The sequence below is a fragment of the Rhinatrema bivittatum genome, chromosome 1, assembly GCF_901001135.1.
Source record: "Rhinatrema bivittatum chromosome 1, aRhiBiv1.1, whole genome shotgun sequence".
In the NCBI taxonomy this organism is placed as follows: Eukaryota; Metazoa; Chordata; class Amphibia; order Gymnophiona; family Rhinatrematidae; genus Rhinatrema; species Rhinatrema bivittatum.
The window spans coordinates 69,794,046-69,916,232 of NC_042615.1; the positions used below are offsets into that span (position 1 = coordinate 69,794,046).

Below are 122,187 nucleotides of genomic sequence, written 5' to 3' on the forward strand. Positions count from 1 at the left end.
GTGTGTATGTGAAAAAGGAATGGTGCTTCTGTGTGTGTGTATGTGGTATGCATGTGAGAAAGGAATGGTGCTTCTGTGTGTGTGTGTATGTGATATGTATGTGAGAAAGGAATGGTGCTTATGTGTGTGTATGTAGTGAGTATGTGAGAAAGGAATGGTGCTTATGTGTGTGTGTGTGTATGTGGTATATAAATGAGAAAGGAATGGTGCTTCTGTGTGTGTGTGTATGTGATGTTTATATGGGAAAGGAATGTTGCTTCTGTGTGTGTATGTGATGTGTATGTGAGAAAGGAATGGTGCTTCTGTGTGTGTATGTGGTGTGTATGTGAGAAAAGAATGGTCCTTCTGTGTGTGTGTGTGTGTGTATGTGGTGTGTATGTGAAAAAGGAATGGTGCTTCTGTGTGTGTGTGTATGTGGTATGCATGTGAGAAAGGAATGGTGCTTCTGTGTGTGTGTATGTGGTATGCATGTGAGAAAGGAATGGTGCTTATGTGTGTGTGTATGTGGTGGTTATGTGAGAAAGGAATGGTGCTTCTGTGTGTGAGACAGGAAAGGAACTTCTGTGAGAATGTAATGTGTATGTGAGACAGGGAGAGAGCTTCATGATTCTGAGATAGGGAAGCTGCTTCTGTAAGTGTGTGGTGTATATGTGAGTCAGGGAGGGTGCTTGTGTGTGTCAATGTGTGTATGCGAGAGAGAGATGGAGCATGTTTTTGGCTGGCTGTGGCTGTGAGAGAGAGAGGGCATGTGTGTGATTGAACCTGTTTGTAAGTGAGATAGAACATGTGTGATTGAGAGCTTGTGTGTAAGTGAAATAGAGAGAGAATGTGTGTGATTGAAAGCCTGCATGTAAGTAAGAGAGAGCAAGAGCACTGTGTGATTGAGAGAAACTGGCCAGAGAGGTGAGGTGTGTATGTGTGAGAAAGACTAATCAGGGAGATGACTGGTATGTGTGTGCTTGTGTGTGTGAAAGAGAGAGAGAAAGTGGTTGGGGAGATGATTGGTGTGTGAGAGACAGAAACTGGTCCTGAGGATGTGACTGGTGTGTGTGTGAGAGAGAGAGAAGAGACTGGTTGTGGTCCCTAAGGAAGAGGACCGTGAGGACAGCTTCAGCAGCTACTGCTGCTTCTGGTGTGGCCTGCAAGGGAAAGTAGTAGGAGAACTGCTGGAGAGGGTAAGTAAAGGTGGCTTTTTAAGTTCATTTTTCTTGATTGACTACCATTTTAATTATTGGGTATTATGTGATGTGTCTGCTGTTTTGAAATATTTTATTGGTGTTTGAAGAATTTTTAATAATTTTAAGAGATTTTAATTGTTAGATGATGTTCTGTTCATCAGCTGTTTTGAAACATTTTTTCATATAGTTTTACAATTATTTCTGTGTGGGAATCTATAACAGATTGGCTTTTTCTGTTTTCCTAATGGGACTAGGAGGTGTATTGGTGTTTAGGGCCTGGTTTAATATTTGTAGTGTTGCCTTTTTATAGGTAGGGTTGTTCCATTTGAGTGCATGCCATAATACAGGTGTAATTTTGTACGGATTAGTAATAGTTTGTGTGCATTATTGCAGAACCTGGGATCTTGGTAGGTGCTATAATTCGGTTTCCATTTCTCCAGGTTTGCTCTGCATGCAGAGTGGCTTTTTTCAGTTTTCATTCCAGTTTGTCTCCTTATTTATAATTTGTGGTCTTTCTGTACTTGGTGAAGGTCGATCTTGTGCGTATGACCGAGGTGAGATATTTAACTAGCACATAGGCACATAAAATACCTCATTTTATTTGTTGACAAACTCAGTAGAGGAGTATAGAACATGGAATAGGTAGGCAGCACATAGCATGCAGCACTATAGCAGTTCACCAACAGCACAAAGCGACACTGATGACAGTGAGCCTAGGACCAGCAAGCAGAGATTAATATTGAGCTGGAGGAATGCAATCGTGTTGCTGGCTGAGAGGCCAGACCCTGCCAATGGATGGAAGTGCAGCTGCCATCTCTTAAATGAAGGCTGAGGAGGATGAATGGAGGGAAGGGGAGGTGGACTACAATGGTGGCAGAAAGAACTGGAGGAAAGACACATGGAAAATTGGAGCATACAAGATATAGAGTTTGAGCCACCCTATAAACGTCATCAACATTTGCTCTCACACATCCCCTCCCTCACCCATCCACTCTCTCACATACCCATTTACACACACACATAGCCCCATCCTGCTCACATATACCCTCCACCCACATACTCACTACCCAGTCAGACACATATGCCTACCCAAAAAAGCAGATGCCTATCCCCACCTGGCACCACCCACCTTCACATACCACCCACCAATGTGGTCCCCCCAGGCACTAAGCCTTAGATAGAAATGTATTAGAGTTGTAGGTCTCACAGGAATCCTTCAATGGAGGGTTACCATGGTGGAGTTAGTAGGGGTAGTGAAGGGGATTGAATGGGGGACTGGGTTCATACCCTACCATCTACATTTCCTGTCATCTTATGATAGGCTTTCTTTCTAGTTTGAACACATTTCTATATAGTATTTTGTTCAATTTACTTAACTGCCTCCTCTTTTATCTTCATAATGCTAGTATTCACACCTCAAGAGATCACTTCAATGCATTCTATCTATCGATGTATTACACTCCTTTTCATTCTATCCTTCTCCTGCTTCTTAATTCTGCCTTGACCCCCCACTATCACACATACCATCCTTAGTCATGCTCCTCCTTTCTTATCCACTTCCACTTACCCTCTCACTCACACTGAAATTCCTCCCCATCTTGGCTGAATTTCTTGTTCAAAAATAATATCTATTGTGCAATATGGATGACTTAGCTCACAATAATTTAACATAAATGAAAAAGTTAAGACATACTATTCATGAACATAATTTGTATTGAATAGAATGAAGAGTTCTGGGGTTTCTGGCATGACCTAAGCTTTTCCAATATTTCACAATGTCATGCAACATGTGGCATGGATTAGTGAATAGAACCTTATGTGCCTTCAAACTCCTTTGTCTGCAATAAGAAGTTATGATAAGATCTTGTGGTGTCATTTTCTCGGGTTAAGGGAAAAAAATGTGCTGTATCCTTTAATTGAGTTTGGTAAATGCATGTGTAATGACTCCAACAGGGTCATTCATCAAAATGAGTTATGGTGTTAACGCCTGCGATAACGGCATAATGCACGTGATAATTGTGGTATTGCTTTGTGTGAATGCAAATTTTTGAAAGGGGTGGGATCAGGGAGGGGTTTGGGTGGGCTTAATGAAAATGAGAGGCATTATCGCACTGTGTGATAGCGTGCGTTATGCTATTGCATGTTTTTAACACCTGAAATAACTACATCATTTTCCCTGGTGTTGAGCTGTGTGATAAGCCTGAAATGGCTGTAATGTAATTTGTGATAAAGATTGCAAATTGCATTTTGTCCATTTCTGGGCTTGGAGAGAGAGAGGGGAGAGAGTAGAAAGAGAGCCTCTGGGGAGGTCTTCATAGTATTCAACTATTTATATCAATTTAGGAGGGCTAGCTAATAACACAAAGTGAGGTTTTGGTGGTGGTTTAGGGTTTTGGGGCCAGTTTGACATGCAGAGTGAGACGTATGAACTGCACAGTACACCTTGGTGAAGATTTGATGTCATTTGGAGTGGGGGGAAGTCTCACAAAGATGAGATTTCTACATTGTTCTCTCGCCCTAGCTTGATGGTACCCTTTTTTAGAATCTCTCTCTCTCTCTCTCTCTCAATAAAGCACATGGTACAGTAACTCTAAACGTTTCATTGCCACACACCTTTTCCTTATGACAGGTGTTCTTCATGTGAAATTTATAGCATTTTGATGAATGTAGGCCCAAGTTAGCAACATTTCCGCAGCGTCAATGTATAGCAGATATCAAAATGTAATTACTTCTACTTCTTACTCTATGGAAGTATGCTATAGTTAGCTTTGAAAAAACAACTCTGCTCTTCCAAGCTTCACTGCTACTATTCTATGAAGAAGGAATCCTGTGGCGAGCGCTAAAGAATCAGGCCCATTTTCGACATGACCAGTGGAATTCTGGGTTTTCAACGTTTGAATTTGAAATCTTGTTCTGCTTTCCAATTCAGTTACAGAAAAAAATTCAACATAAGTCTTATGTTGCCCATCACAGGTAGTGCAGGTCCTTTTGTTTGAACATACTAACAATTAGTAAACATGCCATACCCCAGGTTTGGCCTTTGGTCAAAACCAGGGTGGTATCAAGCACTACTGGGTTTATTCAGTATGCCAATGGCTTTCAAACTTGTTTTGGTTAAGGAACCCTAGTAAAATTATATTGTGAAGTTCTGAAACCCCCAACTCTCTCTTGCAGCTCCCTTCCCACTGTACGTGTAAAATTGTGAGGGGCCTTTTAGGGATTATTTATGGAAGCCTTGGGTTCTGTAGATCCCTGATTGAAAAGCACTGCAGATGTGAAAACATTATTGCCTTAAGAAAAAATTACAACTAGCAATACTTATCATAAAAATGGACTGCAGTGTAGATATTGAACATATTTATGACCTCTGCATCCAGTAACTAGTCAGATGCTAATTTTAGCAACCTTAAATCTTATAGAGAAAGCTTCTGAGAAATAGAAAAACAAAAGAGCCTGAGCTGCCAGGGTGCTTTCAGCTATCACAACTAGGTAGGTATATTCGTGTCAATATGTAGTCATGTTGTAATTTATTTGGCTGGCTGACAGAAGAATTCACTTGGAGGAGTTGACTGCATGCTTGTCATAAGCTACAAAAAGAAACAAATTCTAAAAAAAAATCAAGTATGTATTTCTTGGAATATAAAATATTTTTCAGAATTAGGAGGTTATAAAAATATTTCTGAGTAACTTCCACTGTTACAGAATTGCAAATATGGTACTTGCTATCCTCTCATTAATTGGCATTGCCCTAGGTGAAGTCTGAAAAAAATCAGCATTGCTAATCATGTCACAACTGTCTTTGTAAGCACATTTTGTAAAGCAGCTCCTTATTAATTTTACTGATTTATTTATTTATTTATTTATTTAAAGGCTTTTATATACCGGAGTTCATGCACTTGTGCATACCACTTCGGTTTACACAGAACAAGGAACAGAAAATTACATCAAACAGATTGAACAATTAAACAAATATACAATTACATCCAACTAGCTTGTTTTGATTCACTTATATAGTTTGTCTTGTTCTCTCACTGTGTCATTATTAATAATGACTCCCTCACTGTGATATCTGAATGAGGTATAATTCCTTCTGTGAAGCACTCATTAATAATCCTTTCTTCAACATGTATTTTGTTGTCTGTAGATTTAATGGATCATGTTGTATGACATAAAGGCCTTGCTTATCCTGTTCATGCTAAGACAATTCATTTCTGCTCTCTTGAGCATTTATACCTACAGTACCTGAATGTAATCCACTTTGAAGCGCTGAAAACGTGCAAAAAGCAGAATCTAAATCTAAATAAATAAAATAAAAAAAATTGGTTTCCAAATTGGTCTGTGCAATTGATCTATCCTGCCTAATTGCAGCAGACCCTGGAAGGTTTCCTCCTTCTCCAATGCATCCAACAAAGTATAAAGTGAAATTATTTTCTGTTCTTTGATTTACAATAATGCACAATAAGCTGGTGTCAATGTATGTTATTGCACTATAATACGCATTAATGTGTGTGTTATTTAATGCACTTTAGTGTGTTAGTCTGTGTTAACATTATGGCAAACAACATAGACTAACATGAAAACAATGACATCATTAATATTAAAATGGCTTCGTTCAAATCATGTGAACTAATGTGATTTGCATTAACTGACTCTCTAAGGAGGTGCAGTTAATAGCATCATTAGCCTTCTCTAGCTAGCATAAGGCCCAGTGTGGGACAATATTTTCCTCCCAGCTCCCCACCAAAGCAGAAGCCCCCCCTCCCCTCTACGTGGAGGCACCACCCACCTCCTCAAGAATTTGCCCTTCCCCAAGTTGGAGCAGTAACCCACCTCCTGACTAAAGCAGTAATCCCCTATCTTCCACTTCCCAGCTCAAGAATAAGGCCCCCTCTAGTGATGGCATTAACTTCCCCTACTCCTAGAATAGTGGCAGTAACATGTCTCTCCCCATCCTACAATTCAAGGGCCTATCCGTGGCCTTATTGATCTCAGCACTCTCCTCCTCCTCCTCCCACCACCACATAAATGCCCACTCCCTTCCCTCCACTTACCCCATTCGCTGAAGTCTGATGCAGGGACTGAAGTCTGATGCAGGGACTGAAGATAGCAGGACTGTCTCCTGCCTCACTGACTCTGACTGACTGAAATGCAGAATTGTGCTGGGTGACTTCATATAGACCCAGGTGCACTTGAAAGCCAGCGAGGCAGGAGATCGTTCAGTTCTCTTCAGATCTCCAGCATTAGTTGGACATCAGTGAATATGGTAGGAAGGGGGGTTACCTAGACAGAAGGAGAAAGGAGAACTTGGTGGGATTAATTGGTCAATGGACAGGCCTTTGATATTGAGTCAGAGGAGTTTTTATTACCACTTAGGGTAGGCCTCTGATTCAGTTGAGGGAGTGGGGCGTATGAGGGGTTTCTGCCATCACACAGGGGACCCTTATTCTTGAATAAGAGTTGAGAGTAGCTACTTAGCCCTGGTAGGGAGGGGACACAGCCTTGATTTTTGTGTCGGGAACAATGCCAATGCATTACCAATGTCAGTAATTCATCAGTATTATAAAGTTCACAAACCAGTTTTAATGCTGGATTTACTAAATATTTGATGTGCTTTAGTTAATCAGGAATTAAAAGTACCCATATTAATGAACAAGTTTAACATAACTTAGTAAATAGACCCCTAGGAAACTATTAACAACTGGCTCGCCGTTATATTTTCCATACAAATTAATATTCATTCTGACTTGTTTATCCTATAGATGATATCCAAATTTGAAATGCTGTGGGTCTGTACTGAAGAGCAAACTACTGAAGCAGTAAGTTGAGCTGGAGTTGAGTTTTCATTTCTTCTCAGATTTTATGCGGTTTTAGGTTGATATTTTGAGTGATGAATTGCTCTTTGGTCTCTGGATATATCCATTTGTTTGCACATGGTGTGGTTATGTCTGTAAGTACTGACATGCATTTCTGTTCAGAGCCCTGATAGAAAGAAATATGCCGGGCATCGTACCCTGGAAAGCATTACACCAGCCAATTTCTACAGCGGTTGTGTTGTACAAGTTTGCAGGATGCTTGCAGAAGTGGCTCAGATGAAGGCAGCACCCTATTAAGGCATGAGTGCTGGGGATGCATGAGGTTGATTCAGTGATGGAGCCTTTCTGTGTTATAGATGAGACTCTAGTGGCTAGTGCCCTTAGCTTTGCTGGGATGTGAGATAGTAGGTGGCAAGACTGTAAGGTCATGCCAGTGATGTAAGAATAGAAGACTGCAGTAAGTGAGTAGTGTATGTGACCTGTGAATGCTGTCTTTTTATGGTAAGGACAACTATGAGGAAAGAATGCAGAATAAAGTTGGGGACATGAAATAGGGTTTTCTTAAATATTTGCATACCAGCAGAATTTCCTGCCCTATAGCTCACTAAACCATTACTAATGTGTTTTGTGATTGTAATAAGCTTTTGGTGTATGTAACGGTTGAGAATTTCCACATTGATTCCTATGAAATGAGGGTGAATAAGCATTTCACATAGTATGCAAATGTGGTCGTGCAGAGATTAAACTGTGGTCAGTCAGCCATTTTGGCCTTTTCCCCCTTAGATTTCAGTTTTTTCTATTGGAGGGTAACATCAACTGATCAACTTTGCATGTCAGAAAAAGGATACTTAGGAAAATTAAGCAGCTAATGCATTTCTCAGCTTGGATTGAGGCAGGCCCAATATATTTCTATAACCCTCTTTCCACAGGGTCCCTCCCTCTGCAATGCAAGGGACTATCTTCAGGAGCTACAGATATTTGTAAAAACTTGCTACATCTCTGGGACAAGGTTCTGCAATGGGGGAAGGGAGAGAGCTTGCTCCTAGTTCCAAGGGGATCAAATGCAAGTCTCTCAACTAAAGTCCACACACTTAAGGTAGTTGTTCCAAATGAAATCAATTTTCTGATCCAACAAAGGAAGCAGTAAAGAGGTACAAAAAGAACAAAAAAAGAAAACACAAAACAGTTCTCCAAAGCTTTCAACTGGAAAAAAAAAAATCACACATAGCAATTCCTCAAGATCCTTGAAAAATTGGTCAGGAATTTGGACTCCTGAGATTCTCACAGGTCTCCTTTCTTCTCAAGAGACTTTGCTGGAACACATGGAAATCCTTTGTCCCCCTTTTCTATTACTCACACAGTTCTCAGCTAGTGCTGTAGCTCCCTGGACAGGCTTCCAAATCCCTTGGACTGTGATTATCACCCTCCTGAACCACTGTTGTAGGCTCTTCTTTGAACCGCACATCAATGCGTGAGCACTAGGGATGTGCAGCAGGGACAGATTTGTCCCATTTGGTATTCGTATTCGTGGGGAGCCAAATATGTTGCATCCGTTCTCGGGGGACCCCGATCCGTTCATTAGTTATGTATGTATTTGTTACCCATAAAAAAATCCCATCCCAACCCTTTAAATTTAATTAACTACAACCCCCCACCCTCCTGAGCCCCCCAAGACTTACCAAAAGTCCCTGATAGTCCAGCGGGGGTCTTGGCGCGATCTCCTGCACTCAGGCTGTCGGCTGCCGGTATTCAAAATGGCGCCGATAGCCTTTGCCCTCACTATGTCACAGGGGCTACCGGTGCCATTGGTCAGCCCCTGTCACATGGTAGGAGCAATGGACGGCCGGCGCCATCTTAGTTCCCCTAATGGTAATTAGCATTCTTTACTTTGTCACTATTCTATGGTTAAATTCTCCTTAGTGCTATGAAGTTAAATTTTTATTAAGTTAAATTTTTCAATTGTAAAGCGTTGCATTACTCTATAAAGTTAAATTATTCAATTGTAAAGCACTGCTGCTACCCATTAATTTACTTAGCACTGTTGCTAAACATTGTTGATTGTGAACTGATGTGATGTTATTAAACGAATGTCGGTATATAAAAGCTGCAAATAAATAAATAAATAACTGGAGAACTACCATTGGTTCCACCCTCTGGAGGGAAAGGAAGATTCTTCTTCTCCCTCCAGCTTAGGAAAAGAGTCAGCAGATGTGCTGCCTCTCCTACCTCCAAGTCCTCTTTCTCTCCCTCCCCCTAAGGACTCTTGAGTGCATAGAGATTTTGGAAAAAGGACCCTCCATGTAGGGATGGGCCATGCACATACACACACTCCTACTGCTATATCTATACTGACTGCTAGAAACTTCCACGTTAATAAAGGCCTAGTGGGCTTTAAGCTTAATGCTGAGGTCAATTTTCAAAAGTCTTTTACCCAGGTGAATACTGATGTACCAGGATAAATTGCCCACACTGTACTTAAGCTAAAGTCCATGAATTGTAAAGAGGAGGTGTTCTCAGGACATATTTTGGGTGGGGGAGAAAAGTAGCATGTGCAGATTACATTTTCAAAATCCTTGCATGTTATGTCCTATAGAAAAAGTACCCGTAGAAAAAGCAGGCGCAAATATCTGCAGGCACTGTTTCCCCTGGGGCAGTTTTCAAAGTGAAAGTATGCCCATGCCTTGCCTTTGAGAACTGATGAAGGCAATTTTAAAAACTGCCCCCTTTATGATCATAATCACCCAGTCCTTTGCTGTTTGACCTGTGCAGACCTTGCTTCCGCTTTGAACTGCAAACATTTTTATTCACCAGCTTTCCCGACTAGCTTTTCTCCACAGTTTCTTCTCCGGCATCAACCCTGATGACATGAATGAATGAATGCCAGTAAACGTGTCTTTTTCTTCTTTAATGAAATGCTGATATGATTTCAAAATGTTTCCAAATATCTAGGAATTCAGCCAGATGACTAAAGACCCACTTGTGAAACAGAGTTGCTGCGCCTGCCAGGAGAACTCACTTGTTTTTCACCTGTTGCCTCACAATCTTAACAGGCACTGGGGGAAAGTGAGGCTATAGTCGGTGACCATTCAGACACAGTAATCAGCAAACAAATGCTGTGTGCAAAAGTGACTATTTTACTTATTTTTGACATTGGGAATACAGTTTTAATTTATCACACAGATAAAATATAATCAATCAATCTGCAAGCTTTTAAATTAAACATTCTTATATATTTACTTAGGAAAAAATTCCCTGCACAAATGTTGTTGCACCACAAAGTGGATTCCGGAAGACTAAAACAGGTTCCTAACTGGAGCTTCAACAAATTTCACAGTATCTCATTGAAAATGTTAGGGGAAACAGTTTTATATAGCATCTTGAAAGCCCGTCAAAGTCATCTTGCTTTTTTTGCTTCTGCTATTAGCGTGCATTAATGCTTTAATACTGGAATATCTAGAAAGCAAATGGATCCATGATACATCCAACAGGAGAATGAAGCATAACTCAGCAGCATAGGGACTCGGTGTTTATATAAATCATTGCATTGCTTTCTACATTGTTTCTAATCGTAACGCTGGCAATGATAAAGCATTAAGGCATAATTTTAAAGATTAAGCTATACTGCTATGTGCATAATACTTCTGAATGGTGACTTAGGAGCACGCATACAAACAGCTCCGGAATTTCAACGTCATCTGAAGATAACTGCTAATTGTACTTATGCTGATGAAGAGCTTTACTCATTCATTCGTAACACTTTCACTCCGTGTGCATTAATATAGGTAAGAAGAATTTTGGCCCGTCTCTCAATCACATCAATAAGTTTTTCAATTCCCTGTCGGCCACCCTGACTGTCCCAATAAACTCTGTCGAGAAACAAAGACTGGAGGAGCTTCTCCCGTAAGCGCTGGCTTTTCAGCACGGACACGGCAGATTCAGGGAACCTGGAACAAAAGCAAAGAGACAGGTCAATTGTCCACTATTTACTGCACACGAGAGCTGAAGTAATAATAAAGATAATATGAACTGCACACATTTGCATTGCCAGGTTGCAAGATCTCCTTCGAAAAGGTCTGACAACTGAAAAGGTTCAGAACAAGGGAGGTCATGAGATGTGCTCAGAGTCTCACAGGAAGCAGCACCTTTGAAGCTCTGTACCTTTCTGTTAGATTCACGCCTTTGTCCACACATATTAATGCTGGGCAGAATGCTCCACTCTTCTTTGAAGGCGTGTTCCACAGTTTGAACAGACATTTGAGACAGCTAGAAACAAACTGAACTTTATAGAGCACTAGGAAGTGGAACGCATACCACATATTATAACTGTCCGACAAGTGAATACAGTAAAATTAGCTTAGAAAGCTAAACATCTTAGCAAACAGTTTTCTTCCTACTGAGAATCAGTTTTGGAAAGGTGTGGATAAATATAAATGAATAAATAAAATAGTCGACAAACAAGTAAAAGCTATCGGTGGGGAGGGGGGACAGGGGTGGAAGTTATTATGACCTTTACCCATGATTGCTTAGTGATCACCTTCGCTTAGTGATTTTACACGAGATGAACAATGTCAGCGTTCACATTCATTACACGTTTATAGTCCATGATGTCTCACACTGGGCCTTGTCTAATGGCTCAGCTTTTTAGCACTGTGAGCTACAAAGCAGCAGAGTTTGTGTTTTCTGACATTCAAGCATGTCGTTCAGGCAGGCTCGGTGATATGCTGGAAGGGAATCCTGAAGGAGCTGCTCGATAAAATGATTTCATGAAAAGTGTCACAATGAGCGAAGGAGAGCTAGCAGGAACCCTTTGGTAAGGAAGTGGTAGCCTGTCAGGGCAAAAATAGTTATATGGCAGGCCTTGAACCAGGATCTACCCAGTTCAAGGCTGATGCCCTTCTAATGGAGCCACAGAGTAACTCAAACTAAGCAAGGATCAGACCGATGTTAGCCTAGAACACCCCCGCACAAATGTCCATCCACACACACACACACACACCCCACACACCCCCACATACACACCCACACACACACCCACACATCCCCACACACACCCCCCATACACACACACACACACCCCTGTACTCACACCCTCATATCCCCCTTCCCCTGCCCCACTCACACACACTAGGATCTGGATTTGTCCTTCATGGGATAAAAAAGACCAGTGTTTAGGCAACTGAATGGCTGAGGGCTGCATAGTGGAGCTGGACTCTGAATTGGAATGTGGATGAAGCAATCTGGCATGATCAGACCTGGGCTAAACATTCACAGTGAGTAAAGGACTGCTAGTTCAGTATTAATGGTAAATAGACCTGTGTCTTGTAAACAAAAACCCTTGCATTCAAGTATAGATCAGAACTGTGTGTTTCCAGAGGGCCCTAACCTGACAGACTCACACCGGCCAGACTCGCTGTAGAGGAAGCAGCCAAAGAGGAAAAGCAAAACTTGCCTGAGGTGGGGTTTTGATTACATCTTGAGGCTAAGTGGCCTAGCTCTGTCTTTGTCAGAGAGATTTTGCTTTGAGTTTGTCAGCATTCCAAAAGAGAATTAGATATTTCTGTGATTATTTTCTTGGGGGAAAAGAAGATGAGTTCATCAGGTTCTGGGAACAGACAGCAGTTTGGCTACAACCCTCTGCACTAGTAGGAGCCACACCCAACAATGGCCACCGAGAAGCAAATCCAAGAGTTGCTGCAACATAATCAGCTCCTGCAGACACAGCAGCAAGAGATATGAAGCACAGACAGTCAAAAGCCTGGCCCAGAGGTAGCTGTAGTTTGAGGCTGTGGTTTGGAGGAATTTTAGAGGACTCAGCCCACTGATGCCAGAAAGCTCAGATGGAAGTAGGGAATGTGACAGAGAGTTCCTACACCAGCGTGAACTACACTTCAGATCATATCCAGAATACTTCCAGATAGGAACTATGAGGATGTACTGAATAGTAATCTTAGGAGATGCCTTGAACCAGGTCTTGATGTAGGAGAGAAGCAAATGTTCTCAGACCCACAACAGATACCCTCTGCAAAATGGGCCTTTTACACCTGAAACAAGCCAGAGGGTCTGTTCTTTCATATGCAACCAAATTTTATCAGCTACAGTGGGACATAAGTGAGCCCCATGACATCAGTTCCACCTAGGATTGCATGAAGAAATAAAAGATGAGCTGGCCTGGATACAGCTGCCCACATTCCTGGAGGAACTGGTTAATGGTGCTGGTGGTAATTATTTGTGTGGGTTGTCTTCATAGATGATGAGATAGTCCCCTGATGAAGCCGGAGACGGAGAAACAAAGGCCATTTTTAGGGAAGATACCAGGGTGATTTTATGGTGCAATTGTGTGCTTCGATTTAAAAAGAAGACATGTAGTGGTGGAAGCCAGTAAAGAAAGAAATTAAGCTAAGAAAAGAAATTGGGCAAGGAAAAGTGTGAGCGTGTTGATAACAGCACATACGCATAATGGCTATTGAATAATAAGTAACATCTAACATTCAAGTACAGATTGTTGGTATTGAAATGCCATTGCAGTATAGATGAATATATGTTAGTAAAAATGATGCAAGGTTTGTAAGTGGTATAGATACCACAGTGATTTCTAGTTATACAGAGCATAAAAAAAAATCATTTAAGGGTTGTAAGTGGTAGAGATACCACAGGGAATTTTGGACACATATTTGATATCTGCGCCGCACATGTGTTTTTAATGAGTGAATTATATGAATGTAGTGTTTTGTGACACATGACACATTTTTATGTGATTGTGATATAAAATTTATAATAAAGTATTGTTACCTCTCTTATGTACATGTGATAATACCAGTATCCCAACAGACTTCTGACTAGGAAAGTGACAAGGAGAGTTTACAAAAATTTACAGATGGTCATATCCTTCTATGTCAGTGATGGAGAGCTCCAGACCTCGAGTGCAACAAACAGGCCAGGTTTTCAAGATATCTACAATAAATATGCATTTGGAAGATTTGCATAGACTGCTTCCATTACATGCAAATCTATCTCATGCATATTCGTTGTGGATATCCTGAAAAGCTGGACTGTTTATGGCACTCGAGGACTGGAATTCGCCATCATTGTTCCACGCCATTATCCATCCAATATCCATGAGTGAAAATCTCTCTGAGCCAATGCGAGTAGATGCATAGATCTTTACATCTGGGCTAGGGAAAGGGAATGGGATGGCCACGACCCTGGTGCCTGTAGCATAGAGGTCTTGGACATTTCATGGCAGGGTATCTTCAATGGGGAATGGTATCTCAAACTGCCAGACCATCTGGGAAAGAGGGATCCTGGATCCCAGGCAATACAAGAGCAGGGCCACCCCAGAGGAATGTGGACAAAGGAGATGGTGGTAGAAAGAATTGTTGCCCTGGTACAAACCGAGGTGGCTAGTGCTAAAACACTGGATTGCTTCCAGGAACAGGAATATATGGAAAAATTCAATCATACAGTTACTTCCCAACAGGAGTTTGTAGAAAAACTCCATTATACCTCCCAAATGGATGAGCTCATGAGCGCTATAATTTCAAAATTGGACATGGCAATGATGACTGCATTATCCCAGCTGAGTGAGGCTGTCATGCAACTCAAAAGAGACTTGGAGCACCAGAAGGAGAGAGAGTAAGCCCTTTAGGAGATGTCCCAGAGATTATAAGAGGAAGCAATCACAAACCTCAAGTGTAGCTCAAATGAGGACAGTCTGCTGGGGAGGGTAGCTAGATTTATTTATTTATTTATTTAAAACTTTTTTTAATACCGACGATCATGGACATATCACATCGGTTTACAAATAACAGGGGGATAAATGTATTGAAACTGAGAGGAAAAATAAAGTTACATGTAACAGGGGTATAAAAAACTTGGAAGAGTAGAAGAAAATGGTCAGGTGGCCTAGGCGAGAGGAGTTACCATATTTTTCGCTCCATAAGACGTACTTTTTTTCCCCCAAAAGTGGGGGGAAAATGTCTGTGCTTCTTATGGAGCGAATATAAAAAAACCCCAAAAATCTAACACCCCCCCACCCTCCTGACCCCCCCCCCCGAGACCTGCCAAATTAATTTACTACAACCCCCTACCCTCCTGACCCCCCCCCCCCAAGACCTGCCAAAAGTCTCTGGTGGTCCAGCGGGGGTCCAGGAGCGATCCGGGAGCGATCTCCTGGACTTGGGCCGTCGGCTGCCAGTAATCAAAATGGCACCGATGGCCCTTTGCCCTTACTATGTCACTGGGGTCAACCAATGGCAGCGGTAGCTCCTGTGACATAGTAAGGGCAAAGGGCCGTTGGCTGCCAGTAATCAAAATGGCGCCGAATGCCCTTTGCCCTTACTATGTCACAGGGGCTACCGCTGCCATTGGTCGACCCCAGTGACATAGTAAGGGCAAAGGGCCATCGGCGCCATTTTGATTACTGGCAGCCGACGGCCCAAGTCCAGGAGATCGCTCCCGGACAGCTCCTGGACCCCCGCTGGACCACCAGGGACTTTTGGCAGGTCTTGGGGGGGTCAGGAGGGTGGGGGGTGTATTTAATTAATTTGGCAGGTCTTGGGGGGGTCAGGAGGGTGGGGGGTTGTTAATTAATTTAAAGGGTTGGGGGGTTTCCCACAGAAATAGAAAGACAAAAGTTTTCTGATCTGGGGAATGGACCGAAATGGCCCTCCCAGACCCAAAAACAAAATGGGGAGGAAAAAAAATGTTATGCACTCCCCTAATTTGCTCCATAAGATGCACAGAAGCCAGGGGACAGAGCCAGTTTAGCACAATTTTTTTTTTTGTAATTTTCACCCTCTGAATCCTAGGTGAGTCTTATGGTCAGGTGTGTCTTATGGAGCGAAAAATATGGTAAATAGATAGAACAATAACTATAATATCATTGTATAGTTCTGGAGGAGGGTGGTAGAGAGGGAAGGAGCTATGGTGGTGGGAGGTAATTCAAGTGTAGGCTTGTTCGAACAGCCACGTCTTAAGCTTTTTTTGAAGGTGATAGTGCAGTGCTCTAGGCGGAGATCTGGTGGCATAGCATTCCATAAAGTTGGACCTGCTACGGTTAGTGCCTGTTTTTTGGTAGATATGAGTTGGGTGATATTGTTGGCGGGAATGGCTAAGGATCCTCGTAAGCGGTTCTGGAGGGTCTATTGGAAGTGCGGTATTGGAAGGATTTATTTAGCCAGGTAGTGTTTTGATTGTTTAAGGATTTGTGAATAATTGTAAGGCTCTTATAAAGGATTCTCGAAGTGATCGGGAGCCAATGGAGGTCTTTGAGGATTGGAGTGATGTGTTCTGATCTGCGTGAGTTAGGATTCTTGCCACCGCATTTTGCAGCATTTGAAGGGGTCTGATTGAAGTTGCTGGAAGGCCTAAGAGGAGGGAATTACAGTAATCGATCTTAGTGAAAAGGGTAGCCTGGAGGACTGTTCGGAAGTCATTGTGGTGTAGTAAAGGTCTTAGTTTTTTGCAATTTGCAATTTGTAAAAAGTCTTTGGTTGTGCTGTTAATATGTTTTTGGAGACTGAGGTGGTTATCAAGTGTAAAGCCTAAATCTCTAACATGTTGGGAGAAAGTGAAGGGATGCACTGAGGGTGGTTGGTTAAGGCGACTGGGGAGATAAAAAGCAGCTCTGTTTTCGATGTATTTAAGGCCAGCTTGAGATTGGTGAGGAGGGAGTTGATTGAAGAAAGGCAGTTATTCCAGGTTTTAAGCACATTAGGTACAGAGTCTGTGACAGGGATAAGAATCTGTACATCATCAGCATAGATGTAATGTATGAGTCCAAGGTTGGCAAGCAGTTGGCATAAGGCAGCAGGTAAATGTTAAAAAGGGTGGGGGAGAGTGAAGATCCCTGTGGTACGCCATGTGTTAGATTAATGGGGTTCGATTCGTGATTACCTATTTTGACTTTATACTGGCAATTGTTTAGGAAAGATGCAAACCAGCTTAGGGCTGTTCCTGATATGCCTATATCCGTAAGGCGTTCCCTAAGAATATTTTGGCTGACAGTGTCAAAGGCTGAGGAGATGTCTATTAGGGCGAGAATAAATGATTGACCTTTGTCCATACCCTTAAGGATTGTGTCAGATAAGGATAGTAAAAGTGTTTCTGTATTGAAGAATTTCCTGAAGCCAAATTGGGATGGGTAGAGGAGGTTATTATTTTCAAGATGATCAATGAGCTGTAAGTTGACGACTCTCTCCAAAAGTTTAGCCAGGAAAGGGAGGTTGGATATTGGTCTAAAGTTAGCTGGGTCTGAAATATCTAGGTTTGGTTTTTTTAAGATTGGTTTGAGGATAGCTTGTTTCAGAGCCGAAGGGACTTGTCCTAGGGTGAGTGAGTAGTTGATAATTTCTAATAGGGGTTTGGCAATTGTATCAGGAATGGTGAGGAGGGCTTTAGTAGGAATAAAGTCCTCAGGGTGAGTAGAGGGTTTCATTTTCTTTAGTAGGCTAGCTATCTCTGAAATAGAGGTGGTGTCAAAAGAGTCTAGGGGGATGCAGGTATTTTCATGTCTAGTATGTGGGGGTGGAGGGGAGGGGGGAATTTTGCTATGAGGTTACTTATTTTGGTGTGGAAAAAGGTTGCTAGTTCATTGCATTTGTTTTTTGCCTCATTATCGGAGAATGGAGTGGGGGTTGATTTTTACGTAGTGGGATTCCTCTTCCTCAGTGGGAGATGAGGAAAATTTCCTGGCAACTGGCTGCCTTATGTCAGGTATATGACGCCACACTGGCAAACTTGGATAAAGAAATAGCAGTGACTGCAACCTTCATCTCTGAAACATCAGTTTCTGGAAAAGATAGAGAAGCAGGAACAGCAGGTGGCTTCTGTCAGAGACCACTGCTAGGGAGTTCCAGCCTTGACAAGCTGGAGAAAAAGAAGCCAAGTATGGCTTCCTTTGGGGATCTCATAGGTATGGGAGCTTACGAAATCCAGTGAAGGGGATTTGGATTTTCTGGACCTGGAGGAGGCAGTTCTGAGCCTCACAGAGCACAATTTCCCCCATGTTAGACCAAAATTGGGCGGTGCTTTTAGTTCAGTGGGACCGTTACCCACAAGACCAGGCTCAAAGGACCCAAACCTAATCTTCTCTGAAGACAATTTCTCCAGTTTCTGATTACAATTGGCCAGTGCCTCCAGATCAGCAGGCACACTAAGGTTATTGAGAACAATGGTTCTCAAGGGGCTAAATTCTTTCCTTAATGCATACACCTAACCAACGCCCACTCACCTAACATTCCCCCTACTCCTATCCTGCGCCCCTTCTCCCTCTCTCCCACTCCAACCCCACCCCCCTCCCCACCCCATCATACTCTTCAAGTCCCCATCCTTTCCATTGACTCTTCCTCCCCTTCCCCACCCCCCTTCCTCCCCTCTGCCTTTCCACCTCCTTTCCTCTGTACATATTCCCCCTTTCCCTCATTCTTTCCATTAAGTGTAAATAAGGAGATTACAAAGGACGATATAATCTCATACTCATGTATATTTACCCTATAAATGTAGATATCCCCCCTATATTCAGATTTTTCTGCTCCTCCAAGTTAGCTAACCTCCCTTACCTAACCTCCTTACCCATATATTACTTATAAAAACGAAGCTATTATATGTAATCACTATTGGTTTAACTGTTCCTCATATAATCATGCGTTAATTGTAAAGCCTGTTGCTAAATTTTGTGTTCTCTGTAAACCGATGAGATGTTCCCAACGTTCGTCGGTATATAAAAGCCATTAAATAAAATAAATAAATTTTGTTTTCAATAGCAGTTTTTAACTGTTATGCCTGATATAGTTGCTTTTCTTTTTTATAGGTAAATCCTGGGCTGAATTATATCCAGAAAATGTCAAGTCCTGCTCTTGGGGAGAGAGGGAGCGTAAAGAGAAAACACTCAGAGATGGTCTAAGGGGTACCTAGAAGTTACTCCTGGAGAGATATAGTAGGTGATATCAGGGCAAAAATGGCATTTGGTGGGCCTTGAACAGGGATCTGCTCAGTTAAAGGCTGGTCCTATAATAATGCGACTGCAGGGTGACTTTAATTGAGGTAGACTCAGACCATTCTAAGCCCAAGACACAGTCCTGCCCCCCAAGGATCTTAACTGGTCCTAAGTGGGTTTAAAAGGGGTTACTGGGAAAGGCCCAGCATTCAGGCAACTTAAAGGCCAAGAGTACGTGGTGGAACAGGACTTTGACCTGGAATGCTGATGAAGCAACCTGGCATGATTAGGCCTGGACTACACATTCACAGTGCCTAATGGACTATTGGACCAAGTTCAATACGAATTGTAAATAAAACTGGGTTCTGTAAATAAAAACCTGTGCTTTCAAGTGTAAAGGAGAACAGTGTTGGGTCCAGAAGGCCCTAACCTGACGCAGCTCCTCACAAAATGAGGTTTTTAAGATTCGAGAAGTATGAGGTTTAAAGCTGTATGTAGCTTTGGATCACCCTCAGCTGGAAGAAATGTTGCAGAGTGCTTCAGGAGTGTAAGAGGGCTTCTCATTTAGGCCTCATCCAGCTGATATACCAAGTATGATCAATCAGTGAGTTAAGGAGAAAGTACAGAATATGGGATAAAATAATCAATGAAAAAAGTTACATTTGGGACAGCTGGAATGATTAGCAGGTTAGATACTATGACCAATCTATTTATCCTTTCAAATTATTCCATAAAAGTACTATAATTCTTACCCATGTAATGCTGCGAAGATCAATGATATTTTGGGCAGTATCTGATTTGAAGATAATTTTTCACATCGTTGCTAGGAATTTCTGGGTTTGTTGTCAGACATAAAGCCCGCTTTAGTTATTTCCATCAGCATGAACATTATTTGTGGCAGAGTGCTGGGTGACAGGTATGTTAGTCAGAGATTTTACTGGGGAATTTACTCCCTTTAGAAACAAGAGATAAGGAACCTGAAAATAACAAATTAAACCCCAGGGAAATAGACTGAATGAATTTGTTGCATTAATTGACAAAAGCATTAGAAGGGGAGGGGAGTCCTTGTTGGAGGTTAGGCAGAACTCCAAGCCACCCTTGTAATTAGCTGAGCATTAAAATTGTGTGCTAATGGCATGCTAATGCATCGGGAATTTTTAAAAAATGTGCACAAACCTGAATAAAGTATGTACAAAAAGAAAATGCTTAGCGTGCATACAAACATAATTCATGCACATAAACCATGTTTTCTGACCATATGACAAAAAGCATTTTTTGTGTGCATTAATAATATTCTATGTGCAGAAAACATGCATTCTGTGCACAAAGCATGTTTTCTGTGCACAAAATCCCATTTACAGGTCCTGGTCCTGGAACTCCAGCCCTGGGCTTCAAGTGAAGTTTCCAGCGCTAAGAAAACATGAGTTAAGCCAGCACACCTCTCTGCGTTGGGGGGATGATAATAGCTATTGCCTTCATTAGCATGGGATTTGCATTAGAGGGCACTATCCTGTACACATATTGTTGTATGCAAAGCTCTTTGCTGCATTGGCAATAAAGTATGCACAGATAAAACTTTGTGGGTTCAACTGTGCGCTCTGCTAAGCGCACCTTATTACATCAGCCCCTATATTAGGTAGTTGTAATTAATTGGAAAAAAGATGACTTCTGGGAGTTGCAATTCTTAGACGGTTTGAGCTGATAATTGGTCACCTGAAACAAACTAACGGGCCGATACAGTAAAAACGCGGGAAAGCGGGCGAGCACCTTCTCTCCCAGCGTGCTCACAGGCCACTCTCCTGTGCGTGCGATACAGTATTTTAATTTATTTTAATTAGGGACGGCGGTAAAAAGAAGTGCTAGGGACACTAGCGCGTCCCTAGCGCCTCCTTTTTGACAGGAGCAGCGGCTGTCAGCAGGTTTGACAGCTGATGCTCAATTTTGCTGGCGTCGGTTCTCGAACCCGCTGACAGCCACGGGTTCGGAAACCGGACGCCGGCAAAATTGAGCATCCTGTTTTGAACTCGCGAGCCGTGGGCCTATTTCAATTTTTTAATCTATTTTGTTAACTTTTTTTTAACTTTCGGGACCTCCGACTTAATATCGCCATGATATTAAGTCGGAGGGTGCACAGAAAAGCAGTTTTTACTGCTTTTCTATGCACTTTCTCGGTGCCCAGAGAAATTAGCGCTGACCTTTGGGTAGGCGCTAATTTCTGAAAATAAAATGTGCAGCTTGGCTGTACATTTTACTTTCTGTATCGCGAAGGAATACCTAATAGGGCCATCAACATGCATTTGCATGTTGCGGGCGCTATTAGGTTTGGGGGGGTTGGATGCGCATTTTGGACGCCTATTACCCCTTACTAAATAAGGGGTAAATCTAGTGCGTCCAAAACGCGCGTCCAATTGTGGGTAAACAGTGCGCTCCACCGGAGCGCACTGTTTACCCGCAATTGGACCGATACAGTACAGTGCGCTCCACCGGAGCGCACTGTACTGTATCGGTCCGTAAGTAAAAAGCCAAGCTGCTTATAGGGAGCTACACCCAGAGACTAGCAGAGCTATGAGAAAGAAAGATCCACAGAAAGGAATGGAAATACTGGCTGAGCTGCCAGAGGCAGGCAGATATTCTGAACTGGGAAGCAAACTACCTACTTTGAAAAGAGAGAAAGGGGTGAGAGCTCTACTTACTTTGATCTAAACTGAAATAAATAAATAAGCATACAGGCCTGCGAATGACATGTTGCAAAGTACATTTGGTTCTCTTGCTTTGCTGTTCATGTTGCCAGCCTACTCAGAGCTGGACCCAAGGGAAGCTTCTTATTATAAATGTAATCCCCTTGGTTTTGAGTTCCCTAATAGAGGGGTCACAGCAGAAGACCCTGGGGCCACTGTTTCCCAGGTTACTCTTTTCTCTTGCTCACACCAGCAATCCCAGTAAGCCACATCCCAGTAAGCCACCAAGGGGGCTGGGGTTCAACTGGTAGGGAGAAGGACAAGCCTCTGAGGCCCTAAGCTCCTGGGGTAGGTACCTTGAATGATCTCTCAGAACCAAACAGTCTCTCTCCCACTTGTACTCACATGGGCAGTTTTCTCAGTTTAGCAAGCTGGTTCTTGAAGTGTACAGGAGCAGGCAGAGTCTTGGAATGGTTTACTGTAACTTAAAAATAAAGTCCCAACAAGAATGGCAAAATCATCATAAAAAAGAAGAAACAGGATGGCAACTGCAAGCACTACAGTCTCTATCCAGTAGAGATGTGAATCGTGTCCTCGATCGTCTTAATGATCGATTTCGGCTGGGAGGGGGAGGGAATCGTATCATTGCCGTTTGGGTGTTTAGAATATCGTGAAAATCGTTAAAATCGTGAACTGGCACACTAAAACCCCCTAAAACCCACCCCCGACCCTTTAAATTAAATCCCCCACCCCCAAATGCCTTAAATTACCCTGGGATCCAGCGGCGGTCCATAGCTAAATCGGGGGAAGGGGGAGGGCAGGAAAACCGGCACACTAAATCCCCCTAAAACCCACCCCCGACCCTTTAAATTAAATCCCCCCCCCAAATGCCTTAAAGTACCCTGGGGTCCAGCGGCGGTCCGAAACGGGCCGAAAACCGGCACACTAAATCCCCCTAAAACCCACCCCCGACCCTTTAAATTAAATCCCCCCCCTCCCGAACCCCCCCAAATGCCTTAAAGTACCCTGGGGTCCAGCGGCGGTCTGAAACGGGCTCCTGCTGTTGAAGCGTGTTGTCTTCAGCCGGCGCCATTTTGCAAAATGGCCGCCGCAAAATGGCGGCGGCCATAGACCAACAAGATTCGACCGCAGGAGGTCGCTTCCGGACCCCCGCTGGACTTTTGGCAAGTCTTGTGGGGGTCAGGAGGCCCCCCCAAGCTGGCCAAAAGTCTCTGGGGGTCCAGCGGGCATCCGGGAGCGATCTCCTGCCGTGAATCGTTTTCCGTATGGATAATGGCGCCGGCCATACGCGTATGGCCAGCGCCATTATCCAGGAGGTCGTTCAGCGGAGGTCCGGAACCCTCGCTGAACGTCCTCCTGCAGTCGATCTCCTGCCGGCGCCATTTTCCGTATGGAAAATGGCGCCGGCCATATGCGTATGGCCGGCGCCATTATCCGTACGGAAAACGATTCGCGGCAGGAGATCGCTCCCGGACGCCCGCTGGACCCCCAGAGACTTTTGGCCAGCTTGGGGGGCCTCCTGACCCCCACAAGACTTGCCAAAAGTCCAGCGGGGGTCCGGAAGCGACCTCCTGCGGTTGAATCGTGTTGGTCTATGGCCACCGCCATTTTGCGGCGGCCATTTTGCAAAATGGCGCCGGCTGAAGACAACATGCTTCAACAGCAGGAGCCCGTTTCGGACCGCCGCTGGACCCCAGGGTACTTTAAGGCATTTGGGGGGGTTCGGGAGGGAGGGGGATTTAATTTAAAGGGTCGGGGGTGGGTTTTAGGGGGATTTAGTGTGCCGGTTTTCGGCCCGTTTCGGACCGCCGCTGGACCCCAGGGTACTTTAAGGCATTTGGGGGGGGATTTAATTTAAAGGGTCGGGGGTGGGTTTTAGGGGGATTTAGTGTGCCGGTTTTCCTGCCCTCCCCCTTCCCCCGATTTAGCTATGGACCGCCGCTGGATCCCAGGGTAATTTAAGGCATTTGGGGTGGGGGATTTAATTTAAAGGGTCGGGGGTGGGTTTTAGGGGGTTTTAGTGTGCCGGTTTTCCTGCCCTCCCCCTTCCCCCGATTTACGATTTTTTGACGATAAATCGGGGGAATTGGTATTGTATCGTGGCCCTAACGATTTTTGACGATTTAAAATATATCGGACGATATTTTAAATCTTCAAAAAACGATTCACATCCCTACTATCCAGGTCAGCCTCTGAATCAGTGTCCCAATGTCCAAGTCTCTCCCCCAGTGAAAGAAACTTCTCTCCCAAAGTAAGGCAGGGAGCTGGTGGTGGAAAAACAAACTCCCTCCTTCAAAACAAGATGTCAAAGAAACTTCTGCAAAAACTAAGGTCTTCTCTGTATAAGTCACTACAGTCCCCACTTTTGCTGGTCACAGGGCAAAATAGCACCCTGGGAAACTGCAGACCCCACCCTGACTGGCAGCAGGGCTAACAGCACCCAACTGTGTCCTCTCAGGCGGGGGGGGGGGGGGGGGGGTGTCCCTTCTGAACTGGGAGCATGTCGAAAAAACCAAACCAGCTCTCAAAAGACAAAATCCTCCAAACTCTCCTGGTGTGTCCCACTGGTGCAGACCGGGGAACCTACTGGGATCCACAGCAAACAGCAGCTTCCACTTCCAGCAAAAAACTACCTCCAACCAGACCTTCCTCATGCTCAACCCAGCTTTTAGAGGGGAGCTCAGCCAATCCCAAAACAAGGGGGAATGGCCACCAACTCTGGAGGAGTCTAAAAATGCAAAAAACTGTCCCAGAGCTGGAAAGAAGGCAAAAATGTCTAGTATGGAGCAAAGCCTTTCTTACATAAATACGAAGTCTGTTTTTTCTGATTGTGTAAAGTAATCCTTACCCTGAGATGTTGGCTGGGGCAATCAGTGACCTGTTTACACATCAAAAGGGCAAGTTATGTACCATCACACCCAAATTATGCAGCAAATATATGCCAGTTTAAAAGCATATTTGCACATGGAAGTCCACTTTAGCAGACTTACACCTGCTATTTGGTGCACATAAACTTTGTAGGAAGGTTTATGTGCATGTTTGAATTTTCAAATCTTTGCATGTAAGTCCACATGTAAGTCCACACCCCTCCCCAATTCCACCCCTGATAATGCCCCCACAAACCTACATGAATTATCCACAGAAGTACACAAGCGGATCAGGTGGGTCATTTTTAATGCTTATATATATGTGAGTATCACTTACATTATTAGGGATCTAGAGGGATACATGCACTGTTCTGTACACCTGATACAAACCAAGGGTTAGTTATAGACTACACGCTTAGGTCTTCTTGCCATAGTCTATCTTCACTGACCTGTTGTCCTCTCTGGTGCTTTGGTGTGCCACTCTTGCCATTTGAAAGTGGCACAAAAGGGAAATGATAGTTCATGATGTTTTACTTACAGAAGTCTCTTTGAAAACTACCCTCCCTATGTGAAAAAGTTTATTCTCTTTATAACAGAAAGACAGTTCACCTTCAATTCAAACTAGCAATAAAATACTTGTTAAGATCGTGGGTAAGGTTGAGGGCTTATTTCAGTGCTACATGCTAGGAAGCAGGAGACAGAGTTTCCAGTTTGCTCCATTTATTTTTAAATAGACTGAGCAAATCTTAGTTTTTATTCCACTGCATACATAGACTGTAGTTCTGCTTTTCTTAGGGCAAACTTCGCAGTATGTCTAGACTCGAAATCCAAGCCTGCTCCTTTTACTGAGACCACAGCTGAAAGCACTATAGAGGCTGATCTCATAGATTCTGAACCGTGGGTAGTTTTAGGATTCAAACTCAAGATATGTGTAATGGTTACAGGTGGAAGACTTCAACCAATGACTCCTGAAGGAAACCACATTGCCTGCTGCCTTGGGTCTCTTGAATTAGACTTCCAGAGAGTTCTAGTTTGTTGCTTAAGTCAGGACAGGAAGTTGGGGATGGGACAGGTCAAAGTTGGAGTGGAACAACTTGTTGGTTATGAATAATAGACTTCTTGTTTCTCAATTTCTGGTATTCCCAGTATTTGCCCCAGCCAACATCTATTTTGTACCATGCTTTGGATACAAAAGAAATAATTGTTATTATTTATTATTATTATTGATGTGGATCTTGGAATAATCTTGATAAAATCTGAAATGTTACAGAGTAGAGACACCCAATCTTAGAATATTGAGGTATGCAAATGTTAGGCATCTAGAGGTCCATATTCAAAAGATAGCCAGTTAGGGAAGTTAGCCAAATAAACATATTCAACCAACTTAGCTGGGAAAATTAGTAGCAGGACTGTGCTGCTGACTATAGTTGTAAAACTGTAAGTTAGCCAGCTAAATTCTAACTTAACCAGTTAATTTACCCCTAGATTCATCAAAATGCTATGCTTCTATTTGGCAGCTTACAAGGAGAGAGAGAAAGAGATCTTTATAAGGCCTTTACAGTAGTCAACTATTTATATCACTATAGGAAGGCCAGCTAATAACTCAGGGTGAGGTGTTGATGGTGGTTTAGGGGCCAGTTTTACATGTAGAGTGAGACGTACGAACAGCACAGTACACCTTGGTGAAGATTTGATGTTATTTGGAGTGAGGCAAGTCTCACAAAGTTGAGCTTTCTACTATGCTCTCTCGCCCAAGGTGTACTGTGCTGTTCGTACATCTCACTCTGCATATAATACTGGCCTTAAACCCTAAACCATCACCAACATCTCACCTCAAGCTATTAGCTGGCCCTCCCTTTATAGTATTCAACTATAAATAGTTGAATACTATGAAGGTCTCTCCAGAGGTGTGTTCTCTCTCTTTTTCTCTCTCAAAATATACAATTTACAGTGTAGTTATTTCTGGCATTAAAACCATGCAATAGCACCTCACCAATTCCGCCCCTTCAAAAATTTTGCATTCATGCCGTGTGGTAACACGATTATCATGTGCTTTAACGCCATAATGCATTTTGATGAATGACCCTGTTAGCTAGATAAGTCTAAATATCACTACTTATCCAGCTAAGCAGGCTCGATAGGTAGCTCCTCCCAGTTACACCACCATCCTGCCCACCACTTAGCCAGATAAGTAGTTATCTGGCTAAGTGACGGCCACTGAACATTGCCAGAGATCCAGACATCACCATTTAGCCTGATAAGTTGAAACTTAGCCAGCTAAGGGGGTCATTTTCTATGCGGATTGCACGCGATAGCTAAATCGGGGCGGGTTCTGGGCAGCGTCCGCACCGGAAGGAGAGGAGTTAGGGCGGCACCGGGGCAGACGCCACGAAGACACCGCTGACGGCGAAAAGGTAAGGACCCTTTTCGCCGCCAGTTTCGTGCCCAATAGCACCACCTTTTATGATGGCGCTATTTGGTGCAAAAGCCGGCAACAATTGCACCGCAGAGGTGCGATTGCTGCCAGCTTTCACAGGCCTGCCCCCGCTTCGCCACCCCACCCCCCCGTTACCGCCGGATTTTCTGCAACCTTAGAATATCCAGACCTAAGTGCTGCTGAATATTGGGCCCCTAATATTAATTATATTAATTGTGTTATTTATACTTTGGCAATAAGAATAAGGTTTAAAAATGCATTGTTGCATCGCACAACAAAGTTTCAGGTATGAATTATTCACTGAACCTGAACACAATTAATGCAAATCAAAATCTTTACTACTACAAATTGGGATTTTAGAAAGGGCCTTGTTAGGATGCAAGTGTATCACTGGTACTTACTCTTTTATTCCTCCCAATAATTTGAAATCCAGATTATCTTCACTTCTGTCAAAGAAGCCCTTATTATCTATGAATACTAAGTGCCTGGGGTCATGCTTCCTCTGGATAATGTGCATCAAATTAATTTGGTCTTGATCATCACATTTCAGTTTTAATCCTTGCTGCACACAGGAATCTTCCTTGCGAGGCTTGAACCCACAACAATGTCTGTCAAGTCTACTGTAAACCTGAAATAGGAGCAGAAGCATGAGAACATGTATGAAACATGAGAAAACATCCATCATGCTGCTATAACGAATGAATAGCATAGATATCTTTTCACCATTAGCGGGGACAAACCAGACACTGCATTCTATAGAACATCTTCACAAACACCTACAACAAGCAAAATAATCAAGCCTTTAGTGAATCAGGCCTTTTGTGATTAGTAGAAAAGTTCAGAGTACAAAGAGTGCAAAATACAATGGAGATGTAGCGCTCTAAAGATATTTCATAGAAGGGAAAAGAAAAATGAAAGGTCGAAAATAATTGCACTACAATCCCCATTTAATGTAATCTCAAAAAGGTTTGAAATACATTCCATTCCAATAGAGTATCATCCACATTTATTTAGCTGCATTTGATGTTCAAATGGATTGCATGCCAAGCTCATTTGCTAGAAATTTAATTGAAAAATAGTCATTGGATGAGTACAGTCAAAAGAATGGAAGGAAGGGAAGCATAAACAGACCTCTAATATGGACCATTTATTTTGGAACCTATTTACCGATGAGCATTATACTTAATGCTTGCATTAGCTAACATCCATGTACTATAGGCATCAACACATGCTATGGCAATGCATGGTAGCCTTACCGTTGGTTCCAGGACAGTAATGGTAATAAAAATGCAAAGGACCTTCAAAATCCTAATGGACTTATTTGGTATTCATACTGGAATTACATCTCAGGAAGCATGGGTAGCTTTCGAGGCTTAGGTGGACTGCTGGGATCCCTCCCCCCTTCCCCACAAAATAAATCCCAAAGAACCTTCAGGCCAAAAACCAATATGTATTGTTCCATTTCCCGCCTTCTTCTTATGAAACTGTAGCCTAATCCAGAGATAAGAACATAAGAAATTGCCATGCTGGGTCAGACCAAGGGTCCATCAAGCCCAGCATTCTGTTTCCAACAGAGGCCAAAACCAGGCCACAAGAACCTGGCAATTACCCAAACACTAAGAAGATCCCATGCTACTGATGTAATTAATTGCAGTGGCTATTCCCTAAGTAAAATTGATTAATAGCCATTAATGGACTTCTCCTCCAAGAACTTATCCAAACCTTTTTTGAACCCAGCTACACTAACTGCACTAACCACATCCTCTGGCAACAAATTCCAGAGCTTTATTGTGCATTGAGTGAAAAAGAATTTTCTCCGATTAGTCTTAAATGTGCTACTTGCTAACTTCATGGAATGCCCCCTAGTCCTTCTATTATTCGAAAGTGAAAATAACTGAGTCACATCTACTCGTTCAAGACCTCTCATGATCTTAAAGACCTCTATCATATCCCCCCTCAGCCATCTCTTCTCCAAGCTGAACAGCCCTAACCTCTTCAGCCTTTCCTCATAAGGAAGCTGTTCCATCCCCTTTATCATTTTGGTTGCCCTTCTCTGTACCTTCTCCATCGCAACTATATCTTTTTTGAGATGCGGCGACCAGAATTGTACACAGTATTCAAGGTGTGGACTCACCATGGAGCGATATAGAGGCATTATGACATTTTCCGTTCTATTAACCATTCCCTTCCTAATAATTCCTAACATTCTATTTGCTTTTTTGACTGCTGCAGCACACTGAGCTGCCGATTTCAAAGTATTATCTACAATGATGCCTAGATCTTTTTCCTGGGTGGTAGCTCCTAATATGGAACCTAACATCGTGTAACTACAGCAACGGTTATTTTTCCCTATATGCAACACCTTGCACTTGTCCACATTAAATTTCTTCTGCCATTTGGATGCCCAATCTTCAAGTCTTGCAAGGTCCTCCTGCAATGTATCACAGTCTGCTTGTGATTTAACTACTCTGAATAATTTTGTATCATCTGCAAACTTGACAACCTCACTCGTCGTATTCCTTTCCAGATCATTTATATATATATTGAAAAGCACCGGTCCAAGTACAGATCCCTGAGGCACTCCACTGTTTACCCTTTTCCACTGAGAAAATTGACCATTTAATCCTACTCTCTGTTTCCTGTCTTTTAACCAGCTTGTAATCCACGAAAGGACATCGCCTCCTATCCCATGACTTTTTAGTTTTCATAGAAGCCTCTCATGAGGGACTTTGTCAAACGCCTTCTGAAAATCCAAATACACTACATCTACCGGTTCACCTTTATATAAATGATACACTCCTATTAAATTTCAAATGTAAATTTTTTTGTAAACAATATACTCCTATTATATTTCAAATATAGAATGCCCTATAACTGAAATGGGGTCAATATACCCCGTTAAATGTCTTGCAGCCGGAAAGGGACCAATATATCTCAACAACTGTTCCTGCTGTTTCGCCTATTAGGCTTCTTCAGGGGCTTCTTCACATCAAAGATCCCAGTTGTCAAGGATTGAATGCACCCTTCCATACTCTAATCAGGTGTCCTATATTAAAGATATTATTCGTAAACATTGGGACATACTTTCCGATTATGAAATATTTAAGCATCCCCCTATTTTTGCAATGCAGAGAAAGAAATTGTTGCATGATCAATTAGTGTGGGCTGTCCTTCCAACTGATACAGGAGAGAAACAATATACATTTGGTCAGTTTGCATACGGCTCCTGTACTGTATGCACTCATGTGTTGTGCATATCTTCTTTTGGAGGTGGGAATAGTCCCCGCATGGACAACTTGAGGGGTCATTTTACGGATAATAGAAGGTCTAGGGGGGCACTCCATGAAGTTAGCATGTAGCACATTTAAAACTAATCGGAGAAAATTCTTTTTCACTCAATGCACAATTAAACTCTGGAATTTGCTGCCAGGGAATGTGGGTAGTACAGATAGGACCAGATTTTAAAAGGGTTACGCGCATAAGTTATGCGCGTAACACTTGTGCGCGCCAAGCCTATTTTGCATAGGCTCGGCGGCGCGCGCAAGTACCGGGGCTTTGCAAAGGGGGCGTTGTCGGGGGCGTGTCGGGTGGGCGGCACAAATTTTGGGGTGGGGCTGGAGGCGTGTCGGGGGCGTGATGCCGGCCGGGGGCATGGTCGAGGCCTCTGGACCAGCCCCCGGGTCAGGTGATGGCGCGCCAGCAGCCTGCTGGCGCGTGCAGATTTACGCCTGCCTCTGGCAAGCATAAATCTGCTGACAAAGGTAGGGGGAGTTAGATAGGGCCGGGGGGGGTGGGTTAGGTAGGGGAAGGGAGGGGAAGGTGAGGGGAGGTGGAAGAAAAGTTCCCTCCTAGGCCCCTCCGATTTCGGAGCGGCCTCGGAACAGGCAGCGCGCACTGGGCTCGGCGCGCGCAGGTTGCACAAATGTGCACCCCCTTGCGTGCGCCGACCCCGGATTTTATAACATACATGCGGCTACGTGCATATCTTATAAAATCCAGCGTACTTTTGTTCGCGCCTGGTGTGCGAACAAAAGTACGCGCGCGCGTAAGTTTATAAAATCTACCCCTTAGTGTAGCTGGGTTTGGAGAAGTCCATTACCTGCTATTACCGTAATCAAGTTAACTTAGAAAATAGTCACTGCTATTACTAGCATCAGTAGCATGGGATAGACTTAGTTTTTGGGTAATTGCCAGGTTCTTATGGCCTGGATTGGCCACTAGAGGTGTGAATCGTGTGATCGATCGTCTTAACGATCGATTTTGGCTGGGGGGGAGGGAAATCGGATCGTCGTGTTTTGTTTTGTTTTCAAATTGTTAAAAATCGTAAATCGGGGGAGGGCGGGAAAACCGGCACACCAAAAAAACCCTAACACCCACCCCAAACCTTTAAAACAAACCCCCACCCTCCCGAACCCCCCCAAAATGTTTTAAATGACCTGGGGTCCAGTGGGAGGGTGACCCGTATGACATAGTGAGGGCAAAGATAGCGCCGGCGCCATTTTGAAGATTGGCAAGACGGCCCGCGTGCAGGAGGTCACTCCCGGACCCCCGCTGGACTTTTGGCAAGTCTTGTGGGGGTCAGGAGGCCCCCCCAAGCTGGCCAAAAGTCCCTGGGGGTCCAGCGGGGGTCCGGGAGCGATCTCCTGGACGCCTGACGTCGGGAGCTAGGAATCAAAATGGCGCCGGCGCTACCTTTGCCCTGTCACATGATAAGGGCAAAGGGCCACCGGCGCCATTTCTCTTCACAGCAGCCGTGGCCAGAGAGCGGGACATCGCGCCGGGATTGCGCCGGGACCCCAGGCCATTTAAAACATTTGGGGGGGGTTCGGGAGGGTGGTGGTTTATTTTAAAGGTTCGGGGTGGGTGTTAGGGTTTTTTTGGTGTGGCCAGAGAGCGGGACATCGCGCCGGGACCCTCCCACTGGACCCCAGGTCATTTAAAACATTTTGGGGAGGTTCGGGAGGGTGGGGGTTTGTTTTAAAGGTTCGGGGTGGGTTTTAGGGTTTTTTTGGTGTGCCGGTTTTCCCGCCCCCTATTTAACGATATAATACAAATGCCCCTGACGATAAATCGTGGGCATTTGTATTGTATCGTGCACTCTAACGATTTTGGACGATTTTAAAATGATCTGACGATAATTTTAATCGTTCAAAAATGATTCACATCCCTATTGGCCACTGTTGGAGATAGGATGCTGGGCTTGATGGACCCTTGGTCTGACCCAGTTTGGCATGTTCTTATGTTCTTAAGTTGTTTATGCCATCACTTGCCCATGCAAATTAGTGTATATTGGACAAACTAAATGAAGCATTAAAACTCGTATCAGCAAACATCTAAGCTATATTCAAATAGGACACATACAAGCACCAATCATTACACATTAGGTTTATAAACATACCACCAAGGATTTGAAGTTTTTTGTAGTTTGCCGTATGACATCGCATCGAGGTGGTGACATCACGCCAACTTATTCAGAGGGAACAACAGTTGATTTTTAGCTGGAATACCATTGAACCTCATGGATTGAACCAAGAGATTAAATAGAGTAATTTGCTGTGAGAGAGTTCTTATCTCAAATTACAACTAAGATAGTGTCACTTATGATACCACCTCATTATGGGCAATTAATTATTTAGAGGAAAGGAGAGAGGTAGTTCCCAGATATACTGTAAGCGCATGCACAGCGTCTTGATACAATATACACCGGCAGACTTTAGCCATTAATCAACAGACATTGGATATGAGGTTAGTATATGGTACTTTGATATTGATAGTTTATGCAGACTTTTATATATGTTTTCAATAGCATTATATAAGTAGTTTATTTTTTGATTTATAGATCATGGTATTGGAGTGGGTTATATCGTTATGGATCAAAATAATTTATGAGGTATCGCAGAATTTTGCGGGTAAGACGGGTTTCAATTTCATTTTACAGTTTTGTCTCGAGTGGTATACTTTGAGTTATTAACGATGGCTCAAATGAAATATTTTGTAGATTGTAAAAGAATCATACCAATATGACAGAGGAAGTGAAACGAGCATGGAGATTCATGCAATTTTCTCCACACATTTGAGCACTGAGGATTTATTCTAACAAATGATTCTTCAATCAAATGCACGGTAGTGATTTTCGCTCTAGAAACCCATGAGATATATATATTTACACTTAATAGAAGAAGAAAATAAAGTGAAGTTTATCTCCCTGAAGACGCCTAATAGGCGAAATCGCAGGGCCTGTTGATGGAGTGTTTTGTCCTTTTCCAGCTACAAGACATTTAATGGGGTGTATTAACCGCTTTTTGGTTATAAGGCATTCAATATTTGAAATTTAATAGGAGTATATTGTTTACACAAAAATTTACATTTGAAATTTAATAGGATTGTATCATTTATATAAGAGTCACATTGTGTGATTTTTTATGTATGGGTAAGTATGTTTAGTAGGGATGTGAATCGTTTTTCAACGATTAAAATTATCGTCCGATAATGTTAATATCGTCTTAAATCGTTATAGAACACGATACAATAGAAATTCTAACGATTTATCGTTAAAAATCGTTAAATCGTGTTAGTGCGCACTAAATCGAGTTAGTGCGCACTAACTCCCCGTTAGTGCGCACTAACTCGATTTAGTGCGCACTAACTGAAAATGATACAAATAAACACTTTCCAGGTCACTGAAGGTCAGTTAGGAATGAATATGTGTTCCTATTGGCTGGCTGCCCTCTTATCTATTGATGTTACCAAGGTTACCACTGAGGTGATGGTTGGGGGGATGGGAAATGGAACTGGAAACTAACGAACACCAACAGAAAATGAAACAAAGTGTTCACACTTCCCAGGTCAGTAAAGGTCACTTAGGAATGAATATGTATGTATGTATTCCTATTGGCTGGCTGTGCTCTTATCTATTGATGTTACCAAGGCTAACACTGAGGTAATGGTTGGGGGGATGTGAAATGGAAACAGTTGGAAGCTTGACAAAAAAAGTAATGTAATGATCAGCACTCACGTGACTAGAACTTGTTTGTTTATTATTTTTGTTAGCAGGCACCTGAAATGCTAGTGCATGTTGAATTTGCCAATCACTGTGCATTTTACAAAGGTGGTCCTGGCTGGAACTGTACACAGTTCAAATATATGTAATTGATTGTTGGTAAGTGTATTTTTTAAGTAGCCACACTGGCACAAGTATGTTTACTTTTCCTCCTACTTAACTCACTAGCTCAGCTTTGTAAGAAGGGCTTCTCTGCTTGTGTGTTGTTTTTGTTTGGTGTGAGGAGAGCAGAAACATCAGATCTACAGTCATCTCTTACAGTGCCCTATCCCTATTAATACCAGGAGTGTTGTGATCTTCCTGCACACAGTGCCCTAACCCTGATACCAGTCTGAGACAGCTCCCTCCCTGCATTACTAGTGAGAGGCTGGCTTCACAGACTGGGGGGAGCTGCCTGACCCTCACTCCTGACTTCCCCCATGTCCCAGCCAGTGAATGGTGTGTGGGTGAGGGGGGGGGGAGGAGGATGGTGAAGTCTGAGACAGCTCCTTCCCTGCATTACTAGTGAGAGGCTGGCTTCACAGACAGGGGGGAGCTGCCTGACCCTCACTCCTGACTTCCCCCATGTCCCAGCTAGTGAATGGTGTGTGGGTGAGGGGGGGGGGGAGGATGGTGAAGTCTGAGACAGCTCCCTCCCTGCATTACTAGTGAGAGGCTGGCTTCACAGACAGGGGGGAGCTGCCTGACCCTCACTCCTGACTTCCCCCATGTCCCAGCTAGTGAATGGTGTGTGGGTGAGGGGGGGGGAGGAGGATGGTGAAGTCTGAGACAGCTCCCTCCCTGCATTACTAGTGAGAGGCTGGCTTCACAGACAGGGGGGAGCTGCCTGACCCTCACTCCTGACTTCTCCCATGTCCCAGCTAGTGAATGGTGTGTGGGTGAGGGGGGGGGGAGGAGGATGGTGAAGTCTGAGACAGCTCCCTCCCTGCATTACTAGTGAGAGGCTGGCTTCACAGACAGGGGGGAGCTGCCTGACCCTCACTCCTGTCTTCCCCCATGTCCCAGCTAGTGAATGGTGTGTGGGTGAGGGGGGGGGGAGGATGGTGAAGTCTGAGACAGCTCCCTCCCTGCATTACTAGTGAGAGGCTGGCTTCACAGACAGGGGGGAGCTGCCTGACCCTCACTCAAGCAGAGAAGCCCTTCTTACAAAGCTGAGCTAGTGAGTTAAGTAGGAGGAAAAGTAAACATACTTGTGCCAGTGTGGCTACTTAAAAAATACACTTACCAACAATCAATTACATATATTTGAACTGTGTACAGTTCCAGCCAGGACCACCTTTCTAAAATGCACAGTGATTGGCAAATTCAACATGCACTAGCATTTCAGGTGCCTGCTAACAAAAATAATAAACAAAGAAGTTCTAGTCACGTGAGTGCTGATCATCACATGTCAAGCTTCCAACTGTTTCCATTTCACATCCCCCCAACCATTACCTCAGTGGTAACCTTGGTAACATCAATAGATAAGAGCACAGCCAGCCAATAGGAATACATATTCATTCCTAAGTGACCTTTACTGACCTGGGAAGTGTGAACACTTTGTTTCATTTTCTGTTGGTGTTCATGAGTTTCCAGTTCCATTTCCCATCCCCCCAACCATCACCTCAGTGGTAACCTTGGTAACATCAATAGATAAGAGGGCTGCCAGCCAATAGGAACACATATTCATTCCTAACTGACCTTCAGTGACCTGGAAAGTGTCTATTTGTATCATTTTGAGTTAGTGCGCACTAACTCGAGTTAGTGCGCACTAATCAGAAAAAACGATTTTTAACCATTTTTCAACGAAATAATCGTGCCAAACACGATTTTCTTCTCCTGCCACACGATTTATATCGTTAAGACGATATGGAAAACGATTCACATCTCTAATGTTTAGGTATAATTGGATGAATGGTGAGGTATGATTTTTTTCAAATTGTGTGTGTTTTTAGATGAAATATGTTTTGAGGGCAGTATTGTATATATGTTTATTTTTGTATACATATGCGATATTTTGTATTTTGTAATGCAAATTATTCATTGTAATAAAATTTTATTTTTACAAAATTGTAATAAAAATGATTCCTTTATTTACTTATGTTGACAAATATCATGCCTGCAGACTTTTATTTAAAAAGAAAAAGAATCCTCATTCTGCATAATGAAAATCAAACCTATTAGGCAAAGCTTACATTGCTGCATCAATTATTTTATGATTAGGATACAAAAAGGGAAATTCAGGATTATCCAACAACGTAAAACACTTGACAGTAAAATGATCAAACACATCAACAGAAACATAAAAGGACTTCATAAAGACATGGGTTTCCTCACCCATTTCCAGACATAATCCTGAAGTCCCTCTGTCAGTCTTCTCACCTGCATGGATTGGCAGTTACTAATCTTAACAGCAACATGGGGGCAACCTGCAAGGAGTGGCAGTTGCTTCCATAAGAAACTTGCTGAACAGACTGGATGGACCATTTGGTACTTTTCTACCGACAGTACTATATTACTATGATATATGTCCCCCTCTGTTTTCCCTTCCCCCTTCACACCCTCATTTTAATGTAATCTGTTAATCACTTCAATATTCAGGCATCATCCTTTGTCTTTACTTGTCCATTCTGTTTTGATCTGATGAATGGTGTATAGCTAGTCAAGAAATGCAGTAAGGTAGTTCACTCAAAAGGTGTCCCTCTAAAATGTTTTTTGTTCTTTATTTTCATGAATTCAAGTGCACTAACATGGCCACCTCTCTATTTTATCCGCAATGAAAGAAGGAAACCGCACAGCAAATCTGATCTCTGGCTGGTTGCCTATTCTATGACATCATATCAATGTATGAGAGACAATTTTCAAGATGCCCACATTGATGAAAAGTCCACAGGTGCATTTGCCAGCAGTGATTTGCATATGCTGGTGTGAGATCTTTTTTTTTTTTTTTTTTAAACTTGTGTTCCACTGATCCGCGGATAACAAAATCACATGAATTATAAAATGCAAGAATACATCAAGAGAAAGTTAATAACATTGTACAAGTAAACATAATTAACACAGCACAATACATAAATAAAATACTATATTAAACCAAAAGCAACTCAAACATGGGGATTATGGACCAAGACCAACTAGATCATGATCCACCTGGACATGCCTGCCTAAAGAAATGAGTTTTAAGCAATTTATGGAAAAAAAGCCAATCATTCTCTGATCTAATTAACCCAGGTAGTTTATTCCATAAAATGGGCTCAGCAATGTTAAAGTAGTCAAATGCATTTGTTTTAAAAATAAAATCTGAAACAAATGTTAAATAGATGATTGCAGACTGCGGCCAGGGCGATAAGTAAAAATTGATTATGTGATATAAGCTGGTGCAGCCCCATGAAAGGCCTTCCAAGCCAGGGTTAGAACTTTGAACTTCACTCTCCAAATATCAGGGAGCCAATGTAAATCAGTAGAATGGGAGAAGTGTGGTCACGCAGTACAGTTACCGCATGTGCAGCTGTCCCAATTGAGCTGTCAGATCCCTCCTAAGGGCTCATCAAGGCTTATAAAGAAGGAAGCTGGGGACCGGAGATCACGGCAGCTCCCTACCCCACAGCTCTGCAGTACTTAAACTCTCCCACTCCCCGTGCCAGAAGAAAGGCTCCGTGGAGGAAGAAGAAGAAGAAGCCGGTCCTCCCAGATCCTACACTGCCTGCCAGAGAAAGTCTACACAGCTCCCAGGGCTTGAGGAGGAAGCCAGGGCCAGCCAATCTCGACAATTTCCCACCCACCACCCCTTCCCTTGGGCTGCCCCCACGGAGGATGAAGAAGCTGGAAATAGCTGATGGCTACCCTCCACCCTCCAACCTGCGGTGCTTCCTGGCCGAGGAGCTCTGTTGGGAAGAATGCAAAGAGTGGGGCCAATCTCAGCTGCTGTCTCCTCCCTCCCAAGATCCTATATGAGGAGAGGAAGTGTGACTGCAGGGCCCATTGCAGCCTGCTCCTGGGAAGCTGCCTATAGAGAAGAAGAAAAGAGCTAAGGAGAGAGAGCAGCATCCAGCAAAAAGGTTACAAAAAACAACAGGTTGATGACCTGGTGAAGGGATTAAGAGGGTAGGGGATGGAATTGTGGTGGTGTTGCCACAGAGAGGGTTTTGAGGGAGAGAGGGACTCGGAAAGGGAGAAACATGTACAGGGCAGAAGGTGTGGGGAGGGGGAGAGAGAAGAGGGTGTGAGCTGGGTGTGAGGTATTATGTTAAGGCTGCTGAGCTTCTGTCACTGATGCTGGTATAACCCCTATTCAGGGTGTTTGCTGAACTTTGCTGGGGCCATAATAAATCCCAGGGCTAAGTTACAATTGTAAAGTCACCAGTCCTTTTGCCCCGGGGTGTGGGTTCTTGTCTAAACTGAGGAAGACTATCCATGAAGACCCAAGACATGCATGTACAATTTCTTCCCTATGTGCCTAATAGCTCTTTGACGCAGGTACACTGGACTCCGGGTGGGGAGGAGGGGTTCCAAATTAAAAGTTTACTTTGATTTGGTTCAAAATAATCCAGTTGCATGAATAGAGCTGTTCCAAGATACATCCATGTTCAGACTGTCCTCTTGGTTCAATGGTTTTCTCGCTCTCTGGAAATGTCATTCAGTATTGGGTCCTGAGATTTTCTTACCCTCCTGGGCATGGAAAGATAAGTGTCCCAGGTGGACAAGGGTATTCCTTCCCCAAACAGTACTTGAGGTCCCATTAGAACTCCAGTTCTTTCAAAACCAGTCACTGTCCTGTGCCCCAGGCTGAAGACTCCAGTGGGGGTTTCCGGATGTTACAATTCTCTTCTCTCCAGATTGCTTCATGGGACCCTTCTGGAGGAAAGGTCTTAGGCTGTGAAAAAAATCACATCATCCTCTTCCTAGCCTTAGGGTAAAGAAGGGTGGCTTCTAACTTCCTTTCCCAATGCAGGAAAACTATCAAAATTAGAAGCTTCACAACACTCCAAGAAAAAAACTCTCTTTCTCAAACTCTACTTGTGGCAAGTCACTACTGTCCTTCTGTGGACGAGATGGGCACAGCAGGTCTTCTCTACCCCTTTCCCTCCTCCGGCCAGGACCAGTGAGGGATTCACAAAAGAGGAAAAAAAAAACTTCTCATAACTGACTCCAAACAGCAGTTCCCTGAATCCAAAACCTGAGGCAAACTCTTCCAGGCATGGATCGCACTGGTAAGGGGAAAAACCTCACTTCTTCTCCAGCCTTAGACTATGAGACCCAAAACATAAGAAACTGCAACGTCCACCTCAAACTCCAAGGAAAAATGCCGCACTGCTCCGTCTATGCCCCCTCCCTTATTCGCACGGAGTTCAGCACTCCAGCAAGCCTCAGAGGAGGTGCTGTTCAGAATGGTACACCTCTCTCCTAACTTTCTAACGCCAGGATTGGATTACGGCCAAATAGTGGAGATCTAGAGGGTCTCCACGTTGGTTTGAGGGGGAAGGGAATGTTGGAGTCACCAAATCTCCATTGTCATTTTGTGCATGGGGGGGGGGGGGAGGGGCAGAAGTCATATTATTTTGTGGGTGTGTTTGGGGGAGGTCTTATGTTGGGACTGACAGTCCCTGTTTTTTATGAGGTAGGGGAGCAGAGTAGAAAAGTAGAAAAGTAAAAAGAATTTGATTTTTGGTTTAGGGATTCCAGTATGTCAGCTTCTGGAATGTGAATGTGCAGCATCTCTGATATCTTTGATTTTTTTTTTTTTTTTTGTATAGGAGGAAATGCACTGCTTTTGTTTTTCCAGTGTTGCACTGTATACAGAGTCTGGCTATTTGGGGAGTACAGTTCAAGTTTTGTCTGCATATTTTCTTTTCTAGTTGGTGGTTACTTATTGGGGCGGATTTTCATACTCCGCGAATAGGCCTACTTTTGTTTGCGCTCCAGGTGCAAACAAAAGTACGCTGGATTTTAGTAGATACGCGCGGAGCCGCGCGTATCTGCTAAAAACCTGGATCGGCGCGCGCAAGGCTATCGATTTTGTATAGCCGGCGCGCGCCGAGCCGCGCAGCCTACCCCCGTTCCCTCCGAGGCCGCTCCGAAATTGGAGCGGCCTCGGAGGGAACTTCCTTTTGCCCTCCCCTCACCTTCCCCTCCCTTCCCCTACCTAACCCACCCACCCGGCCCTGTCTAAGCCCCCCCCTTACCTTTGTCGGGGGATTTACGCCTCCCGGAGGGAGGCGTAAATCTCCGCGCGTCAGCGGGCCTCCTGCGCGCCGGGACGCGACCTGGGGGCGGGTCCGGAGGGCGCGGCCACGCCCCCGGGCCGCCCCGGGCCGTAGTCACGCCCCCGGGACCGCCCCCGGAATGCTCCCGACACGCCCCGAAAACGCCGCGCGGTTCGGGCCCGCCCCCCGACACGCCCCCCGATACGCCCCCTCCGAAAACCCCGGGACTTACGCGAGTCCCGGGGCTCTGCGCGCGCCGGTAGGCCTATGTAAAATAGGCTTACTGGCGCGCAGGGCCCTGCTCGCCTAAATCCGCCCAGTTTTGGGCGGATTTAGGCGAGCAGGGCTCTGAAAATCCGCCCCATTGTGTATTTCATAAGGGTTTTGAGTGTGTGTTTCTGTGTAGAGAAAGAATCCATAATAGTCTTGCTTATTTTGTTTTTCCAGTAGGAGGCATATTGGTGTTTTATGACTGTGCATCAAAATAGCACCTGCTGCACTGAAGTGATGTCACTTTGGCGCCATCCTCCAGATAAATGGTACCATTTTTAAGGCTCCATAAGCCAGACAGGAGCAACTAGGAAACGATCCTTCCCTTAACAAGCAAAATCTCAGAAGGAGGTAAGTGGAGGCCATGGTGGGAGCTCCTCAGTCCCAACAGTTTTACACAAGGGAAGGCCCCCAACCTCGGTTCAGGACTAGGCTTTGGCATCAGGCCCAGGTAGATTTGTTTTGACCAGGAAGGCCCAGCCAGGATCTGGTAGGATTATTTTTTTTTAAAGCCACAAATACAAACATGCTCAAATATTTTCCAGAAGAGCTGCTGTTCAGAATGGTGCGTAACTCCTAACTCTCTAATCCCAGGATTGGACTAGGGCCAAAAGGTGGAGACTTAGAGGTGGCCACTATTTGGCCAGTATTTTCATAGAAAGCTATTTTCAGTTTGTTCCATTTGGAATGAGAGAAAAAGAACCTCGTTTGTTCATTTTTGGCATTCATTAGAAAGGAATGCACATCCCTAACCTGCATACTTTACACTGCCATCGTGGATGACTTAAAGTAGGCGCATATTTTTTATCCACATAATTTCCCAATCTTCCAACACAAACTATATAGGCAGTTTGGATATGAAGAGCAGGCAATTTTGTGAGGGCTGAAAAGCATGTGCATACTTTGACAGTTAGACAGGTTATTAAAATTTTAACCGTACCAATTTTGTATCAGCTTTCCTGGCCTAATCATTGCAGTGGTGCAGAACCTAGTAAGCGTGCACCACATAAGTGCACCACAGAGCCTCTGTAGCGAAGATTTGTCTTTGATAGCCTGCTATAAAACTGATAAACACAAAATTATTGGTCAATATATTATCTGTTAATATAGCATCAACACAATATTTATTTTTGTATGTATTTAATTACTCCCCTTTAAATTAAAAGATACGACTTGGTGTGATCTTTATGCAGCATTGTAAGACTGAGATTGTGGACTGGCCTTGTGGCCTAGCAACTGCCCTGCAAAGACCTAGGGCTTAGACTCCTCTCCCCCCAGGGGCTGTAAATGCTGCCTTTGCAACATCCTCAGCTCTGGCCAGCCCAGGGAACAAAAGCTGGAGCTGAGATTCAAGCCTAGGTCTTTTGCAGGGCAGTGCACAGCACCGTTGCTGGGCTACAAGGCCAGGCCACAATCTCAGTCTTACAATGCTGCATAAAGATCTCACCAATTCGTGTCTTTTGATTTAAAGGGGCGTAATTAAAGCAAATAAATATTTAGAAAAATAAATATTGTGTTGATGCTATATTAATAGATAATATTTTGACCAATAATTTTGTGTTTCTCAGTTTTTCAGCAAGCTATCAAAGTAAGGCAAATCTTCGCTACAGAGGCTGACAGTAAGCCCTTGTGTTTAAGGAAAAGAGCTGTGAAATTAGCAGATCCTGGTTAAAATCCCCACTCCACAATAGAGGAATCTCCTTGTGCTCAAACTTCAGACTGTAAATTCTCCGGGGACGAGACCCTGTAAACCTGGTTTGTCATGTCCTGCATGGCACACAGACCATGGGTGCCGATTTAATGTACTTTACATCACCTTCTAGCTTGAGCACTCTACGGCCGTTACGGTGCACTCATCTTTCTTTTTATAGTGGACTTGTCTGATCCACTGACCCATGTCACTCCCAGTCAGACTGAACAGCGGGCTGTGTTTCTTTGTATAAATTCCCTGGATAGCAGCATGGATGCGTGGTGGTGGTGGTGGAGGCGGGGAGGGCGTGTGCTAAGTCTTCCCATTTCCATTTCAGGCAGGGCCCTTGACAAGATGACAGACGACATTATATCATCCGTGTCCACCCTGGTGCCTTCACGCTAAACCCTGGAATTAAAAAGAAATGCCCCCCTCCTCTCTTCATCGCGGCAGTACACAAGCTGCATCAGCACTGGAAGAGAAGCAGGACCGTATCAGCGTATCCAGATGAAGAAATCTGTATTTAAAAGACATGACACACACAGAACTCTATTTCTATATGGATAATACTATGTTTGGGATCAGTTTAATCCTCACATGACTTAATATCAGATTTCAAACATTATTCACGCACAAAGGGAATGAACAGGGATTTGACCAGTGGCACACGCTATATTTAGCCAGGAAATTCCTGTTCTATATTTGACACAAAGAGCGATGTCTAAATATAACCCCCCGAAAAGTGGAAACACCGGTGTATAATCTTGGCATATATGCGTGTGTGTGTGTTTGTGTAAACAAGGGTAAAATAATGTATCGATCAGATTCAAGAGGGATTAAAGCATGTATACACTGTACAGATTTCTAATAGAAGCTTCATTTAATTTCCTTCTGCAAACTAATATGCAAATCTGCTTCAAACCAACTGGAGGCTGAAAAATGAAATGCAGCTCAGTTGTACCGGAGCACGTTTGAAACTGGGCTGAAAGCACGTTATGGAGGCAGCTATAGCAGCACTGCCTCCTACCTGTTGCTTTTTTTTTTTTTTTTTTTAATTGGTCAGTGAAGATTAAGACCACAATGGAGCTCCGGCAAATGAACTAAAATGCCAAGCAGCAGGTCCGCAACATCCCCCTCTCCCTCTCAGCCCCCTTCTCAATCTCTTGTTAGAGGCCGGCAACGATTATTCTGAATAGCAGCATTGCAGGCGACAGCGACCACCACTGCAGCAATTACCCCCTGCTAGCACGAGATCAGCATGGAGGGCTTAAGCCTCAGAGGAAACTTCCCCTCCAGTCCTTCAGCCGGTTAGGAAGCCTGAGCTGTCTAAGTAAATTATCCTGGGGAAGGGCGGGAAGAGGGAGAAAAATGGAATAAAATACCCGAAAAGAAGTATTGCTCCACTAAAACTGAGAAGCATGGGAGTAAAAGGATTAGCTAAATGATTAAGCCAATGAATGAATAAGAGTATTCATTCGGATTTAAGCAAAATATAGGAAGAGGCTCTGCTGCTTTAAAGTTAAAATTAGCCTAAGATAGCTTTTAAGTAGTGTTTTTAAAATTTTAGAGCATCGTTCATTTGCCTTGGCTTTCTCCATTTTTATTCAGCACTGAGGCCAGCCTGACATCACAGCTGTGACACAGTCTGCATTTTGCAATGTGGGTGAACACAAATCAGTGAATGTTGAGAGGTTTTCAGGAACGGGAGATCCTGCAAGCAAACAATCCCTGGATGTAGAAATATTTCCCTTCTCAAGTGCCCTAAATACTTCCCTTCTCAAGTGCCCTAAAATTTAAACAACTTGAATACAAATTCACACTTTCCTGCTGGACCAAGTTGTGTCAATATGTGTGCTATGCATGGTATTTCAAATGCATGAAACAAGGCCAATGGGTCATGTACCTCAGAGTGAAGTTATCGACTTTATCAAGGTATTTTCCCATAGACACAGAGGGGTTGATGCAATAAAGTGCGCCCAGCCTAGAGCACAAGTTTACACGTGGTTGGACATGCTTTTTGGATTCGCTACACCAGCACCCGATGCAATAAGGGGATTAGCGCGTCCAAAATGCATGCCCAAACAACTGCTTAGCTGACAACAGTGCTCATCACATGTAAATTCCATGTAGATGAGGCTATTAGCTATTACCCCCGATGCAGAAAATCCCCCGGTGCCCAACACACACACTTGTTAACTCGGCAAACTTAACTCCGGCCACAGAGCTGGGGTTTAAATCATTCTGGGAGTAAATAAGACCAAGTGTATTGCAAAAGGAAATGAGAAAGAGAAGGGCCAATGGTTTCAGCAAGTGGAAGCCATGCTGCAGCTGAAATAAAATTGGCATTTCAAAGTTGCATTATGAGGACTTTTCATGATATTCTTCTTACATGCCTTTCTTCCACCTCTTATATCTCCCACATCACCTGCTTCTCTCGCATATCCTTGCATCTCCCATATCTCTTCCACCTCCTATAGCTTGCGCATCTCCAGCTTCTCTCCCCTATATCAACTGCATATCTCCCTCATCAACCATTTCTTTTCATGTGGTGTGCAGTGATCATCTGATTTCTAACTCCCCTTCCCTTGCCAGCGTTTGTGTGCGTGAGTGTGTGAGAGAGCAGCAGTTAGCCCTTGTCCTGTGCACTTTTGCTTTCTTTCAGTTTATGTGCTCCTGTGTATAACCCGCTTCGCCTGTCCATGCACGGAGGGGAAGCTACATTGTAAGATTAGAATTTGTATGAAAATGTTGGCTTTATATTGTATTTGGAAGTATTGTAAATCATATTCTTGTGCCCTTCTGGGATTAATTTTTATGACACATAGCCACATCTCCTGGGCATCTGATGCATTTGTGCGCTAGGGGCGCAAATTTTTCCCTAATGCATCCTTTTTAACGCAGCAGCTCATTTTGATATAGCATAGTGCGCCCCCGGAGAGGTGGCTGTGCGCATGTTAGGAAAATGGGTAGCCAACATTTTAACGTGCATCTTATTGCATTGGCCTGAAAATTGGAGAAAAGCCTTAGTGAATCAGGCAGTAATTATGCTCCATGTTTGCACATTAACTTCAAACTCCTTATCTTCAAAATAGATTTTAAAACATTCATTACATTCTTCTTAGAAAGCATTCCAGAAGTTGATAAGCTCTGCCCCACCCCCAACCCCCATGAAATCATGTGCATTATTCTCTTACCTGCAGTAAGAAATCAAAAAGAGCCAGCTTGGACCACTCATAGTGATGCACATCTGTACATTTCCATTCGGGTCTGGGCACTTTGCCATTCTGCCAACATTTCTGCTTCAATAAGTGCTGGTAGGATCCCCAGTTTAGCCTAACAGAGGACTGTGAGTCATTATCTGTTGGGGACAATGAAGAGTCCCAGAGAATGACAGGACATGGGTGCACATCTGGAAAAGAAAAAAAGAAAGAACTGTTGGCATACCTTACTGCTAGTTAGCAATTCAGGATAAAATACTTCCAGAACATGGACGTAGCACGTTCACATGTGGAGAGGGCAATGTTTGGAGTGATTTACCTGGGTAAACTGGTCTGACTGAAAGGCCAACCAGAAGCATGCATGGGCTTCCACAGCATGCGTACTTGTACCCGGGTCAACAAGAGGCATTCCTGCCAGGGTGTGGAGGAGGGGAGAGGGGTTAGGTCAGTGAAGGCAACAGGATGCATATGTTGACATTTTCAATTATATGTACACTGTTTAGCTGCTCCCCCCCCCCCCCCCCCCCCCACCCACACACATTGGCCATCCGCACAGAAGTATGTAAACCATTTGAACATGCATGCTTGTGGCTAATTTTCAAAGAGAGTACAAAAGTGCATGCATGCTTTCCAGCTAGGCAGGCTGTTAAACATCACCCCCAAACAGTCTAAACCTGAAGAATACACAGGCAGTGACCACAGGAAGGTTCTATTTCTGTGCAGGTTCGTAATGTGGTGACTGCCATCTATTTAATACAGCTTTCTGGGAGCCTTTCCAGTGGACAGCCTGCATGATCTCACAGTGCAGAGCAATCATCCAGCAGCCACTATTAATGCCAAGTGGAAATCTGAAAGGCATGGTAGCTTGTGTTGCCAAATACCTATGTCCTTTTCGTAAGTGTAGGTTTATTCCACATCTAAAAGTAGTTGGTTTGGAAAGGGAAACACTCATTATAAATGTCTGTTTAAAATGTAAAGCGAGCTCCTCCCAAACTGAGGTAGAACCATGTTATTTCCATTATATGAAGAGAAGAGTTTTCTTTTTTTTTCTTAAAGTTGTGCAGCGTTCAGGATGTGCTCTCATAAGAAAGCGCACCATATTGAGCCAACGGGGGAGGGATAATTTTAACTGTGCATATTTGGATATGTGCTTACCTTTTATGTGAAGACTTAACCCTGAATTTTCATATGCTCACTTTTGTGAGTAATTGGCCTGGTTCTTGGTTTTATACATATAAAGGGCTTTGAAAATTCAGCCCACAATGCATTTTTTAAAAAGTAGACTAAAATTACCCTATGTTTAATGGTCGAATAAATATGCTGTGCTGGGAGATAAAGGAGCCAGTGTCTGCAGCAGCAGCCTGTATGGGCTGGAGATGGAGCCTGAGTCTGCAGCTGGGCCAAAGATGAGGAGGTGGGAAGCAGAGGGCACTAGTGTCTACACTGGCACACGAATAATTCCTAAGAACTCTACCAATCTCACTTGAGCTTAGAAGTGGGGAAGATAGATAATGAGAAGCTGCAGAGTGAATGCATTTGGAAGCGAGTAAGAGAAGTTTTAATTGTATGCTGAAGTGGATGGGGAGCCAATCTGGTGACTTGAGAAGAGGGGTTATATAGTAGAAATGTACAGAGGCAAAATTTTCATTTTGGTTCATTAATTTGTTTCATAGATCATCTATATTTGTTTAGTTCATTTCAAATGAAAAGAAAAAATTCATTTATACATTTTATTTGATCATTTGTTTACCATTAAAGTCACTTGAGGAAGCACCACAGCCTATTTTGGGATCCAGAACTGGGGTTTTCTCAATTCTAATGAAACATATGAGAAGACATCATCAAAAGGGAGAAATAACTCCAAGGAACCTAGACTGTGGCAAAGTGGCATGAATACCCTAAGGCACCGTAAAGGGGCAAAGGGGTACCAGCAGTGGCAGGACTTTTCCAAGGCACCATGAAAGGAGCAAGGAAGCAACAATAGTGGATAGAAAACCCAATGGCTTATGCCCCCGCCCCTTTTTTATGTCGGGGGAGGGAAAAGAAGTCATAGAGCTGTGTGGGGAGTTGATTTATTAGTGCTATATCCGTAGGTTTAAGCCAGATTTCAGTTATGGCGCAGATGTCCGGTTTTGAGTCTAGGAGATAGTCGTTGAGGATCAGTGATTTCTTGTTGAGGGATTGAGCATTAAATAGTGTAAGGGAGAATAGTGCGAGGCCTAGAAGTTGGGTAAGAGGTGAGATCATGATTGGGATGAGGGTCTTGGTGGTGCGAGATCGAGATTGCATAGTTGCTTTTCCTGTGGTGAATAAACTGTGTTGAAGAATAGGGATTGGGAAACCCGGAGGCATTATGGACTTGTTGTGGAGGAGAGGATGGGGTTGAATGTTGGAGTAAGCTGGATGAGTGTTGGGAAAGGCTTGATGAAAGCTGAAGGCTGGATGAATACTGGAACAGGCAGGATGAAAGGCCCAAAGCATGGGCCTCCCTCACTTTAAAGTTCCTCCAGATCAGGGGTGTCTTCCACAATCTCTTATCCACAACCTTGGGGGCAGATGCTGACATTGGAGTTGAGGTTGAGAGTGGATCCTGAGCAAAAATGCTAGGTTTATCACTCATGCTCTCTCCCTGCACTGCCTGCTCTTTCTGGGGGTTGTTCTCAATCCCATCAGCATCATCTATTTTCCCCCATCACTGCACTGGAGACTAATATGCTAATGACTAAACCTCTCAAATTTCCTTTGGCTACTAGCTCATAAGAATATAAGAACATAAGATGCCATACTGGATCAGACCAAAGGTTCATCAAGCCCAGTATCCTGTTTCTAACAATGGCTGATCCAGGTCACAAGTAACTGGCAGGATCCCAAAGGGTAGATACATTCTATGTTTCTTATCCTATAGATAAGCAGTAGATTTCTGCAACTCCACCTTAATAATGGTTGATGGACTTTTCCTCCAGGAACTTGCCTAAACCTTTTTTAAACAGAGCTACACTAATATCTTTTACCACATCCTCTGGTAATGAATTCCAGAGCTTAATTATGCATTCATAATTATGCTCTTCAATTTATGATTCAGGGAATCCCAGTGTAGATTCTTCCTCATAATCAGTTGTTGAAAATACTACCTCCATTGCCTTGGAAGCAGTAATCAATGTAGAGGAGTATGTTGCTGGTTTTGGATATTGCATATCTGCTGCCTTAGTTCATGTCCCTGCCCTGTTACTGAAAACAAAAATATAACAACTGAAGCCACTCACTCCAATCAAACAAATATATAATCAATGGGCTTCAACCAGCATCATATAGTTGAGCACAGGGTTTTCACGTCATTTACTTATTCCCAATTCCTATATGATTTATTACTAACTATTCTTTCTCATACCCATGCTTTTTGACAAGCATTTATTCATTCCTGACATTGACAATGTTTTTGCACTTTCTGCCTGCCTCAGGGGAAACAATTAAATCTTCCTAAATGGCCGTACACGAATCACAGATTTGAAATAATTGCGGTGAACTATGTGTTACTGCCAGCCTCGGATGGCTTTCCCACCTTTTATCTCTACTCCAAAACAAGGAGAGGAACAAGCAGTAGTGGCACATGCTCTTCAAATTTCAATTGCTTCTGCAATAAGTTGACTTCCACTCCTGTCATACTGTGGCTAAGAAAGTCTCTTTTCAGTTTAGGAGCAGGCATACCTTATTTCTTGCTTAAGCTATCACTAGGCTCGGCTGGCTCTGCAGAAAATCCTCTGCCCCTACCAAGGCTGCCATTCCCTCCTTTGCCTTTTCCTCTCAATGGCATGATGGAATTTGAAGAGCCTACTGGGCATTTGGATATCACAAAGGAAGTTATGTAATGGCAATACCACTCTACTGTGTTCAGAAATGTCTGCTTTACACTCATATACATATATGCAGTGTATGTGTGTGCTCTGCAGTGCAATGCTGAATGACTTATTTTCCACATACACAAAACAATGTTAGAAATTTCAACAGAACCAACATGGCTGTCAGCCTGGCAAGACTCTTCTTAATCTTCACTTATTAGTGTGCTAAACTCACTGCACTGCACTAGGCACTCAGACAGAGAAAAAAGCATTGCTTCAATCTCCACACTCCTGTCCTCCCCCAGTGAACAGAGAAAGCACATTACCACTGCCTCTGTCTTTCTGATACAGTAAGTAAGACCACTGCACCAGAGATTAGAAACAGTCCTTTAACAGTGCCAAAGCCAACTTTTTCTAAAGCTTTTTGAACTCTCAGGGAACTTCTCAAAACCTGATCCTTCTCTACCAGTTGTTAGAGAGTAAATGGAGATTTTCTTGCACATACTATGACCTTTCAGAGGGAGGATGTCAGCATCACTTTATCCAGATGGAAGCTATAAGCTAATCAAAATGATGCTTCACCGTGATTTGTTCTCCGACTGGTCTCCTTGTCAACTTCTCCTGCCTCATCTCCCAGGAGGCTGTGATGTCATACAGGCAACAGCTAGTTGTTATAGTTGCCTGCACTTGTTTGTCTGTCCAGTGCTCACTGCTCACAGCATAGCTATAGCCTTGAATAGGTAATATAAATGAATGAGACAAAAATTTTTGCTTAAATTTGTGGGACCCCTCCATTTGTTTCAGAGGCCCATAACTGAAGTAAAAGCATCTCATTTGTCGTAATTTATTCATTCATTTAAAGCAAATGCACATTCCTATGTAACCTGCTTTGAAGGGCCAAAAAAAGCAGAATATAAATTAAATAAATAAATACATAAATAATATAGTAATCACAATATTGAAGGACGATATGACTATATAAACCCTCTTCTCAAGTTGCTATATTGTCTCCCAGTCTATGTCCACATACAGTTCAAGCTTCTCTTGCTTTCCTACAAATGCATTCACTCTGCAGCTCCTCATTATCTATTTTCTTTCCTCCTACACCCTTCCTCGTGAACTCTGTTCATTGGGCAAGTGACTCTTATCTATACCCTGCTCTTCCACTGTCAATTTGTAACTCTACACTTTCCATCTTGCTGCACCATATGCCTGTACTAGACTTCCTAAGTCAGTGCACCATACTCCATTTCTGTCCACATGCAAATCCAATCTAAAAACTCACCTTTTTTGAGGCTGCTTTTAACTCCTAACCACTTCTCTACAATAAATACACTTCCTATTGACTCTTTGTTATGTATATTTGTCTTCTCTCGATTATAAGCTCCATGAAGCAGGGACTGTGTCTTATGTGTATCTGTACAGCACTGTGCACGTCTATTAGCACTTTATAAATCATACATTTATTTTATTTTATTTATTTGTTTGTTTTTATATACCGACATTCACCCAAGAGTATCACATCGGTTTACAAAATATCTAGTGAGATAGTGTGATAACAGGTCATACTATCTTTACACTGAGACATTGTAAAATTACAGCGAAGTAAGGTTTTGTAACGTATACAATTATAACATTGTAAAATAAAGCGATTTTTTTATCTTAACAATATAACAAGTAGCATTTATTTGACTATTGTGGGTTCTACTTGTGGGTTATGTGCGGGGTTAAAGTTCTGTTTGGTATTGGTTGATGGGGATGACATGGGGTTAGCTGGATAGGCTTTTTGGAATAGCCATGTTTTTAGTGATTTCTTGAAGTTCTGTGATGAGGGCTCTGTTCTGAGATTTGCTGGTAGTTTGTTTAATAGTGCGGGGCCTGCTATTGAAATTAAATAGTAGTAAAAGTGTAGGTAAGACAAAAGAAAAGGGTGAGAAGAAGGAAAAGGAGAATAAGACAGAAACAGTAGCATCAGATAATAAATGCTGGCAGACAAAAAGAAAAAGAACAGTAGATAGAAAATAAAGTAAGTAGAGAAAAGGTTGAGACTGCTCAAGGTGAATGTCAGAGATCAATAGATAAGGTTATGGAAAGGCACTGGAAGTATCTATCTAATAAATTATAAAATCATGCAGAGGACAGAGAGAGGGAGGAAGAAGTTTGAAATCTCTCTTGATATTTTTTATGTCAAAAATCTCGATACATCTTAGAGTCCAATAAACACTGTCAATTATTATTTTTTTTTTTTTACTAAACTCAATATTTGGAATCCAGAAAGTATTCATCCACCAATCCTTTGTGCGAAGAAAAGCAGCAGCCAGAAAAAGGAAATATGACTTGAGCGGTGATAGGAAGAGTGGGAAGTAACACTAATTCTTTGCATAACAACTCAAATTACAGGATCAAAGGGCTCAGCATCAAAAAAGGCTATTCAGGTGGAATGTTATAAATGGTACTGTGCAGAATTACTGTATGTAATATATATAACAAAATTATAAAGATTGAATTTTGAATTACTCTAGATCAGAGATGTTATCATCAGCTGAATTCAGCATGCTGCTCTTTGTACGTTGCTTTTCAATTAGTCCGATTACAGTTCTTGGGCACACACTTCACGCTTAGATTCTGAGGTTCTCCATCAGCATTCTGATGAAGCAGCACCGCTTGCATTCAGAGCCTCTGAAAATACGGCCATGAGCACACTAATGAATACCCTTCCAGTCATTAAAACTGGAAAGATGTTTTTCACTGTAGGTGGATCAGAGATCCTAAGAAATTTCTGAAATGAAAATATACTTTTAAGGCCTTAACCTGGCCTTATTTACCACCTATTCTCTGGTCAAAATGTTCTGAATCCCCAAAAAAAGGCCAAGTCCTAGGATTTTTCCACAAACAGAACAGGACTTTAACACAGGAGATTAAGAAAATGATTGCCTAACAGAGGACGTGGTAACTACAAAACCAAAGGCAGAATGCAAACATGCAGGGGTCAGAAAGGGCGGTATTATTGAGGGCAAATGAGGACGATGTCCAGCGATCAGGCAGGGCCTGCACTGACACACTGCACTGGGTAGACTGGGCAGGCCGAGATGTCCTTTTTTGCAGGTTGTTACTAGGTTACTAGTTTTTCTGTCCCTCTGTTATATTCTTTTTCATTCTCGTTTTAATTCTTTGACTTCTTCTGTTACACCTAAATCTCACCAACTAACTCTCGTGAACATGTGTGTCTTGTTTACACTTTGGCAACTCCCAACCATCCCTCTTTGATTCAGATTCTGCATGAAAAGTTTCAGTCAGGATTTTCAGCCTCTTCCCAACAAGTTATGTGAGGCGGAAAGAAAATCAAGACTTTACCTGGTGCTTTGAGAACCTTCATTTTATCAGGGCACCGCTACAATAATCATGTTATGAAACATGCTGCTGCCGCTGCTGTCACACCTCTGTCCCACTCCTCCCATGCTTGTGACAGCAGCAGCATGTTTGGCAACTGCAAGAAATATAAGGGGGTGGGGGGGAGATATAAAGCAAAGAGAAGACAAAAATTTTCAATAAGCAAAGAACAATTGCAAGTCTGCTTTACAGCCTTTAGAAAATAAAATCCTCTGAAATGGTGCCAAATTTAAAAATACACAGTCAGGGCCAGGAACATAGGAAGCTGGAAGTTTCTAACAGATAAATCTTGTTATGCCAGTTTTAAGGGTTATTTAGCGCATGATCTATTTAATTATGCCTTGCGATTTCTTTTTGGTCTTTTTGCTATTTTTGATAACCTTCTTAAAGAAAAACTGAAAAAATGTTAAGCCCACAGATTCGCATATCACAATAGCTGAATGGAGAGGCAGTGCTGAAGTGCGAAGGGAACAGAAAATCAAGAGGAACTGGCTAGGCAGAGTGGCCTAATCATGCTATCTCCCTTTGCATGATTTTTCTGCTGCATCACAGTTGTGAACAGATGTCAATTTTACCAAGTCTGTGTGTGGCATTTAAAACAATTTTTGGCTTTTCCTCAATCTTTCAGAGCTCTATGGCCTCATTTATACAAAACAATGGAGTTACATGGACATTTTGGCCAAGCTTTTTTTTTCACTCTTGCTTAACACTGGCTGTTACTTTTGCACGCCTACAAATCAAGATGTTATGCCAATTTTCTGTTTTGCAGTGGACATAAATGTTTTTCTGTATAGTCTGCTTTGTGAGAACTGCTAAATTGTGCAAAGAATGAACTTCTTCCATCTGATGCCACCTGAAATATGTTTACTAAAAAAAGACACATAGACCAGCATTTCCTAATCGGTGTGCGGTGGCACACTACTGTGCCGTGGCTGAAGTGCAAGTGTGCCATGGCTGCAGTCTTTATTTTGCCTTTCCCTCTGGGCCTGCAGGATGTCCTCCCACCAGCAGGGGGTGTCAGAGAGCAGTGCTTATTGGCAGCTGCTCTTGCTTTCCCTCTGCTGGCTCTCTGCAATGGAAACTGCACAGGGCTCTGTAGGCTTGTGGGACTTGCTGGCCTGTGCAGTTCAGACTGCAGAGGGAAGCTGGCAAGGAGAAAGCAAGCAGCACTCGGTAAGCATTGCTCCCAGACTTCTGCTACACAACAATTGGGGATGGGTTGAGGAAAGGGAAGCTGAATATGCCACTGCATGTGGGGGAGAGGGAAGGGAAGTTGATGATGCCAGGAAATGGGGGAGAGGGAAGATGATGCTTCAGAGGTGAAGGGAGAGGGAAGACAATGATGCCCAGGGAGTGAGGCTGAGGTAAGGTGATATCAGGGGGTGGAAGGAAAGGGAAGAGAAGGTGATGACGGGGGTTGGGGGAGATGGAAGATTATGATGATTATGTTGGTGGGGGAGAGAAGTGTAGCGGGAAGGTGATAATACCAGAGGGTAAGGGCGAGGGAAGATGATAATAATGACAGGAAATGAGGGAGAGGGCAGGTGATTCCAGGGGGTGGAGGGAAAGGGAAGAGAAGGTGATTGGCATGGGCGTGTGTGGAGAGAGAGGGAAGTTAATGATGATGCCGGGGTGAGGGACAAGGGTGGAGGGAGAGGGACGGTGATGATGCCAGGGGGTGGAGGGCAAAGTGAAATTGATGATGATGATGGTGCCAGGGAGTGAGGGAGAGGGGTTGAGGCAGCAGGAAAGTAATGATGGTGCCAAGGGGTGAGGGAGGGGGTGACGGCAGAGGGAAGATGATGCCAGGTGGAGGGAGATGGAAGATGAGAATGATTGGGGGGGGGGGGTCAAGAGATAGGGAAGGTCGATTTTAACTTACATGTTGACCCAGTACCATTCTCATCCAACTGTGAATCTTTTCTATCCACCATGACAGCTATAGGTTTTCAACAAATCATTAACTCACCAACACATAAAGTAGGTCATACATTAGACCTCATATTCATCAACTCTCAAATGCAACATAAAGAGCCACCAAAAATTCTCCCCATTCCATGGCCCAATCAGTTTCTGATATCAGCCTTTATCACTGTACAAAATAAAATAATAATCCCGTCTAATCAAAAAACCTATATTGAATATAGAAAGACATGCACTACAGACAATTTAATTGATCTACTTCCAGATGAACTAGGCCAACCGAAAGAAGAGGGAATGTAGCTAGTAAAAGAAGTCTTTATTTATTCTCAGATAAAATGCTTCTTATATGAAGGTCTTTACAGACAGAACAATTATTATTCTTATCCATATTACTCACATGTAATTCGCAAACATTTTAAATGGGTAGGATAAATGACTCTGATGACATTAGACTACTTTAGATGTAATTTTTGGATTTATAAAGATGGATTATTTCAGGTTGTGATATTTTTATCATTGGACCAACATAAGGATATTGCAAAAATATTTTACACAAGCTTTCCAGATCACAAAGATTAATTCTTGAAATGTAATCACATAATTATGTATTTATAAAGATATATTAATCCTTTCAAATAAGGGTCAGCCGTCCGAACAACAAAGAACAACCAGCTATGCAATTCACAAGTGAAAAAAATATATTGCCACCAAGGAATCAATGCCTTTCTCTGTCTTTCCTTTTGAAAAGAACATTGCCATATGAAAAATATTGGAGGTATAGATAATGTGTCTGCAAAACTTCACATTCTTAGGACATGAGTAGGGACCTTTGTTTTCAGTTTTTATTTTATTTTTCCCTGAAATGTATCAGTGTTTATTACAACAAGAACAAAAATGAGATCTACCAGGAAAAATGGTAAGTCTTTTTTCCCACTGATTTCTCCCCTATTTCTTCTTACTGTATTTTAATAAACACAGGTAAATGTTGATTAAGACCATGAAAATTATTAAGATCATCCCTTTTGTGTTCTGACTTATTTTAGTCCAGAGGAGAGATTAGTGTTTAAAGTTTTAGAAAGGTCTACCTTTTTGGTCACTCCCATCACTATGAATCCATGTAAATCCAGCTGCTTTGTGTTTATCCTTATAAGAAGTAACGGTGGTGGGGCCACTTGGCAACAGTGAACATAATACGATCAGATTTAAACTAATAACTGGAAGGGGGACAATAAGTAAATCTGCAGCTCTAACACTACATTTTAAAAAGGGAAACTTTGATAAAATGAGGAAAATAGAAAAAAAACTGAAAGGTGCAGCTGCAAAGGTTAAAAGTGTTCAACAGGCTTGAACATTGTTTAAAAATACAATCCTAGAGCTGCAGTCCATATGTATTCCGTGCATTAAGAAAGGTGGAAGGAAGGCAAAACGATTACCGTCATGGTTAAAAGGTGAGGTGAAAGAGGCTATTTTAGCCAAAAAAAATCCTTCAAAAATTGGAAGAAGGATCCATCTGAAGAAAATAGGATAAAACATAAGCATTGTCAAAGTAAGTGTAAAACATTGATAAGTCAGGCGAAGAGAGAATTTGAAATGAAGTTGGCCATAGAGGCAAAAACTCATAATAAAAACTTTTTAAAATATATCCAAAGCAAGAAACCTGTGAGGGAGTTGGTTGGACCATTAGATGACAGAGGGGTTAAAGGGGCTCTTAGAGAAGATAAGGCCATTGCAGAAAGACTAAATGAATTCTTTGCCTCTGTGTTTACTAATGAGGATGTTGGGGAGATACTAGTTCCGGAGATTGTTTTCAGGGGTGATGAGTCAGTCGAACTGAATGAAATTACTGTGAACCTAGAAGATGTAGTAGGCCAGATTGACAAACTAAAGAGAAGCAAATCACCTGGACTGGATGGTATGCATCCTAGGGTTCTGAAGGAACTAAAAAATGAAATTTCTGATCTATTAGTTAAAATTTGTAACCTATCATTAAAATCATCCATTGTACCTGAAGACTGGAGGGTGGCCAATGTAACCCCAATATTTAAAAAAGGCTCCAGGGGCGCTCCAGGTAACTATAGACCAGTGAGCCTGACTTCAGTGCCGGGAAAAATAGTAGAAACTATTCTCAAGATCAAAATCGTAGAGTATATAGAAAGACATGATTTAATGGGACAGGGTCAACATGGATTTACCCAAGGGAAGTCTTGCCTAACAAATCTGCTTCATTTTTTTGAAGGAGTTAATAAACATGTGGATAAAGGTTAACCGGTAGATGTAGTGCATTTGGATTTTCAGAAGGCGTCTGACAAAGTCCCTCATGAGAGGCTTCTACGAAAACTAAAAAGTCATGGGATAGGAAGAGATGTCCTCTCGTGGATTACAAACTGGTTAAAAGACAGGAAACAGAGAGTAGGACTAAATGGTCAATTTTCTCAGTGGAAAAGGGTAAACAGTGGAGTACCTCAGGGATCTGTACTTGGACCGGTGCTTTTCAATATATATATATAAATGATCTGGAAAGGAATACGATGAGTGAGGTTATCAAATTTGCGGATGATACAAAATTATTCAGATACATTACAGGAGGACCTTGCAAGATTGGAAGATTGGGCAATCAAATGGCAGATGAAATTTAATGTGGACAAGTGCAAGGTGTTGCATATAGGGAAAAATAACCCTTGCTGTAGTTACACAATGTTAGGTTCCATATTAGGAGCTACCACCCAGGAAAAAGATCTAGGCATCATAGTGGATAATACTTTAAAACTGTTGGCTCAGTGTGCTGCAGCAGTCAAAAAAGCAAATAGAATGTTAAGAATTATTTGGAAGGGAATGGTTAATAGAACGGAAAATGTCATAATGCCTCTGTATCGCTCCATGGTGAGACCACACCTTGAATACTGTGTACAATTCTGGTCGCCGCATCTCAAAAAAGATATAGTTGCAATGGAGAAGGTACAGAGAAGGGCTACCAAAATGATAAAGGGGATGGAACAGCTCCCCTATGAGGAAAGGCTGAAGAGGTTAGGTCTGTTCAGCTTGGAGAAGAGACGGCTGAGGGGGTTATTGTTACTGAGTTTCTCCTTCTGCTGCTAGCGTTTTCTTCTCCCTACCTCAGTACCCCTGTTTTATTGTAACTTTCTTGCAACTTGTTTTTTGTTAAGGTTAATGTTTCTTGTCACACTGTTCATTGTAAACCGATCTGATATGATATTTTTCATGAAGGTCGGTATAAAAAAAGTATAAATAAATAAATAAATATGTTAGAGGCCATTAAGATCATGAGAGGTCTTGAATGAGTAGATGTGACTCGGTTATTTACACTTTCGAATAATAGAAGGACTAGGGGGCATTCCATGAAGTTAGCAAGTAGCACATTTAAGACTAATCGGAGAAAATTCTTTTTCACTCAACGCACAATAAAGCTCTGGAATTTGTTGCCAGAGTATGTGGTTAGTGCAGTTAGTTTAGCTGGGTTCAAAAATGGTTTGGATAAGTTCTTGGAGGAGAAGTCCATTAATGGCTATTAATCAATTTTACTTAGGGAATAGCCACTGCTATTAATTGCATCAGTAGTATGGGTTCTTTTTAGTGTTTGGGTAATTGCCAGGTTCTTGTGGCCTGGTTTTGGCCTCTGTTGGAAACAGAATGCTGGGCTTGATGGACCCTTGGTCCGACCCAGCATGGCAATTTCTTATGTTCTTAATTCCATGCCAGCATCAAAATAACACATAAAGACAGCATGAACATCCAAAGAGTGAATTTAGAGAGATTTTTAAAAATAGGGAGCATGATGATAATATAAGGAGTATGATTTTATAAAACTTAAAAAAAATGTATTAATAAAATGTATTAGAGAAAAAAGATAAAAGACCTACAAATAAAACCAAAAGAAAAAGTGACTGAGCCAAGAAACCAGCAACTTGATGAGTAAAAGATTCTAGGAGGCATTATTGCTGGCTTAATGATTTAATAAAATACCACTACTGTTACTAGATATACCCAGCACTCTGCATATGCCTATAAGAGACAGTCCCTTCCCTGTGGCATTTACAATCTAGTCAAGACCTACAGCCCTAAAAAATAAGAGGCTTTGAGAATTTTATTTGTTATAGAAAAATGGTTAAAACAAACAATGTTATGATCAGGAAAACCAGTATATAAGCTTTAAAAGTTGGCTCAAAAGGTGTTTTTTTAGGCTGGATTTGAACGTGGCCAGAGAGGGAGCATGATGCACCAACTCAGGCACAGTCTATTCCAGTTACACAGCACAGTAAGGAGGAAAGCATGGAGTCAAGAGCTGATGATGGAGAAGAGCACAAATAAGTGTGACTTGTGCAATGAATAGAGTTTGCGAGAAGAATTATAGGGAGAGATAAGAAAGAAGTAATAAGGAGCTACAGAGTGCAGTTGTAGGTGAGTAAAAGAAGCTTTAAATTATGCAAAACAGATGAAGAGTCAATGTAGTGACATGAAAAGAGGGGTTACATGGTTGTAGCAACACTGAAGGAAGATATATTGGGCAGCTAAATTTTAAATATTCACTAATGGGGAGAGATGGATCTCTGCGACATCTGTGAGAAGCAGGTCGCAGAAGTCTAAACAGGAAGTGATACAAGAATGAATAAGGGTGTTGGTACTGTGTTCAAAAAGGAAGGGATGGATTTTGATGCTGTTGTAGGGAAAGAAAAGGTGAGGACAATATTTAGTGCAGCTTATCCAGTTAAGTGGTGGCCTCTGAATTATCGGCTATGTTCAGCTGCGGCCACTTAGCCAGATAAGTATTTATCCAGCTAAGTAGATATCCGGACATATTGGGGTGGGCAATGGGCAGAACAAGGCGGGGCTACTTATCCGATTATGTTAACCGGATAAGTGCCGATTTTCAGCCTTATCTGGGTAAGTTAACCAGATAAGTTACAACAGGTCTAACTTAGCCAGATTTCTTATCCGTCTAAGAAGCAATTTGACATGGATATTCAGCAGCATAGCCATGCTGTTGAATATCCCATTTTAGTTAGCCAGAGAAGTCTTATCCGGTTAACTTAAATAAACGTTTAGTTTTGAATATTGGTCCCACTTTTTAGCAGTTTTTTAGATGTGTGTAGTGAATGAAAGAGGGGAGTCAAAGATGACCCCAAGGTTACAGGCTGAAGGAACTAAGAGGATGACAGTGCTATCCAGAGAAAAAGAGGAAGAAGGGAAGTAGATTAGAGGAAAATATAGGAAGTTCTGGATTGGCCATGTTAAATGTAAGATGGTAATGGGACATCAAGTTGGCAATGTCAAACAGGCTGACTGATTGGGGCTGGATTCTTGGTGAAATTTATGCTGTAGAGAGGTAGATCTTGGTGTTATCTGCATAAAGATGGTACTGAAAGCTGTGGGAAGAGATCAGAGCACCAAGGGAATGAACATAGACAGAAAAGAGGTCCCAAGACAGAGCACACTAACTGATTGTAAGACAGCAATGGAGAAGGATCCACCAAAGGATATACTAAAAGTATGATTAGAGTAGTAAGAAGAGCCCAGGATAGAACAGATGTTAGAATCTGTGGGTGTGTGGACCCTGGGCTGAAGTGAGAAATGGTACCGCCCACAGGGAGGAGCCCCGTGAGCCTCACCGTCGGGAGGCACGGTCTCAGCTTACGTCAGACACAGTTCAAGTCTAGAGTCTTTATTAAAGAGGTAGAGCAGCACTACCCGCGAAGTGGGGAAGAAAGAGTAAAGTCACACAGACACCGAGGTGCCACAGGTCTTGTGGAATAAGGGATACCCAAGGAGGATAGTTGGTAGAGCATGATATACCGATGAGGGTTCTCAAGCAGAGAAGAGATGGTAGTGGTCCGCGGAGCAGGGTACACCGAAGAGGTCCTCAGTAGAGATGGTAATGGTCTGCGGAGCGGGCTACACTTATGAGATCTTCAGTAGAGATGGTAATGGTCCATGGAGTGGGGTACACCGATGAGGTCCTCAGTAGCTAAGGTAATGGTCCGCAGAGCGGGGTACACCGAAGAGGGTCTTCAGTAGAGATGGTAATGGTCCGCAGAGCGGGGTACTCACGGCAGGAGTAGCGATGGTTCCAGGGAATCCCCGGGGAATGGAGCAGGCAGACGTCCTGGGCGTCAGGCCCTCTGAGGAGCGGATAGCCAGAGACGAGGAGAGGGCCCCTGAGGAGCGGGTACCCGGGACATCTCACGCTAAGGAAGCAGGAGCTGGAATGAAGGGTCCTCTGTGAGAGAGGCGGATTCAACAATGAGGGAACTCGTTGCCAAGTCGTAGGTAGGCAGGGCCAGCCAGCTTAAATGTCCAGGAGGAATGATGTTATCCGGAGGGGACGCCCCCGAGGTTCCCGCCATGACGTGCTTCTGGCCCATGCACGCGCACGTGCCTAAGGGATTCCGAGGGCAAGATGGCGGTCGGCAGCATCTGTGCCGTCCAGGGAAGCCTGGGAGCAGTAGGCAGGCCAGCAACAGCTGGCAGAGGCCACAAGTCTTTCCAACGGAGTCAATGATGTGCAGAAAGAGGTGAGCAGGAGCGGTCGCAGCCATCTGCGACCGACGGGCGTAACAACTGAGTCCTGAAATCCAAGAGAGGATGGAGTATCAAGGAGTAGATGATGATCAATAGGGTTCAAATCAGCAGATAGGTCAAAGAGGATGAAGACTGAGTAATGGCTTTGTCTATGAAGAGGTCATTGGACACTTTCATAATGGTTATTTCTGTGAAATGTAGAAGGTAAAAACCAGATTGGAGTGGATCAAGAATAACTTGAGATGAAAGAAAAGTCAAGAGAGCAGAGGTGAATAGCTGGCTCGATTAGTATGGGATGTGAAAGGGAGAAGGAGACTCGATGGTAGCAGGTCAGTTAGGGTTTAATGAAGGTTTTTGGAGGAAAGATGTGATCACATCATGTCTGAAGACCTTAAACAACTGCAGTGGAAAGTGATAGATTTGATGGTATGACAGATGGAAGGAATGGAAGTGGAAATAGAACTGAAGAGCTGGGTGGGAATGGGATCAGAGAAATAAATAGTGAGTCCGGAGGACAGAAACTAAGTATTACCTTCCTCTGTGACTTCAGAAAAGAAAGAAAGGGTGGCAGGGATAAAAGGAAGAGAAGAAGAATGATGTGGCCTGGTAAACTCAAAATTAATTTTGTTAGTCTGGGCACAGAGGGAAATGGGGATGGGAGGCACAGGGAGTTTTAAAAGGGAGATGTTGCAGTCTGGGAAGCTGCGGTTCGAGAGTGGACCCTTGAGCCGAACCACCCTGGGTAGAGTAGCTCGGGAGGCGGAGCCACAGGCACAGGGCTTCACCCGGGAACCAGGAACCTCCCAGGAGGAGCCCGTAGGGTCCTGGAGCCTTGGGACTTAGGAGACACACGTAGGGGTCTTCACCCGGGAACTGGGAACCCCCCAGGAGGAGCCCGTAGGGTCCCAGAGCCTTGGGACTTGGGAGTGCAGCTAAGCTCTTCACCCGGGAACCAGGACCCCCCAGGAGGAGCCCGTAGGGTCCCAGTCCCTTGGGACTTCTGCACAGTGTAGTCTCTCTAGGAAGACCCGGGCAAGGAGTAAGCACAGAGTCCAGTAGCAAGAGCCAATAGGCCAGGGAGCACAGAACAAGCGGAAGCAGGATCAGAGTCAGTAATGTCTGGACTGGACCTTGCAGGGTGCAAGAAGGGAGCCAGCAGCGAGTAGGCCAGAGCCTGGCAGGAAGTAGAAGGTCTCAGGACCCAAGACAGTCTGGCAGTAGTTCCAGCCCAGGCCTGCAGGAGGCACTGTCCGGAGGACAGGAGCATAGCAGCTGCGGCAGAGAAGCCGTGGACTGAGGCAGGCTGCGGGCAGCGGTCGAGACAGGAACGAGCAGAGGTCGGTGGCTGGCGGCAGGCAGAAGCAGAGTCAGGAACGAGCAGAGGTCGGTGGCTGGCGGCAGGCAGAAGCAGAGTCAGGAACGAGCAGAGGTCGGTGGCTGGCGGCAGGCAGAAGCAGAGTCAGGAACGAGCAGAGGTCGGTGGCTGGCGGCAGGCAGAAGCAGAGTCAGGAACGAGCAGAGGTCGGTGGCTGGCGGCAGGCAGAAGCAGAGTCAGGAACAAGCAGAGGTCGGTAGCTGAAGCAGAACAACGGAAGTGCAACTAAGAACTACACACTGTAGCGACCCTCGTTGCAAGGCAATGAGAGGACTGAGGGACGCCGGTTATATCGGGCTTGGGGCGTGGCGTGATCAGCTCAGGCAGGGTCAGGCTTCCGGTGAGCGTATGTCCATAACGCGCATCCCCGCGTGTGCGCGGGGCGGCAGCGAGACGGCCCAGCAATGGCGGACGCCCTGAATGCTCAGCGGAGCCGCGGAGGCGGTGTTCCCGGCCTTGGAGGTGAGCCCTGAACATAGCTAGCAAGGGGGAAGCGGTGGAGACCGCAACAGGAGATGAGTGTTGCAAAGAAACAGTGGAGGTTGGAGGCAAATGTATTTCTTCGAGTGACGTGGTAGATTGCTTGGTGAGTACAATAGCAGACTGGAAGGAGGGGAGCATGAATTTGAAATTTATGAAGTCAGCATGGGAACAGGATTTCAGCCAGAGACGTTAAACAGAACAGAGGAAATGAATTCTGGAGGTGAGCCAAGGTTGGGGTTTAGTACATCTAAGAGGACAGGGAAAGTAAAGGGTAGGATGTACAAAGCAGAGGAGAGTACAGCATTGTAAGAAATGTGGAGGAGAGATAAGACAAGAGTGGAAAGGTTGCAATGGTCAATAGCCTGCAGATTCCTACAACTCTTGTGGATGACTGAATGAGACTGTGGGCGCTGGTATATTGTGAAAGTTATCAGATGACAATCATAGAGGGGAAGAACAGATTTGGAGAAGTCTGAGAGACAGCACTCTGTAATAGAAGTCATGAATTCAAAGCAAAAATGCAACAAGTCATTAAAAAGCAGGCAATAATGAATGGACTTTAGCCACATTAAGAATGGGCGATTTTCAAACAGTTTTTTACCTGGTTAAACTTCCTTTGAAAACTGTCCTGCAAAAGTGAATGATAAAATTAAAGAGGATAATGTTTCAAAGACATACGTGCAGGTAAATAGCAATTTACGCAAGTAACTGTCTGAAAATTGCCCTCCTTCAATATGTATTTAGAGGAGGTATTCCCAGGACCATGTTTTCTGGCAGGATAGGAAAATAAAGCAAGTAGATTACATTTTCATCCCTGCATGTGTTATTTTCTGTTGAAAAAAAAAATGACCCACACAAAAAAAAGATGCAAATGTCCATAGGCACTTTGCACCCACACCAAGTCTGAAAACTGATGCAAAGTCCACGGATAAAAAGTAACCAGGGACTTTTTTCCTTACACAGACACTTTGAATACTGCCCCCAAGGGGCCTGAGGAAGCAAATGGAGAAAAGAGTGCAACACTGGATGCCAAAGGCTCTTTAGCCATGCTAAGGGGACTTCCAGTGTCAGTCAGAGTGAAAATCCAGTTGAGGCAAGACAAAGAGGGTTCTGTGCTCAGCAGTCGCCAGCCTGCATAGTTTTCAAATGCGTCCAAACAATGCTGCCTAAGGTCTAGAGACCAGGTCAGATTCTTGAGCAGAGCTGTTAATGTATACCTTGGCATCACTGCTTATCTAGTATCAACAAATCTCACTCAAGACTGCATCCGTGGATCTTCTGTTGCCTATACTGTGAAATACGTAAAATCAGACTCAAAAGATATAGAAGTTTAAAATCCAAATTATATTCCTGCTATTGATCAGTCAGCAACATGCACTCTGGTGCATTTTTCTAAACTCTGTTCTTAAGTTTACCTTTCTCTTAAAATAATATTTAACATCCATTTGGGAATTACACAGTCCAGTCTTTCCTCCCAAGCAGGCACCCTTTTAAACGAGCACGCAAATAGACACGAGGAATGTTTCCATTGCCCTTTGTCCTAGAGGAAACAAGTTGATAACCTTAATCATATATATCCTGTGTTTTGTAAGTCTTCCCTGTGCTAGAAGGCATATGGTAACCATGTTAGGCAATATCTGCAAAAGGCATTCTCCCATTCTGTACATTTATGGCAATAATCTTTTGACAACTAAGTCGATTGTATTTGATATAAAATCTATGCAGATCTATTCAGGGCAAGTGGAATCTGAGTCATTGCCATCATGTCTGATCCAAATTCCACATCTCTTTGAAAAAAGCCAAATCTTGGTGTGAATAGGGCCAATGTTTGTTGAACCTGTAAATGTTTATTACCAAAACTTATCACTGTGCCAAGAGTGGAGGAGTGACCTAGTGGTTAGAAGCAGAATTTGAACCCTGACCTCCCTACTTCTTAAGGGTTCAAATTCTGCTTCTCCCAATGATGCTCCTTATGACCTTGAGCAAATCACTTAATCCTCCTTTACCCCCAGGTAACAGATTGTAAACCCTTTCTGGAGCAGGAACCTACTTACTGTACCTGTAATTCACCTTGAGCAAGGGTTTGGAATGCACGCCATTAAATCCAAACTAGCAACTGTACCCGTTCTAAGCCCGAGCCTTTTTATTGGCACATATGCTCTTAAGTAATTACATTTTAAATTATTAAAGAAAAATGTTATTACTTAAAGTTGCAGAATTTTAAATATTTTGTGCAGAATTTCCCTAGAAATTCACTGTAAAAGTGTCCCTTCCTCATACACACACCCTCATACAGGCTCCCTCACTCTCTCACACACACACAGACACATCCCCTCATATAGGCTCCTTCTCTGAAACCCACACTCAAGCATCCCACGCACTCCCCCTCTTACCAACCAAGCTGTCTCTCGCACTCCCCCACACCCCCTCTTCTCTCTCACACACACATTCTCTCTCACCGGCATCCCCCTCCCCTCATATACACTCCCTCTCTCTGAAACCCACACTCAAGCATCCCCCCACCCACCCTCTCTTACCTCCCATGCTCTCTCTCACACCCTCCCCGACACACATTCTCTCTCACCGGCATGCCAAGGGATCTGCGCCGTTTGCGGCGAAGATGAAGGCCCGGCGCGCCGTTCGCAGCACATGGGGGCCTTCCATTTTCGCCTTGAGCAGAAAATAGCAGCAGAGACCTTGGCATGCCACGAATGGAGCACGTCCCGCGGCACACGCTCCGTTCGCGGCGAAGATGAAGGCCTGGGCGTGCCGATCACAGCACATGGGGGCCTTCCCTTTTTGCCGCGAACGGCGCGCTGGGCCTTCATCTTCGCTGCGAACAGAGCATGTGCCGCGGGTCGTGCTCCGTTCGCGGCATGCCAGGGTCTCCTCAGCTATTTTCTGCCTGTCCCACGATGGCCGCTGCCCTTCCGGTTTTGAATAGTCTTCCGGCGAGGGAGGAAATCAGCGAGGTGAGGGAGGAAATCTGCAGGAAGGAGGAATTCTGCGCAAAATCTGCATTCCGCAGTAGCGCTGAATTCCCCCAGGAGTACCTCTTGTAGCTAGTGTTGTGACATGGCCGCTGTACGGCGTGTTTGAGCCTCCAAGGTGGCCAGGAAGCCGCCTGCGCCATCTATCGGCGGGCTGGGGAACATGCGCGAGCACTGACGGACACACTACCAAGCCCGATATATTATAGCGCCATCTATCGGCGGGCTGGGGAACATGCGCGAGCAATGACGGACACACTACCAAGCCCGATATATTATAGCGCCATCTATCGGCGGGCTGGGGAACATGCGCGAGCACTGACGGACACACTACCAAGCCCGATATATTATAGCGCCATCTATCGGCAGGCTGGGGAACATGCGCGAGCACTGACGGACACACTACCAAGCCCGATATATTATAGCGCCATCTATCGGCAGGCTGGGGAACATGCGCGAGCACTGACGGACACACTACCAAGCCCGATATATTATAGCGCCATCTATCGGCGGGCTGGGGAACATGTGCAAGCACTGACGGACACACTACCAAGCCTGATATATTATACATACCCTTTAAAAGTCTGCAGCAGGAATGCAACTAGAGCTGTGAAATGAAGGAGGAGCAAAACTTCCCTGCTCTCCCACACAACATGCTATCATCAGTGCCATGTTTTTTTTCTGTTTAGTATGTTGAAGGCCACTTTTAAAGCAAATTAAAGCTATAATTTCATTAGAATACTGTGTACAATTCTGGTCGCCGCATCTCAAAAAAGATATAATTGCGATGGAGAAGGTACAGAGAAGGGCTACCAAAATGATAAGGGGAATGGAACAGCTCCCCTATGAGGAAAGACTAAAGAGGTTAGGACTTTTCAGCTTGGAGAAGAGACGGCTGAGGGGGGATATGATAGAGATGTTTAAAATTATGAGAGGTCTAGAATGGATAGATGTGAATCGGTTATTTACTCTTTCGGATAATAGAAAGACTAGGGGGCACTCCATGAAGTTAGCATGTGGCACATTTAAAACTAATCGGAGAAAGTTCTTTTTTACTCAACGCACAATTAAACTCTGGAATTTGTAGCCAGAGGATGTGGTTAGTGCAGTTAGTATAGCTGTGTTTAAAAAAGGATTGGATAAGTTCTTGGAGGAGAAGTCCATTACCTGCTATTAAGTTCACTTAGGGGCGGATTTTAAGAGCCCTGCTCGCCTAAATCCGCCCAAATCCGGGCGGATTTAGGCGAGCAGGACCCTGCCAGCCGGTGAGCCTATTTTACATAGGCTCACCGGCGCGCGCAGACCCCGGGACTCGCGTAAGTCCCGGGGTTCTCCGAGGGGGGCGTGTCGGGGGCGGGCCCGGTCGTTGCGGCGTTTAGGGGGCGTGTCGGCAGCGTTTTGGGGGCAGGTCCGGGGGCATGGTTATGGCCCGGGGCGGTCCTGGGGGCGGGTACGGAGGCTGCGCCCTCCGTACCCGCCCCCAGGTCTCGTCCCGGCGCACTAGCGGCCCGCTGGCGCGCGGGGATTTACGTCTCCCTCCAGGAGGCGTAAATCCCCCGACAAAGGTAAGGGGGGGGTTTAGACAGGGCCGGGGGGGTGGGTTAGGTAGAGGAAGGGAGGGGAAGGTGAGGGGAAGGCTTTAGAGGATTCCCTCCGAGGCCGCTCCGATTTCGGAGCGGCCTTGGAGGGAACGGGGGTAGGCTGCGCGGCTCGGCGTGTGCCGGCTATACGTAATCGATAGCCTTGCGCGCGCCGATCCAGGATTTTAGCGGATACGCGCGGCTCCGCGCGTATCTACTAAAATCCCGCGTACTTTTGTTTGCGCCTGGAGCACCAACAAAAGTACGCCAACACGCCTTGTTTGAAAATCTACCCCTTAGAGAATAGCCACTGCCATTAGCAAAGGTAACATGGAATAGACTTAGTTTTTGGGTACTTGCCAGGTTCTTATGGCCTGGATTGGCCACTGTTGGAAACAGGATGCTGGGCTTGATGGACCCTTGGTCTGACCCAGTATGGCATTTTCTTATGTTCTTATGTTCTTAGAATAAAGTGGATCCTAGTTAATTATCTACTGAAGCTGCAATGCTTCTTTAGAGTTGGGAGTAGCTCCAAAGGACTGGAGACAGATGGATGTGGTTCCTCTTCACAACAGTGGAAGTAAGTAGGAGGCTGGGAACTACAGGCTGATTAGTCTGGTCTCTGTAGTAAGTACATTAATGAAATTGCCACTAAAAGAGAGGACAATGCAGTTTATGGAATCCAAAGGATTACAAGAACTGAAGCAGACTGTTTTACCAAAGATAGGTCTTATCAGGGAATTCTGATCAATTTCTTTGACTGAATGACCAAAGAGTTGGTTGGATAATGGTACAGCATTAGATGTAGTGTACTTGGATTTCAGTAAGGCCTTCAACATGGCTTCATACAAGCAATTTATAAATAGAGTACCCCTACTACGGTCCCTAAAGTGACTGACTGCTTTAGGAACTGGTTGAGTGGGAGGCAGCAAAGGATCATGCTAAATGGAACTCATTCCAAGGAGAGGTGATATATTTAAAACTAATAAGAGAAAATATTTTTTTACTCAACTCAGAAGTTATGGAATTCGTTGTCAGAGGATGTAGTGGAAGCTATTACAGTAGCTGCATTTAAAAAAGGTTTGGACAAATTCCTCGAGGAAAAGTCCATAACCCATTACAAAGCTGGATTTGCAGAAATCCACTGCTTATCCTTGGGATAAGCAGCATGGAATCTATCGACCTTTTAGGGTCCTGCCAGGTACTTGTGACCCTCAAAATTGTAAAAACTAGAAAGAATGTGACTAAATAATAACAATATTCCAAAAAGAAAGTCACATAAACCTCATGGTTATTTCAATAAGGTATACCCAGATACCTGGGCTAATGCACACTTCCGCCTGACAGCGTTTTTATCTTTTATGTACAAATGCCAATTTGGCTGCCCTTTTCATAATGCAATCATAGGGTAACCCTTTTTTTTGAAAACCATGGCAAACACTGCCGCTTATTTTTAAGAAGGTTTTTAAATTGCGCTTTTCAAATTCCACCGCCGTTTAAACCACCTTTCTTTTTGAAAAAAGTGTTTTTTCTTTTTTTCTTTTCCTTTTTACTTTTTTCACATGCTTTGTCACTCAGAATACTTTCTTAGAGATAATCAATATACTTTTTCTTTTCAATAGAGCAAAAGTCCCAAAAGCTCATCTGCTCATAAATACACGTATCTCTTTTTGATGAAGCAAGAGTCTATCTCTCTTGCTTCCCACTCTGCTAGCATGCTAGCAGAGTGGGAGGCAGCAAAGGATTGTGCTAAATGGAACTCATTCCAAGGAGAGGTGATATATTTAAAACTAATAAGATAAAATATTTTTTTACTCAACAGAATTAAGTTCTGGAATAGCATGCTAGCAGAGTGGATAGACTCTTGCTTCATCAAAAAGAGATACGTGTATTTATGAGCAGATGAGCTTTTGGGACTTTTGCTCTATTGAAAAGAAAAAAGTATATTGATTATCTCTAAGAAAGTATTTTGAGTGAAAAAGCATGTGAAAAAAGTAAAAAGGAAAAGAAAAAAAGAAGAAACACTTTTTTCAAAAAGAAAGGTGGTTTAAACGGCGGTGGAATTTGAAAAGCGCAATTTAAAAACCTGCTTAAAAATAAGCGGCAGTGTTTACCATGGTTTTCAAAAAAAAAAAAAGGGTTACCCTATGATTGCATTATGAAAAGGGCAGCCAAATTGGCATTTGTACATAAAAGTTAAAAATGCTGTCAGGCGGAAGTGTGCATTAGCCAGGTATGAGGGTATACCTTATTGAAATAACCATGAGGTTTATGTGAGGTACTTGTGACCTGCATTGGCCACTGTTGAAAACAGGATACTGGGCTTGATGGACCTTTGGTCTGACCCAGTATGGCAAGTCTTATTAGTTGTGTGCTACAGGAATCGATCCTTAGACCGGTTCTTTTCAACAGTTTCATGCTGCAGTGATGCTATTCAGAAAGGTTTGTTTTTGTGGATAATGCTAAAATCTGCAACAACAGATGGATATAGTGTCAGTAAAAGCCAGAAAGATGCTTGGGTGCACAGGAATAGGGAATGATCAGCAGAGCAAAAGAGGTGATATTGCCCCTGTATAGGTTCCTGGTAAAGACCTCATTTGGAATAGGGGATGTGCAGGGAAAAAAATGTTGTTTTCATTTTTCAGTTTGTTTTTGGGAGTTTTTTTTTCTCTTGAATATTGGTCCATAGAATGTTTGCTTCATTTCATTCATGTGAAAAAAAGAATCAAACATTAAAAAAAAAAAAAAGAACAAAAACACAAAAATGGGGCGTTCCAACACTTCCCATCCCTCCCTCCCATCCACCCAAAAAATGCCGGGGCAAGGATTCCCCATGGCCCCCACATACCAGGTCAGATGGGGATCTGCTGGCGAAATCTAGGCCCAGGCCAAAGCCTCAGCCTTCGAGGGCTGAGGATGCAGTTAGGTCACTGTGACCTCAGCCTCGCCTACACAAGGCCGACGCCTTGTGCAGGAGCTTATGCTGTGGCCTGGCCTGGAGGCTGGGTCTCAATGCTGGGGCCTTGACCTAGATCCAGGCCCAATACTGAACCCTGCCCAGAGGCAAGGTCCAAACACCTGGGTCTCAGCTCAGACACAGGCTTGTCGGGCTGGGGCCGGCCGAGAGGCTGGGTCTCAACACCTGGGCCTTGCCCTAGGCCAGGGCCCGAGTCCAGGTCCGACCCCGCAGCCCTGCAGAGCCGTACATCAAAATGGCACCGTCCGCTGGGGTGAATATGCCGAAGTTAATTCAATCAATTAACTCTGGCATGACCCCTGCAGATGGCGTTAGTTGAAGAAGAAAAGAAGAAAGAAGAGGATGTCATTGGAGTTGCTCCAAGGCCTGGGCTCCCTGATGACCTCACTCAGTCAGGTCTATAAGAAGCCCTCTAGATCTCCCTCTCATTGCCTCAGTAATAGGTTCCCCTGCTCCAGAAGTAGAGCACTTCTTCAATTTCGGCGTCTTTGTCTTCAGGTCTTCAGCTTCTTCCTTGCCTGCCTGTTCTTCTCCCCGCCTTCCTGCCCTGCCTATCCATCCCTCCTTTCCTTTTGGATGGATACCTGGTTTGACCTCGGCCAGATTCTGGATACACTTGACTGCTGCTTGCCTCTGACCACTGCCTGCCACTGGATATGCTTGACCACTGCCTGTCATTGAATACAGTTGACCGTTGCCTGCCACTGAGCTCTGTCTGCTTTGACCCAGCTACCCTACAACAACCACCTCCACCATCAGCAGAGGCCCCCACCTGCTGGCCCCGGCATCCATAGACTCAACCCCAAGGGGAACGAGGGCAGGTATAGACGAAGCTCCAGCTGGGCCTCCATCTCGACTGGGTCTGCCTGCCTTCACTGGGAACCTGCCTCTGCCCAGGGGTCCACTAATGCAACAAAGCTGCTTCAGATCTGCAAGAAATTAGGGACTCCATTGCAAATTTTGCAAGATCCACTTTGAAATTTTCCATGGATCTATTTTTTTTTTAATCTGAATAATTTCTGCAGTGGCTCTGGGGATAATCCAAAGTTTCCAGCAAACTCAAACCAGGCTGAGATCCAGCTGGCATGCTAGCACTGAGGATGTTTGCCATGGGTATGCATGGAAGGAAATCCTCACTGATAAGCCTTACATTAACATACCACCACTTTATAAAGCATTACAGAATTAAAAAACTATAAACACTACTTTTGTCATGCTAAAAGATTTCCTACTTCATGTTCAAAATGTGTCCACTATATTTATCAAGGTCTTATACAGTACAACCAACTATAAATTATTCAGTATCTGTGATTACACGACAAGCCAATGACTTTCAATTAGGCCTCAAAGGTGTTAAGTAATTTTAATAGCAGTTATTAGGATCTGCATCTGCAGTTCTAAAAGATGTTATCTGAAAAGAGAAATAACCACACGGCAACATATGGAAATATTTTTTCACAGACAGGTTGGCAGATGCATGGAATAGCTTCCCAGGTGACGCGGAGGAGGCAAAAACAGTTACACAGTCCAAGAAAGACAGGGCCGATGTTATCTTCTTTGCTGCCTTGTGCAAATAATTACCCCGACCCCTCTATTTTTTTAAACACTTTAATTGTGTTGTTTTCTCCCAATAACCAACCAACACACAGTAGAAAGTGTCAGTCTCACACTCTATCCTGAATCCCACTTCCCCACCGAAAAAAGATCTCCGGTGATCCAAACTTTCATGGGTCCAACCACCTAAATGGGGCAGAAGCTATCCCCAAGTGCTCCTGCCCTACATGCTGGAATATAAAAATGGCACCAGCTGGTCCTGTAGCCAGCACTATTTTGTTGTACAGAAACACATGCACTGCCAACCTGAAAACCCTGCAAAACTAAACATTTGGAACCAGTATGGTATGAAGTCTATTGTAAGGTGTGCTGGGAGTTGGTTTGGCCCTCAGAAAGCCTTGAATAAACTGAAATACCGTGCTACATTAAGCCTCCTATAACAAAACACTACTAACTGCCAGCACACAACAGCAACAACCCTATGCATGAAAAGAGAAAACTGCAAATACTACACCAGGCCCTAAAACACAAATACAGCTCTTACTAGGAAAACAGAACAAGCCAGGCTGCTATTGATCCCTACACAAAACCTAAAGCTAGTAGAATACCTCACTTCAGTCACACATGTAGAACATAGAAACACTTTCACCAAATACAGAAATAAAGACCATAAAGAATTTATAGAAACACACAGACAAAAACTGAACTGGAAACCACAACAAGCCAGACTCTGTATGCAGCGCAAGAATGGAAAAATAAGAATGTCAATATTCCTCATAAAACATCAAACAACAAAATCAAGAAATATACATATTAGTAAAACCATACTAATAAGAAGAATATTTCCAACCAGCTGATGAATATAACAGCATTCTATAATTAAGAACTCTTATAAATATGTAAATCTTTTCCAGACAGCAATAAAACATTACAAAATAGAAGACACATCAAATACCTAATAATTAAAACTAAGAATGGAAAAATCCTTCACTCTCCATGCCTCCATAATTTTTGATTTCCAGTCACCCTGAGCTTGTCGTGGATGAATTGGTGGAAGGTATAAAAACTTTCTCCACTTCTCACATTCACACACACACACACACGTGCGCATGCAAGCAGGCTCCCTCTCTCACACACACATACAGGTAGACAGGCTCAAGCTACCTCTTTCTTTCACACACACACACACACACAGAGGCAAGCTCACACACACATAGGCAGGCAGGCACCCTCTCTCTCTCACACCTACACAGGCAGGCTCTCTCACACAGGCAGAATTTTTCTTTCACACATGCAAGCAGGCAGACAGGCTTCTTCTCTGTCACACACACACACAGGCAGGCTTCCTCACACACATATACACATATATAGGCAGGCTTCCTTTCTCACATATAGGCTAGGATTCTCTTTCTTGATCCACCAGCAGCTCTATTGGGTCCTCTCTCTCACTTCGTTGCTGCCCTCGTCCCTTGCCTTATTGGAGTAGAACAGGAGCCTGTTTCACTGCCAGCACTACTCCATTGTGGGGAGGGGTAAAGGAGCCTGTTCCGTGGCTGTCGGTGGCCTCCCTGCAGGGGCGAATTGTAGGAAGATATTAGCCCGGGGGATTTTTTTTCAAAATAGACCCATGGATTATGTGTCTGACGCTCTCGTGAGTTCTCTGTGCAGCACATGTTTCAACAGCTCCCAAAATCACTTCAGAGGTCCATCATGTGACCTGGAGCCAAAATATCTCTATTGTAAATTTCACATTTTTTCCCAAATAACTAAGAAGTAGAGCACACCCTAGACCAGGGATGAGCAAACTGAACTTCAGTCCCCTTTCTGAGGGGGGATAAGATAGAAGTCTACAAAATCCTGAAAGGACTTGAACAAGTTAATGTAAATCAGTTGTTTACTCTCTCAGGGGCCAATGCAATACAGTGCGCTCAGCTGAGTGCACTGTACAACTCACAGTCGGACGCGGGTTGAATAGGCGCTAATCAATCCCCTAATGCAATAAGGGGATTAGTGCATATTCAACGCGCGTCGAATTGTGAATTAAATGATTTCTATAAGCCATTATAGTCAAAGGACTCATAGAAATCAATAGGAGAGCAGCAGGTGTACAGCTAGGAATTGATAGAAAGTATAGAACAAGCAGCCAGGAGACATGGGTAGGTCGGACATGTTGTCAAGGAGACAACGGGGATGTCGTATCGCAGCGAAGCAATTTTCCAGTCCAACCTATTTCTGTACACTAGGCACAGTGATGTTGATCTTGAAGCCTGAACATGTCAGAGATTTGCTGTGCATTTCTTCTGAAGGCATTATCTGTGCAGGAGGGTGCTCTTTGATCTCTCTGAGTTCTAGGTTAACTTTTCCCAATCAGCTTTTTCGCTGCTTCCCCTTTTGTGACTGTCACTGTGCCAGTCACACAATATAGGAAAGCAGTGAGGCAGCAGTAGCGCATCAGAAGAGCTCTGTGTCAGAAAGAGCAGATTGTTTTACCTTTGTGGTGACTCGAGGAAGAGTGCAGAGTTGCTTGTATAGCTGGTACTGTTTTCAACTCTGCCTGGTCAGAGGGCTGGGCACAAGGAAAGCACTGAGTCAGGGCAGCGACTGAGGCATATCAGGCTTTGTTGTGAAGCCTGTCACTGTAAGAGAACTAGTGCAGAGGCTCACACTCAGTGCAGCAATGTCTCTGGATTCACCACACACACACACACACACACACAGACACACTCATTAGCATGGCACTGGCACAGTCAGTGGGCATTATGGAACCACTGCAAAATATTAAATCATTTAATCATCACATCCCCAGTGTCAGCGCAGGTAAAGGAAATGTTTCGAAAATTGGGCATGTTGGTAGTGCCACTTTGAGATGCCATCGAGGGCTCGTGTCACTCTTGATAGTGCAATCTTTTGGAGCCTTTGGGGTGTTCTTTCCACATTTGCTCTCTTCTTAGTCTGTAATACATGCATTTGGAAAAAAGTTAAAAAAAAAAAAAAAGACAAAAGTTTCACTACCAGAGCACTGAACCTGTTCTATATTTCTTTCTTTGCTCCAACAATTTCAGCCTGGTTCTCCCACCCTGTTGTATAGTTGATTATACTGAGGTGGTTTGTCCTGAAAAACCCCCATTCAGAGGAAGAACTACTGACACAAGACAAAAGATGCTCAAGAGAAACCATTTCCTGTACTGAATGCCATCAGAAGTTAAAAGTATTAGGAGGGAATAGAGATGTGAATCGTGTGATCGATCGTCTTAACGATCGATTTCGGCTGGGAGGGGGAGGGAATCGGATCGTCGCAGTTTGGGTTTTTTAAATATCGTGTAAATCGTGTAAATCGTGTAAATCGAAAACCGGCACACTAAAACATCCCTAAAACCCACCCCGACCCTTTAAAATAAATCCCCCACCCTCCCGAACCCCCCCAAAATGCCTTAAATTACCTGGGGTCCAGAGGAAGGGTCCCGGTGTGATCTTTTACTCTCGGACCTCCGTGCGTTGTAGAAACAAAATGGCGCCGGCGCTACCTTTGACCTGTCATATGACAGGCCGGCGCCATTTTGTTTTTTTGTCCCCCGACGTCAGGAGCGTAGGAGATCGCTCCTGGACCCCTGCTGGACCCCCAGGGACTTTTGGCCAGCTTGGGGGGGGCCTCCTGACCCCCACAAGATTTGCCAAAAGTCCAGCGGGGGTCCGGAACGACCTCCTGCAGTCAAATCGTTTTTCCGTATGGAAAAATGATTCGCGGTAGGAGATCGCTCCCGGACCCCCGCTGGACCCCCAGGGACTTTTGGCCAGCTTGGGGGGGCCTCCTGACCCCCACAAGACTTGCCAAAAGTCCAGCGGGGGTCCGGAACGACCTCCTGCAGTCAAATCGTTTTTCCGTACGGAAAAACGATTCGCGGTAGGAGATCGCTCCCGGACCCCCGCTGGACCCCCAGGGACTTTTGGCCAGCTTGGGGGGGCCTCCTGACCCCCACAAGACTTGCTAAAAGTCCAGCGGGCGTCCGGAACGACCTCCTGCAGTCAAATCGTTTTTCCGTACGGAAAAACGATTCGCAGTAGGAGATCGCTCCCGGACCCCCGCTGGACCCCCAGGGACTTTTGGCCAGCTTGGGGGGGCCTCCTGACCCTCACAAGACTTGCCAAAAGTCCAGCGGGGGTCCGGAACGACCTCCTGCAGTCAAATCGTTTTTCCGTACGGAAAAACGATTCGCGGTAGGAGATCGCTCCCGGACCCCCGCTGGACCCCCAGGGACTTTTGGCCAGCTTGGGGGGCCTCCTGACCCCCACAAGACTTGCCAAAAGTCCAGCGGGGGTCCGGAATGACCTCCTGCAGTCAAATCGTTTTTCCGTACGGAAAAACGATTCGCGGTAGGAGATCGCTCCCGGACCCCCGCTGGACCCCCAGGGACTTTTGGCCAGCTTGGGGGGGCCTCCTGACCCCCACAAGACTTGCCAAAAGTCCAGCGGGGGTCCGGAACGACCTCCTGCAGTCGAATCGTGTTGCTGAATGGCCGGCACCATTTTGCGCAAAATGGCGCCGGCCATTCGGCAACACGATTCGACTGCAGGAGGTCGTTCCGGACCCCCGCTGGACTTTTGGCAAGTCTTGTGGGGGTCAGGAGGCCCCCCCCAAGCTGGCCAAAAGTCCCTGGGGTTCCAGTGGGGGTCCGGGAGCGATCTCCTGCGCTCCTGACGTTGGGGGACAAAAAAACAAAATGGCGCCGGCCTGTCATATGACAGGTCAAAGGTAGCGCCGGCGCCATTTTGTTTCTACAACGCACGGAGGTCCGAGGTCCGAGAGTAAAAGATCACACCGGGACCGTTCCTCTGGACCCCAGGTAATTTAAGGCATTTTGGGGGGGTTCGGGAGGGTGGGGGATTTATTTTAAAGGGTCGGGGTGGGTTTTAGGGTTGTTTTAGTGTGCCGGTTTTCCCGCCCTCCCCCTTCCCCTCCCCCTTCCCCCGATTTACGATTTTTTGACGATAAATCGGGGGAATTGTTATTGTATCGCGGCTCTAACGATTTTTGACGATTTAAAATATATCGGACGATATTTTAAATCGTCAAAAAACAATTCACATCCCTAGGAGGGAATGCATGCAAAACCACTACATCAGGAAGTGCAACAGCCAGAGTTCAGGTAAAGGATATGGGAAGGCTTTTTGTCCAAAAAAAATCCCTCTTTCTGAAGGAAAAAATACTGGCCCAAGGCAAGGATAACCTTTCGATATTCTGAATGTGATAGCACTTAGCGTAGTGCAAGATGTTTAATGTAGAACCAGAAAATCAAGAAATGGAACAGGCTACAGGCAGCTAAATGATATGGGAAACGGTTTCTAAATAAAGCAGCCCTCACCATTTTCCAGAAAAACACAACATAATCATTAGAGAAACCCTTTCCAGCAACTGAAGATGATATCCTTTATATTTGGAAAGCCCATTTTACAAGAAAATCTAAATTCCATTCTGCCCTTTGAAGGCCCTTCTGCCTACTCAGCCTGGCTTCCGTGCCCAGAGTTCTCTTTGCCACTGTGCCTTGCTGTCGTACCCCTCACCTAACATCTTGCCCGTCTGGAGGGGTGGGGTGGGGCTGTTCTGTACCTCTCATGGTGCTCTAGAGTCTTGAAACCACTCTTTGTGCAGCTTGGCCTCCTTATCAGTGCCTGCCTTGTAGGTATTTCTGCCCATTTTTCTGCTTCACTCCCCCTACGTGTTGCCTTAGGATGCTAATGTCACTTTGCATGCCAATTTGCCAGTGCCACTTCAGATGCCATCAAGGGCTTATGTCACTCTTGCTGGTGCTCTCTTTTGGAGCCTTCCCACTTTTCTGCTTCTTTGCTCCTCTCACAGTGACCTGGTAAAATCCTGCCAATATTGGTACCCCATTTGCCCCTTTATGGAGCCGTAGGCTCTTCATGCCACTTTTGGTGCCACTGTCCAGTCCCTTCAGTCTTTCTAGGTACCTTGGAGTTCTTAACCCTTCTGTTGATTCCTTCCCACAAGTTTTGAGACAATTGATTAGAAAACCCCCTATTCTGGAACCCAATATAGGTTGTGAATTACCTGTAATGCTTCCCCCATTGACTTTAATGGCAAACAAAAATAAATCAAACTAAAAAAAATATATTTTTTTTTCATTTTGAAACTAAAGCAATGAATTGGGGTCCCCATGATGAAACAAAATTTGAAATCAATTTTTTTTCCTGCTGCCCACGCCTAAAACGAGCTTGTACCCTAGCTCTCCAGGGAAACGGAAAGCTGCCCTCATAAATCGGCATGCTGTTTGCACACAATTAATGTTGCATCCTGTTTTGCAATAGGGGAGTGCCGAAGCAAAATTTTCTTTGAGCTCTTTTTCATTCCTTTTTGGTTTTGTTTCATTTTATTTTGTTTTGTTTCCATTCAATTCGGTTTGACATGCATAAAGTTGTACTTATGCATGTAAAGTCGTACTTTAAGCATATAAGTGCAATGTTATGCATTAAAAATTTTATGCACAGACAGTAAAGGAAATAAATGAGAGGACTGCACATCCCTATTTTGCAACAGGTACATTCATGCACATTTATTTAGCAGCATATTGAAACCCAATTTATGTAGGCATCTTGTGCTTCCAAATGAAATTCTTTTGTGTATGCTTAAAATTATACATTTAACTGTGCAGTTAGGTACAATACTAAAACTTTACTGCTAAAGGGTTAATCTGTTTAGAATCTCCCCGGTCAAATTAGCTTACGCAGACAAAACAAGAAAAAAAGAAAATCCAAATGGGTAGTTTGTGAGTGTCAGTTCAGTATCTGGGATGCACCACCTGCCAACTATTCTGTTAACAGATGAACTGCGGACAGAAACATCAGAACAAAGCCCAAAAACATTTGTTCCATTTTGTGTCTTTGAACAGAAAAAAAATAAACAAGACCAGGCACATAATCTACCGAACTGGCACTTCAGCGTGAAATCCCAGACTAAATTCAAACTGTAGAATAACAAGTTTCTTTCTTCTTCTTTTCAAGTTTCAGTATTCTGGTTCCTGCCTTTCAATAAAAAGAAATATTTAGAAAGCTAGGAAACCGTAAACAGAACTGAAGTTCTGTTTAAAAGTAGCCTATAGCCTTCCATCTGCACTCCACCAATACTGTAATGGCAATGCCCTTAGCCGACCTGCATTATGACAGCTCTGTGCCAATACTGCCTGCTCCTAGCAAAACTGTATGCCCACGCTGATTGCTAGTTTAATTTACACCTTAGCATTCAATAGCTCTTAAGTGTTTTCCCTGGGGACTCATTCATACTCTTGCACAACTTTTGAAAGGCAAAGCTTTCTACAGCTTTATCAGACTACAGGGGGCAATTTACAAGCACTTTTGTACCAGGGGTCTCTGCACCAGCTTTTAAAGGGAAAATGCAGGCGTGTTCTCACTTTGAAAACTGCTTGCTTTTTCTGCAGGTATTTTTCTTCTTTTTCATACCAAAACCATGCCCGTTGTCTTCTCACCCGACCTCAGGGAAGCCCCTTCACTACGAGGCACACATGCTGCAGAACTGCTTTTACCTGCATACAGAACAGGGTTTATGCGGATAGAATGGGGTTTTTTTTAGCCACAGAAATGAGCTTGAACATTGCACTTGTACAGCCTGGGGTGGAATTGGACAGGGACAGGACTTATGTGCACACATTTTTTACTTTAAAAAAGGATGCAAGCAAATTCTCTTGGCAAAACAAGGGGCACCACACAGCAGGTGTGCGCGGAGGAGCTGTGGCCTTGCCTGGAGTTCCCAGGTGTGAAGCAGTGAAAGAAAATCTTTTCTGCAAGTGGCAAAAGGATAACCAGGGAACTTCTGACCACCTAAACCAAGTGGGAGCCTTTGTCTTTGGCCAGCCGTGCCAGACCGTGAGCACTTAGGGAAATTTCAAGACAAATTCTATATTTTTTCCTTCTGGCTAAATAAAAAAAGGCCTGTGAGGGAAGGTTTTGTGCTAACAGCGAGAAGGCTTAAGTTGAACAAGGATCGCATCTTCATCCTTGATTTGGAAAAACGTTTTTTAAAGAACTGTAAGCTGTTTTATCTTTTTTCCCCATATTGTTGAAACATCTGCTGGGTATTTTCTGAAACTGTGCCATTATTTCAGTAAACTTATTTTCTGGTTTGCAACACACTTTTTTTCTGGAGTGGACTGTTTATTTTTTGGACTTTGGTGTGGTCAGTGTAACACTCCTGGTGGCCAAGCAGACGTATTCCTGCTCTGTCCTACAGAACCCGTACTCCCTCACCTTGTGTGAGTGGCTCTGTGCTCTCCAGGGCTGGGAAGGTAGCCCCCTCCCCCAGCACAGGGTTGCATCTGTCTAATAAGATTGAGATGAATGCATCACAAGGTAGCTTTTTCCATTAACAAAGGAACTCAGAAAACAATGGGAGTCATGATATGAAACAGAAAAGAGGGAGACACTGAGGAAATGTGAGGGAAATGTGTCTGACTTGTCAATGATTTGAGCTGAGATACTCATTTTAAATTTTTCTCAGACTTGCTGCTTGAAATCCTGGATTAATACTGCTCTCTAAATTCTGATATTAGGTGATTCATATATAGTGTATTTAATCTGTATAGCAGTTAAATCTGCCTTTTGTAAATGCACATTAGCCTTAGGGTCCCACCCTCACTACCAAATTAGGGTTGCCAGCTCTGGATCCAGACTGGCTCCAGTAGCATAACTCCAGCTCCAGAGTGGATCATGGAGCCAAGAGAGACTCTCAGCTCCATCTCTAAACTGCTCCTGAAACCCATGCTCCAGTTCTGGAGCAGCTCCAAACTGCTGCACCAGTGCTGGCTGCTTGTACCAGGCTCTGGCTCTGAAGCCACAGGGGGGAAAAAAACGTCAAAAAAAAAGGTTCTCTTATAAGATTAATAATATTTTCTAACTGATGTTACTGGATAATAAATATTCCATGGTAATTATGCATTTCAGTGAAAAAATATAACATATGGAAGCTGTTTATTAAACCTGAATTGTTTTATTTGCATATCTAACAAATCAACTACTATAGCATAATGAATATGTAATGGATACTTTGATACCTTACTAATAAGTAAGTTTCCCTTTTTGACCAGCACTAAGAGACTTAACATTGTTTTGTTTTTTTTCAGACCATCGCTAGAAGTTCCCTTCTCCCAAGACTGGGATTGGTCAGCTTGGCCCTATATATTGGGACTGAGCATGTGCAGAGGGCAAAGGTTTTGGAGCTGGATTGGTGCTGTGAGGAAAAGGTTTTTGGTGGAGGTCCCTGGCTAGGCTACTCTGGCCTGGAGAAGAGAGGGGACGGACGGATGTGCTGGAGAGACTTATTTTGGTAAAAAGAAGTTTCTTTTAGTTTTTGGACTTGAAAGAGAGCCTGGGTGCTGTGCCTGCCCTATGCCCAGCTGACGTGGGGTGGCTTTTGTATCTGGCTGAAGCAAGGTTTTTGAGAGAAGAAGTCTGGATGCATTTTGGGAAGTTTTGGGACTTTGCTATCTAAGGTCCAGAAATTGTAGACTGTGAGAGAGACTGAGACCTGGCCTTTTTGCCAGGAGCCCACTTTTCAGTCACTTTCAGGAATTAATGGCTCAGAGAACATCAACAGGCACAGTCATTTTTGTGGTGTTACTTTCTGGAAGATTCATGGATTTTGTGAATTGGACTGTAGAGTTTCTTTTTGTTACAGTAAATTTTATTTGTACACCACCTCCAGTGTCCTGCCTGTTTTTATCCTGAAGAAATGTAGAATCCTTGTGAGCAGACAGACAGTAGCACTAATTGTGAGAGAGTGAAGAGACTGAAGGTGGATCCTTCGTTCATCTGCCTGCCTTGGACCCAGGAGGTAAAGCCTCTCCACCATCTAGAAAATCCATGCCCTGGGATTGAAAGGACTGGTGCCCGACTACTCTGACTTGCTGTTGGCCCTACACCAATTCAGCCATAACATCGAAGTAGTGGAGCTACAAATAGCGCTGGGAAAGTGATATATTTCTCTTTTAAACAAATAATTGGCATAGAAACTCCATTTGTATGACATTCATTGCATACTAAAAAAAACTAAAACAAACTTCCTAAACAAAAATTTGTGTTGTATTTGGCGGTCCGCGGGTCAGGCCCGCGGACTGCCACACTTAGCACCCTCTGATGCCAGGGAAGGCCCACTAATAGATGCTCAGCAGGCCAGCGTGCTAAGCTTGCTTCTGATGCTGCTGCTTCCTCTGATGCTGGGGAAGGCCCCTGAATGGAAGCGCGGCAGGCCGCCATGCTCAAGCCTGCCTCCAACACCACTGCCCCCCTGGGGTCCTCCTACAGTGCACGCGCACCTGACCGCATTCCTCTTAAAGGGCCCAGAAGTGGGAAAAGGCCAATGGCACCCAATGAAGACATTACCAAGAGGAACCTACAAAAGGCCAATCCGGCAGCTCCTCCTTGCCTTGTCCATAGGCCGACTACTGGATAACAGAACAAGTTGCTTCAGCGTTCCCGGTCTTTGTTCCTGTGTCCCTGCTCTTCATTCCTATGTTCCTGGTCTTCGTTCCTCTGCCCCTACCCTGGCTTCTAAGTTCCTGGTCTTTCTCTTCATCTGTGGTCAGTCTTCAGTTCTTTGTCAGGTCTTCATCTTGTGGACAATATTCAGTTCTTCAGTGTCTTCTGTGCCATCGCCTGCCCATGACTGAATGCAGTCTTCCCTGGACCCTGGCTTGTCACTCGACCATCTCCACGGACATCCAGCTAGTCTGCAGATGCCCCCGCCTAAGACCTGCCAGTCCCAGCACCCGAGGGCTCAACCTAAGGAGAACAAAGGTACAGGTGAAGCTCCAGTTGGGCCTCTGTCACAGCCAGCTTCACCAGTCGATGGTGGGGACCTGCAGGGCTCCTCCCTACAGGTTGCACCAACTCCATCTCTGTCCAGGGGTCCAAGCCCACAACAAAGTGCCGAGGCCATGGATTTGGCAGATGCCACTGCTCTCCAGGCCATTCCAGATCTTGCGCACAGGCTCCAAGAACAGCAGTGGTTTCTGAAACTCCTGCAACTTCCATTGAGCGACTCACCATTCGACTGGATGCAGCCTCAGCTTCGGCTGCATCTGCACCTGTACAGCCATCAGCTGCACCATCTGCATCTGTAGCGTCTAGGGTTTCCAACTGGTTCCAGATTTTCAGGATAGGTTGATCCTGTCCTTGTTTTATTCCATTGTATGCAAGAACTTGTAGTTTTCTTTTTCTTAAGGAATGCATAGGTAAATCAGAACTACAAGTCTCTGATTGCCATGCGGTAAAACCAGGACTGGATCAAATATCCTGAAAATATGGAGCCAGCTGGCAACCCTAGCATCATCAAGTCACCCCATTCCATATCTCCCAGTTCCACCCCGGTATGCCAAGGATCCAAAACAGTGCCGTGGATTTTTAAACTAATGGTTTATGCACTTCAAGCAGCTGTCTTCCCTGACAACGTCGTGAAGGCTACCTTCATACTCTCCCTTCTGGATGACAAGGCCCTGGCCTGGGCATCTCCCTTATGGGAGCATTCCAATCCTCTCCTCATGAATCTACAGTGCTTCATCTCCCACTTTCAAGAGGATCTTCAACGAGCCCAGTCAGTTGGTCACTAAGGGCTCTTACTTCCTGCATCTGTGCCAGGATACCCAGCCTTTAGTGGAGTATGCCATAGAGTTTTGGACCTTGGCCACAGAATTCAATTAGATGGAGGATGCCTCCATAGCATATTTCAGGAGGACCTGTCCTCCAGGATTAAGGACGAACTGACAGCATGAGAATTACCGAAGTCTATGGAGGGACTTATAGACCTGGCAGGGAGGATAGACCATCGTCTACAATGGGTTAGGGAACTCTGCCCTCCTCATTGTGCCATCATGCTGGCTCATTTCCAGCAGCTGCTATATCACTAGCTCCTGCTCTGCTGTCCTCTGCACACTCGGATGAACCCATGCAGCTCGGCCACAGCCAACTTGTATGCGAGAAGAGACTCCGCCGCCACTAGCTAGGGCTGTGCCTGTATTGTGCAGGCACAAGTTACCTGCTTGCCCAATGTCTGATCAAGCCAGGAAACTTCAGAGCTTAGGATCTGGTGGGATAATGATCCTAGACTTCACTTTTCCTGCTCCCCAATTGACCCTTCCGGTGACAATCACCATGGTCAATCAGGATTTCTTCACCCTAGCACTGGTGGAATCCAGTACTGGGAGAAACTTCATGAGTGAAGGAATTGATAGATCAGCTACAGATTCCCACTGTTCAAAGGAAGTCTCCTCTAATTATCTCCTCCATCTACGGGGATCCTTTGCCTGGCCAGATCACCCTTGCCATAGCACCTTTGACCTTACGCACTGGCCTGCTCCATAAGGAACAGATAATGTTCCACGTCTTCACCCAAGCTATCCACCCAATCATGCTGGGACTTCCCTGGCACAGAAGCATTCCCACAGTTTGACTGGGCCATGCTGCAGCTCGCTCACTGGGGCCAGCAATACCATAACTCATGCCTAGAACACGTGGAACCTCTGCTCCGTCTAGTACTGACCACTGCATTCTCGGGCCTTCCTCTTCAGTATAACGATTATGAGGACGTGTTTTCCAAATGGAAAGCCAAGAGCCTACCGCCCCATCAGTCATATGATTGTGGAACTGAACTACTCCTCAACACCAAACTTCCACTGGGCAGAGTCTATCCTTTGACTCTCCCTGAGACCCGAGCGATGTTGGAGTACATCTGGGGGATTTTAGAGCAGGGTTTCATCTGACCATCTTCATCACTGGCGGGTGCCGGAATCATCTTTGTGGCCAAAAAGGATGGGTCACTCAGGCCCTGTATTGACTACCATGAATTAAACTCTATCACTAAAAAAGATTAATATCTTTACCATTAATCTCTGAACTCTTTGTCCGGCTCAAAGGGACTAGGATGTTTACAAAATTTGACCTCTGAAGAGCCTACAATTTGATCCAGATTAAACCTGGTGATGAATGGAAGACAGTATTCAATACATGTTATGGACATTATAAATATTTAGTGATACCATTCAAGCTCTGTAACACTCCAGATGTCTTCCAAAAAAATGATGAATACAATCTTCCAGGATCTACTCTGTCTGCATCTTCGTATTCCTTGATGACATTCTTATATTTACTAAAGACCTCAGCTCCCACCACTGAGACATACATTTAGTTCTACAGTGACTGTGAGAAAACAACTTATACGCTAAACTTGAGAAATGCCTGTTTGAAAAAGAGAGTCTACCCTTCCTGGGGTATATCGTATCCACGGAGGGATTTCATATGAAACTCAAGAAAATTAAAAGCATCCAAAACTGACCATGTCCAGTAGGATTGTGAACCCTACGAAGGTTTCTGGGCTTCACTTCATTGCAAATTACTCAGCTATTGCAGCACTGTTGACTGCCCTCACTCATAAGGGAGTTAACCCGAAGGACTGGCCTCCCGAAGCTGTATCAGCCTTTCAAGAACTAAAGGATGCCTTCTTGAAGGAATCCTGCCTTCACCACCCAGACCCTACATGCCCATTCATCCTGGAGTGGATGCCTCCACCCTGGACATAAGGGCCTTACTAAACCAGTATTTGACTAAGGGGGTCCTCCATCCCTGCTGTTCTTCTGGCAGTCAAGCTAGCACTAGAAGAGTGGCAACAATGGCTAGAAGGTACTCACGGACCACAAAAATCTGTAACACCTTCATCATGCCCAATGACAAAATGCACGGCAGGCTCGTTGGTCCCTGTTCTTCTCATGTTTTGATTTTGAACTGAGGTATTGTCCAGCTCTCAAAAATCTCCAAGCAGATGCCCTCTCATGTTCCTTTCTGGCAGAGGACACCCTAGAGCCCCTCGGAAACATCATTGACCCAGCCAGGATCCTCCTAAAGGCTTCCATGACCATCCCTCCAGGGAGAACAGTCATTCTCACTTAACTCTATGGAAAGGTACTGAAATGGGCCCATGACTCCCGTGTCACAGGTCATCCTGGATGGGCCCAAACCCTTGCTTGCGCTGCTCCAACAATACTATTTGTGGCCTCAAATGAAACAAGATGTTAAAGCCTATGTGGATTCTTGCCCCACCTGCACACAACAGAAGATTCTGTTGGGCCAAACCTGGGGGCTGTTACAACTGTTGCCAGCTACCAGGGAACCCTGAACCCACTTGTCCACTGACTTTATAGTGGATCTTCCCCTCTCACATGGTACTATCGTAATCTGGGTACTTACTGACCACTTCTTAAAGATGGCTCACTTCATTCCACTCCCAAGTCTCCCTTCTTTGCATCAATATACTTTCCGTTCATTCTGCAAAGGAGAAGAGAATCTTTCCACACTCTCTTCTTCAGGACTGCTATCAGAGAGGTCATAGATACTTGCAGATGTTCAGGGTCTCCAAGATCAATAGGCAAACCTTTTATCACGGCTTTTTTTTTGCTCAGTGTCAAAAAGGTAATGTTTAAAAGTAGGTCTAGAAGGGAAGATATTTGGCAATACATATCAGTCTCAAAGCTTGGCAATCTTGTTGAGAGTTGACTGAAGACAATCTTTCATTTTTAGGCCACATTCAGATTTGGTGTCATGTTTTCCAAGAATTCCGTGAATCTCTGCTGGAGGGACCGTGAGTGCAGTTTGGTACTGTGCACCAAAAAGAGATGTGGTGGCTTCTTGGAATGGTTTGAGTATTTCACACACCTCTTCTAGAAGCATCTTATCTTCAGCAATAATATTTAGCGCTGGCCTTGTTAATTTCACAGCTGCAATTTCCAATTGTTCTGCTTCCTGGACCTCTTTTTCAAGCATTGGCAAGCTTGAATTCTATCTTGTAACAGAGTATCTTGGAATTGTATTTAGTTCAGATCCAGTTTCAGAATGGTACACATTAACTAACATAGGCATCTTAAAAAGGCTACTTAGTGCTCAGCATTTTCCAAGCACCACAGATATTTCTTCCACAAATGAAACTTGCTTTCCCTATGCAGAAAAAAATACTTGTTGTGGGCGGAGGTGTAAGCTATGTGCCAAACAAGGACAACTCTTCAAATTGAAGCTACTGCAGGCACATTCTACTGTCAGTGTTAGCACAGACCACTTATATTTTTTTTTTACGCTGAAGAAATCCAGCATATTTTGCATAGAAGTCGCAATGTTTTTTTTCCAGTATGGGACTCATCAACAAGAATGCAACCAATGCACTTTGCTTTCAGCTTCCATTCTTGATCAATAAAATGCTTCCACACATCCTCCCAATCCCCATACATGCTTAAGAAATCAACAGGTCATCGAGACCTGTTGCGTTCGTGACTGCTTTCGCCCTCGCTCCACCCTCTCTACCTGTGTGGCGACTCCCCCCGTGCCTGATGGATGGCTTGATGCCGCGATGTCTCTTTGCCGCTTCTCCCTGGCGTCTCCAGGCCGGCTCGACGCTGCAGATCCGCCATGTTCCTGATGATGTAGGGCGCGCGCTCCAAAGTATGTACCAGCAAGGGCACAAACTCCAGGGGCGTCCCCCTGTATTGACGTCATCCGCTTCCAACATAAAAGGTCTTTACTTTTGCTAACAGATCGAGTTAGCAAGGACTCCGATTGGACTAGCTTCGGCTGTCCAAAGACTACTCTGCACCCAAAGGATTGTTTGCGGGATTTCCTTCAGACCCGCTTCACTCTTGCAGCATTGCCTCTCCGGACCTACCAGGGGTACCCGCTCCTCAGGGGCCTCATTCTCTTTCTATATTTCAGATTACAGAAGGGAACCGGTACTCGTTCCTCGAGGGCCCATGTTCCTAAACTCTCTGAAGACTCTCCATTGCCTGGAAGCGATCGCAAGAGACGGACATTGTGAGTTATTATTTCAGACTACAGATAGGAACCGGTACTCGCTCCTCGAGGGTCTATGTTCCTGAATACTCTGAAGATTCTCCTTGTCCAGAAGCTATTGCATGTACAGACATTTGTGAGTTACTATTTCAGATGGTATATAGGAACCAGCACTCGCTCCTCAAGGGCCTATGTTCCTGAACACTCTGAAGATTCTCTATTGATTAAGAAGCTACTCCAGATACAGATTATTGTGAGTGACCACCACGCTCTCAGAGCTTTCCCTGGAACCAGGTACTCGCTCCTCGAGGGCCTAACCCTTTCCAGCTACTGAGCTATCTCAAGACCTTATGTGAGTTATCATCTAGTACTGGCTAGGTATATCTGCATACCCTGTCTATTCACTATCTACAGTCTCTTTGCAGCTCAGCAACCTGGGAATCGCAGTTCCAGTATCTGAGGGACTTCAGCCCTGCCGGGCATACCAGCTCACTACTGCCACCTCTGTCTCTGTGTCTGTCTCCATACTCCAGCCTAGCCAGTGGTCCCTCTCGGGACTTCCTCCTGGGGGTGCTGTCATCTGCCATCGGCCCAAGGATTCACTTATTTACTTTCTGTCCAGCTGTGCACCATCTCCAGTACTCTGCTGGTACAGATTGTCAACTCTGCAGTCTACATCATAACATATTGCCATTCCTTAGCAGACTCATAGGAGGCAGCTCACTACAGATTGCTACTCCTCCCCTTTGGGGAAGGGATTCTATCAGACTGCTATTCTCTCTGCTAGCTCCTCCCATCCGCAAAGCAGATCCTACAACAGATTGCTACTCCGCCTACAGAGTGCATCAGTTTGCTAACTCCTCCCTTTACAGTATCCAGCAGCAGATCTACAACAGATTGCCAACCCTCTAGCAGTATTCTAACAGATTGCTAACTCCTCCCTTTACAGGAGTAACCCGCTAGCAGAATTATAACAAGATCTTCCTGGTTCTTCAGCCTGAACTCCCCCCCACTTCACCCAGACCTCCCACCCTGCCAGTCCTACCCAAAAAACACATCTGATCTCGCTTATGCCAGATAATTAGCAGATGTAAAATTATGAGAGTTAAGTTACCAAAAGTATGCATGTAAGTTTCTTTTAAAATAGCAACTGATTGCCATAACTGTTGACCCCACCCCTTTTTTTACAGACATATGTGCATGCAAAACCTAAAGTACGCATGTAGTTTTGATATTTGTAAAATAGCGATTACACGAGTACGGGCTACTTGGGCACATATTTGCTCATTTTTACGTGCGTAGCTTTTTAAAAATTATCTCCTTAGATTGTAAGCCCTCTGGGACAAGGAAATACTTACAGTACCTGAATGTAACTCTCCTTGATCTACCAATGAAAAGGTGTGAGCTAAATAAATACCGAAATCCCACATTCTTGGGTAATAAATTGCCTTGAAATACATTGAGTGAACCTTGAATTAATTGAGCACATCATATATAGTAACCCATCTTGGAGGGGGCCCCAACCAATTGCATGAATGTAAGGAGAGGCAGCAGCTCAAAAGGTTTGCTCAGCCCCGCACTAACTGATCCACTGCTAACATTGTACCTATCATTTGTAGATGACTCGAAGCTTTACAACTCCTATAATCATCTGATAGCAGAACAACTCTGATTAGCGAAGAGCTTCTCAGAAGACATCAGAATGGCATCTGGCCTGGACAAATATTCTGACAACTTTCCTTAAAGAAGAACTAAGGAAAACTTAAAACATCTCTCTGAAGACTAACACTAACTAACCTGAGGAAGACGATGTATATAAATATCTAGGTGTAGATGAAGGTGCAACAATCCAACACAAGTCACTGAAAGAAACTCTTAATTTACTGAAACAAAGAATTCTTTATGGAACGAATTTTAAAAGCATTGCTCACGCTAAAAAGCCCATATATGCGAATATATGTGTGCCACGCACAAGTGATGCATATTTTAAACACCGGAAGTTACGTGCATATATATGCATGCATGAGTAACAAAAAAGGACGGAGTTAGGGGTAGGGCATGGGCATTCCGGAGCGGGGCCAACTGTTACATGGGTAACTCCATATTTTAAAAATGGATGTCGTAGCGCGTGGCAGCTTGTTAACCAATTAAACTGTGGTTCCTGATGAGCAGCAAGCCTGCAGATCTCGTGTTTTGGGGCTTACCTGACAGAGTAAGGGGCCCGGGTCAACTGGGGCTCATGCAGGATGAAGAACCACAGGGGTATGGATGACCTCGAGATTGACTGGACAAACTGGTGGATTAATCTGAAGAACTGGGATTGTCCCTCATGGTACATATGTTAAAATCCACGTTAAAGCCATCAATTTCTTAAGGAAGATACGCAACGCAGGTTTGCTCAAGTATCGACTTAAAATTAGGAGGATAGTTATGTGTGCTGGGCATATTTTAAATCTAATACATGTAAATGCTCTCATGATTTAAAATTCCAGCATTATCTCCGCTCATGCGTCCATACCTACATGTTCAGGTGCCCACATGCTTGTCTTAAAATTAGCCTGTTAGTCTTTCCACCATGGCCTCTTGTTCCCTCAATGCCCCTTTTATCCCTCAGTTGTCTCTGTCCAACCGACTCTCTCAGAGCCTTCCTTCAAATTCTCCTTTTGCCTGCCTTGTCAGTGTTTTGCATCTGACTTGTCAGTGCTTATGCTTTTTCCTATTTTCTTCATCTGTATCCTCTTTCTAATTTTTGAAAGATGTTCTTTTGGCTATAAAAGCTTCTTCCACCTCACCTTTTAACCATGCCGACAATCATTTGGCCTTCCTTTCATGTTTTAGAATGCATGGAATACGTATGGTCTGGGCTTCCAGGATGGTATTTTTTAAAAATGTCCACATCTGATGTAAATTATTAACCTTTGAAGCTATGCCTTTAGTTTTTTCCTATTCTCCTCACTTTATCATTGTCTCTCTTTTGAAAGTTAAATGCTAAAGTAGTAGATCTTTTTAATTTGATCACATTGTCACTATTGCCAAGTGGCCCCTCTCTCATTATTTCTTGAATCAAGCCCTGTGTTCTACAAAGGATTAGGTTTAAAATAGCTCCCCCTCTCATCTGTTCTTGAGCTGCTCTATGAAGCAGTCATTTATTTCATCTAGCAACTTTACCCTCCTAGCGTGTACTGATGTGACATTTAGCTAGTCAATACTAGAGTAATTGAAATCTTCTATTATTACTGTGTTGCCAGGTTTCAACCTAGCTTTCATGATTTTCGGTGGGAGGAAATAAAATAAAAATAACAGTTTCTCTTCTGTAAGAAATAATGAGATCTACAGTATAAAGAAAAAAAAAGAGGTTCAAAAGATGTATTCCTACCCTGAGCAGAAAGAAATATATAAGATATGTCATACTGGGTCCATCAAGCCCAGAATCCTGTGTCCAAAAGTGGCCAATCTAAGTCACAAATACCTGGCAAGTACCAAAATAATAAATAGATACCAAGCTACTATTCCTTATTGATTAATAGCAGTTTATGGACTTCTCCTCTAGGAACTTATCCAAACCTTTTTTAAACCCAGTTACAATAACTGCCATAACCACATCCTCTGGCAATGAATTACAAAGCTTAACTATGCATTGAATAAAAATAATTTTCTCCAATTTGTTTTAAATGTACTACTTGCTAACTTCATGGAGTGCCCCCTAGTCCTTCTTTTATATGAGAGAGTAGATAACCGATTTACATTAGCCTATTCAATTAACCATTCATGATTTTGAAGACTTCTATCACATTCCCCCCTCAGCTGTCTCTTCTCCAAGCAGAACAGCCCTAACGTCTTAAGGCTTTCTTCATAGGGCAGCCATTCCATGCCTCTTATCATTTTAGTCGCTCTTCTCTGTACTTTCTCCAGTGCATCTACATCTTTCTTGAGATGTGGCATTCAGAAATGCACACAGTATTCAAAGTGTGGTCTCACCATGGAGCAATACAGAGGCATTATGTGATTTTCCGTTTTATTTGCCATTCCCTTCCTTATAATTCCTAACATTCTGTTTCCTTTTTTGACTGCTGCAGAATACTGAACCGATGATTTCAATATTATCCACTACCCTAGATCTCTTTCCTGGGTGGTAACTCCTAATAGGAAACAACATCGTGTAACTACAGCAAGGGTCATTTTTCCCTATATGCATCACTTTGCACTTGTTCACGTTAAATTTCATCTGCCATTTGGAAGCCCAGTCTTCCAGTCTCAAAAGGTCCTCCTGCAATTTATCACAATCTGCATGAGATTTAACTACTCTGCATAATTTTGTGTCATCTGCAAATCTGATCACCTCACTCATCATACCCCTTTCCAGATCATTTATAAATATATTAAAAGGCACCAGTCAAAATGCAGATCACTGAGGCACTCCACTGTTTACTTTTTTCCATTGTGAAACAGACCATTTAATCCTGCTTTCTGTTTCCTGTCTTTGCAATCCACAATATGACATTGCCTCTTATCCCATGACTTTTTAGTTTTCTTAGAAGCTTCTCATGAGGGACTTTGTTGAACGCCTTCTGAAAATCCAAATACACCACATCTACCAGTTCAGTCACCTTTATCCACATGTTTATTCACCCCTCATATAAATGTAGGAGATTTGTGAGGTAAGAGTTCCCTTGGGTAAATCCATGCTGGCTGTGTCCCATTAAAACATGTCTATCTAAATGTTTTCTGAGTTTATTCTTTATAACAGTTTAAATGATATTTCCCGGCAATGAAGTCAGGCTCATCAGTCTATAGTTTCCCTGATCACCCCTGGAGCCTTTTTTAAATATTGGGCTTACATTGGCCACCTTCCAGTCTTCAGGTACATCAGATGATTTTAATGATATTTTACAAATTATTTATAATAGGTCTGAGATTTCATTTTTTAGTTCTTTCAGAACCCTGGGGTCCAGGTGATTTACTACTCTTCAGTTTGTCAATCTGGCCTACCACATCTTCCAAGTACACCATGATTTGATTCAGTTCATCTGAATCAACACCCTTGAAAACCATCTCCAGAACGGATATCTCCCCAACATCCTCTTCAGTAAACACCAAAGCAAAGAATTTGTTTAGTCTCTCTTTGATGGCCTTATTTTCCCTAAGTGCCCCTTTAACCCCTCAATCATCTAATGGTCCAGCTGACTTCATTGCAGGCTTTCTGCTTCATATATATTTTTAAAAGGTTTTATTATTTTGCCTCTATGGCCAACCTCTTTTCAAATTCTGTCTTAGCCTGTCTTATCAATGTCTTACAGCATTGGAGGTTCAGGGAGATGAATAAATACCATATAAAGGGGCTGATGTAGTAAGACCCGTGCTGAAATCTGAGCTGATTTTTCTGCATGGATTTTTTTTGGCACACATGGCAGCGCAGGATGTAATAAGGGCCGCGTATGTTAATTAGATATGCGTATAAAATCCACATACACCAAACACACACACCTTAACATGCACAGTAACACGTGCTAATGGCCCTATGTAGTAAATCGGGCAGACATCTATCGCCATGTGAACACCCACGATTTATTCTCGGAGAAAAAGCCTTTTTCGAAGAAAATAGTGTTCTGGAAGTTGATGTGAAGGTGGGTAGAGCAATATCTAACCCCCTTCATAATTGGACTCCAACCGCCAGCAAAAGCACTAAATGCAGATCAGTAATTCTGCCTTATTAAGAAGCTGCCTTCTCTCTACCAGTTTCGTCTACTGCTTAGCTGACTTGCAAAAGCATCAAAAAACCAGTATCCACTCCTGCCTGACCCAGGCACTATAACACACATTAACCCGCACTAACCCGCTCTCCCTGCAGGTGCAGCTCCCTGCATTGCCTGTGAATAATCGCCTCCTTTGCATGCCATTAATAGCATGCACTCGTGCAGAAAAAAACGTGGGTTAGTAAGCGCGTTTGTGTGTGCTATTTTTCCCCGCGCACAAAACCCTTATTCCATACCCGTATAGGGCTTTGCATGGGAAAACGCGCATACAAATGGGGGTATATGCACACACAAACCTGCGGCAGTTTCGGCGCACCTTATTACATCGACCCCATAATGTGGCTAAATGCTGAGCAGAGTAATTAAATGTCTAGTAGGCTGGATCAGGGGTGGAACAGAGGACATCAATGAAACGTCAATGATGGAAACACTTGCTGCATCCTCCATATTTATTTTTCCTTGCTGTTTATTTAATAATTATTATTTAAGAACTGTATTACTCACCATAATTGCCAAAACATTCTAGGAGAAATACATTAATGAAATATTATCAATAAAAGCAATAAAACTTGCTGTGCCGAATAAGTATTTGCTTTCAGAAAATTGGGCAGAAAACTGGCTGAATACCTCAAGAAAATCTGATATTCAGTGAGGATTCCCCAAGTAGAGGCACAAATTGCAACAATGAATCAAACCCTATTTTACTTTTTTGGAAACCTTATATCTTACTAACTGTAAGAGCTAGACTAACGTTCTACCTCTCTATGGTAAATGTCCTCTAATTACAGCTGGCAAAATATGGTGGTTGGAGTTTTGTTGTCGTACAAAAATTTGAGAAATGTACTTTATTTTCCTCCTCTCCCCCTCCCAAAAATAAAATGCTAAAGTCCCAGCATCATATTCCAGATTTTGTCAAATTCCATCATATTTTGTCACACACATGGATCTGAAATGAGAGACTGTTTGCTCTACATCAAAAACTGTCCAACAATGATATCCTAAATATATTTGGAAATCCATCATTTGCATTTTCATAAGTAGTGCTCTGCGCTGAGGTTTTTAGATTCATGGAATATAACATGTTAAAATAAAAAATAAAATAAAGAAATGGGCTATTATTTAGTCAACAAAGATCTGGGAAATTGACAGCTCTTTTTGCCAGTGGTTGGAGAAAACTTTGCACATTCATTTCCAAACAGATGTTATATGGAAAACTGTAATTATTTTTCTATAGAATTGTTCGGGAGTAATAATATGCTTACAATAATGTGCCTACAGAGGCTTATGTAATAAAGATTAGTGTGAAATTTAAGGGTCTTTTCAGTACAATAAAAATAGTGTGCTATGCATGTTGGTGGCAATAAAGCTTTTGCACAGCTAAACAGGTGATTTATCTGCATAAAAATGGGGTTTTCCCTGACCCCCACTGCACACTTTTACCCACATATAAAAGTGGTCGGGGCAGTCTGGGGGAATGAAAGTACATACACAAATTTCATCTTTGAATCTTGGCGTGCACTTCCTTGCATGGTTCAAAGCACAACATTCAGGCACCTGCAGGGGAGGATGGTGGAAGCGCTGAAGGAACTGCAAGGCTCCGTTCCTCATCCACCTGTTTTTATAATAGAAGCGGGAGACGAGAGGGGGAGCAGAGAGGAGGTGAGTGATTGAACTTGGGATTGTGGGGGTCAGGGAGAGATAGGGAAGGGTGAATGAACAGCAGAAGGGAAGGGAAGTGAGAAGTGAATGAACTGGGGATCATTGGGAGAGGGAGGGAGTGAATGAGACTGGGATGGCCTTGGTGTGTGTGTGGGGAGGGGGGGGGGGGGGGAAGAAGGAACTAGGGACTGCCTGGGGAGAGGAAGTGAATGAAACAAGAGATCACCATGGGGGACACAGGGAGGGAGTGAATGAACCAGAAATCACCATGGTAGGAGGGAGGGAGTTTATGAAATGAAGATCACCATAGGGAAGAGGATAAGGGAACGAATGAACTGGGGTTCATAAGGTGGGGGAGGGAGGGAGTCAGGCAGAGTAGGGGGAAGAACCAGGGTGAGTCAGGGGTGGGTTGGGGGAGAAGGAGGGAGAAGGAGGGAGAAGGAGGGAACCGTGATTTGTGAGGAGTTTGAGGGGGAACTAGGGCAGGGGTTATTGAACTAGGACTTGTGATGGGAGTGGGAGAGGGAGAGGGAGGAGTGAATGAGGGAGAGTTAGGGAATGTGGAGAAGGGAAGTATAAGAGGAAGAGTGAGGAAATAAAAGGGGCTTTGGAAGGGGGGATAAGGGAAATAGATGTTGGTTGGGGATGTGATTGGGGGAGCATGTGGTTTCCTTCCTTCTTTACCTCACCCCAATCTTTTCTCCTTCTCTTCCACCCCATCCCTAGTTCTCCTGCTTTCCTCATCATCTCAATCTTCCCTCCTTCTCTTCTACTCCCATCCCCAATACTCTTCCTTCCCACCTCCCCACTACCGAGTACTCTTCCTTCCCGTTCCCCTCACTCCCTCCTCTCCTCTCATTCCCTTTTCTTATCCTCCATGTCTCTCTTTTCCTAGATCCTTTATCACTCAGTCCCTACTGCCTAAGATTCCTTCTTCATTTTCTACCTCTATGATCTCCTCTCTTCCCATTCTGATTCCTTTCACTCCTTCCTTCCTAGCCCCAATCATTAAGATCCCCTTTCTTCTAACAAAGAACCAAATAAATTAACTGGACACAAAAATGTCAGAAAAGGACTTTATTTTTATAAATTAGAAAATATATTACAATATTTCTAATATATGCAAAATTATGCAAATTTTCCACATAATTGTCACAAAATCTTGAAAAATGTGCCGCAGGAAACCAGGGGCTCTCACTAAAGCTTACCCTAGAAATGGAATATTCCAACCATATAGGGCTGTCAGTCCTCCTAGTGATTTGTCCCAACAATGGAATTTTTTACCCATTACTATGGGCACTCTCTATGACTCACCTAGCAATGGAAATTTCTAAGGGTACACACAGCACTTCCTGTGACTCACCTAGCAGAGGAACCACCTAACTCCATCCATGATTATCACTGCCAGCTGTGAATTTCTCCAGCATCCGAATGTCCTAACTCCCCTTATAAGTGTCAACACTCCTACAGGCCGATGCAATACCGTGTGCTGCGGCCAACGCACAGCTCAACACGTGACTAGAAGCATGTCCATAACCCCCAATGCAAAACGGGGGTTAGCACTTCCAAAACACACGTCCAATCGAGCGCATAGCTAATAGCACTCATTACATGTAAATTAATTTTGATGAAGCTATTACCCCCCCCAAAAAAATGTATGCCTGACGCACACATTTTTACTCTCGACACTTGCCCCGGAATAGGTGTTAATTCTTAAGGAGCCCCAAAAGTTTACAGAAAAGTAGTTCCACTGACTTAATATCGTGACAATATCATGACAATATTAAGTCGGAGGAACTGAAAAAGAAGAACTGTAAAAAAAATTTTTTTTAAAGTGTACCTGCGGTCAGGTTAGGAAAACAGATGCTCAATTAATGAGTGTCCATTTTCTTAACTCGTGGCCATGCACAGGTTAGGGCAACAGACGCTTGTAAAGCTGAGTGTCCGTTTCCTAACCCGCTGACAGCCACCTCTCCTGGGCGCCCGATACCAAGGAGGTGCTGGGAACGCAAAATTTTCCCGAGAACACCTCCTTTTTCCAATTTAAATATTAAATATTAAATTGGGCGGCCGGGAGAAGTGGATCAGCGCCCATTTAACACGTACCGAAACTGCATCGGCCTGCTAGTGACTCACCCAGCAATGCAGCTCCCCAGCACCAGACGTGGACGTCAGCCAGCAGGACCAGCTATGGAACTTCCTAACTGCCCGCACAGTTGCCAGCACTCCTTGCCCAGCAGCATTGGGATTTCCCAACTGCAGACTTGGCTGGCAGTACTTCCTACCACTCATCAGCAATGGAACTTCCTAACTCCGCACAGATCTCCGCCAGTTCACCCCGTGATGAGACTCCCTTCCGCTCAGTCTGAGAAAAAGATTCTGAGTTTTAATATGGGGAAAACTTAGCAAGATTGATCCTTATTCTGGAATTTCCTCTCTTTTGCTCCTGCTTTTTCCTCTTATGTCTCTTTCTTATAGCAATTCTTAAATGAGCATTTCAATAATTACGAAATCAATAATAGTAGATCATTCTATGTGTCATTAACAAGTCTTCATATCAAAGTAAGCACATGGTTTGTAGTTTTTTTTCTATGGTTATCTTTTAAGGATAATTAACAACTCACCCCATCCTTCCTGCTCTGAGGTATTCACATTAGTGTGCAAAAAACATAGATAGCGTTGCAAAAGAGGACTGCTGTCGAGTACAAGCCTTTCTAGCAAAAACACATTGCAATATGGAAAATGATACTTTATAAAAAAAAAAAAAAAGTTGCCTAGCTAGTGGCACTGTATTTGGGAGTTTTCATGATTCTCTGGCATGGATCAGAACTTGTCATTATGCTGTCTCAGAATCAAATATATAAGTAAGACGAATGCGTTTCACTGCAAATAAAACTTTGTCTGACAATCTTACCTTGGAAAAACTGAAATTTTCTGCTCACAGATGGCAGAGTCCTGTTCAGTCCCAAGATGCGATCCAGGTGGAAAGCAAATACTTCGCTCATATCCAGAGGTCTCCCGATGCGTGCACACTGCCCTTGGCAGGCTGATGCTGCCGACTTTCCACGGATCGCCTGCACCAAGGATGAGTTCCTGGATGGCTCGGAGCCGCTTTCAAAGAGGATCAGACCTCCGTGATGGAAGGGGGTCTGTTTAATTCCTGCTATCTTACTGTCCGCCAACAAGTGCATGGCCCCGATGTCCTCTTTACTAAACCAAGGAGGGGCGCTTTCACTGTATATTCTGATATTGCTGTCACGGTCGGTGGACTTCCCCTCGTCTTTCAGGTTCGCTGGCAAACCTTTGGCCCCCAGTTTCCAGGTTTGGCTCTCCGTTGCGCCCCCCGACGTCTGCTTCGCTTGCCTTTCAAAGCCCCGGACGGGCGGCACCTGCTTTTTCCTCCTCTTCGGCCTCACCGTGCCCCTGATGTGGGCCGGCTTGATGCGCTTGGACCGCAGGGTGATGTACACCACGTTGGGTTGCAGGGGGGCGGTCGTGCCGCCGGCGGCGCCTGCCTCCCCGGCGAGCTCGGCGTCGGCGAGAAGGAGCTCGTCCAGCGAGATGCCCGGCGCCTCCGTCTCGGCGCCCCGGAGCCTGCGGTAGCTGGCCTGCCTGGCTCCCCCGTGCTCCCCGGGCGCAGCGTGACCCACCCGGCTGACGAGGAAAAGCAGGTAGACTGCGCCGGCGGCGCCCAGCAGTGCATTCCTCCTGTTCTTCGGGCGCCTCCTGCCCCAGGCCCTCAGCCCCCAGGCGCAGAGAGCGAGGAGGCAGCAGTTGAGGAGGCGGCCCGGCGGAGCCGCTGAGGTCATTGCTCCCGTGGCGGAGCAGCATGCCGAGCGGAGCCGGGCCCAGGCATGACTTCCAACTGCCCCGGGGCTGCTCGTCTTGGAAGAAAAAGCAAAGTCCCTCCCGGCGTGTCACATGGAGGTGACCGCGCGGTGCAAGCCCCGTGCAACGCTCTTATCAGCCAGCGCCGGCCCAAGTGATTTCTTTTCAGAGAATGAATGGAGGCAACTGTGTAAACAAAGCTTCGGTGGCCACCGTCCAGGATGTCGCATTCCTCCCGGGACTGTCAATGAGAAGGGAACGGAGAGATCATAACAGTGTTTTTATTTAGTCCCCCCATGTTGCTAATAACAATAATAAAGTTCGAACAGAAGCGAGTTAAAAGATACTGCATGAGTACGCGTTGCACCTCGCTGTGCTAGGACGTAACACACCTTAAGCAAGCAGTCCTGTTCATTGTGCATCCCATGCGCAAACTAGAAATCCAAATATAAAACAACTTTTCCCACGCCCTTCATCCCGGTATCGTTCCAATGTGAGAATTGGATAGTGGTGGACCTTCCCCTCTCCAGGATTCTCTATTATAGCGAACAGAATTCAGTGTAACCATATAACCCTCCCATGAAATTACTATTAGGACCGTCCATACAGCTCAGTGGCCATGCTGTCCTCCCCAGCATCATACCTGAGCTAGGTGTTTCGCTCCCAGGGTCGGCTTGGGGCTGGGGATGCTAAGGACTAGGAGGCAGTGTTCGTAGTTTGGGGGGAGGGGAGAATTGTGGTCATTTCCTGTGAATGACCCCTAGTGGCTGGTCACAGGGTTCATGCTTGCAAGGTTCCAGAAGGAGCCCTGGGGTATGGCGTCTGGCCCGGGACTGTCACTGCAAAGACCAAACTAGTTAAGCTTGAAGGGCGAAGGGGGGAGGTTCCAATTGTGCTGGAAATACAAAGAAGCAGGAGGAAAACTGCCAGGTATTAAAAAGTAAAGACTTTTAATCTAGCAACTGAGCACAATAAGAATATTTTTTTTTTTTTACTGAAACAAGATTTTAAAATCCCAGACAAGGTTTGTCTTTAACATAGTTCATCTGTCTGCCTTCCATATTACGTTAAAAACAGATCCTGTGGAGATAAATTTATTCTTCCACAAACCTGCACAACTAAGAAGGCAACTTTTGCTTTCAAAAGTGGGGCAAAGCCTTCCCATCCCAGAGCACTGGAATACTTCCAAACTTGGAAACATGGGACAGTTCAGCCCCTGAAAATTAAATCATCACTTCTTAATTATGGGATACCATGATCTGTGGGACGGACCGCTTAGTCTGTCATGTAACACTTGCAAGCACATCTTGGTGACACAGCTCATAAAAACCAGTTTCAGAATCCCTGAGCTCTCCCTGTCCCCGACCCCCTAAAGCAGAGTAGCATGTTTTCTGAATCATCTTACCTGTTCAGACTCCCCATTCTCTCCTTTGGCATGAGTATGCTGATGTGCCCTGTGCCGATGCAAGAAATGCTGGAAAACTTCAAGTACTTATGGTCCATCCAGCCCAGCTTGCAAAGCTCCATGCGCTAGGCTAGGGCATTCTCCGGCACAGTCTGGTATGCTGCATATCCTTCTGTGGAAGCTTTCACATCAGAGTTGCTACAGGCTACAGACAAACTTGTACTAATTTCAAGCCAATTCTGTTTTGAAATGTGGGGACAAACATGCCCAGTGCAACGTACACTACAGCTGTTCAAGTATGCATACTCTCCCTTCCAAACTCCTGAGGGCCCTCTGGTGTTTATCATGCAAATATACATTTTTAAAAAATCGTTTCCCTGCATATTTAAAGGAACACAAACTCTATTAACCATGGAAAATGTCAGAGGTTTGAAACTATACCTAGGCTCCTATTTTGATATAAAGTGTTAAAATAAGACAATAAGGCACTTAAGACAATGTTTTAACATAGGCACTTATAGACTTAACCAGAGTGGAGGGGTAGCCAAGTGATTAGAGCAGCAGGCTACGAACCAGGGGGGCCAGGGTTTAAATCCTACTAATGCTCCTTGTGACCCTCCATTGCCTCAGAAACAAACTTAGGACCTAATTTACTAAGCTTTCCTCATATAGACCCATAAAGGGAGAAAACCCTTTAGATTGTAAGCCCTCTGGGGACAGGGAAATACCTAAAGTATCTGAATGCAATTCACCTTGAGCTACCAGTGAAAAAGTGTGGGAAGTAAAACACACTTTTCCCTTGCGGGAAAGATAAAACAGTGAACAAATTCAGCGAAACGAAGTCTTTATTGCAACATTTGCAAAGGGATGCACACAAAGCCAACACCAGCAGGTGTCAGTAATGCATGCATAAGTTTGCTATTAAAATACAGTTTATATACTCAATTTAGTTCCTCTTTTTAAGCCTTGCGGTTAACTTGCTTTTCTGCCTTGGTACATATTGGGGGGGGGGGGGGGCCTGTTGGAGGAGGCTTGTGGTTGTTGCTTTTCTTGTACTTCCCTAATTCTAGTCTGGAACAAGAGGAAAAACTGTGTGGTGTGTGTGTGGGGGGGGGGGGGGGGGGGGGGGGGGGGGGGGGGGGGGGGGGGGGGGGGGGGGGGGGGGGGGGGGGTTTTTTTTTTTTGTTTTGTTGTTGTTCTGTTGTTGTTTGGGTTGCTGGCCTGCTTTCCAACACCTCTTTTGAACGGTTTTCCTTGCAGAAAGATTTGACTTCACAGAAGCTGCACAGGCAATTGTGCCCTTTAGTTCATTACTTAGGCCTGCTCATGGTCTTAATGACAAGGGGATTTTTATTCAGGTATTGTGTTTCTATAAGAGGGGATTTCTGGAGAATATGCTTTAATACTATTATCTTTTCTGTTATAATAAAGCCTTCTAGTTAGAAGCCGTGAAAACTGCTGGAAACAGGCTAACTTCCTCTTTTTATAGTAACTGCGCCCTAGACAACTACATGATTTCTAACAGCAAGGTTATGCTTTTTAGCAGTCAGTTCTTCCCACTCTGTCATAGCTTTAGCCTGACTATAGGCCTATAGCAGAATAGAGTAGGCCTCTGTAATGGCAAACACACCAAGCATTTTATATTCATGTTTGTCAATGAAATAGCAACATTATAACTCTATTTATAACAGTCCCTCCTCTTTATTTTCATACTTGTTGTTGCTATTTCCCACATACACATGTGCACCTCTCAGGACTCTCCTCAGGGCCCCTGATTTCTTCTAATTCCATGATTTCCTTCCTTTCCCATTCCTGATATATTTCCTGCTCTCCCACCAACTCCGTGTTTTCCACCAGCAATCTTATTGCATCTAAATAAGAGTGTGAGCCACTAACTTGGCTTTCTAACCCCCCTTTTCTTTATGTCTGTTTTGAATGCTTGGGTGGAGGGAATTGCCAATTGTACCACTGCACATGTGCTGGCCCATTGGGGGCGTAACGTTACCCACAGCCTTCTTCCTCTGCAATATTACCACAGGTCCATCCGGCCCACTGTAGATTCGAGTAGGTCTTTCTCTCCTTTGCCGCAGACTCATTTCGCACAGCACTACAAGTACCCAGTTCTCCTAAGTGCCGGGACTGCAATACTACCTGCCTTGAGATGCAAGCAGCATGCTTTCCTGAGCTTGGGGAGAAAATGGAGGTGTTTGCTACTGCTGTGGTTTCAGGGCAGGGAATCGGAGAGCTATCCGGGCACCTTTGGTGTCTTTCCAAGCCTCTTCTTGGTACAGGGCCAGGATGCCCTTCATGTCTTCAGGGCTGCTATCCCACCCCAAGGAAACCGGGACAATCTAAGCAATGGGTTTTCCTGCTACATCAAGGTATATTTCACCCATTCTACCCAGGCATTCAATTCTCCATCTCTATCTCTAGGGTTTTATTTAGCTCATCTACTGTTAGTCTTTACTATTTTGCTGTCATTTAGGGGTGGTTCGAATGGCTTTATGGTGGGCATGCCTTCCCACAAGTAAACACAATTCTGAACCTTGCTACAGGATCCGTTTCTGCCACTCTTGCCCCCAACCTGTAGGACCTTTCTTCAGAGGCTCTCACCATATTTGACAACAAGGGGTTTTCTCTCCCAGCATCTGGTTTCACTGTTATTATTAATAGATTACACTCTAAGTTCCCACAATTACCAGGGATTTTTCCTCTAATTAAGTACTTCTGAAGGGGTTTCTCTCTAATGGATGGTGGGGCTTCCCAATTGCTTGCTGTATTCCACCACACAGTACTCCAGCTGTGGCATGGATTTTCAAGTGCAAAGATTTGCAAATGAATCATTGAATCATCTAGACACATATCAGCTTTGTTCAATTTCCTTTGTTCTTCGACAGTCCCACACCTCAATACCTGACAGGCATTAAAAATCAAGGTGCAGGGTGCATTACCTCGAGTCACATTGAACCACTGTTTCACTGAATAACCTTTACCTTCAAGGAGTCTGTCCTGAACCTGGTAACGGTTCAGGTTCTGGGGGTGGGAATTCACCCAGGTCGGTGGCCAGCAAAACAGTGGTACAAGAAATCCCAGTATCCACACTCTCCTCATCTTCCTTTTCTTTTATCTTTCCTAACCAATCCTGCTTGTGGAAACACCAGAAAATTTCACACCCTATGATTAGTAATACTACTATTGACAAAACTATTACCACTATTTTCAACTCTTCCCAGTCCCACATAGGTTCATCAACAAATTTTTCCCACCAGCTTTTACTTAAATATTCTATTGACTGTTCCTAAAAGATGTGAGTCTCTCATATGAATTATTTCAAAGAATTCAATCACCCTTATTCCTCCTCTTTCTTAAGAAATACCAGGGATGTCTCCTGCCATCTGTACTTGTGTATGTGATGTACCAGTATGTCACAAATTCTCATGGTCCTGGTCTTGCTAGTGGTGTTGCCCCTCTATCTATTCTGATGTTCCTGCTTCAAAGTTCCCCTGCCACACAGTATATAAGGGCCCAATCAACCACCCATTAATTATAGGTCCACATATATAGCATCAAACCTGGTTACAGGATTCCCAGAAGGGATTATCGTCTGGGCCTTGATCCCAACTCAAAAGGTCCCACTTCAAGAGAGTTTCTAGCGATGAATCCCAACCTAAGAGAGTGTCTAACAATTTGTCATCATTCATGTATGAGTTAATAGTTTGTTCAGTCTTTCTTGGTAATCTTTATCTTGAGCAGGTCGTCTGTGGTTTCCCCAATCCAGCGGGGAGGACAAGCAACTCTGGGCATGTCTTTGAGTCTGTTTGCTTTCGACCCCTGGGCATCAGGAGGTGGTTCTACGGGTCCCTTGGCATGGGAGTGATGTGTCCACCCTTTTGCTTTTGTTCTGATGGCAGTTTCGGTAGTCAGCAGAACATGGAACAGATCTTCCCACTTGGGTTGCAACTTGGATTCTTTCCACACTTGTATCAGCACCCAGTCTCCTGGCTGAAACCGGTGTAACATGAAGTCCAATGCGGGTGTCTGTGCCAAAAGTCCTTTATACCTCAGATAAGATAAAGAAGAGGACATTGCCAGTATATAGTTTCTTAAAAACAGATCCTTAGTTTCAAAGGTGGAAATTTCCCCCTAAATATGTAAGCCAAACATCATTTCATAAGGAGATACTCCCACATCTTTCCTGGGGTAGGTCCTTACCCTCAGCAAGGCCAGGGATAAGCACTTAGTCCAGGGAAATTTGGTTTCCAGCATTAATTTGGAAATTTGCTGTTTCAAAGTCTGATTCATTTTCTCCACTTGGGGTGCCAAGGCGTGTGCAAATGCCAGTTAAGTCCTAGCCCTTCCATGACTCCCTGAAGAATCTTGGAAGTGAAATGACTCCCTTGATCCGAGTCAATATTTTCTACCAAACCATACAGAGGTATGATTTGTTCCAGGAAGACTTTTATAACTCCCTGTGCTGTGGCTGATGGCATGGGAAAGGCCTCCACCCATCCCGTGAGGTGGTCCACTATCACTAACAAAAACTTAATTCTCTGAGAAGGGGGCAATTCAGTGAAATCTACTTGCACACTTTGGAAGGGCATCAGGCCAGGTTCTCACCCTCCCAGCAAAGTTTTTCTTAGGATTTTCTTGTTTATCTTTTGACACACTGAACATCTTTCACAAATTTGTTTTGCTACTATATATATATCCCTATACAGCCATATTTTCTTAAGATCATGTCACACATGGCCTGAGCTCCCCAGTGGCTCCCCTGATGAAGAATAGCCATCATCTCTCATGTGATCTGCTTATTCAACATCTGGCATCCATCTGGAAGGAGCCAAGCCCCTTGCTTCACTTTGGATTGCCCCTATCTCTCTGAGTTTTGCCTGCTCTTCTTCAGTAAATATTGGTATGGTTTTAACCGGGATCAGGGCAGGTATCAATGTATACAGACTTATGCATTCTTTTTGTTCTGCCACTTTCTTAGCGGCCTCATCTGCTAGCCTATTACCTCTTGCCTCTGGGGTGGTAGATTTTTGGTGCCCCGGTACATGAACAATTGCCACTTCCTGCGGAAGCATCAAACGCTCCAGCACTTGAATGACTAGCTCTTCATGTACCAGTTCTTTACCTCGGCTGTTAATAAGCCCACTTTCTTTCCAATTTTTCCAAAGGTGTGTGCCACACCGAAAGCATATTGCGAGTCTGTATATATTGTTCTTTCCCCTTTTTCCATCAGTTGCAATGCTCGGTCCAAAGCATACAACTCACAGGATTGAGCTGACCACATATTAGGCGGTCTCCCTGATTCTACTGTTTCTAGGGTTTCCCCCCGTTGATCACGGCATAGCTGTTATGTCTCTTTCCCTGAACACATCTAGATGAGCTGTCCACAAACAGCCTCCTTCCGGTGTGTAAGGGCTTATCAGACAGGTCCGTCCTTACTTTAGTCTGGTACTCAATTATGTCCAGACAATCATGGGTTACATCTGTTTCCCTTCCTTCATCTTTCAAAAGGAACTCTGCCGGTCTATGCATTTATTTATTTATTTATTTATTTATTTATTTATTTATTTAAGGTTTTTATATACCGGCAATCATGAGGACATATCTTGCTGGTTTACATGAAACGGGGTGCATTAAATACATCAAACTAAAACTGTGGTGATCGAAGGAAACAGTTACAATTAACAAGGGTCACAGAACTTGGAGAAGAAGGAAGAGATAGGAAAGAATAACTGGTTAGACAAAATACAAATTAAATTAATTAAATACTATGTACAAATGGTATTGTTAATGGTTGAATGTTTTGGGGAGTCCTTGGATTGAGTCCTTGGATTGTGTCATTAGATTGTGTCTGGGAAAGCTTGCTTGAATAACCAAGTCTTAAGTCCTTTCCTAAAAGTTAGGAGGCATGGTTCTAGTCTGAGATCTGTAGGAATGGAATTCCATAGAGAAGGGCCAGCTGTGGAAGTGGCCCGATCTCTGAGGGTAATGTGTCTGGTCGTTTTCGTGGGAGGAACTTGGAGGGCGCCTCTGTAAACTTCTCTGGTAGGTCTTGTCGAATTGTATGCTTGGAGGGGGATTTGAAGATCGAGGGAGATGCGTTGATGTATAGTTTTGAAGATGACACACATGGCTTTATACATGATACGGAAGTATACGGGTAGCCAATGTAGCTCTTTCAGGATGGGAGTTACCAGATCATCCCTTTCCTTTAAGATAGCTTCATACTTCAATATTGTGGAATCTGTGAGCCACCCATGAGCTCACTGCGTTAGAATGGACCTGAGTGAATGTGGAGTGCTCATTATCAGTGCTCCCCCAAACGTACGTTTTTCCCTTTCTCTTCTACTAACAGAGCTGTTGCGGTGACTGCCTGCACACAACCTCCTCCCTTTCTTTCAAGCTTGATCTGCAAGGGTGCTATATTTAACCCTCCCCTGTTGCCGTCGTCTCGCACCCAGACCTCTGGTTCTAGGTCAGCCTCATCTTCGGGTGTAAGTGGATTCATGTGGACGACCAGCTGGTCTCCCTCCACTCAGATATGCGCTCCTAATTGTGTTAACAAATCTCTGCCTAGCAGGCTGCATCCTGCTTCTGGAATATAGAGAAGTTTTCCTTTCACTCTTTTTCCTTGGGCTTTCTATATTTGTTTCCTCTGGCACTGTGACTGAAAATTGTTCTCCCTTTACCCCTGAAACTTACTTTCTTGGGCGTTATCCTGACCCCTAGTGGTAGGTTTACCACTGAAAATCTAGCAGCTCCTGTATCTACCAAGAAGATTATTTCTTCCTTCCCCGCCCCCCGGGTAGGTCCTAAAAGTAAGTAGCCCCTAACCTGCACTAATCACTGTCATTTTCCACCACTGAGAAAACTCTTTCTTCTCTCAGCTTTTGGGGACATTCCCTTCTTAAAGTGCCCTACCTGCCTTCAATGAAAACACCCTGCCCGATTTGTGTTTTATTCTATAAATAAACCTTAAACCTTAGGATCCCGTCCTTCTCGGGCTTCCTGGGGGGAGGGGATCCTATCCCTCTCAACCCCCTTTATGCCAGGGGTAGCGAGACCCTGGACTTTTACTGAAGTTTCCTTGCCGGGAGTAGCGACCTCCTGGATTGAAGCTTCTTTCTTCCTGGCCTCGGGATCCCATCTCTGTTGGCCCTGTTCCTCTAGTACTCCCTTCTCCCGAGGGAGCCTTTTTCTATTTGTTTTCTTGCGGGCAAGTAGGGTGCTTTTTTTTTTTTCTCAGCTGTTCCTGTTTCTTTTCCTCCCGCCTTACAAACACTTCCTGTGCTTCTTTCAATAACTTTTCTATGGAAACCTCCTTCAGGGGATACAGGGGTCTGAGTGCTCTGGTCGTTCTGATCTTTTATCTTTTCTCCTAGCCCCAGATTCTGGAGCATAGGGGACCGGATACTGCTCTATATCCAGCAACTGCTTGAATTCACTGTGCCGGTGCCTTTGTTCCTTTTTGCCTCTCCTGTTCTCTTTGTGCCCTGGCTGCAGCTTCTTCTACTGCACCCCGATCTATTCTGGTATCACCAATAATATCCCCACGAATCCCCTTAACTATTGGGTGTGCGTCTGATTCCCTGGCACCTTCACTTTCATTCGTCGGGGGAGGGGAAGGGGCACTAGGGAGTGCATGCACTGGATCTAACTATGGCAAGTGATCCAGGGGAGTCCCATTTCTTTTTCTCTACTTCCCAGGGAAGGTCATTTTTAGGAACTGTCTTAGGCTCTGATATTTTAATGGGCAACATAATTTCCCTGCTGCCTGTCCAACATGTGGCATATTCTGCCTCTTCCTGCTGCTGCATTATTATTATCCCACCCTGGGTCCAGGATGGGGTATTTTTGTTCAGCAGGGACATCTTGCTGTCCCTGCTGTTCTCTTTCCCAGATTTTCATTCTAGCTGCTCTAATCATAGCCTTTTCTTCTGTAGTGAATAAAATCCCCATAATGGAGGTTAACTCTCCCCCATGAATAAATACAGGGGCCGAGGAACTGGTCTACCTGTTCTGCCAGTCCTGTTGGGTCCTCCAGTAAGGATTTCATTTCCTTCTGGAAACTTCTAACTTCTGCACTAGTAAAGGGGGGGCTACTAGAGTACCCTATCTGTTCTGACCCCTACTGGCACTTCCCTAAGGGGACACATATGCTCAGGTTTCTCATCCTTTACTTTTCTACATCTCCTATTCATTCCAGAACCTGGGGTCTTGGGAAGAGGCACCTCCCTTATTAGTACTGGGATTTCTCCTTCTCTCTCTCTCTCTCTCTGCCTGCGTTCCTCTTCCTCTCTTTGTTCCTCAGCAGCTGCCCTTGCTATCTCATCCCATATATCAGGACCTGCTAATGCCTGAGCCTGTGGTGGCGCATATGCAGGGGGAGTATTGGGGACAACAACAGGTTCAAATGGTGGCAAGTGTTCTAGGGGATCCCCACTTCTTCAGTCCCATTTCTTCCCACAACTTATTGTGGTATGATTGTTCCTTATGTCTAGATTCTTTTACTTGAACTGGTACCATTGTTTCTGCACTCCCTGTTCAACAGGAGGCATATGCTGACTCCTCATAAGTTCAGCATCTGGCACAGCCAGTTTTCATCTGCTCCATACTTGGGCCAGTAAAACTGCTGGCGGTGTTGTACACTGCTTGGGCCATTCAAAGCAGCAATATTGTATCATCTTTTTCTATGTTTCCCTTTAGTGCAGGACCTATTTTCCCACATTTCTAACATTTTCCCCAGTGGGCTATCGGGAAGGACAGAACTGGGATTATACTTTTCCCCATTTGTGTCTAGGTACCTTATTCCCCATTTGTGGAATCTCTTCTGGAATTTTTCACAGTCACTCAAATGTCCATACGCTTTGCCCGTCTCCGACTGCGGCCCTCGCGGTCCAACAGAAATGCGAATAGGGGCTCCGCATTCACTTCGTGTCTCAATTAAGGACGCGTCTCATTCATCATACACACCTTCCAGATTCCACAAATCCACCCACCACATATAAACCCCTTAAATAGCCATTAAGCTTACCCGGATGCTGATCAGTTTTTCCTTATTGCTGGTATGCCTGCGCTACTTCTTTCGCTGAGTTCACTAATCACAGGGTCAATCAGTCCTGCCACGGACCTCTGATGATGAAACCAGGACCACTGGAAGGTTCAATGGGATGCATCTTCCTGTGTTCAATAACCAGGTATCCGTGGTCAGGATGATCTCAAATCCTGCGAAGAGCCCCCATCTGTGGGAAGTAAAACACACTTTTCCCTTGCGGGAAAGATAAAACAGTGAACAAATTCAGCGAAACGAAGTCTTTATTGTAACATTTGCAAAGGGATGCACACAAAGCCAACACCAGCAGGTGTCAGTAATGCATGCATAAGTTTGCTATTAAAATACAGGAGTTTATATACTCAATTTAGTTCCTCTTTTTAAGCCTTGCGGTTAACTTGCTTTTCTGCCTTGGTACATATTGGGGGGGGGCTGTAAGGGGGAGGTTAGGAGAAGGGGGGTTGGAGGAGGCTTGTGGTTGTTGCTTTTCTTGTACTTCCCTAATTCTAGTCTGGAACAAGAGGAAAAAGGGGGGGGGGGGGCTGCTTTCAACATCTTTTAACGGTTTCTGCAGAAAGATTTGACTTCACAGAAGCTGCACAGGCAATTGTGCCCTTTAGTTCATTACTTAGGCCTGCTCATGGTCTTAATGACAAGGGGATTTTTATTCAGGTATTGTGTTTCTATGAGAGGGGATTTCTGGAGAATATGCTTTAATACTATTATCTTTTCCGTTATAATAAAGCCTTCTAGTTAGAAGCTGTGAAAACTGCTGGAAACAGGCTAACTTCCTCTTTTTATAGTAACTGCTAGGGGTGTGCATTCGGATTGACCGCATTAGTAAAACGCAACTCATATTTTTTTTTTACTTAAAAAATTGATTCGACATAAACGATCGGATTTCCCACATATCGAACATAGATATGTTCAATATGTTGGAAATCGCGATTGTTGAGCCAAAATAAAAATATAAACCCCCTCACCCTCCTTAATCCCCCCCCGACTTACCACAACTCCCTGGTGATGGAGCGAGGAGTGAGGACGCCATTTCTGCAATCCTTGGCGAGAAGCATGTGACATCGGCGGCACGTCGAGTGACGCCGGCGTCACGTGATTCCCGGCTCGTTCGCGCCGGACGGCTCGTTCGGCCCAAAAAGAACTTTTGGCCAGCTTGGGGGGGGCCTCCTGACCCCCTCAAGCTGGCCAAAAGTTCTTTTTGGGCCGAACGAGCCGTCCGGCGCGAACTTGCCGGGAATCACGTGACGTCGCGTCTGAGTGACGCGGCGCCACGTGATTCCCGGCTCGTTCGCGCCGGACGGCTCGTTCGGCCCAAAAAGAACTTTTGGCCAGCTTGGGGGGGTCAGGAGGCCCCCCCAAGCTGGCCAAAAGTTCTTTTTGGGCCGAACGAGCCGTCCGGCGCGAACGAGCCGGGAATCACGTGACGCCGCGTCACTCGACGTGCCACCGACGTCACATGCTTCTCGCCAAGGATTGCAGAAATGACGTCCTCACTCCTCGCTCGATCACCAGGGAGTTGTGGTAAGTCTGGGGGGGGGATTAAGGAGGGTGAGGGGGTTTAAATTTTTTTTTTGCACATATGTACATATACCCAACTCATTGGATTTTTTTTATGTCCATATTGGCCGCAAGTGGGACCCCCTTTCGGACATAAAAAATATGAACATAAAATTTTGCTCTGCACATCCCTAGTAACTGCGCCATAGACAACTACATGATTTCTAACGGCAAGGTTATGCTTTTTAGCAGTCAGTTCTTCCCACTATCATAGCTTTAGCCTGACTATAGGCCTCTGTAATGGCAAACACACCAAGCATTTTATATTCATTTTTGTCAATGAAATCGCAACATTATAACTCTATTTATAACAAAAAGTATGAACTAAATCCTCACAAAAAAATTCCTTCTTACCTGTCTTCATCCTAGAATAAAGGCAGTTCGAGGCAGGCTTAAATGGAAAATGATGACTGCAGCTTTACTGAATTGTAAAAGTGAAAGTTCCAATGCAATTATGAAGAACAATGCAAAGGATCTCGGGATCTGGATTGACAATGAACTAAGCTTCAAAAAGAACATCACAACAAAAACCAAAGAAGGCTTTCATAAACTTTATTTATTTATTTAGAAACTTTTATATACCAGTATTAGTGGGGACATCATACCGGTTCACATATTAACTGAAAGCTTGGAAAATACATTTCAACAGGGAGAGTGTAAAACTGGGCGGGGGGTTAACCAGAAGGCAGTAGGAAGAATAGAAAAACAAGAAATCATAACAATTTACAAAGTGATTATCTCCTTAATATAAGGAGAGGGCGGTCACCTGGAGGGGGGGAGCGAACTGAGGAGGGGAAGTGAAGAGCTATTCTATGTAGGCATGGTTGAACAGAAGTGTTTTTAGTTTCTTTTTGAATTTGATTGCACAAGGTTCAAGGCGCATGTGGACAGGTAGGGAGTTCCAGAGAGCCGGACCGGCAATGGAGATGGCACGGTCGCGGGTGGAAGAGAGATGAGCTGTTTTCAAGGAAGGAACATGTAGGGTACCTTCACATTCTCAAACATCTTAAACCACTACTACACCAACAAGATTTCAGAACCGTCCTTCAATCTCTTATCTTTACCAGCCTCGATTATGGCAACTCACTCCTGATTGGCCTTCCAAAATCCACACTAAAACCGCTCCAATTGTTACAGAATGCCGCTGCCAGAGTACTAACCGGCAAGAAAAAATCAGACCACATCACCCCTGTTCTAAAAAGTCTGGCTACCGGTCGAATAAAGAATCGAATTCAAAACTTTAACATTACTACACAACGCAATTTACAAAGCAGACAACACCGCCCTCGATAACATGATTCAGATACACAAATCACAACGAACGACGAGAACCTCCAACAAACTGCACCTAGTCATTCCCTCTCTTCCTTCAGCAAAGCTTTCCAACACTAGGAACAGAGCCTTCTCAATCGCGGGACTGAAATTATGGAACTCCTTACCAGATCACCTAAGCACACTCAGCGACTTCAAAACATTCAAAAAGGAAATCAAAATACTGTTATTCAGACAGACATTTCCAGATGGTGTTGGCTAAGCTAAATTCAACCGCTCTGAAACATTATCCCTCCCAATTATAATTGCACTAATCTTACTACGAGAACCTCTCCCTCGACTATTCACACCCAATCTCAGACACCTAAAAAGTGAATATTTTTGCTCAATCTAGTTTGACTCTGACCGATCCCATATAATCCTCCCATTCCTTCCCCAATTCTACCCTAGAAAGAGAATCCCAAATCACTCATGTTATTGTGTAACATATGTATCAATACTTATTCGTACACTGTTTGTACACTACCCGCACACTGCATGACCTATGCTTATTATGTTTATGTCGCTTGTTCTTAGAAGGTAGTAAGGATTTCTGTTAATAAGTTACTCGGTTATACTGTCCTTTATCTGTAATGAGTTGTTAAAATGTAAACCGGAGTGAAGGCAGCTTGCTATACCTCGGTATATAAAAGACTTCAAATAAATAAATAAATAAACTAACATTTATTTTACAAGCCTACTAGCCCTTCTGGTTTGGCAATGATACAGTACTTGAAGTCATCTGTCAGGTAATGCATAGCTACCAGACAGACCTGGCTTAGAGAACCCTCACAGACAGACATGGCTACATATGTTTGTGTTTCCATTAAGTTTCCATTACTGCCCTTGCAGCTGGCATGCTTTGCATGCATTGCCGCTGGGGCTTTCCATACTAATACTTTGCCTTGCTGGCAGCCTTATTCTCATTAACCACGAAATGAGTTAATTAGTCATTTGTATAATTACTTAGTCACTAAGGATGTGCAGTCATCTTAATTTATTTTGGTATTTTATGCACATACAATTTTTTATGCATATAAAATTCAATTTTATGAACGTAAAATGGCATTTACACACATGTGACTGAAAAAGTGCACAAAAAAAGGATAAAACGAATGAACTGAACCAAAAGCGTTTTGTGTGCACCTGCCTATTAGTTACTGCCTGTTCTGATCCTATGCTGAACCAGGGATTATCATGCCCTTCTGCCAATATCTAGTACAGTGGCTTCTTGCTTGTTCTAGCTTCGGCCCCGCTTGAGGCAGCCTCATAATATTAATAAACCTTCTTCCAGTGCATCCAGAAAAGCATTTAACAAAAATGGCCATGCACTCCACCTGGCCAACAGAGCCCCACACATGCCTGTGATATCAGCTTGTGCTTCATTGCTATCCCACTTATAATAACAACACATTTTGAGCCTTCCTAATTCATCCAATTTCTCCTTGACTCCAAATCTTTCTTTGTCATGTCACTTCTTCACACTGGGGCGGATTTTAAAAGGAGCGCGATTAGCCTACTTTTGTTTGCGCTCCAGGCGCAAACAAAAGTACGCTGGATTTTAGTAGATACGCGCGGAGCTGCGCGTATCTGCTAAAAACCTGGATCGGCGCGCGCAAGGCTATGGATTTTGTATAGCCGGTGCGCGCCCAGCCGCGCAGCCTACCCCCGTTCCCTCCAAGGCCGCTCCGAAATCGGAGCGGCCTCGGAGGGAACTTTCCTTTGCCCTCCCCTCACCTTCCCCTCCCTTCCCCTACCTAACCCACCCCCCCGGCCCTGTCTAAACCCCCCCCTTACCTTTGTCAGGGGATTTACGCCTCCCAGAGGGAGGCGTAAATCCCCGCGCGTCAGCGGGCCTCCTGCGCGCCGGGACGCGACCTGGGGGCGGGTCCGGAGGGCGTGGCCACGCCCCCGGGCCGCCCCGGGCCGTAGCCACGCCCCCGGGCCCGCCCCCAGAACGCTCCCGACACGCCCCGAAAACGCCGCGCGGTTTGGGCCCGCCCCCGACACGCCCCCTCCGAAAACCCCGGGACTCGCTCTGCGCGCGCCGGTAGGCCTATGTAAAATAGGCCTACCGGCGCGCAGGGCCCTGCTCGCGTAAATCCGCCCGGTTTTGGGCGGATTTACGCGAGCAGGGCTCTGAAAATCCACCCCACTCTGTTTGGGATAATGCCAGATCACCTGCACTATGTCCTCCTTGAGTCACAATATGAGGTCAGCATCTTCAATGAATCAAAATGAAATGAGGTTCAAGTGCTGCTTCCCTTGGATCAGGTTAGTATCCACTGATCCCATTTGATCCTCTGAATTCTCATTCCACCTTGTGCTAATCCTACATTTTTGCCCTGCTGCCTCTCTAAATGCTCATCTTTTGAATCAGAAGATGAATGAGTGACTACATATTCATACTGCTGTCAGTCAGCCTAGGAAATTAGGACAAATAGCACCTTTAAACAATTTCTATATACTGATGCACTTACTTTTTTCTTCCCTCCCTCCCTTGGAAAACCATCTTCCCCTGTCATTTGATGCCATAGTACTTCAGTCTGTCTGAACCCCACTTCCCAATCCTTTCTAGTTTGTTCTAGGATATCCCTACAGAGACTGCGAACACGGCAGCCCTAGTCTGACCAAATGCTTTTACACGGAGGCTCAAAGACATAAGCATTTTATTCATAATTGCTGTGAATTGAAACCTTGATGAAGCTTTCTCACCATTGTGAGAGAACAAAACCCCCTTTTTTTCTAATGTCCATGAAAGCCCTTATTTTTTGCTACAAAACAGCCAACCATCCCTGTTGCCTCACAAAGTATTGCACAAACAATGCCTGACCCTGTGCTTATCCATCCCCTCTGTTAGAAACTATGTTCTCCCATTGCAAACCCCGAAGGCTAGGTGTTTGCTTCCATGGAGCCAGAAACTCACTCACAACGCTGAAAAGAATGCTAATGAAAATGGAGCTCTGAATAATGCTGCCTTGTTGGCTGAGGCACATATAACCTCTGTTGCCTGCCACAGTCTGACAAAAGTGACATGTAAGATTGGCTTTTGCAGATTCTGCTTTTCCCCCCAATATTCACATCCTTACTCCAATCCTGCAATGCTTTCTTAAAAATGCCAGAGCTTATGCTGATTCCTGTTTTCTTCATTCTGACCCCTTTTCTATTTTCTGAAAGGTGTTCTTTGGCTAGAATAGCCTCCCTCACCTCATCTTTTAACCATGATGGTAGTCATTTGGCCTTCCTTCCAGCTTTTTTAATGTGAGGAATACATCTTGTATCAAAAAGAACAAAGACAATTTCCACAACAACAAACTGTATCCAAAAAGGAAATGTCACATCAAAAAGAACTTATATTGAATCACCGATTCCCAGTGTTTATATGATTATTGTATTTGATTTTATTCTAGTTTTAGTTGAACCGCATCATCAAGCCTGACGGCGTGTTCTCTGTATTTTCCAAACGAGAACCGCCCGGACCTCTAATCATTTGCGGCAAAATTGGATCTTTGGGTGAATCTTTTTTTCTTTTTCTGTTTTTCTTTAGTTTTCTTTAGTTTTCTCAATTTTACACTCATATATTTTTTGTTAACATTTAGTCTTCTATTCAATAAGCACTGCTGATGTCAAGAGTATAATTTAAATCAAGCTCAACATACGGCCGAAGTTTCGCAGCGGTAGCTGCTTCATCAGGAGCTATGGTGCAAGTGCGATATTTTGGACAAGAATAAAGACACACTTTCTCTGTCTAGTAGATTCCTGTAAATGTAGACAATTCAATATCAATTTTTTAGCAACTTAATATAAATATGAACAGTAAAGTCACTTATCTGGGAATGGTCAGCAATCAAACCTTCGAGCAGGACGAGCCTCGTCTCACCACATCTTTCAACAAAAAGAACAGAGACCATTTTCACATCAGACGTAAGCTTATATACAGCTGTCAGCCAATCCAGATTGCACACGTCATGGATAAGTGTGACGTAAATATCAAGTTTTCTGTCACAAGAAAACATTAAGCTCTAATTCCACATTCAGTCCTTTTGGATGGAGGGTGTCCAAAAGATATATCCATCTTTGTTCTGCTTTCAATAATTTTTTATTAATGTCACCCCCGCGCCAATGTGGTAAAATTTGCTCCAATACACAAACTCGCAGTTCTTCAAAACTGTGATCCTTTGTCAAGCAGTGGGAAACTATAGGTGCAGTCAAACGTTGAGTAGCTAAACTCGAGCGATGCTCAATGATGCGGGTCCGCAATTGTCTTGTGGTTTTACCCACGTATGTCATCTTGCATGGACACTGAATCATGTATATGACACCAGCAGATTTACACGTAGTATTATTTTTTAATTGTACTGTAAATGGTGGATTCTCAAAATGAATATCTGTAGTGATAATCATATTATTACATACAGAGCAGGTGCCACACGCTGAGTGCGACCCGGTATTCTGTTTGGGTGGAAAAACCGTGCACTAGTTGATCCTTCAAATTAGAACCTCTCATGTATGTAAATCTAGATCGCAATTGAAATTCATTATGATGTTGTAATATTGACCAATGTTGATGAATAATTTGTTTAAGTGTAGATGCCATAGGGGAAAAGGGCACTGTACATGTTATCAGTTCTTCTGATGTTCTGTCTCTTGGTAAAAATAACCAATCTCTGTTGGTATATTTAGCTCGGAGAAACGCCCGCCTAACACATTTTTTAGGGTAGCCCCTCTTGATAAAACGTTCACTTAGAATCTTTGCCTGATTTATAAAATCATCTTGGGAGGAGCAGAGACGACGAATTCTGAAGAACTGTCCCACAGGTAAATTTTCTTTTAGGCTCCTAGGATGAGCACTATTGAAGTGCAAAAAAGTATTACTACTTACTGGCTTACAGTACACTGAAGTTTTGAAACCCATTGGTGTCTTTGTGATAGTAATATCTAAGAAAGTAATTACATGTGTCTGAAATGAAGCTGTAAAACGAAGGCTGGTATTACATGAATTTAGCCATATCAAAAAGTCATCAAATAGCACTTGAGTTCCACGCCATAAAATCAGAACATCGTCTATGTACCTCCTCCATGCAAAAATATTCTGGGAAAACGGTTGATTATCAGTAATCCATTTCTGCTCAAATGCACCCATATATAAATTGGCCAAATCTGGGGCCATTGTGGCACCCATAGTGGTGCCACAAATCTGTTGGAAATAGTTATTTTTATATGCAAAATAATTTTTTGTCAAGGCAATACGTAATAAAGACTCTAAAAATTCAGAGGGCACCCGTTGTGGACGGATTCTAGATTCAAAATACATCATCGCAATCTCCATCATTTCATTCTGAGGAATAGAAGTGTACAGGGACTCAACGTCCAAAGTGACCAAATGTAAATCACTAGTGTCGCATTGGATATTCTCTAGAAAAACAATTACTTGTTGTGAGTCTTTAATAAAAGATGGTAATTTAAACACAAAGGGAGCCAGGAATGCATCCACAAATTTTGATAAAGGTTCCAGTAGAGAATCTCTACTGGAAACAATTGGTCTCCCAGGTGGGTTCTGAAGGTCCTTGTGGATCTTTGGTAGTAAATAGAAAATGGGGACCATCGAATGTTTTTTAATCAAAATTTTTTTTTCTTTTGGTGTAAGAAAACCTCGTTTTTCTCCCTCTTGTACAAGATTTTCTATTTCCTCTAATAGAGATATCGTAGGATCCTCCTGTAGAGGGAAATAAAATGTCCTGTTGGATAATTGACGATTTACTTCACTAGAATATTGGGTCCTGTCCATCAAAACAATTTTCCCTCCTTTATCCGCCGGTTTAATAATTAAATTGAAATTATCTCTCAGATCTTGTATAGCTCGAAATTCTGCTGATGTCAAATTACAGAAATAATTATTATCAGTAAATTGATGACGTAATTGTCTTAGCACCTGCTGATGGAAAGAAAAAATAATGGGATCAGGGGGACCTGGTGGAATCCAAACTGAAGTATTTTTCAAAATCAAAATATCAATATTCTCGGGTTGGTCACCAAAAAAATGTTTAATGTAAAGTTTCCTTACAAATTTGTATAAAGCGACTTCTAAATCAAATAATTTAGGTTTGGGAGTTGGCACGAAGGTTAACCCCTTGTTCAACACCTTCAGTTGTGCTGTAGACAGAATGCTTTTGGAAAGATTCAAAACTATGCATTCCTGGTTGTTTGAGAACGAGTTTGTCTCGAGTTGGTTGTCATTTCGTTTCTCCAAGATCTGCCTCTGCCTCAATACGGGCGACGTCCCGATCGGCCTCGAGAGGATAAAAAATGCTGATCTTGATTTTGTGATGTAGATTCGTTTCTCAACCTTGAATCAGATTCATCATCTGAAGGGATGTTATATCTCCGTCTTTGTTGGTATCGTGGTTGAATTTCATCACCGGAAGAACCATCACTGTTGGTGTCAAAAGTCACTTTCCGCCCCTCAGCCTTATCTTTTTCTTTATCTTCTACCATCCATGGGTATACATATCCCTTGGTGTAGTCACGTTCGTCACGATTGAATTTTTCTATTTTAGTTTTCTTAATTTCCTCTCGTAATTTTTCACTTGATTCTTGTACTGTCAACAATTGGTCATTGTATACAGTAGTGTCCTCCGTTACTGCCAATGCCTCTTTGATTGTATTAATTTCTTGTTGGATTTCTGTATCGTATTTTTGTGCGGTTCTGATGATCAAGATCATCAGATCCAAACTACATTTATTGAGGATAGCATTCCAATTATCCACAAATTCAGGATCCTCTCTGTACAAATGTGGTGCTTTAATGACTCGAAGCCCTCTTGGAATCCGTTGGCAACGGCAGTATTCTAATAGTGTATCTGCATGTAAAATTGTACGGACCGATCGTTGCATTAGCTTCAATAAATTATCCCACTTAAACCACAGACTTAAACCACAGGAGTACTTTGCCCCCCAAACCAAGTTCTGTCAGCCTGGTTGATACTGCCTGAATCCATATTGATTGTCATGAAGGATTCCATTTATATCCAAGAAATCCTTACACTGCTTAAAAACTACCTTTTTCAGTACCTTCCCTACTGAAATTAAATTAGAGGTAGGTCTATAATCACTACAGTGATTGGAAATAAGAATCCCCTTTTTTAAAACTGGGCAAACTTGAATCCAGTTTACCTTCAGAGAGAGAAAACTTTACCAAATCAACCAAGTATTCAGCAAACTTGTCCTTTAAGGAAGAAAAAATCCAAATTGGACAGGGGTCCAGGGCATAATGAGAGTTCTTGAGATCAGACAGAATATTTCTATCCCTGAAACAGACTCAAATGTGTCCCACCTGATCTCAAAGATCACACTTTACACAGATATTCCTCTACTGTGAGTCCTGAAATCTGGCAAAATCTTGAGCTGTAAACACAGGCCGAAAACATTTCCTATCCGAACATTTTACAAGCCCATTTTTAATGCTAAAAAGTTACTTCGAGCGGTTTAAAGAAGATAATAGCCATGAGAAATAAAAATCCTTACGAGCAGAATTTACAAGTGATTGACTTATTTTGAAGACTTTCCTCCTAGTGGGGATAATAATCTATACATCAAAAAAAAGGGACAGGGATGGAGGGGAGTGTTGGCACCAAGCTAGTAACTAGCTACTCAGAAACCAGTATTCTCACCTTCTCAGATCAAGTAACTGACCTTTGCAAACTCACAATCCAGTGCGAGCACTGAGAGGAGAGGATCCCTTTGCTGGTAGCTGAAAAGAATCAGTAAGTACTGCATGGGGAAATTTTTAAAACTTAAAAGTTTGGGGAGAAGTATACAGTATACAGTATCCTGGGTGTGCTGGCCTAATGCTTCACGGACACGCTGGTAGCTGTCATTTCAAATGTCATTTCAAATGACAGGTACCAGGAAGTGGAAGGTTCTCCTACGCTCGGGATTGCCAGTCCTCTCTCCCCTCCTCCCGAAGCAAGCAACGAAAGCGGAAAAAATAAAAAAAACGAAAAAAAAAAAAGTAGCAAGAGAGAGAGGGGAGAGAGGACGGGCAATCCCGAGCGTAGGATTGCCCGTCCTCTCTCCCCTCTCTCTCTTGCAACTTTTTTTTTCTGCTTTTTCACTTTTTTTTTTTTTCACTTTTTTCCGCTTTCGTTGCTTCGGGAGGAGGGGAGAGGACTGGGGCTGCCCCGGAGACCAGCACCCATGGACGCGGCCAGGGCAGGTGAGCGGGGGCTAGGGGAAAGTTTGCCGCCTACCCTTACCCCTGCCTCTAATGCAGGGGTAAGGGTAGGCGGTAAGTTAGCAGGTTAAACGTGCTGCAAAACGGCAGGGTAAAAAAGCGATAGTCGGGGCGCGCGTTACTGTATGGGAGGGAATAGCTAATTCGATCATTTACATGTAATATACATGCCGCGGGCGGAAGGGGTTACCTGGTGATTTAAGGACGCGGTAAGAGTAGGTTAAAGGGGACTGTGTATCGCAGGAAGGGCTAACGCGGCCGAAAAGTGGGTAGAAAGCGGGTTAGGAGCAGGGTAACCGCAGCCGCACTTTACTGTATTGACCTGAAAGGGAGCAAAGCTGGCAATGTAAATCATTTTTGGCTCCCCTGCAGAAATGGAGCAGAGCCAGTAGCAGCATGGATCATTTCTTGTCCCCTAGCCCCTGGAGGAAGCAGAGCAGATCAGAGAGTTTTGGAGCTGCTTAGCCTGTTAGAGGTAGCCACATGGCCTTGATTTATGTGCATTTTCCCATCATGGCCACTGTAACACCAATATTTAAAAAGGGCTCCAGGGGTGATCCAGGAAACTATAGACCAGTAAGCCTGACTTCAATGCCGGGAAAAATAGTAGAAACTATTCTAAAGATCAAAATCACAGAGTTTATAGAAAGACATGGTTTAATGGAACACGGTCAACATGGATTTACCCAAGGGAAGTCTTGCCTAGCAAATCTGCTTGCAGTTGTAGACACAGACACAGACTCGCTTTCACCGGAGCCTGCTCCTTCTTCGCTGCAAGTGGGACAATTTCTGCTTGTGGCATACCTGGGCCTGTTTCATCTTCGCCGTGAATGGGATGGCTCCACTCTCGGCACGCCAGGGCCTGCTCCTTCGCTGCGATTGGAACGGACTCTAAAAGGAGGAATCTTTCAAATATATTTTTCTTTTTGCATTCAGACATCACAAAGCAACTGCGATGTGTAAACAATTTGAAAAAATATTCACCATTTAACAAATCACTGAAAAATGTGTGGGTTTGCTGAATCGCTTTGACAAACATCTTTTCAAGGAAAAGCCATGTACGCAGGGAAATGCTCCTGCATCACCACACCATCTTATTTATTTTTTCAGGTTTTTATATCCTGCTTTTCGGCACTTCAAAGTGTACATCAAAGCAGATTACATTCAGGTACTATAGGTATTTCCCTCTTTCTTTACGCATGCGCTAAAAAGTGTTAACTCCTGAAGCAGTAAGCTAATGCATTGAGAGTTTAAAACAGCACACTAACCCAAAAATGCGCTTAGCATGCACCAGACATTATTTATGCAATTCAAATATGGTTTGAGTGCAGTAAACATCTGTGCACCCAATAGTTGCGTCCCTAAAAATTGCACGCATAAAACTCGAGTTCAGGACCCTTGAATGCCAGGTCCTGGACCACACTGGGGCACAGCAACCTAGAATTACAACACTAGCCCCAGAAATGGGAGTTAACCTTACTCCACCTCTGACATAGAAGTTAAATTTCCAATGTTTAAAATA

The 122,187-nt window shown here is 44.0% G+C and overlaps 1 protein-coding gene across 2 annotated transcripts; it reads right to left on the reverse strand.

Annotated features, from left to right (window-relative positions):
- Positions 1 to 10,104: 10,104 nt before the first annotated feature.
- On the reverse strand, positions 10,105 to 100,788 carry GASK1B (golgi associated kinase 1B). Of its 2 annotated transcripts, none has more exons than XM_029615976.1 (5): positions 100,486 to 100,788; positions 98,167 to 99,321; positions 45,326 to 45,540; positions 27,331 to 27,557; positions 10,105 to 10,935 (listed from the first exon to the last, which is right to left on the reverse strand). In XM_029615976.1, the coding sequence occupies exons 2-5, from the start codon at positions 99,059 to 99,061 to the stop codon at positions 10,728 to 10,730; spliced, it is 1,545 nt and encodes a 514-aa protein (XP_029471836.1). In that variant the 5' UTR covers positions 99,062 to 99,321; positions 100,486 to 100,788; the 3' UTR covers positions 10,105 to 10,727. The 2 variants fall into 2 exon arrangements, with proteins under 2 accessions (XP_029471836.1, XP_029471919.1); XM_029616059.1 differs by lacking the exon at positions 100,486 to 100,788 and adding an exon at positions 99,724 to 99,863.
- Positions 100,789 to 122,187: the final 21,399 nt, after the last annotated feature.

Excerpts from the sequence above, each read along its gene's own strand:
- GASK1B (XM_029615976.1), bottom strand. The coding sequence starts at position 99,061 with ATGACCTCAGCGGCTCCGCCGGGCCGCCTCCTCAACTGCTGCCTCCTC. Across the intron at positions 45,541-98,166 it reads AAAATTTCAGTTTTTCCAAG|ATGTGCACCCATGTCCTGTC; the intron begins GTAAGATTGTCA and ends TTTCTTTTCCAG. Across the intron at positions 10,936-27,330 it reads TTATTGGGAGGAATAAAAGA|GTTCCCTGAATCTGCCGTGT; the intron begins GTAAGTACCAGT and ends CTTTTGTTCCAG.